At 40.7% G+C, this 144,179-nt stretch overlaps 1 long non-coding RNA gene across 1 annotated transcript; it reads left to right on the forward strand.

Annotated features, from left to right (window-relative positions):
* The first annotated feature begins 35,509 nt into the window (after window positions 1–35,509).
* LOC132660020 (uncharacterized) lies at window positions 35,510–90,151 on the forward strand. The gene is made up of 3 exons (XR_009601171.1): window positions 35,510–35,684; window positions 84,798–84,895; window positions 86,838–90,151. It is a non-coding gene; the product is annotated as an uncharacterized LOC132660020 (long non-coding RNA).
* The last annotated feature ends 54,028 nt before the right edge of the window (window positions 90,152–144,179 follow it).

Genomic DNA, 144,179 nt, shown 5'->3' on the forward strand with positions numbered 1-144,179 from the left:
AGTCACTTTTTACAAACATAAGGGTCAACAGAAAAGTAAATGTCAAGCTACTATTTGATTTATTTTTTTCCTCATATATTTTATTTTTTTATAATTTTTTTAATTTTAGTTTTTTACTTTACAATACTGTATTGGTTTTGCCATACATTGACATGAATCCAACACAGGTGTACATGAGTTCCCAACCCTGAACCCCCTCCCATCACCCTCCCCATATCATCTCTCTGGGTCATCCCAGTGCACCAGCCCCAAGCCTCCTGTATCCTGTATCGAACCTAGACTAGCGATTCATTTCTTACATGATAGCATACATGTTACAATGCCATTCTCCCAAATCATCCCACCCTCTCCCTCTCCCACAGAGTCCAAAAGTCCATTCTACACATCTGTGTCTCCTTTGCTGTCTCACATATAAGGTTATCATTACCATCTTTCTAAATTCCATATATATGTGTTAGTATACTGTATTGGTGTTTTTCTTTCTGGCTTACTTCACTCTGTATGATCGGCTCCAGTTTCATCCACCTCATTAGAACTGATTCAAATGTATTCTTTTTAATGGCTGAGTAATACTCCATTGTGTATATGTACCACAGCTTTCTTATCCATTCATCTGCTGATGGATATCTAGGTTGCTTCCATGTCCTGGCTCTTATAGACAGTGCTGTGATGAACATTGGGGTACATGTGTCTCTTTCAATTCTGGTTTCCTAGGTGTATATGCCCAGAAGTGGGATTGCTGGGTTATAAGGCAGTTTTATTTCCATTTTTTTAAGGAATCTCCACACTGTTCTCCATAGTGACTGTACTAGTTTGCATTCCCACCAACAGTGTAAGAGGGTCCCCTTTTCTCCACACCCTCTCCAGCATTTATTGCTTGTAGACTTTTGGATCACAGCCATTCTGACTGGTGTGAAATGGTGCCTCACTGTGGTCTTGATTTGCATTTCTCTAATAATGAGTGATGTTGAGCATCTTTTCATGTGTTTGTTAGCCATCTGTATGTCTTCTTTGGAGAAATGTCTATTCAGTTCTTTGGCCCATTTTTTGATTGGGTCATATATTTTTCCGGAATTGAGCTGCATAAGTTGCTTGTATATTTTTGAGATTAGTTGTTTGTCAATTGCTTCATTTGCTATTATTTTCTCCCATTCCAAAAGCTGTCTTTTCACCTTGCTTATATTTTCCTTTATTGTGCAGAAGCTTTTAATTTTAATTAGATCCCATTTGTTTATTTTTCCTTTTATTTCCAGTATTCTGGGAGGTGAATCATAGAGGATCCTACTGTGATTTATGTCGGAGATATAAACTCTCCAGAAAGCAGGAATAGAAGGAACATACCTCAACATAATAAAAGCTATATATGACAAACCCACAGCAAACATTATCTTCAATGGTGAAAAATTAAAAGCATTTCCCCTAAAGTCAGGATCAAGACAAGGGTGCCCACTTTCACCGCTGCTATTCAACATAGTTCTGGAAGTTTTGGCCACAGCAATCAGAGCAGAAAAAGAAATAAAAGGAATCCAAATTGGAAAAGAAGTAAAACTCTCACTGTTTGCAGATGACATGATCCTCTACATAGAAAACCCTAAAGACTCCACCAGAAAATTACTAGAACTAATCCATGAATATAGTAAAGTTGTGGGATATAAAATCAACACACAGAAATCCCTTGCATTCCTATGCACTAATAATGGGAAAGGAGAAAAATAAATTAAGGAAACAATTACATTCACCATTGCAATGAAAAGAATAAAATACTTGGGAATATATCTACCTAAAGAAACTAAAGACCTATATATAGAAAACTATAAAACACTGGTGAAAGAAATCAAAGAAGACACTAATAGATGGAGAAATATACCATGTTCATGGATTGGCAGAATTAATATAGTGAAAATGAGTATACTACCCAAAGCAATCTACAGATTCAATGCAATCCCTATCAAGCTACCAGCGGTATTTTTCACAGAGCTAGAACAAATAATTTCACAATTTGTGTGGAAATACAGAAAACCTCAAATAACCAAAGGAATCTTGAGAAAGAAGAATGGAACTGGAGGAATCAACCTGCCTGACTTCAGGCTTTACTACAAAGCCACAGTCATCAAGACAGTATGGTACTATTTTATTAATAGAGATCGATAACTCATGACAGAGTCTGTTAGGAGCCTACAGCTGAAGTGCAAAGCTAAGGTCAGATCTCTTGAGCTCCCAGTATCCATGAGATCTAAACCTTGGGTTTTTACCACCTTTGTTCTACAGAAAGGGGAAAAGTATCTTTGAAAGTTCCAGAATTCATTTACTCAGTTGCAGAAAAGCAGAGAAAGAGAGAGTGAAAGTTAGACAGACACAGAAACACAGTAAAAGAGAATGGCATAGAAATCTGAGAGGTCACTGAGGAAGCCTAAAAGAGTTTTTTTCTAATTTGGCCAATCAGATTAATGACTTCTCCTCCTTTTTCTGAAAACCGAAGAAGAGAAACAGTGATCAAAAGGCAAATCAAGGCTTTTCCCTTTCTTAGGTATTAGAGGAAAGAGAATGAGGGGCAGAGAAATGAATTAGAAAGCTATTGCAATTGGCCAGGTATGAAGGTCTCCAAAAAATATTGACACTGTAAATAATGAGGGTATATCTGTGAGAGATAACATGAAAAAAAAAAAAACTATAAATATGGAGCTTCTGAACAGCAGCAGTAAAGCCTCAAAAAGACGTCATGATTTTAAAGCCTTGTCAACTGAGCCAATGACTAATAATCTAATACAGCAGAGACTGATTTACAGATACAGATAGAATCCCTAAGTGCAGAAAACAAACAAAAACTGTACACTTTCAGCACAGGCTACATCCATAAAAGCACAACTGAAATACAACATGGCAATTTCCATAAGGAATGCGCATGCCAGGAACCAGCAATTGAAGAAGGAACAACTTGTTTTAACCTAGGATATGAAGGAAGTCTCCACAAAGAGGGAGTATGTGAGCTGAGTCTTTGAAGCAAGAGAAGGGGCTGCCTGAGCAAGTGATTAAGCTAAGGAAGAGACATTGACTTAGCCAAAGGAAAGAAAGCGTGGCAGACCCTACTGTATCCTGAGAACCATTCTTTTATGTCTACTGAGTTCCTATTGTAGTTGAAGATACAAGAGTGTGTAACGGAAAACTCTCCAATGTTAGGAAGATTTCATTGTGGTTATGGAACAGGAGAAGCAGAGACAACAAACGTACAAGTAAATGATCAAGATATTTTTATTTTCGTCATCAATAAAATGAGCAGGTGGCATAGTTCCAGGAGGCAGGGGTCCGGGAAAGTACCCTTAGATCCTGACAGCTCAGAAAGATTCAGGCATGGAGTGGTGAGAGAAAGAACATTCCAGACAAAGAGTAACAGGAGCAAATGCCCAGAGCTGAAATCAACTTGGAAGATTCAAGAAATAGTTGGCAGCCTCACAGGGCTGAAGCTTGTGAGTAGAGGGAAGCATAGGAGAGATGATGAGAGAAATAGAAGTGGCCAGACCATGTAAGAACTAGGGATGTTTGACATGGTGGGAGCCTAGAGAAGGTGGGAGAAGCTGGAGCAGGCAGCAGCAGGGCAGCACATCAAGGACCAGTGGTGACCGCTGTGGAGTTAGGACTTTCACCCAGTGCCCTAGTCTACTTGGGCTGTTGTAACAGAACACAATAGACTGGGCAACTTACGAGCAATGGAAGTGTTTTTTTTTTTTTTTTTTTTTTCACAGTTCCTGGAGGTTGGAGAGTCTAAGATCAAGATGTCAGAGGATTCAGTGTTGGGTTAAGAGCAGCTTCCTCACAGACGGCTGTCTTCTTACCGTGTCTTCACGTGGAGGAAGAAGGGAAGGATCTTCCTGGGGTCTCTTTTATAAGGGCACTAATCTCATTCACGAGGGTTCTGTTGTCATGACACCATCACCTGCCAGAACTCTCCACCTCTAAACACGATCACCTTGGGGGTTAGAATTCCATATATGAATTTAAAGTGAAAGTGAAGTCACTCAGTCGTGTCCGACTCTTTTGCGACCCCGTGGACTGTAGCCCACCAGGCTTCTCTGTCCATGGGATTCTCCAGGCAAGAATACTGGAGTGGGTTGCCATTTCCTTCTCCAGGGGATCTTCCCGATCCAGGGATCGAACCCAGGTCTCCTGCATTGCAGTCAGACGCTTTAACCTCTGAGCCACCAAAGGAGAGTTAGTAAAGCACAGCAGAAAATGTGTTCGCTAAGAGAACAAAGAACTAGAGCTCCAAGCACTCAGCCCATGGTACTCACTTTGATCGGAAACTAGTAAAGAGGGAGCCTGGTGTGCTGCAGTCCATGGGGTTGCAAAGAGTGGGACACGATTGAGCGACTGAACTGAACTGAACTGGAAGAGTGACTAGATGGGGAGAAAGTTCTAACTTCAGTTTTGTTGATCAGTACTCTCACCCAAAGGCTTCCCAGGTGGCGCTAGTGGTAAAGAATCCACCTGCCAGAGCAGGAGACGTAGGAGACACCAGTTCAATCCCTGGGCTGGGAAGAACCCCTGGAGGAGGGCATGGTAACCCAGTCCAGTATTCTTGCCTGGAGAATCCCATGGACAGAGAAGCCCGACAGGCTAAGTCCACGGGGTGGCAAAGAGTCAGCCACAAGCAACTGAGCAGACATGCCTGAAGGCACTCTCACCCAAATACTATCCAGCCTTTCATCAAATTAAAAATCATCTATGAGAGATAGATGTTCACAACAGACAAGATCTGGGATTAAGTATCAATAAACTGTCTATGTGAGCCTGGAGTCCAAGCCCAACAATCATCCAGAAAGAGGCAAATTCACAGGTTTTCTTTTCCTCCTTTCACAAGCCCCTTGGACACAGAATGTCCTCTGTGAACCAGCCAGGAGAAAGAAATCCGGCTTTACAGTGCATGTAATCTGGAAAGCAAGGAAAGAAACATTTAAGCTGTTATTCAAACAAGTTTCATTCCAATTACTACTTTCCTCTGTGTCAAAATCAATTATTCTCACTTTTGACACAGCTGATGCTTGCCAAGGTGATTGGGGGATCTGCCTCCATATTTTTTTTCCCGATTTTTTTAAAGGGGGGGGTTGTTTTTGGTTGTGGCTTGTTCTATAATGTTGTTGTTGATTTTCCCACTGCAGTCAGCACCACAGAGTTGCTTTTACATGGCCATAAAATAAAATGAATGTACACAGAAAGGGAGCCTTGCTCCAAGTCAAGTACTGGACAGCTCAGCTTAATATGCACTCAGTTTCACAAGCAGAGACTGTTTATTCTCATTGCTTAAAGACGATGTGACCATTCACTTTGTGACACTCCCTGCTCCCCGATGGCAGCACTGGGTCCCCTCTAGGCAAGGGATGACAGTTCACGTCATTTTTGCTTTGTGATCCTTGGAGAAATGCTAGTCCCCAGGCAACTTTGATGGTCTAATTGCAGCAGTACACTGAGTTAATCACACCACAGTGGGGCATCTGTCGCTGCCTTCATGAAGCTACCAGCTGAGGTTTTGAGTCTTCTTGACATAGAAAAAACGGAAGTGGAAAGAGAAGGCTGAAGTATTTCCTAATCTGTGGGTTATTAGGTTCAGTTTGACCAATGTTCCTGCAGTTAGTTGGATCCCTTTTTGTTCCACGGTTTTCAATTGCCTTGTGTTGGGTTTTGCCACATCTTTTAAAAGTCAGGCATGAATTTCAAAATAATGGTCAACCTGCGTGTTTTCAATGATCAAATTTTTGAAAGATTAATTTAACTGCAGTTTCAAGTGAAAGTGAAAAAAAGTGTAAGTCGCTCAGTTGTGTCCAACTCTTTGTGACCCCACAGACTATGGCCTGCCAGGCTCCTCTGTCCATGGGATTCTCTAGGTAAGAGTACTGGAGTGTATTGCCATTTCCTTTTCCAGAGGATCTTCCTGACCCAGGGATGGAACCCAAGTCTCCCACATCGCAGGAAGATTCTCTACCATCTGAGCCACCAGGGAAATCCTATTAAATCATATATTCTTTCATATCCACACCCCGATGGACCTGAAGAAAACAAATTTAAAATTCAGTGAGGTGGCAGTGGGGAAGATGCGGGAAGGGTCAAGGAAACCTCTAGTTGTTTTTATGTTACCATCAGATTGAATGAATTTCTGTCCTCTGTTTATTTCCTGCTTTTGATCATGTTCAAGTCTTTACTCATAGTATTCTCACACACGTGTCTTAGTTCTAGATACTATAATAAATTATCATAGACCATCTTCAGCAACAAACATTTCTTTCTCACAGTTTTGCAGCTTGGGAAGTTTAAGATCAAAGTATCAGCAAATTCAATGTCTGATGAGAGCCCACTTCCTGGCTTGCAGCTCTGTGCACGTGCGCTTAGTCGCCCAGTCATGTCTGACTCCTTGTGGCACTGTGGACTGTAGCCTTCCACGCTTCTCCACCCATGGAATTTTCCAGGCAAGAATACTGCAGTGGGGCATCATTTCCTACTCCAGGGGATCTTCCTGAGTCAGGGATTGAACCCTCATCTCTTGTGTCTCCTGCATTGACGTGTGTATTCTTCACCTGGGCTTGAGGTTGGCTGTCTTCAATTAGGTCCGTGACTCTTGACTTAATTATCTTCCTAGGCCCCATCTTCATTTGTTACATTGACAATTACATTCAGTTGAAGCATTCTGTTCTTAGCCTCTCAAAATCTTTGTCCTTCTTAAATGCAAAACAGACTCACTTCATCCTTCATTTCATGAGTTAAGTCTCCCAAAGTCTCAACTCATTCTAGCATCAACTCTAAAGTCTGAAGTTCAAAGTCTCATCTAGATTCTAAAGATGTAAATCAGACATGGGTGAGACTCAAGGTATGATTAATCCTGAGACAAAATTCTTCTCTAGCTGTGGACCTGTGCAAACAAACAAGTCATGTACTTTCAAAATACAATGATGGGACAAGCATAGGATAGACATTCTCATTTCAAAAACGGAGAAATTGGATAAAAGGAAGTCCAAAACCTAGCAAGTCCAAAACCTAGCAAGTCCAAAACCTAGCAAGTCCAAAACCTAGCAAGGCAAACTCCATGAGATATTAAGTCTTAAGGATAATCTTCTTTGCTTCAGTGCTCTTTCTTTCAGACCTACTGGGGTGGACGTTCTACACCTGCAGCTCTGCCAACTATAGATCTCTCCTTCATGGTTCCAGGTGACCCTGCCCCAAAGCTTTGGGTAGAGGTGGTCTAGCCTGTTGAAACCAAGATAATGCCCAACCTTTTGAAAATTAGGGGTAGCCCTGATGGTCATTGAATTACCTTTGGGGGTCATTATCTTTTGTCCTGAAGAATAGCTCTGTTGTCTTTCCTGTCAGATGGAGAAAGTTCAGCAGCTTTCTTCCATTCCATCCTGCCTCCATCCCCTTCTGTTTAACTTGGCAGTATCCCTCCTGTGGTAACCGATTAGGTCCCCAGTTCATACCCGCACTAGTATCTTTATCAAATGGCTAGTTCACCATATCCTTAGTGTTCTCTTCCTAATATGCTTTCTCATTTTTTATGATATAGACAAGCTTGTAATTTTAAACTCTTTTTGTTCTGCTTCCTTTTTTGCTGAACAATTCCATCTTCAATACATTTCTTTTTTCAAATTTTGCTATTAGAATTCATGTGCCCATGCTAAGGAGCTTCAGTCATGTCCAATTCTTTACAACCCTATGGACTGTAGCCCACCATCCTCCTCTGTCCATGGAGTTGTCCAGGCAAGAATACTGGAGTCATTTGCTACGCCCTCCTCCAGGGGATCTTCATGACTCAGGGACCAAACCTGCATCTCCTGCAGCTCCTGCATTGCAGGCAAATTCTTTACCACTGAGGAAGCCCTATTAGAAGCCAATAGAAACCAAATCACTTCGTTGACATTTTGTTTAGAAAGCTCTTTAGTTTAATATCCAATTTTACCACTTTCCAGATTTATCTTTTACAATGCATTAGAATACTAACCCAGTTTAGCCAAGGTATTTTCTGTTTTATAGCAAAGATCACCTTTTCTCCTCGTCCAATGATTGTTTATCAATTCCATCTGAGACTTCACCAGAATAGCTTTAACCCACCGTGTGTCTACCAATAGTCTGTTCATAATAATTTATGCATTTTCTAAGTAAATAGAAGCTTTCTCTACAGTTCTCCTCTTTTATTTCTGAATCCTCACCAGAATCACCTTTGTAGCAATCTTAGCTTTCTCTAGCATGCTTCCCAAAACTCTTCCAGCCTTTACCTATTACCCAGATCCAAAGCTACTTCCACATTTTAATGCATTTGTTGCAGCAGCAGCCCATTCTCCATATGAAATTACTATCTTAGGTCAGGCTACTGTAACAAATACCATAGACTAGATGACTTAACCAATAGGCAATTATTTCTCACAGTTCTGAAGGCTGGAAAGTCAAAGATCAGGGTGCCAGCAGATTCAGTGTCTGATGAGAGATTTCTCCTCGCTTTTCAGATGGTCACTTCCTTTCTGAGTTCTTACATAGCTGAGAGAGATCATCTCTATGGTGCCTCCTTATAAGGGAACTGATCCCATTCATGAGGGCTCCACCCTCATGATCTAATTACTTCTTAAAGTTTCAGTTCTAAATATCATCACACTGGGGTTTAGGGCTTGAGCATATGAATTTGGAGGGAATGCATACAGACCATAGCAGAAGAATTTAAAAGGGTTGCCTAATGTACACAGTTGAGATTTACTGTTCTCCAAAGAACTTTCTTTCTAGACACACACACATGCACACCCCCCCCCACACACACACACACATATGTTGAGGGCAGAAGTAGAAGGGGGATGACAGAGGATGAAATAGTTGGATGGCATCATTGACTCAATGTGAGTTTGTGTAAACTCCAGGAGACAGTGAAGGACAGGGAAGCCTAGATTGCTGCAGTCCATGGGGTCACAAAGAGTTGGGCATAACTGAACAACAAATAAATATCTACATATACAGATGTATTTTTCTTTGTATTTATTTTAATTAAATGTAATCATTGACATTATACATTATTTTGGTTTTGGCAAACTTGGAGATTTATGAAAAGTTGAGTATTTATCCCATGTTGACATCAAGATTTTCACTCCATTTAATGTTATTTTCTAAAATTCTTTGCTCTCAGATTTGTTGGTACATTCATGAGTTGATTGTATTTGAAACATACACCAGAAATATCATTGTTAAGCTCCACATTTAATATTTTTTAATTCTTTTGGAAGAATATCTGAGACTCACAGTTAGTCAAAGAGGGAAGAAATGGAGATCTTTTTTTAAACGGTTTCATACACAAAGAAAGTTAGTCATTTAGAGACAGAGTGATCTAGGATCTTTTTTTTTCAAGATCTTTTTAACGTGGATCATTTTTAAACTTTATTAGATTTCTTACAATATTGTTTCTGTTCTATATTTTGTTTTTTTGGCCATCAGTCATGTGGGATCTTAGTTCTCTGACCAGGAATCACACACACACACACACACACACACACACACACACACACACACCCTGCATTGAAAGGCAAAGTTTTAACCACTGGGCCACTAGGGAAGTCCCTGATTTGGGAACCTAGAAGCAGTGATGGTGACTGTCTTGCTTATTTCTCATCCCTCAATCTCATACAGAGTATTATAATAACTGCCTACCCATTGCTTCAGTTCAGTACAGTTCAGCCGCTGAGTTGTGTCCGACTCTTTGCGACCCCATGAATCACAGTACTCCAGGCCTCCCTGTCCATCACCAACTCCCAGAGTTCACTCAGACTCAAGTCCATCGAGTCAGTGATGCCATCCAGCCATCTCATCCTCTGTCATCCCCTTCTCCTCCGGCCCCCAATCCCTCCCAGCATCACAGTCTTTTCCAATGAGTCAACTCTTCGCATGAGGTGGCCAAAGTACTGGAGTTTCAGCTTTAGCATCATTCCTTCCAAAGAAATCCCAGGACTGATCTCCTTCAGAATGGACTGGTTGGATCTCCTTGCAGTCCAAGGGACTCTCAAGAGTCTTCTCCAACACCACAGTCCAAAAGCATCAATTCTTCAGCACTCAGCCTTCTTCACAGTCCAACTCTGATATCCATACATGACCACTGGAAAAACTCATAGCCTTGACTAGATGGACCTTTGTTGGCAAAGTAATGTCTCTGCTTTTGAATATGGTATCTAGGTTGGTCATAACTTTTCTTCCAAGGAGTAAGCATCTTTAATTTCATGGCTACAATCACCATCTGCAGTGATTTTGGAGCCCCCCAAAATAAAGTCTGACACTGTTTCCACTGTTTCCCCATCTGTTTCCCATGAAGTGATGGGACTGGATGCTATGATCTTCGTTTTCTGAATGTTGAGCTTTAAGCCAACTTTTTCACTCTCCTCTTTCAGTTTCATCAAGAGGCTTTTGAGTTCCTCTTCACTTTCTGCCATAAAGGTGGTGTCATCTGCATATCTGAGGTTATTGATATTTCTCCAGGCAATCTTTATTCCATCTTGTGTTTCTTCCAGTCCAGCATTTCTCATGATGTACTCTGCATAGAAGTTAAATAAGCAGGGTGACGATATACAGCCTTGACGTACTCCTTTTCCTATTTGGAACCAGGCTGTTGTTCCATGTCCAGTTCTAACTGCTGCTTCTTGACCTGCATACAGATTTCTCAAGAGGCAGGTCAGGTGGTCTGATATTCCCATCTCTCTCAGAATTTTCCACAATTTATTGTGATCTACACAGTCAAAGGCTTTCACATAGTCAATAAAGCAGAAATAGATGTTTTTCTGGAACTCTCTTGCTTTTTCCATAATCCTGCGGATGTTGGCAATTTGATCTCTGGTTCCTCTGCCTTTTCTAAAACCAGCTTGAACATCAGGAAGTTCACGGTTCATGTATTGCTGAAGTCTGGCTTGGAGCATTTTGAGCATTACTTTACTAGCATGTGAGATGAGTGCAGTTGCTTAATGAATGATTAAATTTCAATCAACCAGCTAATTAATTGTATAAGATATATCATTCCTTCCTGTTAGCACTGCTCCTACATTTTTGGTCTCAAAAATCACCAAATGTACAACCCTACGCTAAGTGCACATGGGCGCATAGGTACATCCAATAATGCATTGCTTTTGTGACAAACAAACACTTCATGTGGCTTACCTGGTGGCTCAGTGGTAAAGAATCTGCCTGCCAGTACAGGACATGCAGGAGACATGAGCTCAATTTCTGGGTTGAGAAGATCCTCTGGAGAAGGAAATGGCAACCCACTCTAGTATTCTTGCCTGGGAAATCTCATGGAAAGAGGAGCCTGGTGGGCTCCTACAGTTCATAGGGTCACAAAAGAGTTGGACATGACTTAGAAACTGAACAACAATGAACAACAACAAAACATTTCATAAATATCATCATTTTTTTTTTCTACTCAGTTGTTTTTTCTGTCTTCTGACCTTTCTTTTTTTCTTAAATATTTTAACAATTTTTTTAAAGGATCAGAATCATTATCATTAGGAAAAGAAGACTTTTCCTTGAGGTTTTTAAAATTATTGTATGGTTTTAAGGTGTTCATAAGATACCTATGGGAGGCAGGTAAAGGGCATGCACACTGTTTTGGTGATGGTGGCCCTAGAAGTTCCTACTCTGATCTCTGCTTCCTTATCTGGGCTCTCTTATTGCTGTCAAGGCACCTAATCTGGACTAGTATGATGCTTACTAAGAGCAAGTTTCATGGTATGGAAAATTGATTATATTCTTTGCAGCCAAAGATGGAGAAGCTCTATACAGTCAACAATAACAAGACCAGGAGCCGACTGTGGCTCAGATCATAAACTCCTTATTACCAAATTCAGACTTAAATTGAAGAAAGTAGGGAAAACTGCTAGACCATTCAGGTATGACCTACATCAAATCCCTTATGATTATACAGTGAAAGTGAAAAATAGATTTAAGGGCCTAGATCTGATAGATAGAGTGGCTGATGAACTATGGAATGAGGTTCATGACATTGTACAGGAGACAGGGATCAAGACCATCCCTATGGAAAAGAAATGCAAAAAAGCAAAATGGCTGTCTGGGTAGGCCTTACAAATAGCTGTGAAAAGAAGAGAGGAGATAAGCAAAGGAGAAAAGGAAAGATATAAGCATCTGAACGTAGAGTTCCACAGAATAGCAAGGAGACATAAGAAAGCCTTCTTCAGCGATCAATGCAAAGAAATAGAGGAAAACAACAGAATGGGAAAGACTAGAGATCTCTTCAAGAAAATTAGAGATACCAAGGGAACATTTCATGCAAAGATGGGCTCGATAAAGGACAGAAATGGTCTGGACCTAACAGAAGCAGAAGATATTAAGAAGAGGTGGCAAGAATACACAGAAGAACTGTACAAAAAAGATCTTTATGACCCAGATAATCATGATGGTGTGATCACTCACCGAAAGCCAGACATCCTGGAATGTGAAGTCAAGTGGGCCTTGGAAAGCATCACTACGAACAAAGCTAGTGGAGGTAATGGAATTCCAGTTGAGCTGTTTCAAATCCTGAAAGATGATGCTGTGAAAGTGCTACACTCGATATGCCAGCAAATTTGGAAAACTCAGCAGTGGCCACAGGACTGGAAAAGGTCAGTTTTCATTCCAATCTCAAAGAAAAGCAATGCCAAAGAATGCTCAAACTACCACACAATTGCACTCATCTCACATGCTAGTAAAGTAATGATCAAAATGCTCCAAGCCAGACTTCAGCAATACATGAACTGTGAACTTTCTGATGTTCAAGCTGGTTTTAGAAAAGGCAGAGGAACCAGAGATCAAATTGTCAACATCCGCTGGATCATCCATGATCCAGAGAGTTCCAGAAAAACATCTATTTCTGCTTTATTGACTATGCCAAAGCCTTTGACTGTGTGGATCACAATAAATTGTGGAAGATTCTGAGAGAGATGGAAATAACAGACCACCTGACCTGCCTCTTGAGAAATCTGTATGCAGGTCAGGAAGCAGCAGTTAGAACTGGACATGGAACAACAGCCTGGTTCCAAATAGGAAAAGGAGTACGTCAAAGGCTGTATATTGTCACCCTGCTTATTTAACTTCTATGCAGAGTACATCATGAGAAATGCTGGACTGGAAGAAACACAAGCTGGAATCAAGATTGCCGGAAGAAATATCAATAACCTCAGATATGCAGATGACACCACCTTCTGGCAGAAAGTGAAGAGGAACTCAAAAGCCTCTTGATGAAAGTGAAAGAGGAGAGCGAAAAGTTGGCCTAAAGCTCAACATTCAGAAAACAAAGATCATGGCATCCAGTCCCATCACTTCATGGGAAATAGATGGGGAAACAGTGGAAACAGTGTCAGACTTTATTTTGGGGGGCTCCAAAATCACTGCAGATGGTGATTGTAGCCATGAAATTAAAGACGCTTACTCCTTGGGAAAAAGTTATGACCAACCTAGATAGCATATTCAAAAGCAGAGACATTACTTTGCCGACTAAGGTCCATCTGGTCAAGGCTATGAGTTTTTCCAGTGGTCATGTATGGATGTGAGAATTGGACTGTGAAGAAGGCTGAGTGCTGAAGAATTGATGCTTTTGGACTGTGGTGTTGGAGAAGACTCTTGAGAGTCCCTTGGACTGCAAGGAGATCCAACCAGTCCATTCTGAAGGAGATCAGTCCTGGGATTTCTTTGGAAGGAATGATGCTAAAGCTGAAACTCCAGTACTTTGGCCACCTCATGCGAAGAGTTGACTCATTGGAGAAGACTGTGATGCTGGGAGGGATTGGGGGCAGGAGGAGAAGGGGATGACAGAGGATGAGATGGCTGGATGGCATCACTGACTCGATGGATGTGAGTCTGAGTGAACTCCGGGAGATGGTGATGGACAGGGAGGCCTGGAGTACTGTGATTCATGGGGTCGCAAAGAGTCGGACACGACTGAGCAGCTGAACTGAACTGAAGAGCAAGTTTCATGGTCTGGAAAATTTCTCTGCAAGCACCACCACTGGCTTCCTCTGAGATACCCAGAGAAACCCAGAATCTAAATGCATTCTGGTCCCAAGTAAGAGACCAACCTCTACCCCAGAGGTGTTTATTTTTCTTTTAATCAATTAGTGAAGCAACACAGACATGCAGAAATGCCGAGAGCCCTCTCCCAAAGCACCGGCAGAGTGAGCTTAGAGAAGCCAAGGGATCCCCTGGTGAGTCCCATCAAAGCTTGAGACAGCCCTGGGCTTTCTCAGCTCTGAGCTCAGAACTCAATGGCTCACCCAAAGGCCTTCCCAGTGAACTCTGTCCCGTTGATATTGGACATTACAGGAAAAGATAATAATCGGTCTTCCTGGCCTCTATGGTCTGTAAAGGATGGATATGCCTGTGAGCTGCTGTCTACTCAAGGGTGCAAGGTTGCAATAAAAGGATTTAATGTTAGACTTACTGAATAGAGTGAGCCATTTCTGTGTTCCCTTCCACAGATGGTTTTCTATCCATCATTAAAAGATTCATGGGGATTTCATTCCTTTATAAGGCTTGACACTTCACTTATTCAAAAATCTTAATTGCTATTCATATCTGCTAAAATATAACACAAAGTCACCTCACATAGTCCATTGCTTTGCCCTGTGAAGGTAAAACAGATGGAAACTCGATCCTTAGTTTCATACAACCTCTTCACATATTTAAATATAGGAGTCTTATATCCATAACTCAACTTCTTTCCTCAGTCCGCTCCAGCGTGTTTCTCACCGTCACCAAAACTGTGCAGTGTGGCCTGTAATGAACTCTCAAATAATGAACAGATTTTAGTTCTTGTGCTGTTGAACTCCCTGGATGTATTTGAGAGGCATAATTACTTCCTCCTTGAAATATCTCTCTTGACACAATTTTTTGCCCCAGTTTTTCACCCACCATGGCACAGTCACCCCCTTGCGTTGGTCTTCCCTGCTTCAAATACCTGTTAAGTGTTCACATTCTTCTGGGTTCTAGCCTTAACTCTGCTTCCTTCTCAGCTTCTGAATTTGCCCTTCAGAAATGCATCCATGCCTCCACTCTCATCTAATCATTGATGATACCCAAACTTCATTCTGTCTTTGAGCATCACATGACCATATTCAGCAACATATAAAAACACTTCACAGGGGTCTCAAACTTAATAAGTACAAAACTGAAATACCTGCTTTCCTGGCAAAAATGACTTCCTCCTCTTCTGTGTTCTTGCTCTCCTCCTCCTGGGTTTCCCAACTTAATAATTACTCTACCATCTAACTCCTCAATGACATGGTTAAAAAAAAAAGAAAACAAGAAGGTATACTGACCTAAGTCATTTGTCCAGAATTTTTCATCAAATAAGGAAGGAAGAGAGTTTAGATCCAAGGCTCCCATTTTAAACCAAATGGGTTTTCTTTGTACATTTACTTTTGTACATTTCCTCAGGTAAATGTATGCAAATATTACTTTTCAGTGACTTTTGGAGAATACTTACTATTGTGTGTTGAGACTAATTTCAGTGACAGATATGATATTTTCATTCCATTCCATTTAATATCATCTTCATATAAATATAGAGCTTTGATCCATACTACAATTTGTTGTGAAGTCTGTTTCTGTCAAGGAAAGGTGAGGCAACAAGGCAAAGTTCACAGCTGAGGCCAGGCACACTTTGACAACAGTTAGCTTAAACAAGGAGAACTTTGACACTTGCAATAAGGGGAAACCTTTTCATGAATCGCTGCTTTATTGAAACCTTGCCCAGCAGATGCAGTTTAAGTGGAAAGGGAATTTCTGCTGCTGTTTATAGGACTGTAGGGGTCAGATGTCAACCAGGGCCTTCTTAAAATGGACTGGAAGAACTTGCCTCTTCGATGTCAGTCTCCATATTTTCACTTATGACAACTATTTAGGAATTCAGTAACTCTGCTAAGGAAGGCATGATGCCTTTTACAGCCTGAAAGCCTGAGGGGTTGCCATGGATTTGAACTTCAGAGTTTCCACAGCATTTCTAAATATTTGCAGAGAACCATTTCCTGCCTTGAGAAGGACAAAAGTCTAACTTGGAGATTGAACATTTTAGTACCAGTCAATTATTTCAGAAGAGTTGTACTTTGTTGAAATCCACACTCAAATATGCTACAACAACATTTTGGGCTTGGCAAGCTCGCCCAATCTAGGAAGTTCAAAATAAAGGCTGAATACTTCGACTTTGGAGCTCTCAGCACTGTCGGATAGCACAGTGGGGCTGTTACATAGGAGGCCATTCTCTAGAAGCAAGTGGTGAAAATTGGACATGAAATCCTCTATTCAGGAGAATACAACCTGGTATTATCCTAAAATGGACATGATTAGGTGAATGCGTTCAGATAGAATCACATTTCCTCCCCGATCCAGCTTCTTAACCTTCAACCGCCTCTCAAATGATTTCATTATTTAGATTTATGGAATTTAACTTATTTGCCACTTTTGCTGCCAAAAGCATGCAAACTGTTGCTAAGATCTGCTAGATATTCCAAGAACGAATTGTCCAGTGTCTTGCTTTTGCTTGAAATATCAAAGACATTCACTCTGCAGAAAGGAAATAGTAGGTATCACTTATAATTTTCCCTGGTCATATTCCAAATGAAGTTCTTTGTACACCTTATCTCTTAATTTTCATGACTACTCTGAGAGGCAGAACATTTCTAAACTAAGTGTTATACTCTGTGAGAGTCCAAAAAAGACTCAAGATAAAGATGTCATTAAATTTATTCTCTCCAGGAGAAATTTAAGGCTCGGAGTATTTAGATAACTCTCTCAAGGGCAAGCAACTAAGGAGTAGCAGAAGGGTTGGGGATTTTATTTCAATAGACCCAACTTCAAAGCTCATGCAGCTTCTACTACACCATCAATAGGATTGTAATCATTAGCCAAATGACAAGTGGTCCACAGTAGAACTGAGAGCAAAGGGGCAGAGGCTGATCAAGGGAGAAGCAAGAAGCAGCTACCAGATGGAGAATGCCAAACCAGGAGAGAGAAAAGTCTCTTTTCCATATATACCCCAAAGCAAGTACTATTGGCATTTTGGATGGGATAGCTCTTCAGGCAGAACTGCCCTCATATTGCTGGATGTTTCCTAGCACACTCTTCATACACTTAATGCCAGTAACATCCCTTGTCAGGCACAAAGAACACTTCCCTCTGTATTTCCAAAGGTGCCCTAAGCAAGAAGCCCTGCCCACAGTTGAGAACATAACTTAGAGGAAGGGGAAAGATAATCCTAATGATTACAGATGCTATTATTCTCATTTTACAGATTAGAAAATTCTAAGTTCAAGTTTATACTTTTGGAATGGAACCTATCAGTGAACAACACTAAATGCTTTTCTGTTAATCCAATGATACCATTGTCTGAATCAGTTTGATGTTTCTCTTCTTGCCGAGACTATCATTTCTTTTACTTAAAGAGTTGCTTTGTAGATACATATGTAAATCATTTGCTTTCTAGATTAGGATGTGAGTCTTCTACATTATTCAGATCATTACTCCCATTATAGGTGCTCAAATAATCAGCCAAAGTTGATTTTCTATTTAATTGACTAAAGACAGTTCAGTTCAGTTCATTTCAGTTGCTCAGTCATGTCCGACTCTGCGACCCCATGAATCGCAGCACGCCAGGCCTCCCTGTCCATCGCCAACTCCCGGAGTTCACCCAGACTCACATCCATCGAGTCAGTGATGCCATCCAGCCATCTCATCTTCTGTCATCCCCTTCTCTTCCTGCCCCCAATCCCTCCCAGCATCAGAGTCTTCTCCAATGAGTCAACTCTTCGCATGAGGTGGCCAAAGTACTGGAGTTTCAGCTTTAGCATCATTCCTTCCAAAGAAATCCTCAGATTGATCTCCTTCAGAATGGACTGGTTGGATCTCCTTGCAGTCCAAGGGACTCTCAAGAGTCTTCTCCAACACCAGAGTCCAAAAGCATCAATTCTTCGGCACTCAGCCTTCTTCACAGTCCAACTCTCACATCCATACATGACTACTGGAAAAACCACAGCCTTGACTACACGGACCTTAGTTGGCAAAATAATGTCTCTGCTTTTGAATATACTATCTAGGTTGGTCATAAATTTTCTTCCAAGGAGTAAGTGTCTTTTAATTTCATGGCTGCAATCACCATCTGCAGTGATTTTGGAGCCCCCAAAAATAAAGTCTGACACTGTTTCCACTGTTTCCCCATCTATTTCCCATGAAGTGATGGGACTGGATGCCATGATCTTTGTTTTCTGAATGTTGAGCTTTAGGCCAACTTTTTCACTCTCCTCTTTCACTTTCATCAAGAGGCTTTTGAGTTCCTCTTCACTTTCTGCCATAAAGGTGGTGTCATCTGCATATCTGAGGTTATTGATATTTCTCCTGGCAGTCTTGATTCCAGCTTGTGTTTCCTCCAGTCCAGCATTTCTCATGATGTACTCTGCATAGAAGTTAAATAAGCAGGGTGACAATATACAGCCTTGACGCACCCGTTTTCTTATTTGGAACCAGTCTGTTGTTCCATGTTCAGTTCTAACTGTTGCTTCCTGACCTGCATGCAGATTTCTCAAGAGGCAGGTCAGGTGTTCTGGTATTCCCATCTCTTTTAGAATTTTCCACAGTTTATTGTGATCCACACAGTCAAAGGCTTTGGGATAGTCCATAAAGCAGAAATAGATGTTTTTCTGGAACTCTCTTGCAAAGACAAGATTCTAATAAAAGCAAAACAACCCTTGGTGCATGTCTGTTTGAGAGTTTGAACAGGAAAGACTTCATGAAGTAGGTGGTGATCTGATGAATATTAATTTTATGTTCAACATTAAATTAAGATTACATTTAACATTTTATTTGAGAGGGGATTGATAGATTGGAAAGGGCATTGTGATGGAGAACAATGCAAGGTCTGACACTGGAAAGCACTCAAGACGTGATTGCACTTAGATGGAGAGTGCTTTAGGTTTCTGCAGTGTCCATGGGTTATGTGGCGCAATTGTGGACATACGTTATCAATCATCTTGGACTTGCCTTTTTCCCTTTTTGCCCTCATACATGATTGGCACAAAATGACCATGCCTCAGCAGCAAAGCTACGTTTTTTTCCAGTAGTCATGTGTGGATGTGAGAGTTGGACCATAAAGAAGGCTGGGTGCCAGAAAATGAATGCTTTCAAATTGTGGTGCTAGAGAAGACTCTTGAGGGGCCCTTGGACTGCAAAGAGATCAAACCAGTCAATCCTAAAAGAAATCAGCCCTGAATATTCATTGGAAGGACTGATGCTGAAGCTGAAGCTCTAATGCTTTGGCCACCAGATGTGAAGAACTGACTCATTGGAAAAGACCCTGATACTGGGAAAAATTGAAGCCAAGAGGAAAAGAAATGGCAGAGGATGAGATGGTTAGATAACATCACTGACTCAATGGACATGAGTTTGAGCAAACTCCAGGAGATAGTGAAGGACAAGGAAGCTTGGCATGCTGCAGTCCATAGGGTCACAAAGAGATGGCTACAGCTTAGTGACTGAATAACAACTGCTTCAAAGCCTCCATTAGAGCACAAGAAAACATCAGTTTCCAGTAAAAATATCACAAAGACACTAACTCAAGATATAAAGCCTAAAATGTCAGTCAGATTGAATTAAGGCAGGAAAGGGAATGCTCACAGCTTCTCTAGGACATTCAGTGAGTGCTCAGTCACTAAGTCATGGTTGAACCTTTGCAACCCCATGTAGTCCACTAGGCTTCTGTCCATGGGATTTTCCCAGCAAGAATACTGGAATGGGTTGTCATTCCCTTCTCCAGGGGATCATTCCATCCCAGAGATCAAACCCAGGTCTCCCGCATTGCAAGCAGATTCTTTACCACTGAGAACCCCATAGGACATTTAGTCCAAACTGCAAATCATATTAGCTGTCTTCCAAGTTTAACCTAGTCCTGAATTATCACCTAAGCTCTGATCCAAGACTCCTCCCTGCTTCCCCTCTTCAACAAAGTCCTCTTTTTTATTCCCTTCTTGATTGACTGGCCTATATTCACCCATCACTCTTCTCTGCCCTGCTTTTGCCCAATGAAGCTGCTGTGTATGGCAGCTCCCAGTTTCCCCTGCCTTCTGACTTTCTACTGGGTACAGCCATTGTGGGGGCCAAGAAGAAAATCAGAGGATATGTGGAGAGAGTGGTGGGAGTATTTATTCGCTCCTGCCCCCTCCCTGACTTGCTCATGTGTGTCTAGCAGTGGTTGCATCCCTCCTGGACAACAGGTCCCATGAGCATTTCTTCCTCTAGAACTTGCTCACACTGGCTCTTTAACACTGCTTCCTCCCCTGGCTCTTTCAGATAGAGGGGTAGTAATGGCTGTCCATCATTCCTAGTCTCCGTGTGCCTTAACTTCCCTTGCTGGTTCCCTTAATTCAGTTAACACTTGGGTAAATGGCTCCCCCTTTGCTAAAGTCTCCAAAGTTGAACCATCTGAGGAGAATTCACTTTTCTGTAAGAATTCTAACCAATATGTCCTCCCTCCTTTGTCATTGATCAAGCCCATCTGAAATCAACAAGTTCCTCTTAATTCCTGGCATCTTCACAAAATATTCATACCATAATCTAGCCAGTATCACCGATGAATATGTGAACAGGATCCCTAAAACTGCGTAACACAATGGTCCTATAAACCTCTCCTTCCCCCACTTTTCTAATCTCCAGTGGCATTTTTTTTGTCCCACTTGACTTTACTTTCTACATTTTCGTCACTGGAATCTGCACTGCCTTTAAGATTGCCTATCAAATTTAAATATAGAATTCTTTGATTCCCATCTTCTATTCTGAGCATCACTTGCTCCAACGACCCTCTGATAAGTTGCTCAACTTCACTAGACCTTGAATCTATTGATCTCAGCATTTTCTCACTATCCCTTAACTTTTTCCTTTCTTCAGGGTTAGGACAGACACCCATAGGAGGATGCAACAGCATTGCTAATACACCAGATCTTGAGTTGGATGGTGAACTAATGGATATTCACTTAATTATTATGTTTTGTAATTATGCACCCATATGCATTTATACATATTTCATATAATTTTCATATATATCCTATCATTTTCCTTATTTTTATACTGCCAGTGTTATCAGACTGAAAATCAGGAAACACTAACTCTTTAAAGTAGGTCTTTTCTATCCCAGATAGCTCGCCATCCTCTAAAACTTGAATATTATAAAGATGATTTTTTTTATTATCTATTATCATTAGTTTATTTCAAATTCCATGCCACCGAATGTTAAGCCTGGCATGCTGCCATCCATGGGATCGCAAAGAATTGGACACGACTGAGCGACTGAACTGATCTCTCGGTGGTTAATACATAACTGTTCTATGCCTCTGTGCCCTCATCTAAAAACCAGAGCTAATATCATATACCTTGGGGCTTTTGTGAAGATTGCTGTTGTCATTTTATTTAGTCGCTCAGTTGTGTCTGACTCTTTGTGACTCCACAGACTCATGCCAGGCCACTCTGTCTATGGGGTTTTCCAGGCAAAAGTACCAGAGTGGGTTGTCATTTCCTTCTCCAGAGAATCTTCCCAACTCAGGGATTGAACCCTTGCCTCCTCCAACTCTCCTGCATCGCAGGCAGATCCTTTACCACTGAGCCACTGGGAGATTAAATCAAGCAATCTAAGGGAAGCATTTAGCAGTGTCTAGCATAGAGAAACATTCAAAAAATTCTTATTAAATATAAATGATGACATTCTTATACCAAAATTAATTCAGGGAAAGCATAGCATGAGATTGTCATGTACCGTGTGGACAAGGCAGAGGTTTTTCTTTGCGTGTCCCTTGTATGAGAAGGAGTATCAGCTTACATGTTGAGGGACTGACATTTCAGGCAAGTTACCCAAAAGGCATTGACAGGATTTTGTTGCATGACCTTGAACTTTGACAAAGAATGTCCAAAATACATGGAGAGAAAGAACCAGAAGGAAATAATTTTGTGATCACAATTAAAAGTTAAACAGAAATAAATTATATGTCATTAATGAAGTTATTTCTCTGCCTCCAAAAACCTGGGCATTAGCTTCAACTCACTGTATCTTTACTTCCAAGTCTGTACAACAGCTTAAAAAAACAGGCTCTGCAATCAAAGTTCCAAAGATTCTGTCTGGGATCCACTGCCAACCAATAATATGACTTGATTTAGTAATTCTCTGTTTTGTTTTTTTAATAAAATAAGCATAGCAACACATAGAGTGGCAGAGAAGATTACATGACATGATGTTTATAAAAGGCTTTGCCCAATAGCAGACATTCAAGAACTCAGTAAATGTTTTGGCTGTCACCATATTTTTTTACATACATCATGGCAGTGAATTGAAACCTGGGGGCCACTTCTAAACTGTCTTTATTACTCTAGGTTACAACTTATCCAATGCAGAGTGCATTTGTTGACTTGCATTCTTGTTGATCACAGAAAACTCTATTAAGTCTCTAGTGTTCTTGTGAACCTTATTAAGAAAACCCTTTGGAGTTCACTGGTGCTGTGCTCTTAGTAAAACATGGCTTCCTTGGTAGTAAGAGGGGAAAAGTCTATATTTTTAAAGGTTTCATGGACTGCCAAGAACTGTTATAAAACAATATTTTGATGAGTTATACAGTAAATGAATCAGAAACATATGAGCTTAATTTCCCTGAAAATACATGTGGCTTTAAAAATGAAAGGAAAAGGATCTTGGCACACTTTGGCATGCCAAACCCAAAATGTTAGAAAAATATTTTAAGATATTAAGATGCACAAGTCCTAAATGCAGCCGAATTGGCTCATCCTTCAATGGCCTTGTCCCAATGAACCTGTTGAGTCTGATCTGCCATAGTTACAACCAGAAGAGGGAAAGACAAAAAAAGAAAAAGAAGAAAAAATAAAAAAGCATATTGGTCTAAGACAGAGAGCCAGCAGTTCCAAATCTAGGCCTGGCTCTTCCATTGGCTAGCTGTGGGACTCTAGATTAATCACTTAGCCTCCTAGACTTTGGCTCAGGAGAACAGTCCATGGTCCTCAGACCTCACAGAGTTGTTGGGAGCTGTGTAAATGGGAGTTCAGGAAACAGTGTTAAATCCAGAATAATAGGGACCAGACCAAAACATTAAATAGTGCCCTCAGGATGGGACAAGTGTCCAGAGAGGCCCAGGTCTATGCATTAGAGTAAAACAGACATGCATAAGATGAGCACATGGCCAGTTGCAGAGAAATCTTCAGCAAATGTAAGCCAGGATTCTGTGGGGCCTTATCTGAACTATGCTGGCTCACCTGTATCATCGGTTCTCTCAAATCCCCTGCCATCTACCACACCTGCAGAGTAAAACCCACTATCCAAGTGATTGGACGTCTCAGATGGACAGTCTCCAACAGCAACTGGACCCTCTTTTCAACTCTCCTATTTCCCTGCTCTTTTCTGTTATGCTAACTACAAACTCATCAATGAATTAATACCCTTCTACTAAAATCACCATCTTTTTATTTGCAGTTAATTGGGGGCCAAAAATCATTAGCTGACAAACATATTCTCATCCTTTCCTTTTGCCTATTTTTGCCTATAAAAAAAAAAAAAAAGTGGAAGGGCTTCCCAGGTGGCTCAGATGGTAAAAAATCTGCCTGCAATGCAAGAGACCTGGGTTTGATCCCTGGGTCATGAAGATCCCCTGGAGAAGGGAATGGTTACCCCCTTTAGTATTCTTGCCTAGAGAATTCCATGGATAGAGGAGCCTGGTGGGCTGCAGTCCATGGGTCGCAGAGAGTCAGACATGATTGAGCAAACCCATGTTTAGTTAAGTATTGCTGTGTAACAAATTACTCCAAAATTAGGTAACTTAAAAAAACGTGTGTTATATCACGAAGTTTCAGAGCGTCAGGAAGCCATGAATGTCTTAGCTGGGTGGTACTAGCTCAGTGTCTGTCAGAATGTTGCAGCCAAGCAGTCAGCTGGGACTGCAGTCAGGCGCCTTGTGTGGCGGGTGGGGATCCACCTGCGTCTCCATCACAGCCTGGTTGTAAGTCTCAGTACCTGGGCCAGCGTTCGTGTTCCTCACCCAGTCGTGTCCGACTCTTTGTGACCCCGTGGACTGTAGCTCACCAGGCTCCTCTGTCCACGGGGCTCTCCAGGCAGGAATCCTGGAGTGGGTTGCTGTTTCCTTCTCCAACTTGGGCCAGAAGCCTCTGTTTTCCGCTGCTCTGGTTTCTCCATAGTTTTCTCAAGTGCTCTCAGCACATAGCATCTGGCTTTCCTCAAAACAGGTAATCAGAAGGAGAGAGCAACCTAAGACAGAAAAGGCAGAAGCCATTGTCTTATTAAAAAAACTCATCACAGAAGTGACATACTACCACTGCCTCCATATGCCGCCCAGCTCAACCTTGGTGTAACGTGGGCAGGGACAGCACTGGGGTGACATATAGGAGGTGCAGATCACTGGGGGTGGTGTCCACACCATCTGTACTCTCACTAGATGTGTTCTCCAGCCGCTCGGCTCATGAAACCTTGGCTCCATCCCTTCCTGCCCACCCCCTGCCCCGTGAGCTGTTGTTCTCTCAGTCATCCCCTCTCTTTTCATAATAAGAGCCCCTCTCTCTGCTGACTCTCCACCCTCAGTCTGTGTCTTGACCAGACACAGTGAGGAGGGCATGGCAACCCACTCCAGAGTTCTTGCCTAGAGAATCCCCTGGACGGAGGAGCCTGGGAGGCTACAGCCCATAGGGCCACATAGATTCAGGCCCAACTGAAGCAGACATACATGCAGACGGTAGGATTCTGGAGGGCCTCGGGAGACGACCACACCCAGGACTCCCATTTTTTCCAAGATAAAAACTTAACTAACTCTTTCACAAGTATTAGAGAAGGAAATGGCAACCCATTCCAGTACACTTGCTTGGGAAATCCCATGGACGGAGGAGCCTGGTGGGCTACAGTCGCAGACTCAGACACGACTGAGTGACTTCAGTTTTTTCACAAGTATTGAGGCTTGTGTCACTTGCCACCCTGTTCACAGGTGAGTAAAGTGGTAAGTGAGCCAAACACAACTAAGTAAGGACTAGACAGATCTTCCATGTAGAAGAATTCCAAATAATTCATATGGATAACTGCCCTCAAGGAACTGAAGAATAGCTTCTTACTCCTTACGTACAGGCTGTGCATAGTGACTTTAAATGAGTGCAGAATGGGAAAGGAGAACAAAAGGATGATTTTATCGTGGAGGAATCTGGCAAGCACTACTTCAACCAGGTAATCAAGGTCAACATCAGCATCTATAAGCCATGTTGACAGCAGTACCTTGCATATAAGTGGTGAAAATGGCACGCCACCTCCATTACCTCCCACATAATAGTAGTATAATATGAAAGAAGCATTCGACAAATCTCAATCTAGGAAAAATTCTACAAATATCTGAACAGGCCTCTTGAAAACTGTCAAGGTCCTCAGAAACAGAAAATTTGAGAAACCATCACAGCCAAGAGGAAACTATGAAGACATCACAGCTAAATATTATACACTACTCTGGACATAATCTTGGAAAGAAAAAAGACATTAAGTAAATAATAAGAAGGTTTGAATAAAGCATGGACTTCAGTAATATAGAGCATCAATAGTGAAAGTGAAAGTGAAGTCACTCAGTTGTGTCCAACTCTTTGCAACCCCGTGGAATGTAGCCCACCAGGTTCCTCCGTCCGTGGGATTCTCCAGGCAAGAATACTTGAGTGGGTTGCCATTTCCTTCTCCAGGGGAATCTTCCCAACCCAGGGATCAAACCCAGGTCTTCCTCATTGCAGGCAGATGCTTTAACCTCTGAGCCACCAGGGAAGAGCATAAATAGTATTCACTAGTTTTAGTAAATGAACCATATTAATCCCATTAGTTAATAATAGGAGAAATTGGCATATGGAAACTCTTCACTATCTTTGCAAACTTTCTGTAAATTTAAAACTGCTCTAAAATTTTAAAAGCAGGCTTTATTTATTTTTTTAAAGTATTTTTTATCATTGTAAGAAATGGATAATTTTTTAAAGGCGTGAATTGAAGTCTCTCAGTCGTGTCCAACTCTATGCGACCCCATGGACCAGGCTCCTCAGTCCATGGGATTTTTTAGGCAAGAATACTGGAGTGGGTTACCATTTCCTTCTCCAGGGGAATCTTCCTGACCCAGGAATTGAACCCAGGTCTCCCACATTGTAGGCAGACGCTTTACCGTCTGAGTTACCAAGGGTCTCCCACATTGTAGGCAGATGCTTACAAAGATAACAAATGTTAGTTAAATGGAGTGCATTTTGCCAATATGTTAGTGGAATGAATTTTCCAGTTATGAAACATCATTTAAGGAAATTATTCAGCATAAGATATAGACTGTATACACTTTACTCACCACTAAGTGGCCCTTTTCTCTGTCAGTTTGATCTTCCTTGACAACGTTCATTCCTTCTCAAACGTATATCATAAATTTTTTAAAAAACTTCCTATACTTGACATAATAATGAATAAACTATGTAAGCAGCTAAAACTAACTTCTAAAATTCTATTAGAATTATTATAATGATTTAATAATTGAAATATAATACTAAACAATAAGGATGCTTTAACATTGAGGCTCAGTATTATATTGACAAAATACCTAGAAAGATACCTAAACCTAAGCTAAAATACCTGGAAAAAAAATAGAAAAAATGAACACAAAACTACAACCCAAATGCTGATGTTTTTCGTCAGCTGATTGAAATGGACACATATTAAGCAGATAACTAAGAATCAGAATTATCCTTGTTTTTATGCCAGTATCTGTCAATTACATGAAGGCAGCATAAATAAATGTATAAAGGTGGATCTTCACCAGCTCAAAAGCATGACAAATGTGATTTTTAATTCAATAATTGCCTCTAAAGTTTTATTTTTTTTTAATAATGAAAATCTCTTTGAACAGGAACATGAAGCAAGAAACAAGAAAATGAATTAAAATTTCTTAGCATTTAAACTTCCCTCCGTGAAAAATTTCCACAGTCCTGATAGGGATGAGCTGGAACTTTGTGGTGGAAACCACTGCTGTGGGTTTATCTGCAACAACGATGGTTAAAATTCAGGACCTTTATGACCTGTTCAGTGGTAGGTTTACATTGAAACTGTTATAAATTATTACAGAGGTGAAGCCAAGCCAAACAGTCCAACATAAATATATCTGCAGACACACTGGCTACTATATATTCTAAACATTGTCGGTAAATGAATAAACAGAACTTTCTAAATCATTTAAGAAAATATATTTTTTCATAAATCAAAACTTTTTATTTTTTAGTTTGAGCCTCTCCATTAAAAAAAAAAAAAAGACTGATTGTATCTAACTTTTGGAATCTGTAAATCCCCGACAGTTCCTTTCCTGTGATAATGGCCAGAACTTCACACTTCTCTGAGTGGTGTGTGAGCGTTTCTCAGTTTGGATGCTTGACTAATCTCTACCTGTTGAAACTGTTCCACTGCATAACACAAATTAAATATTTAAGGCTCACGGTTTCTACGGATTGGCTCTGCATCTGTATAAAAGGACAAAAAAATAGTATAATATGACAGTCTGATTTTCCTAGGGTTTTAGGGGAAGTAGCAAGACTTCTGGCTTGCCCATAGGGGTGAATCATAGCCAACCAGAGTAGACCAAATTTTGTGGTCTAGTTTTATTTGCCTAGCCATATAACTCTGGGCTTTAAGTCTGCACATTGTTGACCAAAACATTAATTGTGGCAAAATAGTTTGTGTCTGTCCCGAAGAGTAAAACCAGACTAACCCACAGGTAGTGACCATGAATTAGTTAAACAAGGGGAAAAAAAGCCCCAAACCTCTGAAGCTGAAGTCATTGGGAGGTCTGGTGTGGAAGACAGCTTCAATAGAAATGAGGCTTTGGGGGAGTGGGGGCTGCCTGTGAAAACAGTAGAAATGGGAAGTCAAAACTTTTCTGGTTAGTATTTCCCTTTGTGCTCCAGTATATTAATCAGTATAATTGTCTTTCTTTGTCATGTGAATTTTCTTATCTATTAAACAGAACCAACTTGTGATAATCTGCAGTCCAGTTTTCCTAAGAGGGATTTGCCTTTACTTTTCCCTTTAGCAACAGGGAGTATCTATAACATTTTGATATAATCAATGAATACTGGGTCTAGGGGAGAAAACGAAACCCCAGATGCCAAACTAGATATCACAGGATATAAAAGATTCTTAAGGAGAATAAGAAAGGAGATCCTTTAAGACAAACACATCTGAATTCAAGATGAAGGACTCCAGTGTAAGGAGGAAGATTAATGTTCATTTTCCCCCTTTCTATTCTAAGCATTACTCAGAATGTCCACTTTGCTGTTGTTGCTGTTTTATTGGCATATAGTTGATTTACAATATTATGTTACTTTCAGGTATACAGCAAAGTGAATCAGTTATACACATACCCACTCCTTTCAGATCCTTTCTCCATATGGGTCACTACAAAAGATTGAGTAGAGTCCCCGGTGCTATACAGTAGGTCCTTATTGTTGTTGTTCAGTCCATAAGCCATCTCCAACTCTTTGTCACCCAGTGGACTGCAGTATACCAGGCTTCCCTGTCCTTCCCTATCTTCTGGAGTTTGCTCAAACTCATGGTCCTTATTAGCTACCTATTTTATTTATGGCAGTGTGTATATGACAGTCCCAATCTCCAAATTTATCTCTAGCTCCTATTTACCCCTGGAAATCTTATATTTGTTTTCTACATCTGTAACTCTATTTTGTAGATAAATGCATTGTAGCCTTGTTTTAGATTCCACACATAAGTGATGTCATGTGATATTTATGTTTCTCTGTTTGACTTACTTCATTCAATATAACCATCTCTAGGTCCATTCAAGTTGCTGCAAATGGCATCATGTTGTCCTTTTTTATGGCTGAATGGTATTCCATTGTATATACACGTCGTCTTTATCTACCCCTCTGCTGATGGACATTTAGGTTGCTTCTATGTCCTGGCAATTGTAAATAGTGCTACTGCGAACATTGGGCTGTATATATCTTTTTGAATTATGTGTTTTTCTCCAGATGTGGGATTGCTGGATCATATGATAACTCTATCTTTAGTTTTTTTAAGGACTCTCCATACTGTTCTCCATAGTGGTTGTACCAATTTACTTTCCTACCGACAGTGTAGGAGGGCTCCCTTACCTCCACACACCCTCCAGCCTTTATTGTTTGTACATTTTCTAATCACAACCATTTTGACTGGTGTGAGATGAGAATGTCCACTTTGAAACTAGCCTGGGAACAGAATAGGCTCACTGTCTTAAACCCACATTATCTAGGCAGGAATCAGGACATCAGTGCACTTAAGTTTCTGTAAGCAAGAGAAGGTTTTGCTATAAAAAGGGGGGGAAAAAAAACAAACAGTTCTATGCTACTCTCTCAGTTTGGCCCACCCTCTGCTTCCCAAGTCTGTTTTCTTCATCTGTGTTTCCATTGCTGCCCTACAAATAGGTTCATCAGTACCATCTTTCTAGATTCCATGTGGGTGTGTGTTAATATACAATAGTTGTCTTTCTCTTTCCAACTTAGTGTTCTTTTTTATAGCTCAGCAATATTCCATTGGGAATTTGCTATGTGATACAGGGAGCTCAACCCAGTGGTCTGTGACAACCTAGAGAGGTAGGACGGGGTGGGAGATGGGAGGAGGTTCAGGAGGGAGAGGACATATGTACACCTGTGGCTGATGCGTGTTGATGTGTCGCAGAAACCAACGCAATACTGTAAAGCAAGTATCCTCCAATTTAAAAAAAAAAAAAAGAATAAAGAATAAAAGCAGTTCTATCACCCCAACGGGTGAAAATATTTACTGGAACCCTTAGCAGTGGTGACATCTGATAATGGTGGGTTATGAAGGGCTCTTGACTGATGGAAATAAACTCTCATATCTCTAAATGCCATCCACTGCAACATGCCAAAGAGAGCTTGGATTGGGGGCATCTTGTTTTTGTTTAGCAGAGAGTTTGTAAGTTATAAGAAAACTATTTTCCCCTGTGTTTACGTTAGAAATTAATGTTTATCTCTTTACAAGCTAGTTTCATTAATTACCAGGGTCACTGTAATGAACTACCACAAACTGAGCAGCTTACAACAACAAAATCTGTTCCACACCTCTCTTCTAGCTTCTGGTGATGACCAGCAATCCTTGGCATTAATACAACCAAAGCACTCCAGTCTCTGCCTGTATCCTCACATGGCTGTCTTCTCTCTGTGTGGCTCTCTCCTCTTTTTATAAGAACACCAATCATCCTGAAAGCAGGGTTTACCCCCCTCCAAAGCGATCGCCTCTTAACTAATTATAGCTGTAATGACTACTTCCTTGTAAAATTACATTCTGCGGAACTAGGACTGAGTACTTCAATGTACTTTTTTTTTTTTGAAGGATAAAGATGCAATTCAACTTACTGCACTAACCTATTCATATATCACGCTTCCTTCAATCTATAAAAAAAGCTTTAGCCTTCAATGCTGTAACCAGCAATTCTCATAGTGTGGCCTCACATTCTATAGGACTCTTTCAAAGGACCCATAAATAAAAACCATTTTCATAACAGTATTAAGAGTTACTTGCTTACCTTACTCTTATTTTTTCATGACTATACAAAGGAAATTTCCAGATTCTTTCTGATATGTGATGCTGTCATCCTGATAGCTAGTAGAATGTGCATTTGTATATTATCATGTCTTTCTAGAATTTTCTAATGTGGTAGTTTTGGAGAATAAAAGTGTGTGCATTTTCAGAGATCAACTCCAGATTTCTACTGTGCTTTTATAAGTTTTCTTTTGATATACTTGTTACAACCTCCAAAATTCAGGTTTGACCAAAAATCATTTGCTCGAAATTCCTAAGTTTCCCTAGTATTTACATAAAAACAGCAAGAAATAAATATGCTTTACTGTTCTTACTCACACTTCTTTTTGACTTATACAGAGATTTAGAAGACTTTCTTTCTCAACCCAAGTCTGCACATGCAATAAAACTAAAAAACTGGTGTTTCAGAGAATTTTCTGACTCTTGCTAGAGAAGGATCTACAACAAATATTCTGGAGAAAATGTAATATGAGGAGAATATGTAGAAAACTATAAATAAAAATATAAGATAGTGACAAAAAGCATTTTACTTGATTATGTCTTTTGCAACACAGCATTTGTTCTTTAACAGTACTATCATGCCATTTAAACTGAAATGCTCTTCCGACATTAAGCACCCAGAGTTTGACAAAAATAAATTGAATAGTTTAAATCAAGGGACAATGAGCCTTTAGACCAATAATTGTTTGCTACAGCTTTTCAAACTAAAATGAAAAAGTCACTGAAACATCTTATAGAGTAAGTCATGCATTACATTGGCTAAAGAGAGTAGCTCAATAACTAAGAGCTTGTGGGTTGACATTACTGAGTTCCTGCTAATAAATAGTTTGCAAAAGAAATCATAGACTCCCACTCCATAGTAATGCAGTAACTTGACAAGTCAAAGACGTAGCTGCAAATCTGAAGACTGAATTAATATTCCAGTTGAAGAACTGAACTTATTTTTCACCATTGTACATTTGCAGGAAACTTTTCACAGTGCAGGGAGAAAAAAAAGCCAGTTTTACTTAAGAATGATCTTTACAAAACACTAAAAGTTATTAGTTTTAATAAATCTCAACTCTAGATTACAAACCATGTTTTAATATTTTGTGTGGTAAAATGAAAAGTATCCATAAATTGTTTCTGATACTTGTCTCTAAAACAAACATAGGTGCAATTTTTTGAACTGCAAGATGAATTACTTTTTTTTTCTTCTTCTTCTTCTTCATGAACCGTTATGTCTATTCAAACTTGGATGTTTGACAAACATTTTCTTGAAAGTTAATGAAATGAGGCCACCAGAGTCCCTTGGACTGCAAGGAGATCAAACCAGCCAGTCCTAAAGGAAATCAACTCTGAATATTCATTGGAAGGACTGATGCTACAGTTAAAGCTCCAATATTTTGGACACCTAATGTGAAGAGTCGACTCATTGGTAAAGACCTTGATGCTGGGAAAGACAGAAGGCAAGAGGAGGAGGGGGAAACAGACAATGAGATGGTTAGATAGTATCACCAACTAAATAAACATGAATTTAAGAAAACTCCAGGAGATAGTGAAGGACAGAGGAGCTTGGTGTGCTGCAGTTCATGGGGCCACAAAGAGCTAGACCCAATTAGACATGACTGAGCGACTGAACAACAAAAGTCGAGTAAAACATATAGCAGTATTTGTTTCTAATGACAAAATTGATGCCTAAGAGTGAAAATTAGACGTTTGGGAACCTCGTAACCTCCATCATGATACTGGCATCTTCTCAATCCTTAGACTTTTCTGATAAGACTAGTGGTGATATTAACAATTGCAAATCTTAGTGTTAATTTAGAGCTGAATAATTCAATGACCTAATCTTTTTTTCAAAGGACCATTATGTAATGTTTCAAATTCATGCATGGTTAGAATATATATTCAAAGATCAAGACAAATCAACGAATTTTAGTGTATTAGAAAACCAAGCTTTATCCTTATGATTTCAGATTACACGTTGCAACTGACCTTTTAGAAACTACCACTTGGCAATTTTATTGTGTGTTCAAGAAGAATATCCACAATGATTTGAAATGCTGGCTACAATGTTCTCATTTTTCAACTACATACCAGTGTGAGGTTGAATTTTCTACATATATTTCAACCACAATAATGTGTTACAGTGGACGAAAGAAGAATCAAATAGAAGAGAAGCTACCTTTTATCAAGCCAAACATTACAATGGTCTGCAAAAATGTAACAGTGACAGTCTTCTCTGTCATAAATAGTCTTTGTTTTCAAATATAGAGACTTTCATAAAAAGCATACATGTTAGTATTTCACAATTTACCATTATTTTTAAATGAATAATAAATATTTTATTTTTAATTTTATATATAGTAAATACAGGCAATTAACATAAGTAATATCTCTTTGGAGCCCTCAATATTTGCAATTCTTAAAGAGATTCTGAGATCAAAAAGTTTGATCACTGTTGATTTAGGTAACCATTGATAATCTTTCTTTCCTCTTGGAATCCAACCTGCTTTAATTGCTACCTATCTTTTATTTCTAAAGCGTACCTCTAAGCTCCTGCCAGTCTACCCCATTCATGGGATAATCACTGGCTTCTTTTCCAAAATGCTTGATTAGTAGGAAAGAGAAGATGAGGAAAGGAAAGAGATGTGAAAAGAGGAGAGGTGAGGAGAAGGAAGAGATATGATTGTCCTCCCCTTCCTTGTTGTTGTTCTTCAGTCTTACTCTTTGTGACCCCATGGGCTGCCGCACACCAGGCCTCCCTGTCCTTCTCTATCTCCCAGAGTTTGCTCAAATTCATATCCATTGAGTTGGTGATGCTATCCAACCGTCTTATCCTCCATCCATCACTTCCTTCTCCTTTTACCTTCAATCTTTCCCAGAATCAGGGTCTTTTCCAATGTGTTCTCTCTTTGTATCAAGTGCCCAAAGTATTGGAGCTTCAGCTTCAGCATCAGTCCTTCAAAGACTATTCAGGGTTGATTTCCTTTAGGATTGGCCGGTTTGGTATCCTTGAAATCCACAGAACTCTCAAGAGTCTTCTCCAACACTATAATTCAAAGGAATTAATTCTTTGGTGCTCAGCCTTCTTTATGGTCCAACTCTCACATCCATACATGGCTAATGGGAAAACCATAGTTCTGACTATACAGACCTTTGTCAGCAATGTGATATCTCTGCTTTTTAATACTATCATAGCTTTCCATCTTTTTTCCTTTCCTCCCCTTGCTTCTCCACAATTTGGAAAAAAAAGTCCTAGAGAAGCAAGGAGCTTCCAGGACTCAGACCCAGCACTGAAGCAACATCTGTTCTCACCTATTAATGTTGTGTTCTACTTGCTGTTAAGTATTTTTAATCATTCTGGAACATATGATTGTTGGGTGGATAAGTAATACAGCATATTTAAGGGTCTAGCACAGTGCTTTGTGCATAAATATGATCAGTGAGTGTCAGATATTACTATGATGGTGATTTCCTAATCCTGCTCCTCACCTGTATTCCTTGATCTGTCTCAAGTGATGGCTATATTTTGTCTTATCTTTTCAGAGTAAAGTATCATCAGTCTTGAATTATGCAATGAGGGCAGAAAACAACCCCAGAGTATTCCAAAACAATGTTTTCTTTGGGATGCAACACAACACTTTTCAAAGGAGCCTGAACAAAGTGTTCAGAGCACATGCATACCTTCCAAGCATTGGCTTTGGGTGCCTTTTGCCAGCTGCAAAAGGAAAAAGAGTGAATTTGCAAAAATACCCCCGAGAGACTTCCTGGTATTTGAGCCTGGCTCAAGGTAGAAAATATGAAAAGCCCTGTGTGAAAACCTGTCTCTGGTTAAAGACCTCTAGCCAGCAAAGACTGACCCCAGTACTCTTCATAAAGCAAACAAGCCTCTGAAAACCTGGCCACTCACTCCCAAAGCAACTCAAATTCCAACACTGGGAATTTGCTTATTACTAATACAATTTCCTTCATGAGGAGATGTTGGACACAGAGAATATCCCAACTAGGGCATTTCAGATCCCCAATCCTTCCTATTTTACTTAAGCTGTAGGTGTATTTACACAGAAGTCTGGGCAGCATCAAACCACAGCTCGTCAGAGAGGTCCTGGAAGCTCAGGACTAACTCATCCTTCCCCACTTGAAAGGCATCTCTTGGTCCAAGAATTAGCCAAAGGAGTTTCCGGTTCATTTGGAATCCAGGTCTCTAGTACAACATGGCTTTTTGCTTTTTTTTTTTTTTTCTTCCCTACCTGTTCAACCAACAAGCAGGCTAAGACATTAAGTATTTTTCCATGGCTCTCCACAAATGCAAAATGCTGCCTCTGCTCACATATAAATGAGGTCTTACAGTTTACAAAGTACTCTCTTCCCTGTTTCCTCATTCATCTTCACAGAAGCCCTGAAAGTGAGGTAGACGGAGATGCCAGTTGTTGTGGGGAAAATAAAAACAATCATATTCGGAGTCAGAAGAACTGAGTGCTATAAACTAGCCATGAGATTGTATACAAGTTATGATTTTTGGCATCTGAGAGACAAGGATTCTAAAATGATAGAAACTCAGACAAGACAGAGTTCTAGTTATCTCTTACATAGCGCAATCCAGAAGCAAGCCTTTTCATAATGTGTTGGCTTGAGGGCAGGGAGAGAAGGGGAGTGACAGGGGATGAGATGGTTGGATGGCATTACCAACTCAAAGGACAAGTGTGCGCAAACTCAGGGAGACAGTGAAGGACAGGGAAGCCTGGCAAACTGCAGTCTGTGGGGATGCAAAGAGTCGGACACAACTGAGTGAATGATTAACAACAAGAAACTAGCACCCCAAGGAGGATAAGGTTATGCCTTACTTTTTATTGATCCACCACTCTCATCCTGTGTCTTCTCCCTCGTGACTTCAGATAGCTGCTGGGGCTTCATCCATCCTGTCCACATTCCAGCCATCAGAGAGGGAGAGATAATAAAGAAGAAAGCAAGCAGGCTACTTAGGAAAGCTGTACTCAGCCATAAAAAGGAATGAATTTGAGTCAGTTAACTGAGGTGGATGAACCTAGAGCCCGTTATACAGAGTGAGGTAAGTCAGAAAATATATATATATATATACTGCATATTAACATATTCCATATTCCATATATATGCATATTATATATATGGATATTCCATATATATGGAATCTAGAAAAATGATACTTAGGAACCTATGCAGAGAAGGAATGTAGACATGTTCCTTCTTTATGTAGGAATGCAGACACAGATGTAGAGAACAAACTTGTGGACATGCTGGGGGAAGGAGAAGGTTGGATGAGTCAAGGCAGTAACAATGAATCTTATATATTGCAGTGTGTATACTGGATGCTAGTGGGAAGTTGCTATATAACATGGGAAGCTCAGCGTGGCAGTCTGTGATGACCTAGAAGAGTGAGACAGGGTTATGGGGGTGGGAATGAAGCTTACTTAAGAGCGAGGGGACATATGGATACTTACAGCTGATTCACAGTGTTGTATGGCAGAGGCCAACACAGCCATTGTAAAGAAATTATGCTCCAATTAAAAATAAAAACTAAAAAAAATTACACACACACACACACACACACACACACACACACACACACACAAAAGGAAGATAAGCTGTCCTTCATGCGGCTAGTGACCCACTTACATTCCATTGGCTAGAACTTGATCATGTGGCCAGAACTGATTTCAAGGGAGGCTGGGAAATGTAGTCTTATTTCAGGTACTGTGACCAGTGAAAAGTCACAAGTTCTATTGCTAAAGAACAATAGCAAAATGGATTTTGAGGGAAAGCCAGCAGACTCTGCTACAGCCTCAACCAAGACCCATGGAATCTCGGCAACCTGTTTCTTCAGAGAAATACATGAACCTTATTTCACAGTCTGGTCCTTGAGCAGGCCTGAAACACTTAACTGGGCACAGATCACCAGCTTTGGGGCAGATGATGCCTGGGTCAGGGACTATTTTTTTAATGTGTGAGCTTCCAAGACACAAAATATGGGTTAAACAAGGACTCAGGCAGGAAAGTGAGTGTCTCAATGCCAAGTACTGAGTTAGGAGAAGACACATTTTTGGATGGGTTGGAGATGGAAATTAAAGTGAGAACTAAAGAGGTGAAATTAAACTGAAAATGATGTGATGAAGTGGGAAGGAGATGCGTAGACCTACATGACTGCCTGGAACTATAGCTACTTAGCAGCATTGGGTATTTGTTTATTTTGAGCATTTGTTTAAAGGGACATGTTTCTAGAAGAATCAATCCAATTTAAAAGTCTGGAGTCAGTGCGGCTGATGTACTCTGCCATTCAGCAGAAACTAACACAACATTGCAAAGCAACAGTACTTCAGTAAAAATTATTTCTATTATTAATGGCATATCCAAATGCACATTTTATTCCTTGGGGGGGAAAAAAAAAGTATAGGATCCGTGCAGGTGAAAAGAACCATATGAGAATGTCGGCAAAAAAATTTGTGAACTACATATTGCCACTCAAATGTAAGTAACACTATGCAGTTTTCTGATCTTACATCACTCTGCAAAATCAAGTGGGAATGCAAACTAGTACAGCCACTATGGAAAAATTCCTTAAAAATTGCAAATAGAACTCCTTATGACCCAGCAATCCCACTTCTGAATTCATGTACCCCCAATCCGAATCAGTTCTGATGAGATGGATTATATGGAATTTAGGAAGATGGCCGACATTCTAACATGTATACTATCATATGAATTGAATCGCCAGTCTATGTCTGACGCAGGATGCAGCATGCTTGGGGCTGGTGCATGGGGATGACCAAGAATTAAAAAGAATATTCCTGATGATGAAAATTAGAAGGGACTACAGTCTGGTCCCATCACGTCATGGGAAATAGATGGGGAAACAGTGGAAACAGTGTCAGACTTTATTTTTGGGGGGCTCCAAAATCACTGCAGATGGTGACTGCAGCCATGAAATTAAAAGACGCTTACTCCTTGGAAGAAAAGTGATGACCAACCTAGACAGCATATTCAAAAGCAGAGACATTACTTTGCCAACTAAGGTCCGTCTAGCCAAGGCTATGGTTTTTCCAGTGGTCAGGTATGGATGTGAGAGTTGGACTGTGAAGAAGGCTGAGCACCAAAGAATTGATGCTTTTGAACTGTGGTGTTGGAGAAGACTCTTGAGAGTCCCTTGGACTGCATGGAGATCCAACCAGTCCATTCGGAAGGAGATCAGCCCTGGGATTTCTTTGGAAGGAATGATGCTAAAGCTGAAACTCCAGTACTTTGTCCACCTCATGTGAAGAGTTGACTCATTGGAAAAGACTCTGATGCTGGGAGGGATTGGGGGCAGGAGGAGAAGGGGACAACCCAGGATGAGATGGCTGGATGGCATCACTGACTCGATGGACGTGAGCCTGATTGAACTCCGGGAGTTGGTGATGGACAGGGCTGGTGTGTTGTGATTCTGGGTCGCAAAGAGTTGGACACAACTGAGCGACTAAACTGAACTGAACTGAACTGAACAGTCCAGTGACCAAACAAGCTTAGCCCTTTCAAGGAGTACACAGTACTCAGCTGCCCTTACAACTCAAGATTGGAGTTAAGGAGACTTAGTTTCCTGATCTAATTCTACTGTTTACAACTTTTATGGCTTTTGGAAGTCAGCTAGCCAACCTGGTCTCAGTGTGCCTGACTGTAAAATGAAGTGATATGTGTTTATCCAAGAAATAAACTTCCAATTTAGATTCTGGATACACAGAAATAAATAATAACAGAAAAATTCCTACATGTCACATGCTTTGCTAGAAGCTGATAGCTATAATGTATGTATGAGTGTGTGCTCAGTTGTGTCTGACTCTTTGTGATCACATGGACTATAGCCCACCAGATTCCTCTGTCCATGGGATTTCCCAGGAAAGAACACTGCAGTGGTTTCCATTTCCTACTCCAGGAGATCTTCCCAACCCAGGGGCCAAACATGTGTTTCTCACATCTCCTGTGTTGGCAGGTGGATTCACCACCACTAACGCCACCTGGGAAACCCCATAATGTGTGGCCCAAATATAAAGCAGTGTAAGGTTGTGATTGGACACCCCAGGTGGGACCAGATGCAGGAGACATAAGAGATGTGGGTTCAATCCCTGGGTCGGGAAGATTCCCTGGAGGAGGGCATGGCAACCCACTCCAGCTTTCTTGCCTGGAGAACCCCAGGGACAGTGGAGCCTGGTGGGCTACCATCTATGGTGTCGCACAGAGTCGGACACGACTGAAGCGACTTAGCAGCAGCAGCAGCATGATTAAGAATGTAAGTATGGATACAGACTACCTAGATTCTTGGCTTTGATATTTACTGTGTTCATGATTCTGGTCAAGTAACTTACCCTCTCTGTGCTGTAGTTTTTTCATCTGCAAAAGGAAGATGATAAGACTGTTGATGCATGTAAAGTGCTTCTGGAATAGTTTCTGCATGTGCCAAGTGTTCAACATTCTTGAGAGTGTGGTGGTTGTCCCAACAAAACAATTGTCTAGTTCTTACCCTTCTCTTCACATTCCAGATCCTTTGATAGATACCATTTGGGGCAACTACTATATGATAAGCAGTAGACAGGATTTGTGAAACTACTGCCTATATCTCACAAATATCCCTGGAATTGGTCTTATTATTGTTACTAGAAGAAACTGTTGACTTATCCAAAGTGTCAGTATTGTCAAGTAGTAGTCTGGGGATCTGAGTGGGGGAATTTTTAGTTTCTTGGTCTCCAAAATCACTGTGGACAGTGACTGGAGCCATGAAATTAAAAGACACTTGCCCCTTGGAGGAAAAGCAATGACAAACTTAGCACGTTAAAAAGCAGAGACACTACTTTGCCTGTAAAGGTCCATATTGTCAAAGCTATAGTTTTTCCAGTAGTCATGTACGAATGTGAGAGCTGGGCGACAAGAGAGGCTGAACATCGAAGAACTGATACCTTTGAACTGTGGTTCTGGAAAAGATGCAAGAGAGTTCCTGGGACTGCAAGATCAAACCAGCGAATCCTAAAGGAAATCTACCCTAAATATTCACTGGAAGGACTGATGCTGAAGCTGAAGGTCCAATACTTTGACCACCTGATGCAAAGAGCTGACTCAATGGGAAAAACCTTGATGCTTTGCAAGATTGAAGGCAGGGGGATACCATGGGATGAGATGGTTGGATGGTATCACAGACTTAGTGAACACGAGTTTGAGCAAGCTCCTGGAGATGGTGAAGAAAAGGGTAGCCTGGGGTGCTGCAGTGCATGGGGTCACAAAGACTGAGACACAGCTAAATGACTGGACAAAACAGTCCTGGGAACTGAATGAGGCCACTTTGGCTCCAACACTGTGTTTTTTCAACCCCAATCTATTTGATTTTTGTATCCCAACCTGATCTTTGAGGATTAGTTGCTTATTCCACCTCTCTTGTTAGAAGTATAATTCCATGGAAAGGAAGGCTCCTTGGTTCATCTGTAGGTGGTACCTACAGCGTAAAGGCCAGGTTCTTAAGCATAACATTCAAGGCCCTTAGGTTCTGATCCTTGCTTACCTCTCCAATCTTACTTCTCACTCTCCTCTACTGCTTGGACATTGCTACACTCCTTTCCCCTTATAGAATTCTTCACTGCTCTTCAAAGGAGTCTACCCCCTCTTACAACCACGTCTCTGACCTTTCCACCTATTCTGGTTTCTGAGCCCCTTCTCCTCTTCTCCTGCTGTGTGATAACTCAGGCTTTTACTTTGACTCACCTCAGAAAAGGAATAGCATCACTTAACAGAGGGCAAGTCCAGTAAATGAAAGCTTCCCTGAAACCCTTTCCAATCAGATCTTTATTTGCAGCGCCTCTCTACCTTTATAGAATGTGAATGTGTGTGTGTGCTCTGTAGCTAGATATGTCTGACTCTTTGTGACCCCATGATCTGTAGCCTACCAGGCTCCTCTACCCATGAAATTTTCCCCACATGGTTACTGGAATGAGTTGCTGTTTCCTCCTCCAGGGGATCTTCCAGACCCTGGGATTGAACCCACATTCCTTGTATCTGTTGCATTAGCAGACAAATTCTTTACCACTGTTACCACCCAGGAAGCCCATAGAAGTAGGATAGGATATGCATTTATTTCCTTTCCTACAAGATAAACGCCTTCCCTCCAGTTTCCAAGTGGAGTCTCATTCTTCCAACGTTTATTGACTTCACATTATGTGCCAAACTCACTTAGAACTCACCCTCTGATGGCGCAGTGTACCCTGACCACATCCCTAAATATGTACAATTATTCCTGCTCACCTTAAGCAGTCTCGGTATTTGTCAGGTTTTGAATTTGGAATCAGAGCCATACATGATTGAATATCATAATCTGAAGCATACTGAAAAATGCAGCCAAAGACTGTACACCCTAACTCCTAGTTTGAGCTCAGCTTTTTCCAACTGCTCTTGGAAGCATAAATTCAGCTGCATTGAATCTCTTGGGGTTGAGCTGTATACGTGTGCACATAACTATTATGTTCTAGTTTATGACGCGTTCACTCCAAATAACCACACGTACCTGACCTCATGCCCGCTCTGGGAAACTGGGACAACCAGGCTCAGAATACTTCCATTACATGTCCTGGAAATGAAATAGATGAGAGAAGGCAGTTTCATCAGTCCTTTTACAAAGGATGACTCTTTAAACTCCTAAATAGCAACAATTTTAAAGATCCCACATTAGAGTAATACGTTATCAGAGTTGTGGAAAGGATTTTGCAAAGGAGAGCTAGTATTTAATTTAAGAAATATTTGCACCAGCTAGACATATATATAGGCTCTCAGTAAAATATAAACTTTTCTGGTGTTCCAGAAAGAGCACAAGGATGAATTTAGACCTAAGATAAATTCCAGTTCTGTTATATTCTCTGTAATTTTGAACAAATATCTTAAACTGCACCAAATCTGTTATTTCTGCTATAAAATGAGAATAATAATAATTTTGAAACCCTCGAGGAGATGAAGTCATTAAAAGACATTATGTATGCTACTTGTCTTGGAAACCAAAGCTTACTGATGACTGAAGATGTATATATAAGGAACTATGATAGAGAGAATAATGCCTGTCCTGTGTCTGGCAGACAGTCCAGCTGAAGTCAGGTAGGATCTCAACTCCAGGGTCTAGGACCCTGTTCTGAAACCCCAGTGGCCTAGTCATGACAATCCCAGAGGTGATCAATTTCAGAGAAACTAATCAAAATGCACAGAAAATAGAGGCAGACAACATAAAGCTACTGTAACTAAAAAACTGAACTTGAACTGTATCTTGAAACTCAGTTGGAAAATTGCATAGTAAATTTATCTGAAAAGGTAAGGAAGTCCTTTCTGGTAGTTATTTCAAAACTTCAACTGAATTATGGGTAGGTACTAGAGAAAGCTGCTGTGCTTAGTTGCTCAATCTGGTCTGACTCTGCAATCCCACGGACTGTAGCCTGCCAGGCTCCTCTGTCTCTGGGATTCTTCAGGCAAGAATACTGGAGTGGGTTGCTATGCCCTCCTCCAGGGGATCTTCCCAAACCAGGGATCGAACCTGGGTCCCCCGCACTGCATACAGATTCAGAGAAAGCAGAGCTCATCTCTTCAAAAGAAATGAAAAGTGTGAGTGTGTGTGTGTGTGTGTGTGTGTGTGTGTGTGTGTGTTCAGGGAGGTACATAGGTAGTTCTGAAAGAGAAAGGGTAGAGAATGGGGATCAGGATGGTAGAGAGAGAAATGACTAGAATGGTATTTAAGAAGACAAGGTTTTCTACAGTTCAACCTGAAGTTACTTGCACTGAGCTGAACTGCCATAATCTCAACTATGTGTATTGTACCTTTCTTATGGTTATAGAAGATAGAGGTTGAGTTTTTATCTTCCTGGGTCAATGGAAGATAAAGATAAAAGAACAGCCACAAGACACGAATTGAAGAAAGATAGCAAAAATGTGGCCCTAGGAATGTACATGCACTGCCTTTCTCCACCATGAAGAATTCTCAGATCTAATAGGAAGAGTATTAAATTCTCCTTAAAGCACAGTGTAGGGGATTGAGACAATCTCATCTACAACTTAAGAGGTGGGTAAAGATGTAACATTTTTGATAATTTAAAAAAATGAACTCCAATAATGAGGTCACTTGAAACCTTCATGATGAGTGGATGCTTTCTCTGTCATCACTCTCCTAAGAAATCCAAGTCTTAATCAGAAATTTGCACATGCTAGTAAAGTAATGCTCAAAATTCTCCAAGCCAGGCTTCAGCAATATGTGAACCGTGAACTCCCTGATGTCCAAGCTGGTTTTAGAAAAGGCAGAGGAACCCGAGATCGAATTGCCAACATCCACTGGATCATGGAAAAGCAAGAGAGTTCTAGAAAAACATCTATTTCTGCTTTATTGACTATGCCAAAGCCTTTGACTGTGTGGATCACAATAAACTGTAAAATTCTGAGAGGGATGGGAATATCAGACCACCTGACCTGCCTCTTGAGAAATCTGTATGCAGGTCAGGAAGCAACAGTTAGAATTGGACATGGAATAACAGGCTGGTTCCAAATAGGAAAAGGAGTACATCAAGGCTGTATATTGTCACCCTGCTTATTTAACTTATATGCAGAGTATATCATGAGAAATGCTGGACTGGAAGAAACACAAGCCGGAATCAAGATTGCCGGGAGAAATATCAATAACCTCAGATATGCAGATGACACCACCCTTATGGCAGAAAGTGAAGAGGAGCTAAAAAGCCTCCTGATGAAAGTGAAAGAGGAAAGTGAAAAAGTTGGCCTAAAGCTCAACATTCAGAAAATGAAGATCATGGCATCTGGTCCCATCACTTCTTGGGAAATAGATGGAGAAACAGTGGAAACAGTGTCAGACTTTATTTTTTTGGGCTCCAAAATCACTGCAGATGGTGATTGCAGCCATGAAATTAAAAGACGCTTACTCCTTGGAAGAAAAGTTATGACCAACCTAGATAGCATATTGAAAAGCAGAGACATTACTTTACTGACTAAGGTCCGTCTAGCCAAGGCTATGGTTTTTCCAGTGGTCATGTATGAATGTGAGAGTTGGACTGTGAAGAAGGCTGAGTGCCGAAGAATTGGTGCTTTTGAAGTGTGGTGTTGGAGAAGACTCTTGAGAGTCCCTTGGACTGCAAGGACATCCAACCAGTCCATTCTGAAGGAGATCAACCTTGGGATTTCTTTGGAAGGAATGATGCTAAAGCTGAAACTCCAGTATTTTGGCCATCTCATGTGAAGAGTTGACTCATTGGAAAAGACTCTGATGGTGGCAGGGATTAGGGGCAGGAGGAGAAGGGGACGACAGAGGATGAGATGGCTGGATGGCATCACGGACTCGATGGACGTGAGTCTGAGTGAACTCTGGGAGATGGTGATGGACAGGGAGGCTTGGCGTGCTGCGATTCATGGGGTCGCAAAGAGTCGGACACGACTGAGAGACTCAACTAAACTGAACTGAACTGAGCGGGAAGTCAAACTATAGGAATATAATGATCTTGGGGAAGTTCTCTAAGATAACTTCTGGATGTTCATAGAATAAGTATGTTGTTGTTTAGACGCTAAGTCATGTCCGATTCTTTTGTGACCCCTTGAACTGTAGCCTGACAGGCTAAATGGAATTTCACAGGTGAGAATACTGGAATGGGTTGCCATTTCCTTCTCCAGGGGATCTTCTCAAACCAGGGATGGAAATTATGTCTCCTGCATTGCAGACAGATTATTTTACTGCTGAGCCACCAGGGAAGCCCCAAAATAGGGATGAATCTGGCAAATGAAGAGTGGCCAGCCAATTTCTCTTGACCAAGACGCCCTGTCATCCAGGCATCCAGTGCTGGAATATATTGGCTGCATCTTTATCAGCTTCCTTCTCTTGCATGTACTATTCTGATTAACCTCAGTTGGCATTTTCCCCTCTTTTCCTTTTATTAATATCATTGTCTATCACTCAACATTATCACGCCAGTGTAGCCCAGACTGCGCTAAAGCAATCAGCTTAAAGGACCCCTTTCAATCCCTACTGCAGATTAGAATAACCTCTTGAGTCATTTCAGCTCTGTTATTTTAGGCTGCTTCTTTTAAGACTAATTTCCTTCACTATGTGCTGACTTTGTAGTTTAGTCTGAGAAGGGTGATCTTATTTTTTCTTGTTCCCAAATCTTCCTATAGCTCCGATTATGGAAAACTAGTGTAATGAACTTGGCACCTTGTGGATGGTCAATAAATATTAATCCCCTCTTTTTTCTTTGTGGGATAAAAAAATGGCAATCTATTAATGAATAAATATTTAATAAGGGCTGGAAGAGAGTAGTGAGTTAATAACAGAAGCTGCCATATAAAATATATTGGAAAAGTAAGTTAACAACTGTTAGGTGTTTTAAGTAGAAGACTAATAATATGTATTGCAAGTTGGTTCCAATGGTATTGTGGAGACTGAATGACAACTGCAATATATCTGAGGAAAAAAATTTTTTTTTCTATAGTTGTTTGGAAATTAACATGAGTTAGTATGAGCCCAAGGAAACAAAGAATTGTTAAAATTGCTCATGTCACTAATATAATTCATCCTTATTATATGTTCTTTTTTGTACTTCTGTCTCCTCCACTTGTAATGCATGAAATCCTTGAAGACAGCTTCTCTTTCTAACTAATCTTCTTTCCCTAATAGGTACCAGTGCTGACTACACAATTATATTCAGTAGATACTTTTGGAATATATGTTTAATACACAACTGAAATTTCCATTTAAGAAATTACCTTGTCAATGGAATAACTCTATCCACTTTATTCTATTACTATGTAAGCATTCAACCCTCTTGCTGCATTGCTCTCTGGGGGCTAATATTTCTCCTCTTTGAATCTGGTTGAGCCTTTTGTAAAGGAATGAGGAAATAAGGTTTGGAAGTTGAGATGGGGTAGGGAATTTTTTTTTTTTAGGTTTGATAGTTTTAGTTTATTTTTGAGGACTCCTCAGGACTTAAATACTGAAATACTGGCTCCTTATCAAAAGAAACCTTCCAAAACGAGACGAAACAACAAAATATGCAAAGATGTTTGGCTGGTATAGAATTCTAACAGATTCACAGAATCTCTACTTTAGTTAATCATATTTGCTCATGCTGCCCAAACCACCATGTCCCAAAGAGGGGCATAAGTTATGGGATGGTTCTAAGCCTTTAGCAAAGGAAGGAAAACAGAAAACAAATACTGGATTCCTGGATGGGGAACAATGGTAAGAAAATGAATGTGTACTGTGTGCCTACTTTGAGTCAGGTGTTATGGTCTGATGGTTTTCTATGGCTTGCTTCAATCCTATAAGGAAGACATTATTCTGATTCCCATTCTGGAGATATGGGGACCGATGTATACACAGTCACACAGCTAGTAAGTGGCTGGGGCGCTTATGCAATTTCTATGAAGCACTTGATTCAAGTATACATTTCTAGGCCTCCAACCTGGAGCTCTTGACTAGGTTTAGGGTACGGGTTAAACATTTAAACCACTACACTAGATAGGTTTTATGACCAATCAAGGTTTGAATCTGCTACACCAATCAACCTTCTCAGATATATTCAATGCATCAAAATATCCTAGTATAAAAATATTCCAAGACAGACAAGGAGAAAAAAGACTTTAAATATCTCCACCACAGTCTTCCTACTCTCTCTTCCATCCAGTTCATTTTTTTTTTTAGTTTTTTATTTTTTAAATTTTAAAATCTTTAATTCTTACATGCGTTCCCAAACATGAACCCCCCTCCCACCTCCCTCCCCATAACATCTCTCTGGGTCATCCCCATGCACCAGCCCCAAGCATGCTGTATCCTGTGTCAGACATAGACTGGCGATTCAATTCTTACATGGTAGTATACATGTTAGAATGCCATTCTCCCAAATCATCCCACCCTCTCCCTCTCCCTCTGAGTCCAAAAGTCCGTTATACACATCTGTGTCTTTTTTCCTGTCTTGCATACAGGGTCGTCATTGCCATCTTTCTAAATTCCATATATATGTGTTAGTATACTGTATTGGTGTTTTTCTTTCTGGCTTACTTCACTCTGTATAATCGGCTCCAGTTTCATCCATCTCATCAGAACTGATTCAAATGAATTCTTTTTAACGGCTGAGTAATACTCCATTGTGTATATGTACCACAACTTTCTTATCTATTCATCTTCTGGTGGACATCTAGGTTGTTTCCATGTCCTGGCTATCATAAACAGTGCTGCGATGAACATTGGGGTACATGTATCTCTTTCCATTCTGGTTTCCTTGGTGTGTATGCCCAGAAGTGGGATTGCTGGGTCATAAGGTAGTTCTATTTGCCATTTTTTAAGGAATCTCCACACTGTTCTCCATAGTGGCTGTACTAGTCTGCATTCCCACCAACAGTGTAGGAGGGTTCCCTTTTCTCCACACCCTCTCCAGCATTTATTGCTTGCAGATTTTTGGATCGCAGCCATTCTGACTGGTGTGAAGTGGTACCTCATTGTGGTTTTGATTTGCATTTCTCTAATAATGAGTGATGTTGAGCATCTTTTCATGTGTTTGTTAGCCATTCATATGTCTTCTTTGGAGAAATGTCTATTTAGTTCTTTGGCCCATTTTTTGATTGGGTCGTTTATTTTTCTGGAATTGAGCTGCATAAGTTGCTTGTATATTTTTGAGATTAGTTGTTTGTCAGTTGCTTCATTTGCTATTATTTTCTCCCATTCACCTTGCTTTTATTTTCCTTTGTTGTGCAGAAGCTTTTAATTTTAATTAGATCCCATTTGTTTATTTTTGCTTTTATTTCCAGAATTCTGGGAGGTGGATCATAGAGGATCCTGCTGTGATTTATGTCGGAGAGTGTTTTGCCTATGTTCTCCTCTAGGAGTTTTATAGTTTCTGATCTTACATTTAGATCTTTAATCCATTTTGAGTTTATTTTTGTGTGCGGTGTTAGAAAGTGATCTAGTTTCATTCTTTTACAAGTGGTTGACCAGTTTTCCCAGCACCACTTGTTAAAGAGATTGTCTTTACTCCATTGTATATTCTTGCCTCCTTTGTCAAAGATAAGGTGTCCATAGATGTGTGGATTTATCTCTGGGCTTTCTATTTTGTTCCATTGATCTTTATGTCTGTCTTTGTGCCAATACCATACTGTCTTGATGACTGTGGCTTTGTAGTAGAGCCTGAAGTCAGGCAAGTTGATTCCTCCAGTTCCATTCTTCTTTCTCAAGATTGCTTTGGCTATTCGAGGTTTTTTGTATTTCCATACAAATCTTGAAATTATTTGTTCTAGTTCTGTGAAAAATATGGCTGGTAGCTTGATAGGGATTGCATTGAATTTATAAATTGCTTTGGGTAGTATACTCATTTTCACTATATTGATTCTTCCGATCCATGAACATGGTATATTTCTCCATCTACTAGTGTCCTCTTTGATTTCTTTCATCAGTGTTTTATAGTTTGCTATATATAGGTCTTTAGTTTCTTTAGGTAGATATATTCCTAAGTATTTTATTCTTTTCGTTGCAATGGTGAATGGAATTGTTTCCTTCATTTCTTTTTCTACTTTCTCATTATTCGTGTATAGGAATGCAAGGGATTTCTGTGTGTTGATTTTATATCCTGCAACTTTACTATATTCATTGATTAGCTCTAGTAATTTTCTGGTGGAGTCTTTAGGGTTTTCCATGTAGAGGATCATGTCATCTGCAAACAGTGAGAGTTTTACTTCTTCTTTTCCAATTTGGATTCCTTTTATTTCTTTTTCTGCTCTGATTGCTGTGGCCAAAACTTCCAGAACTATGTTGAATAGTAGCGGTGAAAGTGGACACCCTTGTCTTGTTCCTGACTTTAGGGGAAATGCTTTCAATTTTTCACCATTGAGGATAATGTTCGCTGTGGGTTTGTCATAGATAGCTTTTATTATGTTGAGGTATGTTCCTTCTATTCCTGCTTTCTGGAGAGTTTATATCATAAATGGATGTTGAATTTTGTCAAAGGCCTTCTCTGCATCTATTGAGATAATCATATGGTTTTTATTTTTCAATTTGTTAATGTGGTGAATTACATTGTTTGATTTGCGGATATTGAAGAATCCTTGCATCCCTGGGATAAAGCCCACTTGGTCATGGTGTATGATCTTTTTAATGTGTTGTTGGATTCTGATTGCTAGAATTTTGTTGAGGATTTTTGCATCTATGTTCATCAGTGATATTGGCCTGTAGTTTTCTTTTTTTGCGACATCTTTGTCAGGTTTTCTTATTAGGGTGATGGTGGCCTCATAGAATGAGTTTGGAAGTTTACTTTCCTCTGCAATTTTCTGGAAGAGTTTGAGGAGGATAGGTGTTAGCTCTTCTCGAAATTTTTGGTAGAATTCAGCTGTGAAGCCGTCTGGACCTGGGCTTTTGTTTGCTGGAAGATTTCTGATCATCCAGTTCATTTTATGAACAATAGAAATATATTCATGCCATGTCAACTTAGCTGAAAGTGCATCTTTCAGTAGATTAACTTCAGTAGATTAACTTCCTTATCCAAAAATTCTGAAATCCACTCTGGAGAGCATTTATGTTGATCAATCCCATTCTAGAAACTTTAGACAAAAAAATAATAATAATTTTTTAAGTGAATCAAAGGACTATCCACATGAATATGGTTTGAAGGGACCTGAAAGTTTTCTTTCCTAATTCTTCCTCTCTGTCTTTGGTTTTTTGTGTCTCTGTATCAGTTTTCCCATTTCTGTTTCTCTGAAGTTTGTGTGGGTAATCTATAGAGCTACCTCTTACCACTAAGCTTTGAAGTGCTTATTAGTTTCATTTATTAAGGTGAGGCTCCTAAGAACCTCTCTATAAAAATAAATTACTCAACTCTTAAGCCAGTGTTTGTGAAACATTTCTCTTGAAGTTCTCCTAATGACAGAGGAAATTTCCTGTACCCCTGCTTACCGTAAAAACAAAACCATAGGATCCTATAAAAAGGATGAAATTCATTTAAAGACTTTTAGTTTACATTAAAATTTTATATGGACTTGGTTTTCTAATGAAAATATATCCATATTTGCTTTAATACAAAATTCTATTTTCTGAATACATTTAAATAAAATTGAATCTCCATTTTATTGCATATATATATATGCATTTTTTTTAATTTAAGGTTTTGTCATCCCTAGATATGGATGAAGATACGCAGCATTCAGCCACCACCATGCATCAACACCAAAGCCTAATAAACTTACTAGATCAGTTAACTTTCCAAGACAATATGATCCAAGATAGAACTTCTTTAAATAGGAAATGGGAAAGTCTCAAGCAAAGAAAAGTTCCAGAATTTGTGTGCATCCTAATGCTGAACATTAAATAAAAGAGATATCTAATCTCTTGACCTGTCTATTGGAGCAGGGGTATCACTTAAGTTCAGATTCTCCTTTCCAATCTCTCTCTCTCAATTTCAGACTGAGTTGTTGTTCATTCTCTAAGTTGTGTCCGACTCTTTGCGACCCCATGAATTGCAGCACACCAGGCCTCCCTGTCCATCACCAACTCCCGGAGTTCACTCAGACTCATGTCCATCGAGTCAGTGATGCCATCCAGCCATTTCATCCTGGGTCATCCCCTTCTCCTCCTGTCCCCAATCCCTCCCAGCATCAGAGTCTTTTCCAATGAGTCAACTCTTCGCATGAGGTGGCCAAAGTACTGGAGCTTCAGCTTTAGCATCATTCCTTCCAAAGAACATTCAGGGCTGATCTCTTGTAGAATGGACTGGTTGGATGTCCTTGCAGTCCAAGGGACTCTCTAGAGCCTTCTCCAACACCACAGTTCGAAAGCATCAATTCTTTGGTGCTCAGCTTTCTTCACAGTCCAACTCTCACATCCATACATGACTACTGGAAAAACCATAGCCTTGACTAGATGGACCTTAGTCAGTAAAGTAATGTCTCCACTTTTGAATATGCTATCTAGGTTGGTCATAACTTTCCTTCCAAGGAGTAAGCATCTTTTAATTTCATGGCTGCAATCACCATCTGCAGTGATTTTGGAGCCCAAAAAAATAAAGTCTGACACTGTTTCCACTGTTTCCCCATCTATTTCCCATGAAGTGATGGGACCAGATGCCATGATCTTCGTTTTCTGAATGTCGAGCTTTAAGCCAACTTTTTTACTCTCCTCTTTCACTTTCATCAAGAGGCTTTTGAGTTCCTCTTCACTTTTTGCCATAAGGCTGGTGTCATCTGAGTATCTGAGGTTATTGATATTTCTCCCGGCAATCTTGATTCCAGCTTGTGCTTCCTCCAGCCCAGAATTTCTCATGACGTACTCTGCATAGAAGTTAGATAAGCAGGGTGACAATATACAGCCTTGATGTACTCCTTTTCCTATTTGGAACCAGTCTGTTGTTCCATGTCCAGTTCTAACTGTTGCTTCCTGACCTGCATATAGGTTTCTCAAGAGGCAGGTCAGGTGGTCTGGTATTCCCATCTCTTTCAGAATTGTCCACAGTTTATTGTGAGTAGTCGAGCCTAACTTATTTTCCAGGTTATAAGCTGCTTCCACAAATACTGTCACAATTGATCTTCATAATAGAAGTAACAAAACAAATTGCTACATACACTGAACAGAGAAAAAAATTAGGAGAAGAAAGATTGCAAGACTTTCCCAGAAACATAGATATTTCTTGTCTCTCTCCATCCTGCCATATTTCTTCTGTATCCAGCAATACACTGGATATTTTCACAAGTATAGCTTGTATTCAGTAAGCTATGGATAAACTGATTTTGCTTCCAGGTGGTGCTAGTGGTAAACAACCTGTCTGTTAATGCAGGAGACTTAAGAGACGTGGGTTCCATCCTTGAGTGGGGAAGATCCCCTGAAGGAGGCCATGGCAACCCACTCCAGTATATTTGCCTGGAGAATCCCACGGACAGAGGAGCCTGTTGGGCTACAGTCCATAGAGTCACAAAGAGTCGGCCATGACTGAAGAAACTTAGCACACATGCACCCAAATTGATTTTATTACTCCAATTTAATACAATTGTGACTGCAGTGCTTAGAATTACTGCTCAATTTTTCTATCTTTATCAGTCTGGTATGGTATTATTTGGGCTTCCCTGGTGGCTCACCTGGTAAAGAATCCACCTGCAATGTGGGAGACTTGGGTTTGATCCCTGGGTAGGGAAGATCCCCTGGAGAAGGGAAAGGCTACCCACTCCAGTATTCTGGACTGGAGAATTTCACCAACTGTACAGTCCTTGGGGTCGCAAAGAGTCAGACACGACTGAGTGACTTTCACTTCACTATGGTGTTATATACAAAGACTCACACTGTACTGTGAAAATGTTCTTGATAATTTGACTAGTAATATTTGTGTACCTCCCCACAAGCCAGCTTTCAGAGTATAAGTATGGAACTGTGCATTGCCCAACTGAAAAACCTCTGCTAAGTTATCACTGAAAAATCAAGGTTACATTTTTATGTTCCTAAGGACTAGACTGAAGTCAATATTTGTAAATATTAACTACCATATTTTTTCTTTTAAGTAGTCCAATCTGATAACAAGGAAACCAAATTGGATTGGGATCTGTGTAAAATAAAACTCTCCATTTACATGAAATGTGCTTTTCCACCAGAATGGGTGAGGGTATAAAAAAAGACACAATTCAGCTTAAAGACGCCTAGACTCTTTATCATCCATCAGTCAAGGCGAAAAGCGCAGTGAAACTCCAGTGAGACTGGATTTAAGATAAACTTCCTGAGTTGAATTCCATTATTGCTAAAGTAACTAGAAGGGAACCATTTAAATATTTTCCAGAATGCCTATATTGGAGTTTATTCAGCTTTTAACTAATAGAATTTTGAGAAGTGTTCATCCTCTAAGTGTCAAGCATTGCTTAAGTTTTACGTCTAGAAAGAACATTACAGAGTGTTATTTCAAACTTCCTCCTGATAAAAGACATATTAATAAATTGAACCAAAGGCTTCTTCAAATGTCTGGTAATGGACAGCATTGCTTCCCAAGAAACTTCATTCCCTTGTTGACCATAAAGTTATGTTGGTAGATAAAAGCCAAGGTGAAGTGAAGTAACTATGAGGGCATACTGCAGCCCCCAACCAGAGAAAAGAGACAATTGATACATTTCTCACCTACCTCTTATAGTACAGGTGTGAGAGATCATTATGAGAGCAGGTAATAGTTCAAGCATCTGCTAGAAATCTCATTCAGTTAAAAGAAAAACATGCAATAAGTTCTTAACCCACCCACTGATAATTTTCACAATCAGAATATAGAAGAAAAAATACCGTGTGGATATTATTCTTAAGAAGGAGTTGCTGATTATGTGGAAAAGATTTAAACTTGAAAAAAGGATTATTATATTATATTGAATTTCATATAGTTGATAAAATCAACGTGGAACAGAACTTGACATGAGGCAAATATCAAAAAGTGCAAAAAAAAGTGTAATTTAAAGATATTAACTCACTTGTCCTATAGCTTTTTCCCTATTTGATATTTATTGAGCACCTACTGTATGCCAGGCTCTGTGAAGTGCCAGAGAATAAAGATGATAATATAGTCTCTGACCAAGAGAGTTTGCAATAGAGTTGACAAGTCAAGGGTTGAGGTTTCTGATAACTTTAGTAGAGAAAGTTCTTCTCTATTGATATTACTCTTCTGCTGTATACATTGCCGTGTTACGGCAAGGGGTGCTTTTCTTACATATATACAACAAACATGAATATAATCACTGTAATCAAACTTCTAAATAGAAGATGATTGAAAAGCACGAACATCAGTTACTTAGTTCAGTTCAGTTCAGTCACCCAATCGTGTCCGACTCTTTGCAATCCCATGAACTGCAGCATGCCAGGCCTCCTTGTCCATCACCAACACTTGGAGTCCACCCAAACCCATGTCCATCGAGTCAGTGATGCCATCCAAACATCTCATCCTCTGTCATCGCCTTCTCCTCCTGCCCTCAATCTTTCCCAGCATCAGTGTCTTTTCAAATGAGTCAGCTCTTCTCATCAAGTAGCCAAAGAACTGGAGTTTTAGCTTCAACATCAGTCCTTCCAATGAACACCCAAGACTGATCTCCTTTAGGATGGACAGGTTGGATCTCCTTGCAGTCCAAAGGACTCTCAAGAGTCTTCTTCAACAACACAGTTCAAAAGCATCAATTCTTCAGTGCTCAGCTTTCTTTATAGTCCAACTCTCAAATCTATACATGACAACTGGAAAACTCATAGCCTTGACTAGACGGACCTTTGTTGGCAAAGTAATGTCTCTGCTTTTCAATATGCTATATAGATTGGTCATAACTTTCCTTCCAAGAAGTAAGCATCTTTTTTCATGGCTGCAATCACCATCTGCAGTGATTTTAGAGCCCCAAAACATAAAGTCAGCCACTATTTCCACTGTTTCCCCATCTATTTGCCATGAAGTGATAGGGCTGGATGCCATGATCTTAGTTTTCTGAAATCTTTAAGCCAACTTTTTCACTCTCCTCTTTCACTTTCAAAAAGAAGCTCTTTAGTTCTTCTTCACTTTCTGTCATAAGGGTGGTGTCACCTGCATATCTGAGGTTATTGATATTTCTCCCAGAAATCTTGATTCCAGCTTGTGCTTCCTCCAGCCCAGCATTTCTCATGATGTACTCTGCATATAAGTTAAATAAGCAAGGCGACAATATACAGCCTTGACGTACTCCTTATCTTATTTGGAACCAGTCTGTTGTTCCATGTCCAGTTCTAAATGTTGCTTCCTGACCTACATACAGGTTTCTCAAAAGGCAAGTCAGGTGGTCTGGTATGCCCATCTCTTTCAGAATTTTACACAGTTTATTGTGATCCACACAGTCAAAGGCTTTAGCATAGTCAATAAAGCAGAAATAGATGTTTTTCTGGAACTCTCTTGCTTTCTCAATGATCCAGCAGATGTTGGCAATTTGATCTCTGGTTCCTCTGCCTTTTCTAAAACCAGCTTGAACATCTGGAAGTTCACAGTTCATGTATTGCTGAAGCCTGGCTTCAGAATTTTAAGCATTTTAAGAATTAATAATTTTAAGCATTACTTTACTAACGTCTGAGACGAGTGCAATTGTGCGGTAGTTCGAGCATTCTTTGGCATTGCCTTTCTTTGGAATTGGAATGAAAACTGACCTTTTCCAGTCCTGTGGCCACTGCTGAGTTTTCCAAATTTGTTGGCATGTTGAGTGCAGCACTTTCACAGTGTCATCTTCCAGGATTTGAAATAGCTCTAGTGGAATTCCATCACCTCCACTAGCTTTGTTCATAGTGATGCTTTCTAAGGCCCACTTGACTTCACATTCCAGGATGTCTGGCTCTATATGAGTGATCACATCATCATAATTATCTGGGTCGTGAAGGTATTTTTTGTACAGTTCTTCTGTGTATTCTTGCCACCTCTTCTTAATATCTTCTGCCTCTGTTAGGTCCATATAATTTCTGTCCTTCATTGAGCCCATCTTTGCATGAAATGTTCCCTTGGTACCCATAATTTTCTCGAAGAGATCTCTAATCTTTTCCATTCTGTTGTTTTCCTCTATTTCTTTGCATTGATTGCTGAGGAAGGCTTTCTTGCCACTCCTTGCTATTCTTTGGAACTCTGCATTCAAATGGGTGTATCTTTCCTTTTCTCCTTTGCTTTTTGCTTCCCTTCTTTACACAGCTATTTATAAGGCCTCCTCAGACAGCCATTTTGCTTTTTTGCATTTCTTTTTCTTGGGGATGGTCTTGATTCCTGTCTCCTGTACAATGTCACGAACCTCCATCCACAGTTCATCAGGCACTCTGTCTATCAGATCTAGTCCCTTAAATCTATTTCTCACTTCCACTGTATAGTCATAAGGGATTTTATTTAGGTCATACTTGAATTCTCTAGTGGTTTTCTCCACTTTCTTCAATTTCAGTCTGAATTTGGCAATAAGGAGTTCATGATCTGAGCCTCAGTCAGCTCCCAGTCTTATTTTTGCTGACTGTATAGAGCTACTCCATCTTTGGCTGCAAAGAATACAATCAATCTAACTTCGATGTCGACCATCTGGTTATGTCCATGTGTAGAGTCTTCTCTTATGTTGTTGGAAGAGGGTGTTTGCGATGATCAGTGCATTCCCTTGGCAGAACTCTATTAGCCTTTGTCTTGCTTCATTCCGTACTCCAAGGCCAAATTTGTCTGTTACTCCAGGTGTTTCTTGACTTCCTACTTTTGCATTTCAGTCCCCTAGAATGAAAAGGACATCTTTTGGGGCTGCTAGTTCTAGAAGGTCTTGTAGGTCTTCATAGAACTGTCCAACTTCAGCTTCTTCAGCGTTACTGGTCTGGGCATAGACTTGGATTACTGTGATATTGAATGGTTTGCCTTGGAAACGAACAGAGATCATTCTGTCATTTTTGAGATTGCAGGTGGTGAGAACAGTCAAGTTTTAGTTTTAGAAACTTCAAGCCCAGCTTTCTACATAGTGGACTTTTCGTCAGTTTCCTTACTGTTCTATGCTTTCCCACCATAATGTGCTGGGGGCTCTTTCCTTTCCAGTTGATCTATTTATTTTCAGATGTCTCCTCTTCCCTTGAGTAATATGCCTCCCTCCCTAGAATGCCCAAAAGAGCCTATTCATCCTTCATGTCCAACTCAAGTCTCTCTGCTAGTGGGGAAATTTACTCTAATCCTCCTTGTGAGAATGACGCACTCCTTTCATTTTACTTTCATAGATTTCTTTTACTCATGATTGGAGCCCAGTGAAGTGAAATGAAATTCACTCAGTTGTGTCCCACTCTTTGCCACCCCATGGACTATACCCTGCCAGGTTCCTCTGTCCATGGGATCCTCTGGGTAAGAATACTGAAGTGAGTTGCCATTTCCTTCTCCAGGGGATCTTCCTGACCAGAGATTGAGCCTGGATCTCCTGCACTGCAGGCAGATTCTTTACCATCTGAGCTACCAGGGAAGCCTTATATTGTATGACCCTCACCAGCTCATATCATTCACTCTAGGCTTGGTCATCACCCTTAGATATAAGCCCTAATTCTGGGCAACAAGTTCTTTGAACCTCCTTACAGTTCTCAGTGGTTCCTAAATAGCTATGGGCAAATCTGTCATTAGTTTGAGGGTTTATTCCAATCTTCATTTGAAATCAGCAGTTTTAAAGCACCTCTAATCAGCATTCAAGGGATGAGCAGGAGTGGGAAGGAGAGAGGTGAGGGAATTAATTCATACTTTTAAATGACTAATTCTCTGGTAGCTCAGACGGTAAAGTGTCTGTCTACAATGTAGGAGACCCGGGTTCGATCCCTGGGTTGGGAAGATCCCCTGGAGAAAGAAATGGCAATCCACTCCAGTACTATTGCCTGCGAAATCCCATGGACAGAGGACCCTGGTAGGCTACAGTCCATGGGGTCCCAAAGAGTTGGACACGACTGAGTGACTTTATTTTCACTTTCACTTTCACTTTCTATTATTAGTCATAATTGCACGTGGTATTTTACATTCAGTATCTAATTTCACCAAAAGAAAAATCCCACTGAGCTAAGTATTATGTCAGTTTTATGGCTAGGGAAACTAAAACCGAGTGGATTATACCACACGCCTGCAATCACATACTAGTAAGCACCTGAGTATGGGTTAGACCCTTCTAAATTCTTAGTAAAACATCATTTTGTAAGACTGAGGACAATTCATGCTCCACAGCTTAAAAACTGCATTCTGAGTTCTGCTTCTTACTGTGTCCTTTACTGATTTCGTCGGTGGGGACACTGTCGCTCTGTGTGATTGAAGCTAATACAACAAAGCCTTCAACTCACATTCTAAAAGCATATATGTCTTTTTTTGAAGTATTCAACATTTTATAATAAAATAAACTTTGTGATATTTTACCCAACTGTAGGCTAATGTAAGTGCCCTGAACATGTTTAAGATAGGCTAGGCTCAGATAATATGTTCTGTAGGTTAGGCTATTAAATGCAGTTTCTGTTCCTATTGGGATATACTTGCTTTACAATGTTGTGTTACTTTCTACCATACAACAAATCGAATCAGCTAATAAAAAAGGATGCCCCCTTCCATAAAAAGCATAAACGTCCAATTTTGGAGACACAAAGGTAAATGAGACATGGTTCCTTCCTTCAAGGAGTTTAAGTAAGTCTAGTGAAGGAAATAAAATGTTAACACAGAGAACAGAAAACAGCACAAATGGATTTGAGAGACATTTCAACCAGATGCTGTTGTTCATGGAGCCATCACTAAGCACTTCTTGCTTGGACTCTTGCATTCTATTCCATCACCTCCATACCTGGTCACAATAGCAACATCTCCTACAGCTTTTCTTCCATCTCATAACCCTTGTTTTCCCTACAAGCTCTAATACTTCTGTCCACATCACTCTTTCCTGTCCCATGAAAGTGAAAGTGAAGTCACTCAGTTGTGTCCAGCTCTTCGTGACCCTGTGGACATGTTGCCTGCCAGGCCCCTCAATCCATGGGATTCTCCAGGCAAGAATACTGAAATGGGTTGCCATTTCCTTCTCCAGGGGATCCTCCTGACCCAGGGACCAAACTCTGTTCTCCCACACTGCAGGCTGAGCCATCAGGAAAGCCCAACACCCCTTGCTTGTATAACTCTGATTCATCTTTCAGTTAAGTTCTCAAGCTGGGACTGTTCGGGTCTACAATAGGTAATATAGTGCTTGAACTATATTACTGTGGGTGAGGCATGGTGAAGCCAGATGCAGATCAAGAGACAGAATACCAGAAAGGTTTTCACAATTTTGTTGTTCATAACTTTCTGGGGAAAGGACAGTAACACCATGTAGGGCCACATGAGGAAGCATCAAGGTCAGTCATGAGGCAGAGGGTGAAGGGGAAGCTCTGGGAAGATACCTCTATTGTGGTATCCATGGGAAGGAGTGGGCAAGGCAGGGTAGGCAGACTTAGAATTGGCTAGTTTGAACCACTTCAGCAAGTTCTGGGCGTAAGTGTTGCCCCTGGTTGTCTGGTACTCGGTCTTGGGGAGATTATGGCAGGTTTACAGTGACTCAGTGTGATAGCCATGCAAGCAAGGTGGTTGGAGGTGTGGACCTCATCAGCTGCTCAGGAAGAGGAATTAGCAGGCCACGTACCCAAGTCTCAAACTGAGTCAAGACAGTATTTATTAAAACTTCATTTCAATGCTTCATCTCAGACACCTTAGACAACTATCATAAAGTGTTTGCTATAATTCCCTTTTGAGATTTTTGTCTCTCCTACTTTAAACTAGCACTAGAAGGGCAGAAACAACCTTAGTACCTAGCATTTAAGAGATGCACGACAAATGCTTTGAATGGAAAGTAATGGCACTTAACTTGTGTTTTGAAGAATGAAAATGAGTTCTTTAGGAGAAGGTGAGTTGGGTGTAAAACCTCGACAAAGGGAAAGTGAAGTGAAAGTCGCTAAGTCATGTCCAACTCTTTGCCACCCCATGGACTATAGCCTGCCAGGTTCCTCTGTCCATGGAATTCTCTGGGCAAGAATACTGGAGTGGGTAGCCTTTCCCTTCTCCAGGGTATCTTCCCAACCTAGGGATCAAACCCAGGTCTCTCATACTGCAGGCGGATTCTTTACCAGATGAGCCACAAAGGAAGCCCAAGAATACTGGAGTGGGTAGCCTATCCTTTCTCTGGTGAATCTTCCTGACCCAGGAATTGAACTGGACAAAGAGAAGAGTAGATCAAAAGCTTTGCAATGTGCTATAAATTGCTAGTTTGGGGATGACAGATTGTTTTAGGTTTTTTTTTTTTAAAACTTTATTTTGCTTTACAATACTGTATTGCTTTTGCCATACATTGACATGAATCCGCCACAGGTGCACATGAGTTTCCAATCCTGAACACCCCTCCCCCCTCCCACCCCATAACATCTCTCTGGATCATCCCCATGCACCAGCCCCAAGCCTCCTGTATCCTGTATTGAACATAGATTGGCGATTCATTTCTTACATGATAGTATACATGTTACAATGCTATTCTCCCAAATCATCCCACCCTCTCCCTCTCCCACAGAGTCCAAAAGTCCATTCTATACATCTGTGTCTCTTTTGCTGTCTCACATACAGGGTTATCATTACCATCTTTCTAAATTCCATGTATATGTGTTAGTATACTCTATTGGTGTTTTTCTTTCTGGCTGACTTCACTCTGTATAATAGGCTCCAGTTTCATCCACCTCATTAGAATTGATTCATATGTATTCTTTTTAATGGCTGAGTAATACTCCATTGTGTATATGTACCACAGCATCCTTATCCATTCGTCTGCTGATGGACATCTAGGTTGTTTCCATGTCCTGGCTATTATAAACAGTGCTGCAATGAACATTGGGGTACATGTGTCTCTTTCAATTCTGGTTTCCTCAGTGTGTATGCCCAGCAGTGGGATTGCTGGGTCACAAGGCAGTTCTATTTGCAATTTTTAAAGGAATCTCCACACTGTTCTCCATAGTGGCTGTACTAGGTTGCATTCCCATCTGTTTTAGGCTTTTTAAGGTAGCATTCCAGAAGAAATAGCAAGGCACAGTGAGACTAGAAAAGATAACTTGAGGTTTGAATAAGAAAACCTTTGTGTGTTAGGCAAAGAAATTTGGATTTTATCCTATATACAACAGGGAGTCCTTAAGTCTCAGAAGAAGAAGATGGCCAGATCTGTAAGCACCATAGGTGCTCACTCGATATGAGGAGAGAAATAGGAATAACCAAATGTGTCCTACCATAAAAATGTGCAGTGCTCAGCTGGCACAGTTTTAAGTATAAATGCTGTTACTTTTATAGCCAGCCTCCGCATTAGGTTCAGGGCAAGGTCCATGATTAGACAAATGTCTTGTGTTGATGAATCCCAAAACAAACTGCAGAGAAATCCTCAGCTCTCATACCGATAGACTCCATAACTCCCCAATCTAGCATGAGTAGATGAAAGAGAAGCCTATGGAAATATAGACAGTGCATATTTCTAAGTAAATGTAATGCCTGATGTATAGCTGCTAAAGTCCTAAGAGATCTGGCCTCTAGGAAATTTATATTTATCTAATGACTATCCAACTATCTTCAAGTAACTGTTTAATAACTATCCTGCTCTCTTATTAAGGGAAAACCATACATGGTGAGATATTATACTGTGGTTTATTATTTTTCTTCAGACACAGACATGACACCATAACATTAAGAAGTCATGTCTCTGGCCATATTCAAATAAATAAAATACACTAAAAGCTGTAATCTGTGAAGGATCGAGGGTTTCCGGAAGAAAATGAAAATGTAGATGCAGACAGCTGATTTGCTGAGTTCCTTCAGGAACCGTTTGCAGCCTGCTTCATGTGAGACACAAAAGGCTTTTGTGACGCATGTGCTGTGCATCACAAACGGAGAGCCCAGGCCAAAGAAAATATACAGTTACCAGAAGAATAAACCCAGGATGAAAAGCACAGAGGTAGCATCAATAGACGTCTAATACGCCATTGGCCCCATCTGGTTAGAATCACATCATCAAAATTGGAGCTGGAATAGACCTTCCAGGTCATCCCATCCATCCCCTTGCCAACACAACAATCATCTTTTTGAGGACCAGGTCCAGTTCAATTTCACACGTCTCTAGAGACAAGAATTCCACAGATTCTGTGGGCAAGATATTTACCATATTTAAAGAGGCAAATGTAGTCATGGTCAAGATTTCAGCCAGTAAAATAATTGCCTTCAGTCTTTGAAACAAAAGGGATTGACTTTTTAAAGTAGAAATTCTCCCAGTGGAAGACAAAGACCTTGTTCCTGGAAAATCACAATTGAGATGGAAACAAGAATTGCTGTCAGCTGTGCAAAGATTTAGGGAGCTTCCCAGGTGACCCAGTGGTAGGAAAAAAAAAAATTCTGCCTGCCAGTGCAGGAGATGCAGGAGACATAGGTTTGATCCCTGGGTTGGGAAGATCCCTTGGAGGAAGGCATGGCAACCCACTGCAATATTCTTGCCTGGAGAATCCCGTGGACAGAGGATCCCATGAGGTTACAATCCACTGGGCTGCAAAGAGTTGGACACGACTTAGCAATTGAGCAACTGAGAACTGTACAAAGGGACTTTCTCGTATTAGCCCAAGGAAATTCTAGACAATGTTCAAACTCTTCAGTGTACAAATGGGCTTGGAACAGTTGTGATCAGGAACAAGCTAAGATATTGGAAAAAGAAGTAATCTGGAAATCAGAGTTCTAGGTTCTCATCAGAGATAACAGAAGACACCTTCTTTTTATGGGAGACAGTGGGGGAAATGAGGACAATTTCATTGGTGGAGCCAGAATGCATGCCAAATTTGTAAGAGTCTGAAGATAGGATCAAAAATATAGTCAATGGAATCAAGAGTTTGGGAGTAGGGAGATAAGATTTAGTATAAAGGTCTGATTTAGAGATTATCATAGCAAGTGAAGCAAATCAGACAGAGAATGACAAATATTATATGACATCACTTATGTGCAGAATTTTTTTGAAAAAAGATACAAATGAACTTATTTACGAAACAGAAGTGGACGCATAGATTACAGATTGAACTTATGGTTATTGGGGGAAATGATTAGGGAAAGGATAGACTGAGAATTTGGGACTGACTAACATGTAAACACTGCTATATTTTAAAGTAGATAACCAGCAAGGACCTACTATAAAATATTTTTTTTTAGAAATCAAAATTAATAATTATGTTTTTTTTAATTTGAGGCCAAAAGGAATGATGGGTTACTAAATGATTCCTTGAAGAGTCACTTTTAGGTTATTTTTAAATAGAACTTTTGCTCAAGAAAGTTTTATATATTATATATGATGCATATATAATAGATAGAAACACCAGCATTTCTGAGTGAAACATGAGATGAGATTAGGTAAAAAGGGAATTCTGAAACCCTCATTCCCAAACTCATCCGTTGCTATGGAGGACCTTGCCTCCCTCTGTGGAACCCATGGCATTGATTTAAAATACTGATTTTTCAACTCCAGAATTAACAGTTTTATGTTGAGTGTTCTATGGTAAGGCATGTCAAAATGGAGGAGATGCAGTTCTTGAATCCTACCCACGGAACTCAGGACGTATTCAATATTCTGTTAAATTCTTTGCACAAGAAAATGTAGCTGAGGCGTCTTCACAAGTCCCACAGTCATATCTATCTCAGAAGAGCATGAGATATATTAACCAGTTGAACACTGTCTGTGGCTTGCCTTTATGTATCCACAGAGCAGGAGAGTCCAGTCTAAAGGGCTCAAGCCAGGGAATGTAGCCCATCTTGATAGATAGAATAGAAGACCAAATGGTGCACAGGGTTGAGAAAAGAGCTGGGAAAATTGCCGAATTAGAAAACCAGCGAGGAGTCAGAAAAATAAAAGTAGCCAATAGCAGGATCACCTGGGATAAAACCTGGGTACTAATACTATACCTAATGCTACTGTTTTCTTAAAGGAAACACACAAACTGCTCTTCTTTCTTGCTCACAGAAATACGACTTTGGATAATACAGCCTCCTCGACCCAATCTTGTACTCACCTATACTGGTCATCGTTATTCCATTTACCTTATCAATAATTGATTTAGGAAAGGTGTATGATGCTGTTGTGGGTTTTGAGGAGGTCTGATAGGGAGCTTCTGTTTGTGTTCCTACAGTTATGTAACTGGAATAAAATAGTTTTTCTTCTTTTCCTAGGTATGTCTTTTCCTAGATGGCTGAACAGTTGGAACTGTAACAGTGATTTTATGATTGTGAGGGGCCATACTGGTTATAATGTTGAACCAGACAGCTTGAGTCCTTGATGTCATAACTTAATCATTAAAATATCCAGTCTTGCAACTGCCCTACCTTGGGATTTCTCATTAGAGCAAATTCTTGCTTTTTTCTTATTGCTTAGCTTAGCTGAGTCAGGGTATTCTGTTAGTGGCAAGCTAAGCATCTCAAATGATAGCAGAGAACGCAGCTTTATAACTCGCAATTGTTATCCCCTTAGGTAATCTCCTTGTACACATTATTTGATACCTATCACTGAACTGAAACTTTTCTTAAAGCAGCAAATATTCTTTCCATAGAGAAAGACCAAAAAATACTATATGATGAGAGAGAAACGGGCTAATTTTGTGAGATGGAGTCAAACTTTCATCACAGAGTTTAAGAGACAGTTCAAATACTTGCGCATGTTGAACTGCTATAGACCAAGTAGAAGAAAGAAAACTCTTTGGAAAAATCAAGGGAAATAAATCAGCACTGCCTGTGAGCTCCTTGTGGGCAGCACCATGTATTGTCTATTGTTTGGGTAGCTAATATTCAGCAACATTCCTGGCACATGGTGGGTGTTCTATACATGCAGAATTAAGTAACAGAAGGAGATTAGCGGTCTAGTAATTGATATTTATTCTGTTTCATCCAAGCATCTCCCAGTTTCTTATGACATATTTGAGAGGCTGGGTTGGTACCAGGATCTAAGTCCAAACACTAGAACTAGTTGTGCATTAGCGGTAAATGTGCCATAATCATGAGAATTTTGTGACAGAGATTTTTGACTCTTCATTAAAATTAAAACCCATGTTTAACTTCCCAGAATGGCAGTGAGAATCACACCTGAATACATAGTACCTAAGCTGGGCATAAGCATCACAGCTCACAAAAGTTTGACATAGCTTACCTCCAGTGATCTTTCCAATAGTCCTAGACCCATGCTGGGTTATAATTTTCAGAATCTCTGGCATGAGTTGGTCATGCGACTAAGTTCTAGTCAATAGAATGTGGCAGGTGCCATTCCTGGGCATAGCTTTTAAGAAGCGAAGGTGCTGTCTCCATATTCTCCTTTCAGTGTCCTACCAGATAGTAAGGATAGCAATGAAACTTTAGGGACTGTCAGAGCCAGAAGCCGGAAAATGCCTGAGTCTATGAATTTCTGTTGTCGATGAATAATCACCAATCAGAAACAATCTCTTATTAAGACTGACCTCTTACATAGTCTGTCAAATTCTTTATTACCGTAGTTTAGCCTACTTTAAATAATGCAGCTTGGCCACATCTGTTTGGCTTGTGAGCACAACACCAGCCTTGTCAAAATCTTGGAATGATAGAGAGAATCCTGTTTTTAAAAACCTGCCATGAAAATGGATGTGTTTCAAAATTCATAATGCTTTGGCATACACTAGCTGGTGTGATCCTCCCTACAAGCCCATAAAATAAGCAGTGTAGATATCCTCATTTCAGAGGCAAGAAATCAATAATCAAGGAGATTAACAAATCATCTAAATCTACTGAACACACCCACTTAATTCTAAAGCATCAATCTTTTGATTTCAAATTCTTTGCTTTCCCCATCAAACTACACTAACTGTTTGCCTCTGTCTGAAATATCTTCTTAATGAATGGCTTTATCGTAGAAATTATCCCAAAGGATTAGAGATTATTTTATGAGATTCAATTCATTGAATTCTAAACATAAATTCTAAATATGGAAAGATTTATCATTCTGGAGGATTTAGCAATGAAACTGACTCTACCATAGATAATTTTTCTTTGAAAAGTCTCTCAGTGCCTCAGACTTCCATGGAGGTTACTGAGCTCGTTCTTCTTCCCCAAAACAAAAGTTTCTCTAACACATCCCTGAGAATTTTGTTAGTAAGCCTCTACTTAATCACCTCTAATGGTGGAGCACTCACTGCTTCCAAAACTTTCTCAGGCTGTTGGTAGGACAATCAACTCATTCTGATTTCCATAAAACTTTTTTTTCAGTTTTATAACTGAAAGTCCCCTGTCCTGGAAAGCCCTTAGTTCTGACCAAATTGGAGACCTGTGACCCTAATATTGTTGAACAATGGAAATCATTAAAAACCTTCTTTTAATTGAAACAAAACTTGCTTTGCTCTAACTTCTACCAAGTGTTCTTGTTTGGCCCACTTCAGCGACAATTATTTGCCTGCAATTTGTTTCATACTGATTTGTGAGAGTCCTGGATCTCTATAGCTGCCAAAGATTTCATAAAACTGCATTTTCAGCATTGTTCTACCGTAAGCCACAAGATCAATAGATCTAAACTTCTGTCTTTGGATTTGATAGACAGGTTATGAAGACACACTAGCAATAATCCATATCCCCTAAGTCAATTATTCTCCCTATAAGCCTCTAGTGTAAGTCTTTTGAAATTGTTTTCCAGGTTCCCCAAGTTGAGTTTTGATAAAATTTTGATAAAATTATTGATCATAAAAATAAATGTACTCCTATTATCATCTATCATGGGCAAACATAATTAATTTAATAAAAATAACTGATTCTGTACCAGATAATAGTTAATTTCTCACTGCATGCTCTTGAAAAAAAATAATTATCTTCTAAGTTTTCACCATTGAGGTTAATGTGCCTCTGAGAGTTGAATTCTTTTTTCTTTATTTTTTTTTCTTTAATATAAGTGCAGCACTTGCTCTATGGGGAAAGGAATAGTCTCTATATTATTGGGTGCTGAGGGACCACCAAAACCAGGAAATTCATGTCTTATGAGCTTTCCCCAAATCAAAGCAACAGAGTTATGGTCAACATCATCCTTTCACACCCACTCAGTTCTTTCAGAGAGGTGCTTCAGGAGCAAAAGAAACATTTTACAGAGAAAAGTGCATCTAATTCATTGCTTTCTTTTCTGCTGAAAGTCAAGACAAGGATCTGAACAGCTCCTCAGACCTCTGCTCCAAACCAGACAGGTCTCTCTACGCTGATTTGACTTTCTTGCCACTTATGATATCTGTTAGTTGGTAGTATTCTATTACCTACAACCTACTTTTTAGATGTATATTTTCTGTATGTAGCCAAAAAAATTTAACGGTGAGTGAAATTATGATTACCATCAGGAATCTGAGTTTATTGAGAAGTGAATGTTTTAGATTGATATTATATTTGAAATTTAATACTTTTTAAAGATAAATCAATGTGTTGCTATTTTACATTCATATTACAGTTTTAAGCCAGTTCTTTACGAAGAAATTACTTCTTTATGAACAAATCATTTGGATATTAGAATCAAAATCAGAAATTTATCACAAGGATTAGTGGATAGGACCTGGGCAATGTCACTCAAATTAATACACTAGAATATCTAATGTTAGTCTCTTAGTTGTGTCCGACTCTTTGCGACCCTATGGACTGTAGCTCACCAGGCTCCTCTGTCCATGGAATTCTCCAGGCAAAAATACTGGAGCGGATTGCCATTTCCTTCTCCCGGGGATTTTCTTGACCCTGGGTCTCTTGCACCGCAGCCAGATTCTCTACTGTCTGAGCCACCAGGGAAACACCAGAATATCTAGATCTGATTCTAAATCTAACCCTGATTCAAAAGCCGACATAAATTTAGGAAATACCGGAAAACTTTTTATTTCACTATCCTCAGTTATGGCATGAGCTATGTCATCTAACGATATTGTATTTTTAACAATGATAAATAACTGATATTAGTGTCTGTGTATGCTCACGCTCTCAGTTGTGTCCGACTCCAACTCCACAGACTGTAGCCTACCAGGCTCCTCTGTTCATGAAATTTTCCAGGCAAGAATACTGGATTCCTACTACAGGGAATCTTCCCAACCCAGGGATCAAACCCATATCTCTTTGTCTCCTGCATTTGCAGATAGATTCTTTACCACTGCACCACCTGAGAAGCCCAACCGATATCAGTAACCAATATTTATTGTATTCTAACTCTAAACCATGTGTGCTGGTGAATTGAGGTGTTATATCTCTTCACAACAGTATAAGGTATGTGTTTAACTATATACATTTTTATAGTTAGAAGGAATTGAATCCCACAGAGGCTTAAACATTTCTCAAGGTCATCTATGGTAGTGATTCTCTGTGTAGGGTAATTACTCCCTTTCCCACCCTATCTCAAGCAATGTTGCACACTTGAAGCAAGCATAACATTGTAAATCAACTGTATTTCAGTGAAAAGGGAAGCGTTTTTAAAGTACTATAATAGAAATTAGATCGTGGGCACTCATTTGCTCTCAAGTTCAGAGATGCCCAGAAAAAGCTGATTCTGGGCAAGCTCCTCCCGTTCTCCCCACCAGGGATGCTCCAACTCAGAAGAAACAAGGGAACTCAGACTCTAAAAATAAGAGATGAAAAGAATTGAATTTGACCCGGCCACCAGGTAATTAAAAGGTACATACGGACAGGTACAAAATATAAGGCTATTAGCTCTCTCATAGTGCTCCAGTGTGTTTCTTAGGTGACAGTCTTTGAAAGCAAGGCTTGGTTTGATAGAACATTGACAGTGAACTCTGTCTTCCTGTTTTTTAATTTTTGGTCCTGATTGTACATCATTATCACCCCTGGAGCTTGTCTGTAATGCACATTCCAAGTCCCCCATACCAGGCCAATAAATTGGAATCTCTGGAGACTGAGTCCATGGGGATGGATATTGAAGAAGCCCTTCAGGTGATTCTGCAGTGAAGCCTCATATGGAAACCACCATCCTAGAGTCTATAGGACTGGGGTGAGAGCAGGGAATAAGACCTTTCACGTCTGATTTAGACGTCTCAATAAGCAAAGGTAACTCTGATTTGTGCTCACTCATGGAAAGGCAGATCCTTTCTTTGTCTATAGGAATATGAATCTATCAGTCTACCTGGAGAGTGTAATACATCTTCCCACTGTTCAATGTGTCCCATCTCCAGGAAGAACGCTACCTTTTCTTCTCTCGTCACTTCTACATCCATTCACACATGAAATTCTGCCAATCCCACTTTTATTCATAGTTTTCAATCTTTCTTATTCTCCTCTTCATTCTATTAACCCTGTCTTAGTCCAAGCCTTCTTCCCCCCTTGTTTTTTAATTTTGGAAACCTGTTTTACTTATTTACTTGAATAAAAAAGAAAAGATTAAATATTAGGGTGGAAAAAGGAAAAGAAAAAGTTGACAGCTAACCTACACAGCAACAACTACATATAAACTTTGTGCTGGGATCCTCAAACATTACCCAATTTTTATCCTTCCAACAACCTCATGAGTTCACCTGTCACTTTGGGCTACTCTATAAAGGAGAAGGTGAGAGGACCACTGATGATTTCCAGTGTCACACAGCTGATAAATGGCAAGACACTTTATTTCCCTTACAGCCAAAAGCATTTCAACTAGCTTCACAATCATTGCCAGTTGGTCCTTCTTAATGGCCGTTCTACATTCCAACAGCTTTACACAAATCTCTTTTCATTGTTTTCTTTGCCTGAATGGACACAGGGACCAACTGTTCCCTGTCAGTCATCTATTACATTTTCATACACTTGAAGCCTGAGAACTTCTTCTAACTTTCTAATTAGTCAATCACTCTTTCATGCAGTGAACTCAGTTTCCATTGATGGAGCAGCCACAGCATGCTGGCACTATCTTTGGCATTAGTGGAGAAAGGTCAGGAGAGAGGGAGATGACAAGTTCACTGTCACTGGAGCTCTTGAGTCTAGTAGAAGCTTGACAAATGATAGCCAGGCAAACCAGTTAAGTGCATTCTCTAAAGCCAAGTCTTAGAATAAATAGGAAAGCTGTGTGTGAAATAAGGCAATAGTTCAACAGCCCTCTTACTCAGCTGGGCAACCTCTTAGAGAAATAAACAGCATCCTTTTAACCATCCAGACAGGCTCATGGCTAAATCAATTTATCTGTATCATCTATAAACAATATTTAACTTAATCTAAGGCAGAACAGGAGCACAAACATTGAGGTCTTGGGTCTGTGACCATTTCTCCAGCCCTGCAACGTTTATGAGAACATTCAAGACCCAAAAGGAATGTGTGAGTCTACAGCAGACATCCCCATGCTTGCTGGATGCCAGGTTCTCACTTATCCATACAATATGCACTTCAGAAGACCAATGTTATCCAGCTGTCCTTCAAGAGGGTGTCAAGTCAAGAGCTTGTGGTTCTGGGCTTAGTCGTACTTCTCATTAGTTATGTGATGTTAGAAAAGCCACATCGGCCATTCACTCTCGGTTTGGTCCAAAGTCCAAAAAGAGAGTTGGATGAGATTTCTCTAAAGAGTTCTTCCAGCTTCCCAACCTGAGAGTTTCATTTGAATGAGGAGTTCCAGGAGAGAAAATGTAGTCAATGGTTTCTTACCTGGAAAGTTACAGAAGTGGTCTGAGTGAAAAAAGGGTTTCACTCTCCCTTCATGGCTGTCACCTGTGAATGTGACTGAGTTACCCACTAATCCCAAGTAGGACTTTATAGTTGCTTTATGCTGTTGCTCTGTCGCTCAGTCACGTCCGACTCTTTGCAACCCCATGGCATGCAGCATATCAGACTTCCCGGTTCACTATTTCCTAGGGTCTACTTAAACTCATGTCCATTGAGTCAGTGGTGTCTGTTGCTTTGTGTTCCTCTTAACCCAATGTGTCTGTTGTGTGTACCTTACCATTAGCCTGTCTGGTGGGTATTCCTCTTATGCTTGCGCAGCAACATTCGCAGGTATCATGCTGCATATTAGAACACAGGCATCAGGTGACAGTATGACACAGCAGGAGCTATGGGGGCTACCTCGATGGCCAGGGGGAATTTCATGATTGAGGCCAAGTTAGGAAGCAACTGGGCTTCCCTGGTAGCTCAGCTGTTAAAGAATCTGCCTGCAATGCAGAAGACCCTGGCTCAATTCCTGGGTCAGGAAGATCCTCTGGTGAAGGGCTAGGCTACTCACTCCAGTATTCTTGGGCTTCCCTGGTGGTAAAGAATCCACCTGCAATGCAGGAGACCTGGAAGAATCCATGGGTTGGGAGATCCCCTGAAGGAGGACATGGCAACCCACTCCATTATTCTTGCCTGGAGAATCCGCATGGACAGAGGAGCCTGTTGGGCCCCAGGAGTCAGACATGACTGAGTGACTCAGCACAGCACAAGGAAGCAAATAGAATGACTTCACCAAATAAGATTGGCATAGAGGCTATCTGTTGTTTCTGCCTGCCTTCATAGCCCCATCCTCCAGTGACCCCAACTTAATTTCTTTTTCAGCAACAATCTCTCCTTCATGCTCCATACATACAGTTTTGAGGGGACATGGGAGACATATGTCAATCAACCACATGGTCTACTCCCTGAGTTTAGTAACCATCTCAGCAATCGGTGTATGACCTACCTGAGGCTGATACAAATAAGATCAAGGTTAGAGATAGAATTATTCTCTTAAGACAACCCACAGCAAGGTTGATGGAAGCCTGGGGCTGTCATGAGCGATCACATGAAATGTGGGAAAAGAAAAAAAAAAAAAAAACGAAGGAATGTAGAGCTCCGAGAGGAAGAAAATGATTTCTGATAACATTGGCTGAGTCTTTTGATACAGCTATACCTGAAAATGCTTTTTCATTTATGCAAGCCAGTGAATCCCTTTACTGTTTATGCCAGCTTCCATTGGTGTTTTCCTGCTTGACCAGAAGATCAGTTCAATTCAGTTCAGTTCAGTTGCTCAGTCGTGTCCAACTTTTTGTGACCCCATGGACTGCAGCAGGTCAGGCCTCCCTGTTCATCACCAACTCCCGGAGTTTACTCCAACTCATGTCCACTGAGTCAGTGATACCATCCAACCATCTCATCCTCTGTCGTCCCCTTCTCCTCCCACCTTCAATCTTTCCCAGCATCAGGGTCTTTTCACATGAGTCAGTTCTTCACATCAGGTGGCCAAAGTTTTGGAGTTTCAGCTTCAACATCAGTCCTTCCAGTGAACACCCAGGACTGATTTCCTTTAGGATGTACTGGTTGGATCTCCTTGCAGTCCAAGGGACTCTCAAGGGTCTTCTCCAGCACCACAGTTTAAAAGCATCAGTTCTTCAGTGCTCAGCTTACAAAACATACATTTTTTTTTTTTTACCTCTTAGCTCATACCTCCCTGTCTTCAATATTCAGAAATGATAAAATGTGATAAAAAATAACCCCACTTTAGAAAAAAAGAAATTAAGATCTTTCACCCTTTATGGATCATAGCCTTGTTGTGGTGAAGGGGCTTATGTAACTCAATGAAGCTATGAGCCATGCCATGCAGGGTCACTCAAGATCTATGGGTCATAGAGGGTGGCAGAGGATGAGATGATTAGATAGCATCACTAACGCAATGGACATGAATTTGAGCAAACTCCAGGAAAAGAGTTTCCCTCATAGCTCAGTTAGTAAAGAATCCACCTTTAGTACAGGAGACCCTGGTTTGATTCCTGGGTCAGGAAGATCCACTGGAGAAGGGATAGGTTACCCACTCTAGTATTCTTGGTCTTCCCTTGTGGCTCAGCTGGTAAAGAATCCATCTGCAATGCAGGAGATTTGGGTTTGATTCCAGGGTTGGGAAGATCCCCTGGAGAAGGGAAAGGCTCCAGTGTTCTGACCTGGAGAATTCCATGGACTATATAGTCCATGGGATAGCAAAGAGTAGGACACAACTGAGCCACTTTCACTTCACTTTCAGGAGACAGTGAAGCACAGAGGAGTCTGGCATGCACCCTGGCATGTGTCCATGGGATTACAAAGAGTCAGAGATGACTGAACAACAACGACAAAGGTCATATAGCCAGTAAGAAGCAGGATCAATACCGAAGTCATAGTCCTTTGACCCTGAGCTTAGAGCTCTAACTTCTCAGCCACGTAGCCAACAGGCCTCATGCCCAGAATACGTGTCATCTCTCAGAGTCCCCACTGATACTCCTTGAGTCATGTGTGTTACAGACTCATAGAGTGATGAAGCTTGAAAAATCACTGGAAATCCCAACCTCCGAGTTCCCAAAGCTTCCACTAATATTGTAGCTTCAAATGTAAGATGAAAAGTAAGAGCCATCAGGGTTAGAATGCACCAATTTTTGGATGTGTGACGACAAGCCAGTAAAGTCTTGCTGAGCTGCAGCTTAATTACCTGTAATATGAGTCTTAGTGCTGCCTACCTCTTCTGCTTGTAAAGAGAATTAAATGGGCATATGTTGTAAAGCAATTAGTGTAATGCCTATCACGTAGAAACCTCTCTGTGAACAGCATAAAGATCAAATTACTTATTGTTGTAATTACTGTTATAAATCCAGATTCTGACTCACCAGTGCTTTCTCCACTCCTCGCTATCTTTCTATGCTATGAACTTTATAATACACATATGCCGCTGAGGCTAGAGAGGGTGTCTCTCTTGTCTTTGTACCCCCACAAATCAACGTATATTTCACTTTTCTAATTATTATTTTTTATTTTACAATATCGTGTTGGCCTCTGCCATACATCATCATGAATAAGCTACAGGTATACACATGTCCCCTCCCTCCCGAATCCCCCTCCCATCCCCCACCCCATCCCTCCACTCTAGCTTGTCACAGAGCACTGGACTGGGCTCCCTGTGTCACACAGCAAATTCCCACTTGCTATCTAATTTACATATGGGAATGTACATATTTCTATACTATTCTCTCAATTTTGTCCCACCCTCTCCCTCCCCCACTGTATCCACAAGTCTGCTGCCCAGCAAATAGGTCCATCAGTCCCATGTTTCTAGATTCCATATGTATGCATTAATGTCCCATATTTCTGACTTACTTTATTTGGTATAAAATACCACTCTGTTTCATCCACTTCGTTAGGACTGACTTGAATGTGTTATTATTTATAGCTAAGCAATATTCCATTGTATATATGTACCACAATTTCTGTATCCATTCATCTCTCGATGGATATCTAGATCGCTTCCACATCCTGGCTATTGTAAACAGTGCTGCAGTGAACAGTGGGGTGCATGTGTCTCTTTCAATTATGGTTTTCTCAGGGTATATGCCCAATAGTTGGAGAAGGAAATATCAACCCACTCCAGTATTCTTGCCTGGAAAATCCCACAGATGGAGAAGCCAGGTGGGCTACAGTCCATGGGGTCGCAAAGAGTTGGACACAACTGAGTGACTAACACACACATGCCCAATAGTGGGATATGCTGGAGAGGATGTGGAGAAAAGAGAACCCTCTTGCACTGTTGGCGGGAATGTAAATTGATACAGCCACTATGGAGAACAGTATGGATATTCCTCAATGCATATTTCTTGAATGCGATGATTAATAAATGATTGTCATGCAAAGACATTTGTTTGATGTATTATCCTACAGGGATAACTACCTTTGAGTTCTTATCTGGGTTCCTTTACTCTCCCACCAGAAGGGACTCCAAAAGTTGTTGAAGGTAAGAAAGACTGAATCATACATTCCTATTCCTTCAAGGGATGTTTCTTTTTATGGTTTTTTTTTTTTTCTCCTTCTGCTTATCCTTTATTCTTTCACACACCTGTTTCAGACCCAGCTGAGAATCAGTGGTGGAGGTTCAGGGTTTAGGTCCCATTAGGGAAGATTTAGGTTTTATCCTTTGCTTGTATTCTCCACTTGTGATTTGAGTTCAATTTGCTTTGGGACGCAAGCTACAAGGCAAAGAGGTTTTTTTTCTTCTTCTTCTTTTTTTTTTCCTTTAATAGTGAAAGAAGCCTATTAGAAATGTGAAATCATAATTTCTGGAGGTTTGGGGACTTAAAAAAAAATGTGGACAGCTGTTGGCTAAAGAACTGAGAAATATTTAAGTCCGGAAAATATCCTAGGTAATGGAGCCAGAGAGCCTAAATCAGTGGTAAATACTGCTAAGCCATCATTACACACTAATAGTTATTAGTCATCTCTCTGTCTTTTACGGAAAGCTTAAGGGTCTGAAGTCCAAAGCTTAGACTCCATTCTCTCTAACAAATCAAAACCCCCATCCCCTCCAATAACAAAAATCTGCCAAGAGAACATTAAAGGTCAAGCTAAACCCACAAAAGCAAAGTAATGCTGATTTCAAAGACGCTGAATGGAAAGTACAATTACAAGTCACCAGTTCATTCTGAGTAGGAGCAGAGATTGAGAGCTGGATTTAAGGTCAGGAGTCCAGGGGGCAATGGCAAAGGGAAGCAGGAACCCCAAGCCAAACCATAAGCAAAGTGGCCTGGAAACTCTCAAACTTGGCGGAGCCTCTCCCTTCCCAACCCCCTCTTGGGTGTGTGGGTCACAGTGCTGTTGGAACATTGAGTTGCCCCCACGGGACTCATATTGGGAACTGAATGTAAAGACCTGGCCTTCTTCTGATAGACCCGTGCTACAGACCTGGCTGTCTCCCAGCTCCACGGTGATTTTCCTGTGTTGCCTTACACGAGTCACTCATTTTGCCCTACCCTGCCCTCTCTTTACCTAATTACAAAATAATCTCTAATAATGAGGCCAAGATCACAAATAAACCTGAACTTTGTGGTTTCAGGGATGCCAGGAAGGCACCCCTGGGAATTTACGTCCAGTTTTATACACTCACATCTTCCCATTATACTTTTTCACTAGTGCCTGAGCTATTAATATCACCATGGACAAGTCTGTTTAATCTAAACATATTTTTGAGTGCCTACTTCATGGCACACATTGTACTAGGCCCCAAACAAACATGGATCCTAAGCACAGTCTGGTTGGAAGAAATAAACTGAATTAGACAGATAAACACACACATACATACAGCAAGTCCCCTGGAAAGTTATTGAACAAATTACTCTGGAAAAGCTGAGAGTGTCTGAGTCATTTTATTTTATTTTATTTTTTTGGCTATGCTGGGTCTTCCTTGGTGCCTGTGGGCTTTCTCTAGTTGCACCAAGTCAGGGCTACTCTTCATTGGGATGCACAGGCTTCTCACTGCGAGCTTCAGTAGTTACAACATGCAGGCTCAGTAGTCGTGGTGGACAGGCTTCGTTGCTCCGAGGCATGTGGGATCTTCACAGACCTGGGATCGAACCTGTGTCCCCGACACTGGCAAGGGCAGTTTTATCCACTGTGCCGCAAAAGAAGTCCAGAAGTCTGAATCTTCATTAAAGTCATTGGTCAAGCCACTGAGAAGGTGATTTTTTAAGCTGAGACTTAATATGTATTGTGAAGCTCTAGGAATGTGCTGTTCTAGATAGTTAGTTCAGTTGCTCGGTTGTGTCCCATTCTTTGCAACCCCATGGACTGCAGCACGCCAGGCCTCCCTGTCCATCACGAACTCCTGGAGTTTACTCAAACTCATGTCTAGGTAGGAGACAACTGGCACATGTTAACCTCTAAGGAGAAAAGTAGCTTATTGTGTTTTGGAATTGAAAAAGAAAGGAGGTCTTTGTAGATAGAACACAGTGTGTGAGATAGAAAGCAGCTATAACAGGGTAAGCAGCAGCCAAGAAGAGGTAAAATGAGGCTTGGTGGGCCACCGTGGGGTGACTGCATATCAGTCTGTCCATAGTATTAAGCCATACGTTGTCTAAACAAGAGATTGCATCATCTAGCTCAGTATTAAAACTACTCTGGTGAGGAATCCACCTTACTATGCAGGGACATGGGTCTGATCCTTGGTCAGGGAGCAAGATCCTACAGGCAGCAGAAGCCCACTTGCCACAGCTAGAAATTCTATGCACCGCAATGAAAAGGCCCTCGTGACACAACAGAGACCCTGCATGCTGCAACCAAGACCCAAAGCAGCCAAACAAACAAACAAACAAACCTACTCTGACTTCATTGAGGAGGGTAAAGTGGTGGAAGGCACAAGAAGATACAGGGAAACTGGATAGCAAGTTTTGCTTCCCTCCCTAGATTGTAAGCTCTGAAGAGTTGTGTGTGTTTCATTGAGTAATATTGCTGTTTCAAAGAAGGAGAGTTGGGCCATGACGTTGGTGAATTAGCTTATTGGAATAAAAGCAGAGCCTTACTTACAGTCAATAAAAAAGCCCTGTATGGCACTTAAGAGGAATTCCATCAATATACATGGAATCCATCAAGAAATGAATAAAGATTTCTGTACTCTAGAAAAGAATATTATAGTAGGTCGGATATAGCAGTGGACATGAAGAGTGAGAAGTCGACAAGTTTGAGATATACTTGGAAGCCAAAAATAAATAAATAAGACATAAATAGAATAGACGTGAAGGTGGAGAGAGAAGCACAAAGAACAACATCCTGATCTATGGCTTAAGCAACACATTATGTGACAAAGGCATTTTTTGGGACAGGGGAAGATAAAACCTCCATGAAGACAGACAGGTTAGATCATCGGCCCATGTTATTGGCCCAGCTCTTCTGCTGCAGTGAATAAGCAGCAAAATGGGACTGGGACTGAATAAGCCCAGTCACCCAAATTGGTGTATGTGTTAGTAAAAGTGTATTGTTACTAAGTTTCGGTGAGGTTTGTTACATAGCATTACTGAGGCCATTGCTGAGTGAGGCAGAAAGCATGAGATTCATGGGCAAATTATGAATTTGATTTTTGAAATGCCAAACTTGAGAGAGCTGTGAAATAGCCAAATAGGGATAATCAGGTAAGAAACTGAATACACAGTTCCATACAGGTACAGATGAAGTCAAGATAAACCTTTTGGCTTCACCAACATACCTGCACCCCAGTGTTCATTGCAGCATTATTTACAATAGCCAGGATATGGAAGCAATCTAAATGTCCATCAAGAGAGGAATGTATGAAGAAGGCGTGGTACATAGATACAATGAAATATTACTCAGTCATAGAAAAGTACCAAACATTGCCATTTGTAGAGACATGGATGAGCCTATAGTGTGCCATACAGAATGGTGTGAGAAAGGGAAAAGCGAGAATCATATATTAATGCATATATGTGCAATCTAAAAAAAAAATGGTACAGATGATCTTATTTGCAATGCAGAAATAGAGACACAGATACAGAGAACAAATGTATGGATACCCCATGAGAATTGAGTGTGTAGCCCAGGGAACTCTACTTAATGCACTGTGATGACCTAAATGGGAAGGAAGCCCAAAAGGGTGGAGATATATATATGTATGGCTGATTCATTTTGCTGTACTAACACAACCTTGTAGAAACTGACACAACATTGTAAAGCAGCTATACCCCAATACAAATTAATTTAAAAAAACAATATTGAATTTGTAACCGAGGGTATGTATGAGACCATCCAGAGGGATGGCATAGAAAGACAGGTAATAACATCCATTTCCCAAACACAGAGTCCATCAACATTTTGCGGTCAGGAGGAGTCTTCAAAGAAGAAAGAAATGGGACCAAATGGTGATAAGATAAAACAGGAGGGCATGGGAGCACAGCATCTAGGGGAGCAAATATGTTTTCAAAGAAGTCAAGAATGGTCAGCGCTGTCCAACATTAATATGAGGCTTCATTAGTTTCCTATTTCTGCTCGAACATACTCCACTTAGTGGCTTAAGATAATTTAAAAAATTATCTTACAGTTTGAGAGATCAAAAATCTGCAGTGAGTCTGACTGAGTCAAAGTTAAAGTGTCAGCAAAAATATATTTTTTCTGGAAGCTGCAAGGTAGAATCAGTTTCCTTGCCTTTCTCAGCTTGCATCCTCAAATCTCTGACCTCTCTTCCCCTCTCTTTTACTTAGAGGAGTCCTTATGATTACATTAGGCCCAAGTTGATAAAAATCAAGATGATTTCTCCATCTGATTAGCAACCTCAGACTCATCTGCGACCTTAATGTTCTCTTTGCCCCTTACAACATAACAAATTTCCAGGGACCAGGAATTAGGAAACAGGCAGCTTTGGAAGACCATTATTCTGTATAACACAGATACCAAATAGTGCTTTGCTTCTGAAGAAAATGGATAGATATTTCCGGGAAAGTGTAGTTTTTAGTGTGTTAGTTAGTTCCCCCCAATATTAAGAGACCATCTCCCTTGTATACAGAATTATATGAGACATTTGAGGAATCAGAAAAAAAGAACTAACCATAAAAGAAATCCTCTTCAGTTACTTTTTTTTTAGGCACTCAGCATGTAGGACCCTAGTTTCCCCGCTAGGGATCGAATCCATGCCCGCTGCACTGGAAGTGTTAAGTCTTAACCACTAGACCACTGGAGATGTCTGGTTACTTGTTTTAAATAACTGAGGATTTCCGGACATGTGAGGAATAAGACAGCAAAGAAGAGGAGGATCCATATGGACAAAAAGGACATCAGAATAAACAAAGGTTATCCACAGAACATTAGAACTTTTAAAATGACTCTAATCCAAGAGGAGAGTGAAAAAATTGGCTTAAAGCTCAACATTCAGAAAACAAAGATCATGGCATCTGGTCCCATCACTTCATGGGAAATAGATGGGGAAACAGTGGAAACAGTGTCAGACTTCATTTTTTAGGGCTCCAAAATCACTGCAGGTGGTGACTGCAGCCATGAAATTAAAAGATGCTTACTCTTTGGAAGAAAAGTTATGACCAACCTAGATAGTATATTCAAAAGCAGAGACATTACTTTGCCGACTAAGGTCCGTCTAGTCAAGGCTATGGTTTTTCCAGTGGTCATGTATGGATGTGAGAGTTGGACTGTGAAGAAGGCTGAGTGACAAAGAATTGGTGCTTTTGGGCTGTGGTGTTGGAGAAGACTCTTGAGAGTCCCTTGGACTGCAAGGAGATCCAACCAGTCCATTCTGAAGGAGATCAACCCTAGGATTTCTTTGGAAGGAATGATGCTAAAGCTGAAGCTCCAGTACTTCGGACACCTCATGTGAAGAGTTGACTCATTGGAAAAGACTCTGATGCTGGGAGGGATTGGGGGCAGGAGGAGAAGGGGACAACCCAGGATGAGATGGCTGGATGGCATCACGGACTCGATGGACGTGAATCTGAGTGAACTCCGGGAGTTGGTGATGGACAGGGAGGCCTGGCGTGCTACGATTCATGGGGTCACAAAGAGTCAGACACGACTGAGCAACTGAACTGAACTGAACTGAATCCATATTCCCAGAGATATTTGAGAAAGGATCACATTAATAAGATAACCAGAGCTTGATAAAAGGGATTCTTTGATGGCTCAGTGGTAAAGAATCTGCCTGCAATGCATGAGATGCAAAAGACATGGATTCAATCCCTTGGTCGGGGAGATCACCTGGAGAAGGAAATGGCAACCCACTCCAGTATTCTTGCCTGGGAAATCCCATGGACAGAGGAGTCTGGTGGGCTAGTGTTCATGGGGTTGCAAAGAGTCAGACATGACTTAGCTGGTAAACAACAAACTAGACATAAGAGGATTGGTCAGGAGATAATAGAGTATTCATGCAAATTTTTAATGTGATGGCTGAAATTTTAAAAAAAAATTGAATAGTATGGAATTTCCTGAGGAAAATATGCCAGAACAAAAACAGAAGCAAAGAAAAATACATAAGGTAAAAGTAAAATAATATAAAATAAATGTTGATCTTAGAGATTAACTCAGAAGTGTCATCTTCCCCCTGAAAGAGTTCTAGAAGAGAAGAGATAATATGAAGGAGAATTTTTTAAAAAGCACTACAAGACAGTAGAGCAATGGCTTTCAAGTTTTAAGGAAAAATGGTATTTTGGACTCAGAATTCAATAGCTAGTCAAAATACTAAGTATGAGAGCAAATTAAAAATAATATCTGAACATAAAAGGAATCAGAATATTTGTCTTCTGATGGAAGAAAATCTTTACTATGCATGCCAACAAAACAAAAGAGCGTGCTATCAGAGGGGCCTGTTAGATTAACTCACAAGTGATGGAAGAGGTTGTGCTCTCCACCTCTTCCTAGGCAAACGGTGGAGCCGTTTCCTAGTGTTTCTTCATCTAGATAAGCCATGTAACTGTTCTTGTTAATGATCAGAAGTCATGTGTGCCACTTCTGACCCAAGATTAGAAGCACATGTGCCTCCTAAGAAATCTGTATGCAGGTCAAGAAGCAACAGTTAGAACCGGACATGGGACAACAGACTAGTTCCAAATTGGGAAAGGAGTACATCAAGGTTGTATATTGTCACCCTGCTTATTTAACTTAAATGCAGAGTACACCATCTGAAATGCCAGGGCTGGATGAAACACAAGCTGGAATCAAGATTGCCAGAAGAAATATCAATAACCTCAGATATGCAGATGACACCAACCTTATGGCAGAAAGCAAGGGGAACTCTTGATGAAAGTGAAAGAAGAGAGTGAAAAACCTGGCTTAAAACTCAACATTCAGAAAACTAAGATCATGGCATCCAGTCCCATCACTTCATGGCAAATAGATGGGGAAACAGTGGAAATAGTGAGGGACTTTATTTTCCTGGGCCCCAAAATCGCTGTGGATGGTGACTGCAGTCATGAAGTTAAAAGATGCTTGCTCCTTGGAAGAAAAGCTATGACAAACATAGACAGTGTGTTAGAAAGCAGAGACATCACTTTGCCAACAAGGTCCATATAGTCAAAGCTATGGTCTTTTCATTAGTCATATACGGATGTGAGAGTTGGACCATAAAGAAGGCTGAGTGCCAAAGAATTGATGCTTTCAAATTGTGGTGTTGGAGAAGACTCTTGAGAGTCCCTTGGACTGCAAGGAAATCAAACCAGTCAATCCTAAAGGAAATCAACCCTGAATATTCGTTGGAAGGACTGATGCTGAAGCTGAAGCTCCAATACTTTGGCCACCTGAGGTGAAGAACTGACTCATTGGAAAATACTTTGATGCTGGGAAAGATTGATGGCAGTAGGAGAAACGGGTGACAGAGGATGAGATGGCTGAATGGCATCATGGACCCAATGGACCTGAGTTTGAACAGACTCCAAGAGACAGTGAAAGAGGGAAACTTGGCGTGCTGCAGTCCATGGGGTCACAAAGAGTGGGACACAACTTAGTGACTGAGCAACAATAACAACAGTGACAATAGAAGAAATAGAACCACAAACAGTTCTGCTAAGTAGTTGGACTCTGAATGGGAAATGGCACTAATTTTCACTTACTACTGACTTTCAATTGTTCAAAGAATGTGCATATACTACTTTTATGATGCCATCAACCAAAACTGAGAGAAGCGGAGACAAAACAGGTGTGTGTGAGGAGAGGGTGGATAAAGATTTCAGTTTAAACTTGTTGAGTCATTTATTTGAAATCTGCGGATCAAACACAAGCATTTACTGTAAGCTCTCTGATAGTAGGATTATAGAAATACACTTAATACACAATGGAGGGCTTTAGTGTACTCACTTTGAAATTTGCATTTTTCTTTTGGAAGGAATTTTGTTTTCAAAGTTTTTTTTTGTTCTCTAATGTATCCACTTCTTTGACTTAGCATCATTATGCTTAAAAAAGCCAAGAAACCAGCAATTTTTCCATTACTTATCATAAAAATCTTGTTTTAATTCATGTTTTCCCGTGTCTTCTCAAGTACTTATGTTATTTAAATAGGTTATAAAAACAATGGAATTCTTGGATTGGTAAATTTCCTACAAGTTTCTTAAAGTCACATTTCACAAATTTGGTTTGTCTTTCAATTACTAGGCTCCTTCCTAAGCCTTTACTTCATAAACAGCACAGCATGCGATCATTCATTGATCTTATCCAAGGAAAATTGCACAACAGAAAGATGGAAATACAGGCCCCGCCTTGGCAGAGACAGAGTGCTTGGATTACAGGAGTATATGTGGTGGTGATTAAAGGGCTGATAATACAAGCCACAAAAGTGGAATAAAATTGCCTAGGCAGAGAGCAGAGGGAAATGAGATGAGAATTAAGAACAAAAAAAACAGAAGATGCTCACACATGAAGACACAGAATTAAGGAGAATAAAGCATAAAGATTAAGGTGTTGTTTGATGGAATAAGTGCAAAGTCATTATTTTCAATTACTCGAAGGCAGAGACTCTCACTGAATTTTTTTATAAAAAATTATTTTATATCAGAGTATAGTTTAACACTTCCCTTGTAACTCACCTGGTAAAGAATCTGCCTGCAATACGTGAGGCTCTGGTTTAATTCCTGGGTTGGGAAGACCCCTGGAAAATGGATAAGTTACCCACTCCAATATTCTTGGGCTTCCCTGGTGGTTCAGATGGTAAAGAATCCACCTATAATGCAGAAGACCTGGGTTCAATTAATTGTTGGGTTGGGAAGATCCGCTGGAGGAGGGCATGGCAACCCACTCCAGTATTCTTGCCTGGAGAATCCCATGGACAGAGGAGCCTAGTGGACTGCAGTCCATGGGGTTGCAAAGGGTCAGACATGACTGGGACATGACTGAGCGACTAAGCTCAGCACATAGTTTAACAATGGTGGGTTAGTCTCAAGTGTACAGCCCAGTGACTCAGTTATACATATACATATATCCCTTTTCTAATTCTTTTTCCATTTAGGTTATTACAAAGTACTAAGCAGAGTTTCCTGTGCTATTCAGTGGACCCTTGTTGGCTATCTATTTTAAACACAGCAGTGCGTACATGATTGACTTTTTAAAAATAACTGTATTTATGTGTGGCTCTACTGGGTCTTCACTGCTGCATGCGGGCTTCCTCTAGCTGCAGCCGGTAGGGGCTACTCTCTAGCTGCAGTGTGCAAGATTCTCATTGCAGTGGCTTCTCTTTTTGTAGAACGGGGGTTCCAGGGTACACAAGCTTCAGTACCTGGGGCTCCCAGGCTCCAGAGAACAGGGTTAGTAGTGGAGGTGCAAGGGTGTATTTACCCTGAGGCATGTGGGATCTTCCAAGGGCAGGGATCAAATCTGAGTCTCCTGTTTTGGCAGATGGATGCTTAACCACTGGACCACCAGTGAAGTCCCATGACTGACACTCTGTGATCCCAATAGTCACTAGACTGCTGCTGCTGCTCAGTCACTTCAGTCGTGTCTGACTCTGTGTGACCCCATAGATGGCAGCCCACCAGGCTCCCCCGTCCCTGGGATTCTCCAGGCAAGAACACTGGAATGGGTTGCCATTTCCTTCTCCAATGCATGAAAGTGAAAAGCGAAAGGGAAGTCACTCAGTTGTGTCTGACTCTTCAGGACCCGATGGACCACAGCCTACCAGGCTCCTCTGTCCATGGGATTTTCCAGGCAAGAGTATTGGAGTGGGATGCCATCACCTTCTCTGAGTCACTAGACTAACAGCTATTAAGTGACATAAGAAATGAAGAATGCAGAACAGATGAAGATGTAGAGAAAACTAGATCCAAGATAAGCTAGTAGATTCAAGATAAAAATAACTCTGCTGAATGAAACTGTCTATATTAGGTAGGACTTTCCCTGGTGGCTCTGCCAGTAAAGAACCTGTCTGCAATGCAAGAGATCCGGATTTGATCCTTGGGTTGGGAAGATCCCTTGGAGAAGGGAATGACAACCCACTCCAGTATTCTTGCCTGGAGAATTACATGGACAGAAGAGAGCCTGGCTGGCTACAGTCTTTGGGATCACAAAGAGTCAGACATGACTAAACAACCAACATACTTTGTCCCTCAGCACCAGGCAACTTAGAGTTCTTTCTTTATAGTAAATGCTTAACAGAGGTAAGAGGGACTGAAGAAATGAAATTCAGTCTGGGATGAGCACAAAGGGGAAGAGATAAAAGGGTTGATGGAGGAGGGGATTTATGAACTAAGAACAATTTAGGAACATAACATTTGTATTTCTGTTGCTGGCCTCAAACCCCAAAATCACAGTTATTTGCAATATATAAAGTAGTACAAGCAACCAAGATGGCTCCAACATGAGGACCCAATATGGATATTCCCCAAGCATTCTTAGTTTCCAGGGTCACACTGTCTTTTAAGGTATTCCATGGCATGTTAAAGTCTGTCTCAGACAGTACAATCTGTAGGCAAAAATTGCTAGAGTTTCACTAATGTCTTAAGAAAATGATCCTGCATTATGATGTTAAGCAGAAACAACAAATAGATCTGTTCTTTAGTTTAAGTGAAGGGACTTAGCAGAAACATGAAGTCATTGTTTTCCTTAGGTCGTTCAACTGGACAGGATGAATAATTAGCACGAATACAACCATTTCACCTCTTAGGTGCTAAAGCCAACTTAAGAGTATGCAGGCGACGGACTTCTCTGGTGCTCCAGTGGCTAAGACTCCATGCTCCCAACGCAGGGAGCCTGGATTTGATTCCTGGCTGGGGAACCAGAGCCCACATGTGTCAACTAAAGATCATGGCATGCTGCAAGCCAGCACAGCCAAAGTGTAGCTAAGTCCCAGCACAGCCAAATAAATAAATAAGCATATTTTTAAAGAATATATGTGCAAAAGCTGCTTTCATTTCCCCTAACTCTCTAAATGCATGAGCGTGGGTCCAACTACAGTAATATCAGAAAAGCAGCAGGACAACAGGGTCCGCATTAACTACAAAACTTCTTGGTGTGTTTCCTTTCAGGAGAAACGGGCTGATTTCTGACCAGAGGTGGGGGCCAGGAGAAACTACTACAGTGCAGAACTGATCAATCTCATGAACATAAAAGTACTTTCCTTCAGGTATGGGCCATTCCCAGCCAGATAAAATTTTCATAATCTTCATCCTTCTGTGAGCTCCCTTGAGTTCTTGGGATTTGCATTTATCTATATTTTGACACACACACACACAGGGATCACTCTTACATCTTCCTCACTCTTGCAAACCTCAATCATTCAATTCTTTTCATGGGAGGATGGATATTCAAGTAGACAGTGCTTCAGCACTCATCTTTTGGGTCCACATATATAGCTAACACAGGATTAAGAAAAAGCACAAAAATAGGGAAAGATTAGCACTGAATAGACCAGGGGAAGGACACCTGTCTATACTACAAGCTAGAATAAGAAAGAAGAGCCTTGCTTCATTTGACCTCAGTTGGAACCAAGCATGACAGGTAACTCAAATTTGTCACCATTCTACACGTGCCTGCATGCTAAACTACTGCAGTTATGTCTGACTCTTTGTGACTCTATGGACTATAGCCCACCAGGCTCCTCTGTCCATGGAATCCTCCTGGCAAAAATACTGGAGTGGGTTACCAAGCCCTCCTCCAGGGGATTTTCCCGATCCAGGGATCCAGGGATCTTCCTGCATCTCTCTTCTTTCTCCTGCACTGACAGGCAGGTATTTTACCACTAGTGCTACCTGGGAAGACTGCCACCATTCTACATACCTTCACAAATGACTATGTAAGTATCGTAAGTATTGATTTTGGTGTTTCAGTACCTTTTAGCAAGTAGATCAGTTTGCAAATATGCAGTCCATGATGAATGAGGATCAGTTGTAACTGCAAAAACTAAAACCCCTCTAATAGCTATTGTTGAATCACTGCAGGCAAGTCACCATTCTGAACTCTAGGTATTTGTTGTTGTTATTCAGTCGCGAAGTTGTATCCAACTCTTTGCAACCCTATGGGCTGCAGCATGCCAGGCTTCCCTGTCCATCACCAACTCCCAGAGCTTACTCAATGTCCATTGAGTCGGTGATACCATCCAACTATCTCACCCTCTGTCGTCCCCTTCTCCTGCCTTCACTCTTTCCAAGCATCAGGGTCTTTTTCAATGAGTCAGTTCTTTGCATCAGGTGGCCAAAATATTGGAGACTTAGCTTCAGCATCAGTCCTCAGGTACTCCTCGTAGGAATCCACTGAGACAGGAATGATTCTGTCCCATATCCTAGACAAGAAAACCATAGACCCAGAGCCTGAGCCCCTTCCCGCTGAGAAGTGGGACCAGCATTCAAGCACCAGCTGTATGACTCAGAACCCAGGCTCTCAACCACCTCCCTTGATGCAGAACAAGTCCACAGGTCTTTTGCTCAGCCTGGCCCACCCATCGGTTTGCTTTCCTAAGTAAAATAATCATATTCCTGAGGTTGAATTAATTTGAACACTCCCTGAGGGGACAGAGTGAGGCTAGAATCAGTTTTTTGTTTTAAATGGCAATTATTTCTTTCTTCTTGCCAAATACAGACGACAGCTACTACGTGCAGGGCCATGCCACCCAGGGCGGGGGCGGGGGGTTTACCAAGCCTGTGAGTAACCAGCAGCTGCGAAAGTGATGAAAGCTGCTGACTCTGGGACCCCCCAGCCCACATGTACACTATTGAAGAAATTCAATTCACATTTAATGAAGTGCATTTTCCAGCTAACGCATGGGGATCTCTGGACCCTGGTCGTCATATCAGTCCAGTGACAGAAGGGATGGCGTGAAGCCTGATGGCGAGGTGGTGGTACTCCTGCCCAGGCTGATCGTGTTCTCTGCACTATCTTCCCTCTGTCCCATCTTCATTCCCCAACCCCCACAGCTCTGGATGTAGGACAGACATATTCATTCCATATCTCAAGAGAAGAACCAAATTGTCAGGGAAACTGCGACACCACTGATGAAGAACAAAAATTTAGACCAAAAAAAAATTCTGACCGTGTATTTGTGAAGGGATTTTTGCATTTTGTCTTCACAGCCCTGCAGGAAAGGCTTCCCTATCTCCAATTTGTGGAGGCTTGGAGAAGGTCAGTTATTTCCCTCCCATCACGTGACTGATAAGAGAGACAGAACTGGAATCACATTTTCTGGATCCTCGTCCAGCACTCTTCCTTCTGCCTTAGGACCAGTCCTAGAAAGAAGCAGTGCATCCCAGACACATGGGTCAGCACAAGCAAAGGCATACAGGCTGATCCATCGCCGCTGCTCAGCCGCTGGTTGCTCTTCCTTTCCTTGGCAGGTATTTGTTGACTCCTGCAATGCGTCAGGGGTATAATACCATGGCAACATATACACGGCTTCTGATGGCACAAGAAACACCCCGAGTAAGCTGTTCACGGTGAAATGAGAGAGCCCAGGGCATATGCAAGTTTTAGGTGAGCAAGTAACAGGAAGCCCTCACCCTGCCAGGGATCCCAGGGAACGTTCCCTGGGAAAAGGGACATTGTGACTGTTATGGGGAAAGCATGGCAAGAGGCAGCTGATGGAGGAGAAGATACAGGTACAAGAGCCCAAAGGGAGGAAAGATTTTGGAAATTTTGAGAAGCTAAGAATCCAGGTAAGTGAAGGAGACAGAAAGAAGAGAGGATGGGGGAACACGAGATGAGACTGGAATGACAGGGCGTCCCATCACAAGGACCCAAAGGTCTCAGCTCAGTGCACCAGCCACCCAGCTTCTCAGCTGTCAGGGGTGCCTGGTTGGGGAGGAAGGCAAGCCCATTAAGCTGCTTAATCTCTCCCCACCCGGGTCATTTCCTCCAGCTACAAATGAATCGCACAGTTTCCTTCTCCCCATCCACATGGCCTGGGTACCAAGGCTTGGAGCAGGGGCCTGTTTTCCAGGTGCGGTCTCACTAGTGCCATATAAAGGGGGATTATTCCCCTTCCTGCAGCTCCACTCCGAGCGCAGGCTGGCCCCAGCAGGGTCAGCTTTCCTTACGGCCAGATCACATTACGAGCTAATATCTAATTTGTAAGTTCTGTGTCACACCTCGGTTTCACAGACCATGGCTTTCAAACGAACATTCACTCCTTCCTCCTTCAAAATTAGCTGAGTGCCCTACATCCAGAGAAGGAGCTGGGATCGTACAACTGGTCAAATAAACTGGAGAGGCTGGAACAGCTATCCGACCCCTGGGGTGTAACTTCATCTCTTAGTTAACAATCTGTAAAATGGGGTCTTAATTCTTTCTGCCATTACACTGCTGCACAGAGTCCAAAACAAAGTGGAACATTTAATGGACTGGAATTCACATTCTAATACCAGCACTCCCACTAATCATCTCTCCGGTCTTCAGTTTCCCCATCTGTAACATAAACCAAGGAAAATCATTGCCTCTAAGGTCCCCTTTACATATAACATTCTCTGCTTTGCTGTGTGATTAGTGACTAGAAGATTATTCTGAGCATTCTCAGAACCTAAGAATCAATATTACTGTATTACATTGCTACACTTTTTTTTAAGTGTCAGAACTGCTAGGATGTTTTAGAGATGGAGCAGAGGTTAGAGAAGAGGAGATGACGCTTTGGGAGAGCAGAAGAATGGTCGCTACACCCTTCCATCCATCATTCGATCCCTAGGAAGGATTAATGCATCTTGACATCCTGAAGGATGACTTTTCTTAGAGAGGTAGATTTAAGAGAAGATCTAATTGTCTGAAAATAATTGGTTGCACTAACCCATTTTCTTTTGAGAATTTCAACAAAAAGTGCTCGTCTTCTGGTAGTCCCCAAAGGATTAAAAAATAAATAAAAGAGGGCTAATCATCCTAGAACTGATCTTAACCAACACTGCTGGAGGCAACTCACACCCTGGGAAGTGACCCAACTGGAGGACCAAGTACAAACGGCTGCCTCTAGGGCAGGTGGAGACAAATGAGGAATCATTTCCCCTCTAGGGCATCATAACTCCTCTAGGGCAGGTGTGGGGTCAAGTTTCCTTAGAAAGCATGCAGCTATGCAGGAGTATGCCCACACTCATCTCCTGGACTGTCACAGAAGACAAAAGCCTCAACTATGACAGCAAAGCTGTCCAGACTTGAGCCTCCAATGTGTCCATGCTTAGTCGCTCAGTCATGTCTGACTCTGCAACCCCGTGGACTGTAGCCTGCCAGGTTTCTCTGTCCATGAAATTTTCCCAGCAAGACTACTGGAGAGGGTTGTCATTGCCTCCTCCAGGGGATCTTCCTGACCCAGGGATTGAACCCACATCTCCTGGGTCTCCTGCACTGCAGGCAGATTCCTTACCACTGAGCTTCCAGGGAAGCTGGACTCCCCGACAAGGCAGATGGGCACAAGGGACCTCTGCTGGTACCAAGGTTCCAGATCCTGGTGAAGTTTAGGCAGAGGAGAGGAATCTGCTCTGGTCTCTTCTTCAATCACCATAACTTTTCAACTTTAAAGTTAGTCACAGCATAAAAGTTGAGAGGTATGTTTTATTCGATGAGAATTTTGAGGACTTCAAGCCCAGGAAACAGCATCTTAGTAACCCTGAGAGAACTGCTCCTGGCGATTATCAACTAGAGATGCAACTCAATGGAAGGGGTTTAACTCTTGGTAGCTCTTTTATGATAATTATTGACTCCTAGTCTGAAACAATCTCAAAATAAAATTAAATGCATTCAGTTATATTTTTTCTATTAAAATCTAATTTACTCTTCTGAAATGTTAAATATGCTTCTAGAATCTTATAAATATAAGACTTATAAATATAATAACTTTTAAATTGGCTTTTCCCTGATTTGGGTCTACAACTAGAGGCTAGACCATGAATATTCTGTATTCATTCCTCCTATTCGTGAACTCCTACAGCAGAGATATTGGAATTAAAAATAATAATAAACAAGAGAAACGTAAACATCCTTTGGGAGTTGAGTCACAGAAACACTAAGTGATATTTATAGTATATATTTTGCTGCTGTTGCTGCTAAGTCACTTCAGTTGTGTCCAACTCTGTGCGACCCCATAGATGGCAGCCCACCAGGCTCCTCTATCCCTGGGATTCTCCAGGCAAGAATACTGAAGTGGGTTGCCATTTTTTTCTCCAATGCATGCATGCTAAGTTGCTTCAGCCATGTCCAACTCTGTGCGACCCTATGGACAGCAGTCGACCAGGCTCCTCTGTCCATGGGATTCTCTAGGCAAGAATACTGGAGTGGGTTGCCATTCCCTTCTCCAAATATATATTTTATATACTTTATAGTTGTAAGCGTTCAGTAGAGGTGCATTAAAATGTAAATGCATTTAAATAAAAGGATTTTTAGAAGTCTAACATTAATAAATTCCATCAGACAAGAAGCTCTGTCACTTTTATTTATAACTATATACTGAGTATTTTTCAGGGCACACTCAGATATTTGCGGAAAATACGGATGGATGGATGGATGATGATGGATGAAATAGAACGTGTAAATCCTGGTATGTGCCAGATACACTCATTGAATGGAGGAATATTAAAATATAATAATAAGAAGAAGACAAAACCTTTACTCCTAGTTCTGGTCATATTTTAAAATTCTAGAATTATGCTGCTTTGATTTATGGTAGATTATGACACATATCTTTAAGAAAAGTGTGCCTTCCACTAGAACAGAAGCATCTTAGTACCTCACTTTGACCAAACCATTTTTGATAGACTGTTCTTCATGTAACTATCTCAGAGCTTATAACCTTGGTATAATCATCACTTTGGGGTACTGTATCCCCTTGCATAGTATGTGTCTGACTTTCTTGTGACCCCATGGACTGTAGCCCTGCAGGCTCCTCTCTCCATGGGATTTTCCAGGCAAGGATACTGGAGTGGGTTGGCGTTTCCTACTCCATAGACATGCCTTATTGCTTTAAATGACAGGATTTTCTCCCTTGTTTTTTGTATCACTTCAGTTCAGTTCAGTGGCACAGTCCTGTCTGACGCTTTGTGATCCTGTGGACTGCAGCATGCCAGGCTTCCTCTTCCATCCCAGAGCTTGCTCAAACTCATGTTGGTGATGCCATCCAACCATCTCATCCTCTGCCATCCTCTTCTCCTCCTGCCTTCAATCTTTCCCAACATCATGATCTTTTCTAATGAATCAGTTCTTCTCATCAGGTGGCCAAAGTATTGGAGATTTAGCTTCAGTCCTTCCAATGAATATTCAGGACTGATTTCCTTTAGGATGACTGATTTGATCTCTTAGCAGTCCAAGGGACCTTCAAGAGTCTTCTCCAACACCACAGTTCAAAAGCATTAAATCTTTATTTTTTGAATACGCATGCATTAGTGCAATTCTATATTTTGAAGAATCCCTTCATTGTTTAATTTTCTGTGGAGCATACAGTGAAGACAAGAGGAGTATATAACCTCTTACTTAGTAAATGCTACCAGAGAAGCTGAAAGGAAAAAGATACTGGGCATTTCCAAAGCATCTCTTCTGAAAATGCATCAGGTTGACATTGATTAATATACCACATATTGCAAAATGTATGAAAGAAGGTAAACTGGGACCAGCAGAAATATTTTGGTCCCTCAAGTGAGCACAATTTTGAATACCATGATTTTCACGTATTCTAGACCTAGCTGAAGGTTATCCTAATTTGAACAAAGCATCATATTTTCACACTAAAAACTGGACTTTACATAGGTCATTCAGAACTACCAGGAGTGGTATTTCTGTAATATAGGTGATCTTCTATTAATTACAATGCTGGGCTCTCCAGGGCCATGTGTTTTAGAAAATAGCTTTCTTAAATTGCTTTTTTCCATATCAATGAAAGAAACAAACTTTGTTAAATATTTGTTGTTGCTGTTTTTGTTGTTATTCAGTCACTAAGTTGTGTCCAACTCTTTGCAAGCCCATGAACTATAAAGCACACCAGACTCCTCTGTTTTTCACTATCTCCTAAAGTTTGCTCAAATTCTTATCTATTGAGTTGGGCTAAATATTTAGATTCTATACATGTATGTATATTATAGGTATATAGGTATCCTGCAAACAAAGCAAAACATGGGATTACCTGCTTCTTAGAGTATAAATATACCTGCCCCCTTTATCTTTTTTCATTTCTTTATTGAGATATTATGCACATATTATAAAACTTATTCTGTTAAAGTATACAGTTCAGGGATAGTGTATTCACAGAGTTCTACAACTAGCAAAACTTTAGAACATTGTCATCACTCCTCAAAAAAACTTCATACCTATTGGCAGTCATTCCCCACCTCCCACTTGGTATTGCAAGCCCCTGGAAACCATAAATACACTTTTTGTCTCTATCAGTTCAGTTCAGTTCAGTTGCTCAGCTGTGTCCGACCCCACTGACTGCAGCGTGCCAGGCCTCCCTGTCCATCACTAACTCCTGAAATTTACTCAAACTCATATCCATTGAGTCAGTGATGCCATCCAACCATCTCATCCTTTATCGACCCCTTCTCCTCCCACCTTCAATCTTTCCCAGCATCAGGGTCTTTTCCAGAGTGGGTTGGCTCTTCTAGTCAATTCTAGAAATTGACTAGAAAAGAAAACCAGTCAATTCTAAAAATCAGTCCTGAATATTCATTGGAAAGACTGATGCTGAAGCTGAAACTCCAATACTTTGGTCACCTGATGTGAAAAACTGACTCTTTGGAAAAGACCCTGATGCTGGGGAAGATTGAAGGCAGGAGGAGAAGGGGACGACAGAGGATGAGATGGTTGGATGGCATCACCGACTCAATGGACATGGGTATGAGCAAGCTCCAGGGGTTGGTGATGGATAAGGAAGCCTGGTGTGCTGCAGTGCATGAGGTCACAAAGAGTTGACATGAGTGAGCAACTGAACTTAACTGAAGAGACTAAACTTTACAATACAGAGAATGAGCATAGAGGTCATTAATATCCCATCATGACTTTAATGCCCCCAAATGGCACAATAGTCACATTTAACATATGGTGGTTAACATTAATTGAAAACCTTTGTTGTAGTTTTTCAGTCCCTAAGTCATGTCTGACTCTTTGTGACTCCATGGACTGCAACACTCAAGGTTCCTTCATCCTCCACTATCTCTCGGAGTTTGCTCAAACTCATGTCCATAGAGTCAATGATGCTATCTAACCATCTCACCCTCTGCCACCCCCTTCTCCTCTTGGCCTCAATCTTTCCCAGCACCAGGGTCTTTTCCAGTGGGTTGACTCTTCACATCAGGTGGTCAAAGTATTAAAGCTTCAGCTTCAACATCAGTCCTTCCAATGAATATTCATAGTTGATTTCCTGTAGGATTGACTGGTTTGGTCTCCTTGCTGTCCAAAGGACTCTCAGGAATCTTCTCCAACACTACAGTTCAAAGCATCAATTCTTCGGCTCTCAGTTTCTTCTATGGTCCAACTCTCACATCCATGCATGACTACTGAAAAGACCATAGCTTTGACTAGATGGACATTTATTGTACTGAGCACCTACTATGTGCCAAAAACTGTTCTAAGCATTTAATTCCCATTAACTAAATAAACATTCTCCCCAAAGGGTTGGGGTTCTCATTTCATCCCTATGAAGTAGATAGTAATCTCTATTTTAGAGAAGAGAAACTCAGGCACAGAGAGTTTAAGCATCTTTTTCAACCCTGCACAAGTTGCTAAGAGACAAACCCAAGAGTCTAAATTTAATCGTGTGTTCTCAGATATATGGATCTTTTCACTAGGAGGGTCTTGAACTTGGAAGGTGAGAGCCATCTATGCAGCCAGCATACCTGGACTCAAAGTCTGCTTCTGTAAGAGGTACAAGCTGGGCAACAATAGGTAAATTGCTTAACTTCTCTGTATCTCATCTATAATTGGTGGTGGATATAGCACCTACCTTAAGGAGTCACTGTGAGGAGTAAACACAACCCTATTTACAACATTTAGCACCCTGTGTCTCCCACAGCAAATGGTCAACAAGTGCTTCCAAGCTGGAATTGATTTCTTTTGAAATAGGTTCTGCATTTGAAATATATTCAAAAGTAAAAAAAAAAAAATAATTTTAATACTTGTGCTCAGTCACATTCCCTGAGATACATGCTTATGAACCCATGTTTAGTCCTCAACAGATTTCTATGTGTTTTTTTTTAACTCCTTCATTCACTCATTTGCTCACTGTCTTATGGCTCCAGCAAAATGATTTGAACCTCCAGCATGAGCTGAATCCTGTATCACAAGTTCTCATATCTAATCCTTATTTTTTTTTAATGCAAATTTTATCATCTTCCTTTTTCTGGTGAGGAAGTGGAGAATCAGAGACACTGATGACAGTATCAGAAGGTGGAATCCCAGAGAATAAGGATTCCTTCTCCCACCCAAAAAACATTTACTTTTCTCCATCAGATTTTAGAATGAGCATGAACTGAGCAAATGCAACTGACCACGAGGTCTTCTTCCACCAGTTAAGAGGTATTGACCTTCAATAAGTCAGTTCAGTTGCTCAGTAGTGTCTGACTGTTTGCAATCCCATGGACTGCAGCATGCCAGGCCTCCCTGTCCATCACCAACTCCCGGAGTTTACTCAAACTCACATCCATAGAGTCGGTGATGCCATCCAACCACCTCATCCTTTGCCGTCCCCTTCTCCTCCTGCCTTCAGTAGACTACCTAAGTCTCAGTTTCTTCATTTATAGAATAGTAATGGCAATATCTACCTTTCACAGTGGCTGTGTAACGAACTTGCTGTAATGGCATGCCAAGGGGTCCAACAAATGGTTAGCTTTGTTGTTATCATTTGTATTTGTTCATGGTCTCTTTGAAAAACTCAGCCTGCTCTTTCTAATGGAACACTAATATGCACCTTATGTAGACTGCATTAGGGAAAACTTTTCATCTAAGTTTTTTTTAATATAAATGATGAAAAGGTAGCCTGAAATATTTTACACATCTGTTACAAAACCTCTGGGAGTTGTCTGGAAGAAAAGACTTGAATCCAAAGCAGGTGGCTGGGCAGGACATACTGGTCTGTGTGAAAGGCTGGACTTTCCTCAAAAGCTCACACTCTAAGGGAAAACTCCAAGGGAACTATGAGAAAACAGTAATTAATGACTACAAACGCTGCTTCCAGTCCTCGTGATAAAGTTTCTGTACAGAGCCATAAAGAGATCAGTTCCACATTTCATATTCTCTTGCTAACCCCAAAGCATCATTAATCGGCAAGAGTGAAGTCCTACTAAATCAGGGAACCAGCCATGAGTTAAATGCATTAGGCACTTTATGCGCTTTATCTCATTTTTATCCATACAACAAATGCCATGGGTTGAATTATCTGCCCCAGATCTAAATTTATATGTTGAAGACTTAACACTCAGTGATCTTGTTTTGGTATAAGGTCTTTGCAGATATAATTAGCTAAGATGATGTCATCAGCGTCTGCCCTAACCCAACCTATGTCTTTCAAAAACAGTGAAATTTGGATGCAGACCTGCACACAGGGAAAATATCATGTAAAGATGAAGGCAGAGATTGGGGTGATGACTCTACAAGCTAAAGAACACCAAAGGTTGCCAGTAAACCACCAGAAGCGAGAAGAAAGGAATGGAACAGATTTCTCCTCGGAGCTGTCAGAAGAAAGCAACCCAGCCAACAGTTTGATCTTGGACTTCCAGCTTCTAGAAGTATGAGACAATAAATTTCTTTTGTCTAACCCACCCAGTTTATTGCACTTTGTTATGGCAGCCCTAGCAGTGCAGCAACAATCCACAGATGGAAGTATTAATTTTTCCACTTTTTGAAAGCTTATGCTTAGGATATTTGTTTGTCTTTCCCAAGGAACCAGAGTGGGTGATTGACAAAGCTGGTTGGAGAGCCTTATTCCAAAGTCCATGCTGCTGGGCATTGTGGGTTCCATTTTCTATCTTCCTTCTAATCTTTATGAAGAGAAAGGGCACCCCTTGCTATAATGTTGTGGCAGAGCGACACTTTCTCAGAATCCAGGTATGTTTTGTAGAATACTCATTCATACCCATAAAGACTATTGACCTACCCTAGTGAGAAACATCACATGCCTGCATGCTAAGTCGCTTCAGTTGTGTCTGACTCCTTGCAACCCTCTGAACTGTAGCCTGCCAGACTTTTCTGTCCACAGGATTCTCCAGGCAAGAATACTGGAGTGGGTTGCCATACCCTCCAGGGGATCTTCCTGACCCAGGGATTGAACTTGGGTCTCTTAAGTCTCCTGCTTTGGCAGGTAGGGTCTCTTACTACTAGCGCCACCTGACAACACTTGGATAATAATAACAAACATTTAAACAGTACTTCATAGCACTTCCTGGGGTTGGCTTAGGTTTTTGTAGAACTCCTGCAAGGACATGTTTTAATCCCAAAAAGGGAACACAAAGAGGCTGTGGGATTTGTCAAAGCAAGACAATGAGCATATGGACAAGCCAGCACTAGAACCAAAGATTTCACATCCGCCACGTTGTCTTCCTACCATAAACACAAGCTTTACTTGCTTCTTTTATGCCCGATATGTTTACTTCTTACCTGGTAAGCAAGAGGAGTACTGGGTAGCCAGGGTACCCTATTGGCAAAGAGCATGGCCATTGGTGTTGAACAGATGAGTTCAATTTTCAGTTATGTTCAGAAAGATCCTTAATCAGATGAACTGTAAAATGGACTGCTGTGAAGATTAATAAAATCAGCTGTAGAAGGTGTTCCACAGAGAATCCCACAGAAGAAGTCACATGGCACTTTTCAAAAGAATGCTTGGTGCAATCCCAGCTTCATCATTTATTCAGGGTTCTATCTTGAGCTCTCTTCAGCCTCCTTTACTTATGTGTTAACTCATATGTACTAAGGTTGCTGTGTTGCATGGATGCAATAACGCTTTTGCGTTTTAACTTCTATGCGCACATAAACAGTTAGGTATAAAGTATCTGAAGAGCTGTTTTAAATGTGCAAAATCGAGACGATATTAAATATTTGCTTAATGACTGAAAACTGCTATACCCCACCCCATCCTGAGACTTAAAATAACCTGTCATGATAAACATAAAACAATAGGTCTCAACTAAACTGTATCTACCTTGGTGAGAAAAAGGAAGAGAGAGTCCATTTACTCTGAAAAACTAGAAACCATAACCACTACTTTGACCAATGAGAGAGCATCTCGTGTCTTAGTTTAATTTTAGCTAAGATCCAAAAGTTTCTTTGCAAAAACCCTCTGGGCACTTTCTTTTAAGTTAACTGTGAAATTAATTTTAAATCCTCTCATCCCCTATTTCAATATTACTACAAATAAAACATGTTTTAAACCACATTCCTATGCAAATACTTTTTAGAAATACATATATGGATTTGTCTCCAAGGAATTCTAATAAACGTGCCGAAATTATGTCTAATCTGGATTTGATATCTGATAACTGGAGATGCTAGGAAGACATATCTCATAGTTTTCCTTTGGAAACTAACCTCAAATCATACACCGAGTGTTCAAAGTCAATACCTATTAATGCTTGTACATATGGTATTAATTCCACATTAATTCTGTCAAAAGTGATATCATAGTTAGAAGTTCCAAATGATGACATCACTAAAACAACTTGGTTTTCATGAGTGTGGGACCAGTCAGTGCCAAAATCCAGTTCAATCTATTCATCTGTCTGTTCTGACAAGTTCAGTTTAATTAGTTCATGGCCTCATAATGAACAAGAGACTGGCTTTCTGTCCAATTGCCAGAGCCATTTCTATTCTCTTCAACTTAAGTGCCAAATGCTTACACTGCTTTGCCCAATTTATACCTTTGCCTATAATTACTGGTCCCCAAGGTGTGATTGTCCTTTTTCATAAGAGTTTGTGCAGCTGCCAACATGAAGTTGTAAATAAATTGTAATACCGTTGCTATGAGGTGTAAAAATCCCACAGCTCATATCCAGAGCCTTGTATAATAAACTCAAGTAAACATTCCATTTCCTGCAAGTGATTGTGGTCTGTGACTAGATTTAGAAAACAGGGCACTAAGTCATCTTTCTTTAATGAGTCGTTGAAAACAAAGTCGTATCCCATGAAACCAAAACTTGTCCTTGACAAAAACAAATAGCTTATTTGTAAAAGACCCTCCAAAAGGGGCAAATTTTTCTGTAAACCATGACCTGAGTTCCATTTTTCCAGTTACAAAGTGTTTAAACAATAGTAACTCCACTCACCCAACAGCATCCACTACCAGTGAAATGCAAGAGACTGGTTTTTTAAAAGAGATACAGTATGTTACAGGACAAAAGGAAATAGAATACAGAGGGACCCAGGTTTATGGTTTATCCTTCTACTTATTAGCTGGTGACCTAGGTCTTCCAAAACCTCTGTGCCTCAGTGTTTTTGACTGTGACTTAGGGGAAAAGATGGCTACAAAATGATGTTGATGTTGACGTTGGTGTCATGAAAGGCAATAAACACAAAGCACCTAGCAACAGTTCAGTAAGTGACACAGGAATGGTCATTTCCTCCTCCTTTTTCTTTGGAGTAGATGAAATACTCTGCATTTCCTGGTTTCCGCTGGACCATCTCTTAGCTCCAGGAGTCGGCAATGGACAGAGAGGCTTGGTGTGCTGCAGTCCATGGGGTAGCAAAGAGTCAGACACAACTGAGCAACTGAACGGAATTGAACTGAACTGATCTCTTAGCTTACCGAGGGAAATGTGCCAGAGCCTAGGGCCAGGCCATATTTTTTCCAGCATCACTGTTATTAAAATCTCTGCTAATGCTTTCCTTTAAAATTGCTTCATCTGTGAAAGGTGATCAAGACTGCCAAAATGATACCCTATGAATTCTAGTAATTTTCAATATTTGTTAAAACTATTGCAATTTTCTCATTTTGTCTTTTGAATCAAAAAACGTTTATTGCTTACTTTTCTTGGTTAATTATAATAGAATTTAAGAAAGTTAACCAGTTCACATCAGAATTTTATCTTATGGAAATCAGAGCGATTAGGTGTTTGACTTAAACATTAAAAACACTTTATTTACATTTGGACTAATTAGGAAAATTAATAATTGCTAGTTAAGATCATTGTGCACCCAATAACTGCCCAGGTCTTATAGTGGAAATTGAATTAAGATTAGCAGTTCATTCCTGTACATGGCAAAGACCGTTAATGCTTCCTAATATTCATGACTGGAAGGACCACATGTATTTCCCAGCCTCCCATGTAGTTAGTTTTCATTTGGGATCACTTGACCAGTTTGGGCCAACAGACCATAGTTGGAAGCAATATGTATTCCTTTTGTTTAAAGGAAGTTGAGACTAAGTGAGCCTCCTCCATCTGTCTCTTCTGCAGCTTCAGACACCCAGGAAAACATGCACCAGAAGACACTGTCCAAGATGAAGTGGAACAAGATCATAGAATCTTGCACCAGTAAGAGATTAAACATTGTAATACTAATATCAAATGTGTGATGGTGGTTGTGTTTTGCATTAATTATCCTGTAACAGAAGCAGAAGACATTAAGAAGAGGTGGCAAGAATACACAGAAGAACTGTACAAAAAAGATCTTCACGACCCGGATAATCACAATGGTGTGATCGCTCATCTAGAGCCAGACATCCTAGAATGTGAAGTCAAGTGGGCCTTAGAAAGCATCACTATGAACAAAGCTGGTGGAGGTGATGGAATTCCAGTTGAGCTATTTCAAATCCTGAAAGATGATGCTGTGAAAGTGCTACACTCAATATGCCAGCAAATTTGGAAAACTCAGCAGTGGCCACAGGACCGGAAAAGGTCAGTTTTCATTCCAGTCCCAAAGAAAGGCAATGCCAAAGAATGCTCAAACTACCGCACAATTGCACTCATCTCACATGCTAGTAAAGTAATGCTCAAAATTCTCCAAGCCAGGCTTCAGCAATGTGTGAACCATGAACTTCCTGATGTTCAAGCTGGTTTTAGAAAAGGCAGAGGAACCAGAGATCAAATTGCCAACATCCGCTGGATCATGGAAAAAGCAAGAGTGTTACAGAAAAACATCTATTTCTGCTTTGTTGACTATGCCAAAGCCTTGACTGTGTGGATCATAATAAACTGTGGAAAATTCTGAGAGAGATGGGACTACCAGACCACCTGACCTGCTTCTTGAGAAACCTGTATGCAGGTCAGGAAACAACAGTTAGAACTGGACATGGAACAACAGACTGGTTCCAAATAGGAAAAGGAGTACGTGAAGGCTGTATATTGTCACCCTGCTTATTTAACTTCTATGCAGAGTACATCATGAGAAACGCTGGACTGGAAGAAACACAAGCTGGAATCAAGATTGCCAGGAGAAATATCAATAACATCAGATATGCAGATGACACCAGCCTTATGGCAGAAAGTGAAGAGGAACTCAAAATCCTCTTGATGAAAGTGAAAGAGGAGAGTGAAAAAGTTGGCTTAAAGCTCAACATTCAGAAAATGAAGATCATGGCGTCTGGTCCCATCACTTCATGGGAAATAGATGGGGAAACAGTGGAAACAGTGTCAGACTTTATTTTGGGGGGCTCCAAAATCACTGCAGATGGTAACTGCAGCCATGAAATTAAAAGACTTACTCCTTGGAAGAAAAGTTATGACCAACATAGACAGCATATTCAAAAGCAGAGACATTACTTTGCCGACTAAGGTCCGTCTAGTCAAGACTATGGTTTTTCCAGTAGTCATGTATGGATGTGAGAATTGGACTGTGAAAAAGGCTGAACACCGAAGAATTGATGCTTTTGAAGTGTGGTGTTGGAGAAGACTCTTGAGAGTTCCTTGGACTGCAAGGAGATCCAACCAGTCCATTCTGAAGGAGATCAGCCCTGGAATTTCTTTGGAAGAAATGATGCTAAAGCTGAAACTTCAGTACTTTGGCCACCTCATGCGAAGAGTTGACTCATTGGAAAAGACTTTGATGCTGGGAGGGATTGGGGATAGGAGGAGAAAGGGACGACAGAGGATGAGTTGGCTGGATGGGATCACTGACTCGATTTGGACATGAATCTGAGTGAACTCCGGGAGTTGGTGAAGGACAGGGAGGCCTGCGTGCCGCGATTCATGGGGTCACAGATTCAGACACAACTGAGAGACTGAACTGAACTGAGTATCCTTGGGATCCCATTCAGTCCTCCTTTAAAGAGTATATGTTCCCAAGTTGCTGTATGATCCTTCAATAGCACTCCTGGGAATATGTCCAGAGAAGACTAATTCAAAAAGAGACGTGCACTGAAATGTTCATAGCCACACTATTTACATAGTCAAGACATGGAAGAAACTTAAGTTTCCACTAATAGATGAATGGATGTGGTACATATATATTCAGCCATAAAAAAGAATAAAATAATACTATCTGCAGCAACATGAATGGACCGAGAGATTGTCATACTAAGTGAGACAGAGAAAGACAAATATCATGTCATTATCACATCACTTATATGTGGAATCTGAAATAAATGATACAAATGAACTTGTTTCCAAAACAGAACGGATTCACAGACACAGAAAACAAATTTATGGTTACCAAAGGGATCAGTGCTGATAGAGAGCTGAATTAGGAGTGTGGAGTTAACATAGAAAAACTCGTCTGCTCACGCACTTGTGCTCAGTCACTTGTCATATTCAACTCTTCTCAACTCCATGGACTATAGCCCCCGAGGTGTTGCTGCCCAAGGGATTTTCCTCCTCCAGGGGATTTTCCTGACCCAGGGATCAAACCCATGTCTCTTGTGTTTCCTGTATTGGCAGGTGGATTTTTTTTTTTTTTTTTTTACTACTAGTGCTACCTGGGAATAGAAACTACTATATATAAAATAAGTAAGCAACAAGGACTTACTCTGTAACACAGGGAATTCTACTCAATAGCTTGCAAATAACCTATAATGGAACAGATCTGAAAAAGAACATATATATATATATATATATATGAATCATTTTTTCAGATATCTGAATTACTTTGCTCTACACCTGAAACTAACACACCATTGTAAGTTAACTATACATCAATTTTTTTAAGTGTAATGGGGCAACATGAAAAGAAAAGGTACTTTAAAACTGTGCTTTAAAAAAAGTATACCTTTCCATTAAGCTGTGTTTGATTTTCAAGGCATGTTTCCTATTTACAGTTGCCATGGGAAATTCACCAGATAAGGCATCATTGTGATAAACCCAGCCTCTTCAAGTGGGTACCACTTTCACTTCTACTTGATCCTACCATGTCTGCTGGGCACCATATCCCATGGTGCCAGTGTTTGTATTAGTTTCCTGTAGCTGCTCTAACAAATCACCATGAACTTGTTGGTTTAAAAGAACAGAAAAGTATTCTATCACAATTTCAGACAGTAGAAGTGAGAATGAAGCGGCAACATGCTCTGGTGCCTCTAGAGGTGGATCCATTCTTGCCTCTTCCAGGTTCCCATGGAGCTAACATTCCCTGGCTTTCTTGCCTTGCACTCTACTTCATCTTCACTCATCCTTCCCCTCCATATGTGTTTTCTCCTTTGTGTATTTATTATAAGGAAACTTGCCATTGGACAGAGGGCCCATCCAAATCAGCCAGGATGATCTCTTTATCTCAAGATCCCTAATTTAGCTACATATGGCACCCCACTCCAGTGTTCTTTCCTGGAGAATCCCAGAGACAGAGGAGCCTAGTGGGCTGCCGTCTATGGGGTCACACAGAGTCGGACACGACTGAAACGACATAGCAGTTAGCAGCATACCTTTTTTTCCAAATAAGGTAACTGTCACAGATTCCAGGAATTGAGATTTGAACTTCTCTTTTTGGAAACCATTTTTAGGTCTACTAAAATGTCTTTTGTGCTAAGGTAAGCAACACTGAACATCCCTCCTCATCTACTTTGCCTTCTAATTTTTGTTGTTATTCAGTTACTCAGTCATGTCCGAATCTTTGTGACTCCGTGGACTGCAGCATGCCAGGCCTCCCTGTCCTGCCTTCCTCCAGCCTTCACTCTTTCCCAGCATCAGGGTCTTTCCTGTGAGTCAACTCTTCACATCAGGTGGCCAAACTATTAGAGCTTCAGCTTGGCATCAGCCCTTCCAATGAATACTCAGGGTTGATTTCTTTTAGGATTTGACTGGCTTGATCTCCTTGCACTCCAAGGGACTCTCAAAAGTCTTCTCCACACCACAATTTTAAAGTATCAATTCTTTGGCACTCAGCCTTCGCTAAGGTCCAACTCTCACATTCATACATATACTAGAAATATCATAGCTCTGACTATGCAGACCTTTAATCTGTTCATCTTGGGTGACCCTGTATGGCATGGCTCACAGCTTCATTGAGTTATACAAGCCCCTTTGTCATGAAAAGGCTATGATTCATGAAGGGATGCCTTCTAAGAGCAGGTTCTAGATCAGAGTTGCCTTGCTCCTCCTTGTCTTGGAGTTTTCATTACAGAAGGATAAAATGTTGTTTTCACTAGCACCTCCCATTTCCCTAAGACTCAGGCATAGCCCATAGGCACACTGACCAACAGGACTTCCTTAGATTGTCAAGGCCCCATCAAACCAAAATTTTCTTTGGAAAGGACATTTCCTCCCCTAAAAGACACTTAGGTCTGACCTGGCCAGCCATACTTAGAAGTTCACTAGTTCTTCATCAGGGTTTGATTTCCAGGACTACTCAAAATGCAGACTCAAACCTGGACCCCAGGGATAGTTCGTTATTCTGTTTCTCCCAGTCCCATGGCACTCTGAGATCCTTGTAAACTTAATTACACATCACTCTTCTCTTAGCTCAGTGTAGATGCTTTGTTGTCATTGTTCAGTCTCCAAGACATGTCCGACTCTGCAACCCCACAGACTGCGGCACGCCCAGCCTTCCAGTCCCTCACCATCTCCCAGAGTTTGTCCAAGTTCACGTCCATTGAACTGGTGATGCGTAGATGTTTTGCTTAGTCACTCAGTAGTGTCCAACTGCTTGCAATCTCAGGGACTGTAGCCTGCCAGGCTCCTCTGTCCATGAGGATTTCTCCAGGCGAGAATACTAGAGTGGTTGGCATGCCCTCTTGCAGGGGATCTTCCCAACCCAGAGACTGAACCCATTGCAGGCGGATTCTTTGTCAGCTGAGCTACCAGGGAAGCCAGTAGATGCTTTACTGGCTTTAGTTAAAGTGAACTGACCTTACAAGCTAAGAATGCAACATTTCAAAATCACATATTGAATTACCAATATCCCCATCTTGAATAATTAGTACTTTAATAGCTAGGACTGAAATTAAATATATCAGAACAGAAATGGACCTTCAATCATGTCATGAGCCTCTCATGTTTATAGATGAAAAAATCGAGATCCCAACATGATGAGTCACTCAAGATCACTCAGCTATTTAATGGTGAGTCACAATTACCAGTTATATACGGGAGGTTTCCAAGACCTCCTATAACCATCAAGGTTAAAAAACTTCAGCGTTAAGAAACCTTGAGTTTGAACCCAAATCCTGACACTTACTGTTGGAAGTGGCTGCAAGGAGGTCATATGGCTTTTCTCAGCTTGAACTTCTTCCTCTGCAACATGGAAATGGGCACCATCCTTCTGATAATCTGTGCAGCTCAAGTAAGACCACAAGGGTAAAAGAATGTCTTGCCAACTATCGACAACTAGAATGAGGTCCTCAACAATAGAGAGCATGTAGTATCCTTAGCTGCCACTCTGGCACATGGCTCCGTGACTGAAACTGGAGCAATGTTTAGGGAAAGCTGAGCCAGTGATCAAGGGAAGCAACTGGTTAATGAAAGTGATTGAAAGTAGAAAGTGGTGTCACCTTCAAACACAATGAGATTTCGATAGAAACAGAGATTACAAGTGCTGGCTCTCGAAGCTGACTGCCAAGATTCAAATCCAAACACCAGCAATTACTAGCTGTGCCACTTAGAGAAAATCATTAACGTCTCTGTGGTTCAGTTTCTCATTTGTAAAGAGAGAAGAGTCCTGGCACTCACTGCATGGAGTTTAGGTGAGAACCAAATAATACAAGGCCTGGCATGGAGTGACTGCCCAGACGTATTTTTATTGTAAGTTCATGTTTGTATCCTTTCTTGGAAGGTATTCTGATCCAGCTTCTCTTTGTTTGTGTTTTCAAGCTAATTTTGGCACTGTGCCAAAATTATCATGAGTTTCCATATGCTTCATCTCACTTTGACTTCTTTAAAAAAGTGAAGATTATAGAAATATTTGTATTAACGTACAAATATTCAAGGCAACAAAAGGCACACAGATAGCGAAGGACAATACATCAAGATTACATCATGCTGCATCAAAGCATCTCTCTGATACCTTAGGGAAGCCCAGCTTTGAAAGAAGATGCCAGAGCATTAGGCATATTACAAGTAAGATTCCCATAAGCTCACCCAGAAGTGATGCGATTTAACCTGTGGTTCTCACTTGGTCTCCTGGCATTCCTTTAGAAATGCTATTGTCTGTCTAATCTATTCTGAGCATCAGTAATCCTATAATTTTACTGGCAACAAATGACTGCATGCTTGTAACCCAAAGCTACTGCGGGAACTAAAGAGAGTGAGCCGCCCTCCCTACCTGCTTTTGCTTGGCACTTTCCCTGGGGTGCCCCGCACCCAAGTCTGCATCCTTCTAACAGATTTTACCTTCAAAAATCAATGCAAGTGCCCTTGTCACTTCAAAAAATGTTCTTGCTATCCCTCTACACGTTTAGCTACAAGATCCAGCAAGGAAGGACCTGAGTCTGATGCTTATTTATACCTGAATGACGCAGCACAGTGTGCTACCAGTACTCAGAAGTGTTTTTTTGAATGAGACAAAAATCCATGAAAAAGAATTTTAGTTAGCCTAAATGGTTTAAATTAGCAAGCAGAAGTCCCAAATACTTTTATGAAAAATGTATAAAATAAAAGCTTGAAATGTAAAAAACATCTCATTTGCCTGATAATTGGGGAAAGATCAATATTATTTGACATTATCAATCTAGCTGTGGAATACTGATGGGTCTGTGGAAACATTGGTTGAAACCAACTGAAGTATATACTGTTCAAAACCACATTGAACAGTAAGGGGATGTAACAGCCGGGATGGGAGGGGAGTTTGGGGGAGAATGGATACACGTGTGTGTGTGGCTGAGTCCTTTTTTTTGCTGTTCACCTGAAATTATCACAACATTGTTAATCGGCTATACCCAAATACAAAATAATAAATTAAAAGGTATAAAATGGAAAAAATAGCATGTGAATCAGATAAAAGGTGAAGTGTGATCAACTTGACAAAAACTAACATTCCCTGGTGACTCAGACGGTAAAGAAGCTGCCCTCAATTCAGGAGACGCGGGTTCCATCTCTGGGTCGGGAAGATCCTCTGGAGAGGGGAAAGATTACCCACTCCAGTTTTCTTGCCTGGAGAATCCCATGGACAGAGAAGCCTGGCAGGCTACAGTCCATGGGGTCAAAAGAGTTGGACAGGACTGAGCTAATAACACTTTATTCTTATTACCACAACTTGAACTCAACCCCACTGAACCAAGGCATAAAAATGAGAAAAATAGTTAACTGCTATGTACTGAGGCTTCCTATGCTTTAATGGCTATAAATCCATTCTTTCTAAACATCACAAAAGACTTGCAACTTAGACATTATCATTATTATTTAAAAATTTTTTTTAATTGATGTTAATAAATGTTTCATGAACTACCCAGAGACAAAGAGCTAACCAGTCAAGAAGCTATAATTTAAATCCATGCATGTGGTGCAAACCCCATGAGCTTTCTCCACTACCTAGTTTGCAATAAGCAAGAGAGTAGAAAACTAACATAGAATTTGAAATTAGCAACTACTTGAAAATATCTTTACAGATAACCAAAGTTAAATATTCTATAAAATGTATTTTACAGTAAGTCCATTATACAGATGTAAAACCCAGGTCTAGAAAGGATAAGAAGCCAGTTCAAAGTCATATTCCCCTCAGTTGTTCACATGTGCTTTTTTCTATTGAAGTATAGTTAATTTATAATATTGTGTTCATTCCAGGTGTACAGAAAACTAATTCATTTATATATTTTTCTCAGTCTATTTTCCATTATAGATTATTACAGAGTATACAGTTCTTCTGTTATACAGTAACTTATTTTTTTTCTATTTCATGTATAATGATTTATAACTGTTAACCCCAGACTCTTAATTTTCCCTCCCCACTATGCCTTTACCCATTTGGTAACCAGAATAGAACAAGCTTAACACATTCATTCAATAACTAACTCACCAAGAATTTTTGAGCAGGTATTTTTTTTTCTGTCACTGGAAACACAGGTATAAACAAGAATATTCAATACCTAACTTGCCAAGAATTTTTGAGCAGGTATTTTTTTTCTGTCACTGGAAGCCCAGGTATAAGCAAGAAAAGACCCCAGCCTCCAGGAATTTTGCAATCTATTAAAGTTGACAAGCAAAGAAATATATAATGATAATACCATATAATTGATACTCATAACAGGGCATTCCTTTGTATATTTCCCTAGGTTGTCATTATCAACTTTTAGTTTTCTGTTCTACCATTCCCCACATCAAAAAGCTCCTGAGAATACCTAAAATATTGGAAATATAGATCCACTGCAAGGTTAGTTTCATACATTTAATTAGCCTAGCACTATTAGAATAAAGCTTTCTTTATCTGTCCTCTTTCCCCTCTTCTTGGTAGCCGCCCCTTTTCCAAAAGCCATATCACTCTCATAAAAGCTAATAGCTAAAGACCTTAGAAGACATGTCTACAAAAAAAGACATACAGATGGCCAGTAGACACATGAAAAGATGCTCAACATCACTGATTATTGAAGAAAAGAAAATCAAAGCCACAATGAGGCACCACCTCACACCAGTCAGGATAGCCATCATTAAAAAGTCTACAAATAACAAATGCTGGAGACAGTATGGAGAAAAGGAAACACCTCCTGCACTGTTGGTGGGAATATAAGTTGGTACAGCCACTATGGAAAACAATGTGGAGGTTCCTCAGAAAACTAAAAATAGAATTACCACATGATCCAGCAAGCCCACTCCTGGGAATATACCCAAACAAAACTATAATTGGAGAAAGATACACGCACCTCTATGTTCATAGAAGCACTGTTCACAAGAGCCAAAACATGCCAACAACCTAAATGTCCATCAACAGATGAATGGATACGGAAGATACAGTACACGTATATGATGGAATGCAACTTGGACATAAAACAGAATAAAATAATGCTATTTGCAACAATGTGGATGCAAGTAGAGATTATCAAAGTGAACTAAGTCAGAAAGGGAAAGGCAAATGCCATATTATATCACTTAAGTAAGAGAGATTTTTTTCCAATATAGATGACTGAACTCAGAAGTAAGAGTTCATATATTTTGCAAAATCCTATTGTGACTAAGGGCTTCCCTTGGTCAGCTGGTAAAGAATCTGCCTGCAATGCAGGAAACCTGGGTTCGATCCCTGGGTTGGGAAGATCCCCTAGAGAAGGGAACGGCTACCCACTCCAGTATTCTGGCCTAGAGAATTCCATGGACTCTACAGTCCTTGGGTTCTGAGCATGAAAAAGAGGCTGACATGAGATGAAGCCCACAGCCCTGTAAGACGTCTGCTTTATTCAAAGGATGAGGGGGAAAGATTGGAGGATTTCAGCTCTAAGAGTGGACTGCAGGTGAGCAACAATGAATGCAGGTGCATCATTTGGGAACTTTCTGTCACCTAGGCTTGAAGGTGTTAAGTAACGGTGCAAATGAACCTATTTACAAAATAGAAGCCGATTCATAGACATAGAGAACAGATTTATGGTTGCCAAAGGTGGTGGGGCGAAGCAAGGACTGGTAGGGGGGGTTGGGGTTGGTAGATGCAAACTATTGCATTTAGGATGGATAAACAACAAGATCCTAATGTACAGCACAGGAATTAGTCAATATCCTGTGATTACATCATAATGAGAAAACATTTTTAAATGTTGTGGTTTTTTTTTTTTTAATTAAAAAAAAAAGCTACTGGCTATTCCTGACTGACAGAAACCAGGACAGAGAAACTTTTCCAGGACTTTTGATCTTGGGACCAGAAACATCAAGATATGTTCTCTGGTGGGCAAATGCTATAAGATGCAAATCCCAGGGCCCAGTTTTGGAAGAGAGCCAGGCCACATCTAGGGTCGCATATGTCTAGCTGCCTAACGACCATCACCTCTTAGAGATCTCAAAGCTACCACAGCTCAATATGTCCAAAGCCAGATTTGTACCCTTTGCCCCAAACCTGGTTGTTTGTCAGAGTTCACTGTTGCAATGAGTATCATACCAAGCAACTTAATCATGCAAGCTGGAAATAGGATTTATCGGAGTTCCCTTCCTTCCCACCCCGCTTCAAGTCCCACTATCACTCGCCTTTATTATAATCACTCCTAAACAGTTCTTCATTCTGTCCACTTTTCTCCTTACTTAACATCCTCAAGTCTAGGTGACAAAAAGTTCCCAAGAGATGCACCTGCATTCACTGTTGCTCACCTACAGTCCACTCTCAGAGCTAAAATTCTCCAGTCTTTCCCCCTCATCCTTCAAATAAAGCAAACGTTTCACAGGGCTGAGGGCTTCATCCCATGACAGCCCATATCATGCTCAAGAGCATCTGCCTTAGTCACACTAGGACTTTATAAAAACTCTGAGCTCCTATTTCTCAGTTCAGTCATCCACATCAGGAAAAATATCTCTTTCCTAAATGACCAGGTCATATCCTTCACTGTCAGCTCTTCTGTACCACTCAGAGAGCTTGAACAATCTGAGTTCTGCTTGAGGAATGCTCTACAGTTGCAAAGCTCCATTTACTTGTGTGAGTATCAGAATAAAGTTAATCTCCAGCCCCCAAATCCTTGACCTAAGGACCAGGTGCTAGGGATCAGGTTTGTTTTCTTTCTTCATTGCGTCCCTAAAACCCTACCACAGTGACCCATACAATGCATTCCAAAATATCCACTCTGTCCATGAATGCAAATGTATTATATTTAACCCTTATTTTGTGTAATTGGTCCTGATGATGGTAGAAAATTGCAACTGTTTCAAAAAGATTGAAAACAAAAACAAATATTATATTGGCAATTCCTTAACTTTCTTTAAAAAATCAGGCATTTTTAAATTATAGGTGAGCTAAGTGCTAAATCCAAATAACCCACCTTGAGATTCATAGACAAAACAAGCGGTTCAAATGACTCCTTATAACAAACTGGTTGGCAAGGGAAAAAGTGGCCCTACTCTCGTTTTAAAGGGCTTCTGTTTATATTTCTGGAATTGAGCTGTAGGAGTTGCTGGTATATTTTTGAGATTAATTCTTTGTCAGTTGCTTCATTTGCTATTATTTTCTCCCATTCTGAAGGCTGTCTTTTCACCTTGCTTATCATTTCCCTTGTTGTGCAAAAGCTTTTAAGTTTAATTAGGTTCCATTTGTTTATTTTTGTTTTTATTTCCAATACTCTGGGAGGTGGGTCATAGAGGATCCTGCTGTGATTTATGTCAGAGACTGTTTTGCCTATGTTTTTCTCTAGGAGTTTTATAGTTTCTGGTCTTATGTTTACATCTTTAATTAATTTTGAATTTGTTTTTGTATATGGTGTTAGAAAGTGTTCTAGTTTCACTCTTTTACAAGTGGTTGACCAGTTTTCCCAGCACCGCTTGTTAAAGAGATTATCTTTAATCCATTGTATATTCTTGCCTCCTTTGTCAAAGATAAGGTGTCCATAGGTGTGTGGATTTATCTCTGGGCTTTCTATTTTGTTCCACTGAGCTATATTTCTGTCTTTGTGCCAGTACCATACTGTCTTGATGACTGTGGCTTTGTAGTAGAGCCTAAAGTGAGGCAGGTTGATTCCTCCAGTTCCATTCTTCTTTCTCGAGATTTAACCCAATCAAAAAATGGGCCAAAGAACTAAACAGACATTTCTCCAAAGAAGACACACAGATGGCTAACAAAAACATGAAAAGATGCTCAACATCACTCATTATTAGAGAAATGCAAATCAAAACCACAATGAGGTACCTTTTCATGCCAGTCAGAATGGCTGCTATCCAAAAGTCTACAAGCAATAAATGCTGGAGAGGGTGTGGAGAAAAGGGAACCCTCTTACACTGTTGGTGGGAATGCAAACTAGTACAGCCACTATGGAGAACAATGTGGAGATTCCTTTAAAAACTGGAAATAACTGCCTTATGACCCAGCAATCCCACTGCTGGGCATACACACCAAGGAAACCAGAATTGAAAGAGACACGTGTACCCCAATGTTCATCGCACCACTGTTTATAATAGCCAGGACATGGAAACAACCTAGGCGTCCATCAGCAGACGAATGGATAAGAAAGCTGAGGTACATATACACAATGGAGTATTACTCAGCCATTAAAAAGAATACATTTGAATCAGTTCTAATGAGGTGGATGAAACTGGAGCCGATTATACAGAATGAAGTAAGCCATAAAGAAAAACACCAATACAGTATACTAACGCATATATATGGAATTTAGAAAGATGGTAATGATAACCCTGTATGTGAGAGAAGGAAAGAGACACAGATGTATAGAACAGTCTTTTGGACTCTGTGGGAGAGGACAAGGGTGGGATGATTTGGGAGAATGGCATTGAAACCTATATATTATCATATGTGAAAAGAATCACCAGTCCAGTTTCAATGCATGAGACAGGGTGCTCGGGGCTGGTGCACTGGGATGACCCAGAGGGATGGAATGGGGAGGGAGGTGGGAGGGGGGTTCAGGATGGGGAACACACGTAAACCTATGGTGGATTCATGTCAATGTATGGCAAAACTGCTACAATATTGTAAAGTAATTAGCCTCCAATTAAAATAAATAAATTTATATTTTAAAAAGGTGGGGGAAGGTTCCATGGTGGCTCAGTGGTAAAGAATCCACCTGCAATATAGGAGCCTCAGGAGATTCAGATTTGATCCCTGGATTGGGAAGATCCCCTGGAGGAGGGCATGACAACCCACTCCAGTATTCTTATCTGCAGAAACCCGTGGACAGAGGAGCCTGGCAGGCTATGGCCAATAGGGTTGCAAAGAGTTGGACATGACTGAAATGACTTCAATCTGTCGGCTAAAAAATTACAGTCACAACCTGAAAGTAGTTATTTTATTTGGCAAGAATGTTTAGGACTCCAAGCTGGGGAGACAGCATCTCAGTAGCTCTGAGAAAACTGCTCTAAGAAAGCAGAAGAGAAAAATCAGGCTATATACAAGCTTGCAACAAAGAGAGCAGTCAGTCTGAACATCAAAGATCAGGTATCAGGTTAAGGAATTTAGCATTCTATGTATGGGGAGATGCAAACCTCTGGGATCACTGAATTCATTCCTTTCATATGCATGTCAGCTATCTGGGGCCAATCCTGTTTCCTTATTCACCTTGTCTCTCAAATTCCTCCAGCTCCTCAGCAATCACCAGGGGAGGTAGCAGCGTCTGCTGGATCATAGTTTGGGAGTCCTCATTCACATTTGGAGGCCAGGAATCACTGATGGCTGTGACATTTCTTGTTTATTAATATGGCAGGAGATATTTCATTTCACAGTATGAACTATCATTTTAAAGTGTCTATGAATGGTTCCTAACACTACATCTGATTCATGTTGTTGCTGAGTCGCTAAGTCATGTATATTTGCCACCATTTCCTTGGGCTCCAAAATTACTGTGGACAGTGACTGCAGCCATGAAATTAAGACATTTGCTCTTTGGAAGAATAGCTATGACAAACCTAGGCAGCCTGTTTGAAAACAGAGACATCACTTTGCTGACAAAGGTCTGTATAGTCAAAGCTATGGTTTTTCCAGTTGTTATGTATGGGAGAGTTGGACCATAAAGAAGGCTAAGTGCCAAAGAATTGATGCTTTCAAACTGTGGTGTTGGAGAAGATTCTTGAGAGTCCCTTGGACAGCAAGGAGATCAAACCAGTCAATCTTAAAAGAAATCAACCCTGAATATTCACTGGAAGAACTAATGCTTAAGCTGAAGCTCCAATACTTTGGTCACCTGATGTGAAGAGCTGACTCTGGAAAAGACCATGATGCTGGGAAAGATTGAGGGCAAGAAAAGGGGGTGACAGAGGATGAGATGGTTGAATAGCATCACTGACTCAAACAACATGAGTTTGGGCAAAGTCAGGGAGATAGTGATGGACAGAGAGGCCTGACATACTTCAGTCCATGGGATCTAAACTATTTTTAAAATAGTAGGTCTTATAACACCAAAAAGTATGAAAAATAATCATGTCTCCACCAGAAAATGGTCATAAATACTACACTCTCACCTCAGTACTGAAAATGAAAGTGGCTGGGGCAAAGTGTGCCAGAGATGTGGGTGCTTTGCCAGATCTTCCCTTCAATTTCATGGGGAAGTTGGCTCATGAACCATGGCAAGGATCATTGCTGATACTCCCCAAAATAATAAGCACCATTACCTGATAGTAGTGAATAGCTTCTTCCAGTTGGCTACAAGTGTTTCCTTTTCTAAACAGCTCAAAACCTTACACACAGTCTGTAGATTTTTGGAGCAGTTCTTGAAGCCCAAGAGGATGTGTGTGGGACAGCTGAGACGCACGACAGTGAAAAGTTCCAGTCTCCTTTCCGCTGGAAGAGGGCACACCTAGTGCTGTTTTGAATGGCCTTGTTTTTTAGGAAATGGTCCTGTCATTCAGGTTGAAGGACGCGGTTGCGTGACTAATTATGTTTTCATTGCAAACTGCTCCACCATCCATTATGCAAAAGCCTTAATGAGGTATTTCTAGAGAGGGCATACCACATTACAGTCTTTTCTAGGAAAACATTCAATGAATAATTTTAGAGCAAGAATGCCAGCTCCAATACCATCTTCTGTAGTGGGCCCTCTCTTTGGTAAAAGTGATCTCTCCTGCTTTTTAAGTGTTATCAGGATTCATCCATTGCTCTTCTATTCATACATTTAGGTTAAAAAAAAAAGTTATCTTATTCATTAGTTCAGTTCAGTAGCTCAGTTGTGTCCAATTCTTTGTGATCCCATGGACTGCAGCACACCAGGCTTCCCTGTCCATTACCAACTCCCGGAGCTTGCTCAAACTTCTGTCCATTGAGTTGGTGATACCATCCAACCATTTCATCCTCTGTCATACCCTTCTCCTTTTGCCTTCAATCTTTCCCAACATCAGGGTCTTTTCCAATGAGTCAGTTCTTCACATCAGATGATCAAAGTATTAGAGTTTCAGCTTCAGCATCAGTCCTTCCAATGAATATTCAGGGCTGATTTCCTTTTGGATGGACTGGTTGGATCTCCTTGCAGTCCAAGGGACTCGTAAAGATCTTCTCCAACACCATAGTTCAAAAGCATCAATTCTTCTGTGCTCAGCTTTTTTATAGTCCAACTCTCACATCCATACATGACTACTGGAAAAACCATAGCTTTGACTATGGTTGGCATTTGTTGGCAAAGCAATGTCTCTGCTTTTTAATATGCTATCTATATTCATCATAACTTCCCTTCCAAGGAGTAAGCTTTTTTTAATTTCATGACTGAAGTCACCATCTGCAGTGATTTTGGAGCCCAAGAAAATAAATTATTTCATTGTTTCTGTTGTTTCCCCATCTATTTGCCATGAAGTGATGGGACCAGATGCCATAATCTTCATTTTTTGAATGTTGAATTTTAAGCCAGCTTTTTCCCTTTCCTCTTTCACTTTCATCAAAAGGTTCTTTAGTTCCTCTTCACTTTCTGCCATAAGCGTGATGTCATCTTCATATCTGAGGTTATTGAAATTTCTCCCAGCAATCTTGATTCCAGCTTGTGTTTCATCCAGCCTGGCATTTTACATGATATGCTCTGCATATAAGTTAAATAAGCAAGGTGATAGTATACAACCTTGACATACTTCTTTCCCAATTTGGAACCAGTCTGTTTTTCCATGCCTGTTCTATCTATTGGTTCTTGACCTGCATATAAGTTTCTTAAGAGGCAGGTAAAGTGGTCTGGTATTCCCACGTCTTGAAGAATTTCCCACAGTTTGTTGTGATCTATACAGTCAAAGGCTTTGCCATAATCAATAAAGCGGAAGTAGATGTTTTTCTGGAATTCTCTTGTCTTATTCATACATTTTCATAAAAGGAAACACGCAAGGAGTGAACATAAGTCACTTGATGTGGTGTGACAAGTCTTTATTCATTATATATTAAGTGGAAATGTGAATATTATCCCACCACAGACAAAATAGATAGAGGATTATTGATTCACAATTTCTGAAGCTGGTTCCAGGTACTATTGACAGTGACATGAATCAGCAGACTCTTTTGTAACTTTTTACATTCTAAATTAGCTACTGTAGACTTGGATACCATTTTTGCTTTTTAAACAGCTTCTTGAAGTATATTTTATATATCATAAAATCTCCTTTCTTCAGGTATAAAAGTAAATAAACTCTAGTTAGTTTACTGAGTGATACAACCATTACCGTAAGTCAATTTTAGAAAATCACCACTCTCCTGATAAGATTCTTTGTGCCATTTACAGTCATCTCCATTCCTACCCCTTGTACCAGACAACTACTGACCTACTTTATTTCTCTATAAATTTTCCGTTTCTGGACACTTCATGTACATGGAGTCGTAATATGTGACCTCTTGTGCCTGGTTTCTTGCACTTAGTATAATATTTTTGAGGTTCATGCATAACATAGCATGCATCAGTGGCTTATTCCTTCTCATCCCATTGTACGGATACCTGTAATTTGTCTATGTATTTTCCAGTTGATGGGCTTTGGGTTGTGTGTACTCACTCATGTTCAATTCTTTGCAGTCCCATGAACTATAGCCTGCTAAGCTCCTCTGTCCATGGAATTTTCCAGGCAAGAATACTGGAGTGGGTTGCCATTTCATACTCTAAGGGATCGTCCCAACCCAGGGATGGGAATTCTCAGAAGTCTCTTAAGTCTCCTTCATTGGCAAGCAAGGGTTTTTTTTGTTTGTTTGTTTAAACCACTGAGCCACCTGGGAAGTCCTAGTAGGCTTTAAGTTGCTTCTTTTTCTGGAGTCATCTTGAATCAAGATGTTGTGGACATTTGCATACAAATCTGTGAGCACACACTTTGGGGTAGATACCTAGAAGTGAAATTTCTGATCTGTTTAGTTTTATTTCACACAAATTCATTGGCTATATACATTATATAAGTAACTTGCGCCCTATGGAAGGATATAAAATGAATGAAACATTCTCTTCTGGGGGAAATAAGACATGCACATAAGAAACATATAAAGTAGTGATCTAGAGAGGGTGATTTTGGAGGTAGGAGAGATTGGGCTCAGTAGAGAAACCCATGGAAAAAGTTTGGTGGGCTACAGTCCACAGGGTTGCAAAGGTTTGGACACAACTGAGTGACTAACACTTTCATTTACAGTTATTACAAAATATTGGCCACATTCCTGTGTTATACAATATGTCCCTGAGCCCATGTTATACCCAACAATTTGTACCTTCCACTTCCCCACCCCTGTGTTGCCCCTTCTCCCAACTGCTTACCACTGATCTGTTCTCTGTTCTCCCACAGCTCCAGTGGTAAAGAATCTGCCGGCAGAGCAGGAGACTCAGGAGATGCAGCTTCGGTCTCTGGATTGGGAATATTCCCTGGAGGAAGAAATGGCCACCCACTCCAGTATTCTTGCCTGGAGAATCCCACGGACAGAGGAGCCTGGTGGGCTACAGTATACAGGGTCACAAAGAGTAGGATGCGGTTGAACAAGCATGCATGATCCATGAGTTAAGACAATAACTTGTTAATCTTCGCTCAGGTTTAGTGACATCCCCAGTGCCTCCCGAATCCATCCCTATATAGCTCTCTTGTCTGGCATGTGCCGGCGATTGCTTTACTTTGTTGATAGCACCTCCATCATGTTGGACTCCTCTCTTTGTGTAAGCCCCAGAGGGCAGAAATTGCCTTGTATTCATCCATGCGTCTCAATACCCAAGAGCAAAGCCTAGCCCAAAATAGTTGTTTAGTTGCTGAGTAAAATGATCTTCACTGAACATTTATTGAAAAATATATTTATTTAGCTGAAATGACAGAGAATCACATTGAATTCTAGTGAGAAACCTGGGGCAATTCAAAAACACTTATACAAAGTACCTTGGTTATAAAAAGTCCAGAAAATGTCACAGCTGTGACTGTTCTCAACAGACCCATCCTCCCACTATTCCACCCAAAGAATGTTAAAGGTAGGGGGTAATCTCTCTGGGCAAATTAATTTAGAAATAGAGTGCAAACCATTTTGCTTATTCTTTCATTTATATTTTATATTGAAGTATAGTTGATTAACAATGTTGTGTTAGTTTCAGATGTACAACAAAGTGATTCGGTTAAACATACATGTATCTATTCTTTTTCAGATTCTTTTCCCACTTAGGTTACTACAGAACATTGAGCAGAGGTCCCTGTGCTATACAATGCATGCCTGCTCAGTCACTTCAGTCTTGTCCAGCTCTGTGCAACCCTGTAGACTGCAGCTTTCCAGGCTCCTCCATCCATGGGATTCTCCAGGCAAGAATACTGGAGTGGGTTGCCATTTCCTCTTCCAGAGGATCTTCCCAACCCAGGGATCAAACCCTGGTCTCTTGCATCTCTTGCATTGGCAAGGGGTTCTTTATCACTAGAGCCACCTGGAAGCCCATGCTATACAGTAGGTCCATGTGTATATGTCAATCCCAAACCCCCAATTTATTCCTGCCTCAACATTTCCCCTTTGGGAATTATAAGTTTGTTTTCTTTCCCCCTCCGCATACATTTGTTTTCTAAGTCTGTGAGTTTGTTTCAGTTTTGTAAATAAGTTCATCTGTATCATTTTTTTCCGATCTTGCAAATAAGTGATATCATATGATATTTGTCTTTGTCTGACTCCCCTCATTTGTATGATAATCTCCATATCCATCCATGTTGCTACAAGTGACATTATTTCATGAGCTCTCCCAGTTTTAGTCTGCAGACTGCAGGATTTCCCAAGGATGTGCGGGCCTGGATGCCATTCTGTTAGGGAATCACCCTTCAGGTTGTGTGTTCTCCTGCAGGGCCACATGCCTGGCAGGATGAGCAAGTCACACAGCAAGGGTCCAGCAAGCACAGAACGCTGACACTGAGCACAGAGCCCCTGCCCCCACAAGGCGTAACAGACTAAGGCCCAGTAGTGACACAAGCAACCCTCTTTGACCCAGAATGCATGCTCATTCATTCAGTCGTGTTTGATTCTTTGTGACCCCATGGACTGTAGCTCACCAGGCTCCTCTGTCCATGGGATTTCCTCCTCCAGGGGATCTTCCCGACCCAGGGTTCAAACCCGGGTCTCCTGCGTCTCCTGCCTTGTCAGGTGGATTCTTTATCACTGAGTCACCTGGGAAGTCCAGAGTGAAAGGATGCTTATTCATTTAAGAGGAACACAAAGAGTGCCTGTTGAAGGGAAAAAAAGATGAAGGGACTAATATTTCCTGGCAGTTCTTTGATAGTAAGAAGCAAATAAATGATGCATTGTTAAAGAAAAGAAAACATGAAGATACAAGGAGTAGCTCATCGAATTGGAAGGAAAGCCAAAGAAATGGGCTTCACAGGAGCAGGACGCGGGGTGGTTTCTGGAGATCCAGAAGGGCCATACAAGTGACTCGAAGGCACATTCATCTGCAGGAAGAACTCCAAGTGTTTTCCATGTTATTGTTCCCCCTTAACACCTAATTCCAGGGGGAGAACCTCTGATTGGTCTCAGTTTGGTCATATGGCCACCTTTTGGTGAGGAGATGGATAGTCTCATCACGGGGATATCCAGAGTACAGTTGGAGTGCCATTTCCAGAAAAAAGGTTGTAGATGTTGAACAGCAGGAATAAGAGCTGACCCTTGCATTTGTTTCTCCTTGGGGACGTCCCAGGTGGTGCTAGTGGTAAAGAACCTGGCTGCCAATATAGACTTAGCAGAGGTGGGTTTGATCCCTGGAGGAGGGCATAGCAACCCACTCCAGTGTTCTTGCCTAGAGAATCCAATGGACAGAGGAAGCCGGTAGGCTCCAAAGAGTTGGACATGACTGAAGAGACATAGCTTGCATGCAGCAGCTGTAGGCAGTGCCAGGGAAAGAAAGAGTGAGTCTCAGCAAGTTTAAGCAAGCAGCCCAAGAAGTTTGTACAGAGAACTTGCCTGTGTTTAAAACCTGAGAGCATCACTGTTACAATTTTCCCTATATTGGCAAAATCTAGGCTCTTTCCACTATAAGCAAATTGAGCTGGGCCTTCAGAGGTGGCTGGGGTTCCAAATGGCAGAGATATAAAGGAGAAGAAAGTGGGAAATGACCGAGCCATTTGCTATGGCATGCATTTGATATTTGCAGCATTCACTTCAGCTAGAGAAGCAGAGATCCTTTCTAAATGTTACAGCAAGAAAAAAAAAAAGGCACGCTTGGAGTTTCCTCTGAGACTCACAAACATTCTACTAAAGGGAAAGCAATCCAAGGCAACATTTGTTTAAATTAAAAATAACAATAAAAGGGAAAACTTGACATCTATTCCCGGCCAAAAGGTTGAGCATTAAATAACATTTAAATTTGGCTTTGATTTTTTTTAAAAATGTATGTTGTTTTGGATAGCTATATTTAAGCAATTTTTGTAAGCCTCAGAGGGAACTAAAAATGCCTTAATTGCTTCCTCGTTTTTACATACTCTATTATATGGAATTTCAGCAGCATCTGTCACCAAATTACCAGTATTACAAAAACATTGTATATTTTATACATGGAATAACCTCAAATACCTGAAAATACCTCCAAGTGTTTGAGGAGCCAATTGAGCTTTTTTTATTATTATTAAAAAAATATATTTAATTTCTGGTTATGCCTGGATGTTTGGGACACACTTAAGGCCTTTGTTGTTTTTTTTCTTTTTTTTTTTTTTTTAGTCAAAATACTGACTTTCTCAATGAAATCCTCCCTAAATGAATACTCTTGAGACACATAGCTATCATCTTCTAAAACACAAGAATAGTTTAGTTTCTTGGTGTTTTAAAATATGAAACCTTATATCAAAGATTCAAAGACAATGCAAATAGTGGATGAAAATTAACATTTCAGAAACACCCACCAGGTATGAGGCAGGTAAGGAGGCCCTTTCCGTTTCAATACCTCAGTGATCCAAACCTCAGCTTTTAGAAAGAGCATTGTTATTACTCATCTCATCAAGGAATAGCGTCCTTTGGAGGTGAGGGTACAGAAGGTGAGAAGCAAATTGCTCAAAGCCATGTAGTAGTCAAGTGATGGAGCTGTGTTTTAATCCCACAAGGTAAGACACGACATCCTCCCGTTTGAAAACAACACACACTTTTGCAGGAGCCTCCACTCCTTCGGCCTCGAGTTGCCCCTCTTTTCCCATCTTCCAGTAGTCCGTAAAATGAGAACAGAACTACTGGCCCCTGCTGCTTTGTCTCTTGGTGTGACCCTTAGCTTTTCCTCAGTCACTCAATGACTACCACACCTGTCAGCCCCAGGGGCCACTCACCTCCCTGACCCAATCTGCTATAGGGTTGCCACCTCCCCAGCACGTGGCAGTCCTGGAGCTCCGAGGCAAAGAGGGTGGCAGAGGATGAGATGGTTAGATAGCATCACTGACTCAATAAACAAGAATTTGAGCAAACTCTGGGAGATAGTACAGGACAGGGGAGCCTGGCGTGCCGCAGTCCATGAGGTCTCACAGAGGCGGACACCACTTAGCAACAAAACAACTCCTCCATAAACCCTAAACTTGTTCTCAAGTTTTGGCAGTGTCATCTACATACCTTGGGTGACACAGGGAACTCAAATCTGGTGCTCCGTGACAACCGAGAAGGGTAGAATTGGGCTGGGAGGTGGCAGGGAGGTTCAGGACAGAAGGGACATATGCAGACCTATGCTCCAAGCTGATCCATGTTGATATGTGTGGCGGAAACCAACACAATACTGTAAGGCAATTATCCTCCAATAAATAAATCAAAACATAAATAAATAAATCCAAATAAATAAGTGCTTTTGAAAGTATAAAAAACCATTGAAACATTAAGTCAGTGAACTGTATACCTCAATAGAGCAGCTATTTACAAAAATATGTATACCAGAGAAATAACAACTTATGTTAATATAAAAATAAATAAATAAAAACATAGATTAAAAAAAAAAACTGCCCAGGCCTCTTTCGTACACGAGACTCACATTTTATTCTCTGTCATCTGTCAACTTCCTGCCTCCAGCATGAGGCTCTGAGCATTGCGAGGCCTGGGCTGAGTCTTCTTTGTCACTGTGTGCCCGCCCCTAGCACAGAGCCTGATGTAGGATCTGCGCTCAGTAGCTGCTGGCTAAATGAGAGGACAAATGAAGGAACAGATGCATTACATATGCTAGCAGATGGGTCAATGCTCTGAAGCAAGAACAAAGCATCACAAACAGCATTACTGACTCTGGCCTTTGAGAGTCTGTTTTCCATATGCTGCTTCTCTACTTCCGGCTCTTCTCTTTCCTCCCATCAGCAACGTCTATTTACTGTCCCCTGAGCTCACCTTTCCCTGCTTCCCCGATGCGTTGGTTCTCTCATTGTCCCTCGGGTGTATCCTAACTATAATTAGACACATACCATATGCACCACTGACCCTCACAGCCTGGCCCCAGCTCTCCTTTGTCAACAATTTTACCCAATGAACTCCAAAGTCAAGGTAAAATGCAGTTACTGTTAGTTAGTTGTTTTTTTTTTAATCCTTTGCGTGGTCAGTGCCTATCAGTTTCTCAAAGGCCAATTCATGGTCAACTTCACTACAAAGAACTTTCTGATCTGCCTCTTCCTGCTGGTTTCTTCTGTTAGAATTCCTAGTTCATTCAGTTGATGCATGGATCCGGGCCTAGTCAGAGAAAAGTAAGCCATGCCTGAGAGCACAGCACACAATTGAAGATAAAGAATTAATTAGCATGGGGCTGGAAGGTCTAGAACAGTGACTAGAACACAATGGACCGTGCAGAGGTTAACAATGCCCGAACACTACCCCTGCTGGGCCAGAGGTGTGAGTGGTGGACGTTGCATCACCAGGACTCAGAATCGACAATCCACCCTGAGTCGGGTGGCTTCCCACAGGGGCTGGAACAAGTAGGAAGCCTTGAATCCTGCCAGCAGAGAGGAGAGCAGACGGACAGACTGCCTTTCTCACTTTCCCCACTGTCCACTCTCCTGAAAGGATCGCCATTGGCCTGTTGATTAGGGGGGCTGACCACGGAGTTTGCAGAGGTCACTCCCTGTGATACAGAGCAGATGAGGAGGGTATAGAATGACTCCAAAGGCAACTAGCAGAAAATACCACGTATCATACAGTTGTGTATTTGTTGTTATTTTTACGTATGGACAGTGAGCCTCCTTCAGGCAGACACCATGCCTTACACATCTGTGTGTCTTCAACACAAAGGGCAGTGTCTTCACCTGGATCCTTGGGAATAAGGGAAAAGAAAGAGGAAAAGGAAGTGACTGGGAGAAGAAGAAGACTACAGCAGTTGTGAATGAATAAAGAATTATTCAACCTTTCAAATAATCCAAAGAATTTTTCAGTCTGTCAGAGGAAGTGCAATCTACTCCTGTTAAAACTTTTAAACTTCTCTGATGGCTTACTAACTGCTTTCTCTCCTCCCACTTACCCTTTACTGTTAGATGCTTCTATGTCCCTCTTTCCTTTTTTAAATTATTCCTTCCATTCAAGCAAAACTGGCATTGCATTTATTTTAAATCAGATGATAGATACATACATAGATAGACACACAGATGTAGAGATGCTTTTTGATTACACGGTATTCAATTTGATTTCATGGTACTATTTTGTTATTTATGTAATGGAAATCCTGAGTGGACTAGCTCAAACTGTAAAGGTATTCCATGGAAGGATGTCAAGTATCTGATGGAATGCCAGCGCTGGGAATTATTGCAATGGGAAGCGAGGATAGTCAGGTCTGGTGCTCAGCAGAAGGCTGGACACTGTTCCTGCCACTTTTCCATGTGCATCTTCTTCATCTTTCTCTCTTACTCCCCAGACAGCGGGACCCACAGTGAGTTGTTTCTTTTCCTAAGTTGCTTCTTTTCCTGCTCTCTCTTTCAGGCACCCAGAGAGATACTAAGCTCAGTTTCATTTCTACAATTCCTGAAGAAGCATCCTGAATGGCCTTCTGTTTTCATACCCATACTCAGATGCTCAGAGCATGCTTGATTGCCAATCCATCCCAGTGATTGGCTAATTGCTAAGATTTTTGGACTTATTCTGTGCAATGTTTCCATATACTTCCTCCTGCTCCTCCTTCTTCTGATACTTCTTTTTTTTTTTTTCATTTTAAGAGGAATTAACCTCAGAAATGCTCATTGTATGTTAATTCCTTCTGCAAAAAGGTCCTTCAAAATACACCACTAGATTCATTACTAAAGTTGTTACTTCTTTTCCTTTTTAAAATTATATGCAAATTAGTTTATAGAAATCAGTGAAGAACTCACTATGTTCAAGGCGTCATGATTAGTATTTTGTGGTGATTTTTCTCTGGGTATCTCAGAGTATTTATTTACTAACTTGAGACAATGGAAATATATGTGAAGAAGCTTCTGTCTCTACAGGGCTTGCGTTTCTAGCCAAAGGGGAAATACAAGAAAATAGTCACAGAAGAAACATTTCCTAGCACAGAGAACTAACCCTATGGGTCTTGGTTTCTAAAATCACCTGTCAACATTATTTTTAATCTCTACAACCACAACATGCTTACTTTTATGCCAATTCCTAATTATAAACATTGCACTGTACTCTATCCAACAACCATTTCTGAAGAGCCCACATTATATCTGAGATAATGTGAGGCCCTTAGGAAACAAAATGAGTAGAAAAATGAGAGATTGTGATGAATTTCTCAAGAGATTTGGACCCTAGCATCCCGAGGATGGAGGGGCTGATCCTGCCTCCTCAAATGACTGCATCTGTCTTAAAGGTAAATGGGAGTCCACCAAGTAGCAAGGAGCAGAAGCTTTTAAGGGCAGAGAAGGAGCAAAAGGACCCAACAATTACACCACTCCAGCTCACAGACATTCTGCTCCTCCTGGGGTGGATTTTATATTTTCTCTGCATTCCTGTATGTGGATTGCACACAGCACCCACCCCATAGATGTTGAGTTTGGTCATGTCATTTTCAAGTTGATCTGATGCACACCCTGTAGGTACAGAAGATTTAAATTCCATTGCATGCATTTCTGCGGGCTCTCTGCCGCTCACTTCTCTCTGCCATGAAGACACAAGGTCTCCAGGAAGAATTGCTCCTTCATCCTTCTTCCTGGATGGCAGTTGACCCACAGTCACCAGCATATGAGAAATAAACGTGTGTTGTTATAGACTTTGAGATTGCCTTCAAGATTGGGGGCCAGGGGTGTTTGCTATTGTTGTTAATGTAGCAAAACTGAATCACACAAATCTTTCTTCCTCTATTACGTCGATCTCATAGAAAAATACTTTACAGTTCTAAAACTTCTGTACAGTAACATGCACTAAGCATAATGCTAAGAGCTGTTGCTTGTATAATTCTTTTTTTTAATTTAAAGCTAAGTCAATGTTTCTGTATTAATGAATTTGATTCTGCTGGTTTCTAAAAGAAGAAATTTAGCAGAGGGCTGGATACTGTTCCTACCTCATCCCCACTTCTCCAGGTGCTGCTTTCTTTCCTCCCACTTACACTTTACTGTTATGTTTCTAGGTCCCTCTTTCCTTTTTTAAATATTTCTTCTAAAAGAAGAAATATTCCAAGGCCCAACAACTCTTTCTTAAAGAGGTCTGCTGATTCTTCCGTTCCATGACAGCCCCACAGTTGCTGAAAAATTAAAAGATAGTAAGTAAATACCATGTAGTTTGGGGAGAACACAAAGGAAAAGAGCTGAGTCGTGCGTCTAGACAGTTCTGACACTAAAAATAAGACACACTCCCACTCTGGTTGAAGTCTCCTTGTTATACAATAAAGAAGACAAAGGGCAAATCTTCGAGGTCCTTCCTTTTATAAAATTAATTTATTTTAATTTACCTAAACGTCAAAAACATGAATTCTCAGATCCAAAGGATCCTTTTGCATCAGGTTCATCGTATAACTCTCCAGCATCCAGCCCAGTACCAAGCATTGAATAGATCTTTTTTTAATGAATCAATGAATGAGTAGTGACATTATGAAACATATATATTGAACATTACCCTGTTCCAGGTACAGTGCTAGCCATGAATATCACAGAGTCGAAGGAGATACAGTTCCAAACATGCACAAGGCAGAGATACACTAAAAACTGCTGCTCTTGCTGGGGCTGCTGCTAAGTCGCTGCAGTCGTGTCCGACTCTGTGCGACCCCATAGATGACAGCCCACCAGGCTCCCCCGTCCCTGGGATTCTCCAGGCAAGAACACTGGGGTGGGTTGCCATTTCCTTCTCCAACGCATGAAAGTGAAGCCATTCAGTCGTGTCTGACTCTTACTGACCCCATGAACTACAGCCCACCAGGCTCTACTGTCCATGGGATTTTCCAGGCAAGAGTACTGGAGTGGGGTGCCATTGCCTTCTCCAACACTAAAAACTACCTGCAGTAAATTACAGCGAGCACAATGACAGGCACAAGGCGATACACACACCCACAGAGTAGACATCTAACTCAGCTGGCATCCAGAAAGGCTTTCTACTTCTCAAAATGCTTGCCCCTCTATTAAGAGTATTTTCAGGGTCATATTTGAGAAGGCGCTACTCAGGGATTACAAAATATCAGTCAGGTGAAACGTGTCTTCTTAAGCACCATATAAAACTGCTTCAAGAAACTTAAGAGGAGCAGGAGGATAATAAAACCTATGCTTCCATAAATTGGGAATAATGGAGAAAACAGAGCTCTTCAAACACCTGCTCAGGAGACATCCCAAGAGATAGAAATTTAAGCCGAGAGAAGATTATTTTTCCAAGTCTGGGTGTGAGTCTTGATCACCGTGTACTAAATAAGAAGTAAGTAACACTATATTTATAAACTATGTATGCGGTTCTTTTCAAGAGGGCTATGGAAGGGTCTCCTTCCAGATGAGAAATTTCAAATCAAGAGATGAACTCCTGTTTGCCAGTGGTTTCAACCACCATTATTTGACCAATTCTCTATTTAGAACACCTCCAAACTTATATAGCATATTACATCTAATTAATTGAGTGTTTATGCCTTAAAGAGTTATTTGCTTGTGACTATAGTGAAATTTCCAGGATTTATGACAGGAACATTTGAGAACAGCGACATGTGTTTCCCTCTGATTTGTATAGCTTCATTCATTATAATTTTTCCTGATGTTTTGCCTACCATATTATTAACTTCCCCAAAGCAATGAAATACCAGCTTGTCTTCTCACGGCAGAGAAATGAGAGGAATAATTATGAACGTGGAAATCCCAGTGAAAACATGCTTCTATTGAAAGAGGCTAGTAGTCCAAGAAGGAGTTCCCTGGATTTATGAAGACCATTAAAAAAAAAAAAAAGAAACAGCAAACATGCAGGAAAACAGATGCATTTTTTCATCCAGCATCTTGGACACTCTACATGCAGGGAAAAGAAATCTTTTATATAATAAACAGATACACACACACATATATAGAAATATCACTGGACAATAATTTATATTTTGCCATAAGTTGCAGAGTCGGAATAAATCATCAAAGTTTCAAGTATATGCCATGTATAAATATTTAATCACTGTGAAGTGTTCTTTTCAGAATGTAAGAGTCTGTAACCATAGTGTTTGATTTGCAACTGACTCTGGGGGCAGTGCTAAGATGCCTTTCTCACGACCTGGGGCTACTTGAGAGGTTACAGAGATGAAGGGGTGGGGAGGACAGTGCAAGATAGACTCTGATGCCTGTCCCTGCAAAGATGTGGGGTAGTCTGGGGAAACAATTCCAGCCTGGGCTGTAGATCAGTGGTTCTTTTACAAAGAGCTGGGCGGGGTGACAGGACCACCAGAGTCACTTGTGATTATTGTTCAACCAGGTGTCGGGGGGCCATCCAGGACCAAGGAGGACCACGTGAAGAAACCGGAGGAGGATGGGCATGGGGTGGGGCCAGGACAGGGAGGAAATTGGGACAGGGGGAGAAGCAGCTCCCTCTCCCTCCTGTTTGAGATGATGTTTGTGTTATGACATTCTGCCGCCCCCATTGTTATTTCTCACAACATCATGGGCTGCTTGGCACCCTGACCAGCCGGGTGGCTGCTCATAAAAGGAAAAAAAGAAACCCTGGATTTACTCTCTTCCTTCAGAAACGTTCCCTTGCCTTTCTACTCCGTGTGGCCATGTTTTCCTTGCCTACCCTGATATTTCTCTTTCATTTATATGACCCTTCCACTGGTCACTAGTTCCAAATGTGTATTCGCGAAAAGGAGGTTAGCTTGGAAAATAACTCCCAAACTGAATGCTTCCTCCCAGAATCTGTGCCTCAAAGCTTCTCCACAACTTGAAGTTATTTCTATCTGTGTAAATGTGGGAGAAGGGGGATAGTTCCCAAAGGGAATGTCACCCAAGTGATGAGGTAGGGATAATGGATATTTGTTAGTAACTTTATTGATGGTACGACATTCATTGTGAAACTTTGTTAAGTCTCAAAAGAAAGTTTTGGGGTTTCAGGGATGTCTGAATTTCAGTGGTTTATCTTTAAATCTCTAACATTTACAATCATTTTCATTACAAATAAGACCTCTGTAAAAATGACCCAAATTTTAAAACCACCTTATTCTTAGAACCAATGCCATCTCCGATGAGTGAGCCCACACGAATGATCAAAGCTAACAATTCAGGGGAGACAGAATGGACCACCAGGTGACCACATTACAATACTCAAACATGAGATCTATAGGAAGAATGGCAATTTTCATCAAGAAACAAAACCATTTCTTATCTAAACTTGATTATTCTCTGAGTTTGTAGCAGCTGTAAGGCCCACACTGCAGGTTATTCCCAAAAGATCTTATTATTTTTTTTAATTTTATATTAACTAATCAACTTTGCATACTCTAAAAGCCTGGCTGCATTGGTAATCATTGCATTTTAGACAATGAAATAGGTTTTATGAAGTCAAGCATTATAAGATTGAGAGTTGAATTGGGGTAACTTGTCTTGAAACGTCTATGCAAGAATTAATCCAGTAATTATGCTGGAGATCACTTAATATCATGGTCACATTTCTTAGAATGCAAGGATCTAGTAAATTTGCTAATATTTAGAATATACTAAAAACATAATTGTGGTACATAGTTTCTGTAACAAGTCTAGACAGTGTATTAAAAAGCAGAGACATCACCTTGCTGACAAAGCTATGGTTTTTCCAGAGGTCATGTGTGGATGTGAGGGTTGGACCATAAAGAAGGCTGAGCTCTGAAAAATAGATGCTTTTAAATTGTGATGCTGGAGAAGACTTGAGAGTCCCTTGGACTGCAAGGAGATCAAATAGCCAATCCTAAAGGAAATCAACCCTGAATATTCATTCAAAAGACTGATGCTAGAGCTGAAGCTCCAGTTGGCCACCTGATGTGGAGAGCTGACTCATTGGAAAAGACCCTGATGCTGGGAAAGAACGAAAGCAAAAGAAGAAGGGATGGGTTAGATAGCATCACCAACTCAGTGGACATGAATTTGAGCAAACTCTGAGAGACAGTAGAGGACAGAGAAGCCTTGTGTGCTGCAGTTCATGGGGTTGCAAAGAATCAGACACAACTGAAAGACAAGTGAGTAGCCTATAAAGTGATCCCAGTGAAGCCTACCTCCTGATATTTATACCCTTGTGTTATCCTTTGTTTATAGGCTTGTTTCTAAAAAGCAGCATGCAGCAACTCTCTCCCTCTCTCTCTCCTTCTTCCTTTTCTCCTCTCTCTCCCAGGGTACTTACTCTAGGGGCTGTAACCTTCTATGTTGTGAGTGGCCCTCTGGATAAAGCTGTGTAACAAGGAACTGCTGTCTACATCTAGCAGGCAGGTGAGTGAGCTTAGAAACAAATCCTCCAAAATTCTCCCAGCCCAGCCTTGAGATGTCTGCAGCCTTGGCCAGTCTCTAGACTGCAGCCTGTGAGAAACTCTGAGTCAGAGAAGCTTTACCCAAATTCATTCACCCACATAATCCCTGCAGTAATAAATGTTCTTTTAAGCTGCTAAATTTGGGGAGTATTTGTTTAAGTATAAATAATTATTATTTATTTATTTTTCCCAACTTCAAGGCAGTGTTTCTAACTCACTGCTGAGGTCTACTCTAAAACTTTGGCTGTTGAAATAAGATCGTTGATTTTTTTAAAAAAGCAAATAAAACACAAATGAATGGATAAAGAAGATGCCATATACACATTCAATAGAAAACTGTTATCATTGTTCAGTCACTCACTTGTCTCCAATTCTTTGTAATCCCAAGGACTGCAGCACGCCAGGCTTCCCCGTCCTTCACCATCTCCTGGAGTTTGCTCAAACTCGTGTCCATCGAGTCGGTGATGCCATCCAACCATCTCATCCTCTGTCCCCCCACTTCTCCTCCTGCATTCAATCTTTCCCAGCATCAGGATCTTTTCCAGTGAGTCAGCTCTTCACATCAGATGGCTAAAGTATTTGAGCTTCTGCATTAGTCCCTCCAAAGAATAATCAGGATTGATTTCTTTTAGAATTGACTGGTTTGATCTCCTTGCAGTCCAAGGGACTCTCAAGAGTCTTCTCTAGCACCTTCTCCAGTTCGAAAGCATCAGCTCTTTGGCACTCAGCTTTCTTTATGGTCCAACACTCACATCCATACATGAATACTGGAAAAACCATAGCTTTGACTATATGGACCTCTGTCGGCAAAGTAACGTCTCTGTTTTTAATATGCTGTCTAGGTTTGTCATACGTTTTCTTCCAAGGGGCAAGAGTCTTAATATCTTGGCCGCTGTCACCATCTGCAGCTATTTTGGAGCCCAAGAATATAAAGCCTGTCACTGTTTCCATTATTTCCCCAACTATTTGGCATGAAGTAATGGGACCAGATGTCATGATCTTTGTTTTTTTGAATGGTGAGTTTTAAGTTAGCTTTTTCACTCTCCTGTTTCATCTTTATCAAGAGGCTCTAAAATAATGCCATTTGCAGTCATATGAACGGGCCTAGAGATTATCATACAGAATTATCATAAGTGAGCTAATAAATCAGACAGACCAAGATGAACATCACATGATATTGCTTATGCAAAATTACGATACAAAAGAACTTGTTTACAAAATAGAAATAGACTCACAGACATAGAAAACAAACCTTGTTATCAAAGAGGAAAGAAGTAGGGGGAGGGGTAAATCAGGAGTTTGGGATTAAAATATACCCATTACTATATATGGAGGAGATAACCAACAAGGATCTACTGTATAACACAGGAAATGTATTCAGTATCTTCAAATAACCTGTAATGGAAAATAACCTAAAAATTCATATATATATATATATATATATATATATAAATAATCATATACATATATTTATGCATGTAATTGAATCACTTTGCTATGCACCTGGAACTAACACAACATTGTAAATCAACTATATTTCAATACTTTTTTTTAAATGAGACTCCTTGTCTTACTATGAACCTAAAAATATATATGTAAAAAATCACATGTATATATGTATAAAAAATCACTTTGCTGTACACCTTTGCTGTACACTAACACAACACTGTAAATCAACTACATTTAAATAAAAATTTAAAAAATTTGAAAACCCAAGATCACAAATTATCTTACCATGGCTTATTAGCAAAATCTTCTCCAAAATTAATGTGAAACCATGAAATCTCCATATTCTTTATGCAGCTCTTATCCTCTAGCACACTGCATATTAAATTGACTTATTTATCATGTGTATTATTTATTTTCTTTATCTCCCATTATATATGCTCTACCAGATCACAGATCTCATCTTTTTTTTTTTTTTAACCCATATATTCCAAGGACTGAAACCAGTGCTAAGTTCATATCAATGGCCCAATAAATGGTTCATATTTGGAGGATTTTGACCTGGTTTGATGTCAAATTCACAGTCTCCAGCCACAAGCCATAAACTATGTTGTTCCCCGCTCATACCTCCCACCTTTCTAAAATTGCACTCTCCCCATGGCTATCGATTCCACTGGGAATGCCCTGTACCTTAGGTTGCATTCCGCAGAAACACACTGTGAGACAAGTATTTGTGTGTGAGCGATTTATGAAGGATGTGTGCCCAGGAGAAACCAGCAAGAGCAGGCAAGGGTGTGATTTCAGGCAGAGTCCCAGAGAGGGTAGCTTCAGCTCTTCCCAGTGGGGAACCCTTAAGTGCAAATTATGCCTCCAACTCTGACCCAGTCCTAGGCAAAAGAGTTGAGCTTTCATACTCCCATGCTAATTAGTCATCAACTAGGGCGGCCCCAGAGACATAAACTCCCAGGTACTTGTAGCTGTCTGCAAGTTTGGGGAAAGCCAAGGGCAGGCCTCCAACCAAGAGACTCAGGTACAGGCTTTAGAGGCAGAGGAGCTCAGATGCTTGGAGAAGAGAGCAAAGAGACAGTCATGGGATGCAGAGATATCTGAGCAGAGCCCCCACAGTGCCTCCTACGCCCATATTTTCCCCAGTTTATTTTACTAAAATCTTGCTCATCCACCCAACATTTCTTTCTTTATGTATCTTAGTGGGCTTCTCTAGTAGCTAAGCTGGTAAAGAATCTGCTTGCAATTCAGGAGACCCTGGTTCACTTCCTGGGTTGGGAAGATGCCCTGGAGAAGGGATAGGCTACCCACTCCAGTATTCTTGGGCTTCCCTGGTGGCTCAGATGGTAAAGAATCCACCTGCAATGCGAGAGACCTGGATTTGGTCTCTGGGTTGGGAAGATCCTCTGGAGGAGGGCATGCAAACCCACTCCAGTATTCTTGCCTGAAGAATACCCATGGACAGAGGAGCCTGGAGGCCTACAGTCCATGGAGTCACAAAGAATTGGACATGATTGAGCAACTAAGCACAGCACACAGCATGTGTATCTTAGGGCTATACTAGAGCCACACATAGTGCTTTATTATTTTTCATTAACTTTCCCTCCCCTTCCCTAAACCATAAAATCCATAACGACAGAGATGGTCTGCTCTAGATATGTGTGTTTCTACACTGAGTTGTGAATAGTAGTAGTGCCATTGACTTCCCTGGTGGCTCAGAGAGTAAAGCATCTGCCTGCAATGTGGGAGACCTGGGTTCAATCCCTGGGTCAGATCCAAGATCCCCTGGAGAAGGAAATGGCTACCCACTCCAGTACTCTTGCCTGGAAAATACCATGGATGGAGAAGCCTAGTAGGCTACAATCCATGGAGTGGCAAAGAGTCGGACATGACTGAGCGACTTCACTTTCTTTCTTTCTTATACTATGTTGTGAATAGTAGCAGCGCCATTGAGTATCTCAAGGCTGTGAATTTCATGAAAGTGAAGAGCAGTTTTTGTTTTTGTTTTTGTTTTAAATGACCTTGTATCCAGCAACTATTACAGTATCTGGTACACAGCAGGCAATAAGATCATGTTTGCAGTATCTGTGTGTGTGTATGTGTGTATGTGTGTTAGTGGCTCAGTCATGTCTGACCCTTTGCAACCCCATGGACTGTGGCTTCTCTGACCATAGAATTCCCCAAGCAAGAGGAACCTGGACAATTAAGAATAAACACACATATTAAGTTCATTGCAGGTTACAAAGTGCTCTCCTAGCTCTTAGGCCACCAATCTCACAGAATACAGTTGTGTAGACTACGTATGACTATCTCATTTTTCATAAAGAAAGCCTTGGTGAATGGATTTCCCAGTGACTTGCTGACATTTTAAATAGGCACTATGTGATGCCTCAGAACTAAATCTCACTTCAAGTTCAGTTTGTTTCCTCTTAGCATCTCCAGCTCAATGGACACAAATATAAACAAACTCCAGGAGACAGTGAAAGACAGGGGAGCTTGGCATGCTGCAGTCCGTGGGGTTGCAAAGAGTTGAACGTGACTGAGCAACTGAACAATAACAAAGCCATACTGATTGATTAATTGATTGATTGATAGGCTGACTGATTGATTGATCAATTAGTAGGATAGGAGCACATTGGGAGACTGAGGTCAGTAAACAGACAGAAGATGGCCCATTCATTTAACAAAGCTACGGCAAGGTGATTTACTCAAATAAAAGTCATAAAAGGAATATCTATTAAGCATACAAAAGACAATCAATAAATGCTTGACCTTATTGAGTTGAATTACATAAAATGGAATGGTAATGCTTGGCTTGAACTAAAATAGATGGAGACAATTTAAATCAAAGTGAGGTTTATGGGGTCTTTTATCCCCTGGTTCCCCATGTTTTGTCTAAAATGGGAGCTGGGAGGAGAAGTCAGGAAGAAAGTTGTCAGCAGGTCAGTGACTATAAATTACTGGCTTTCATTCAGTAAAATGTGTCAAGTAACCCATAAACAGGTCAGACCCCCAGAACCCTGCACTGTAAACTCATCTTAAACCGTATGAGTCTGCAATTTTCTGGGCACTGTTCTTTTTACCCAAACTCTTTGTCACAGTTCTTCCCACCTCCAAGAAATCTACCATTTTCCTCACCATTCTGTCTTTAGCTATTATGGGGGCAAGCATTCAGTCTAGTTTATGCTCAGCTGAGGACAGATGGGTAGCAAACAGCACCTTCCTTGAATCCCCTCTCCAGGATGTGCCCTCAGGGACCTGCCGCAGTCTCCGGTGACACTGTGAGTCACTTAAAGCCTGGCCCGAGCATGACAGATGAGACAGGAAATGAGTCTGTGATCCCTGGGAGCAGCTATCAGCCAATGACAAGAGTTGATGCGGCACTTTTTGCAATAGCCACGGCTTGGAAGCAACATAGATGTCCATCAACAGATGGGTGGATACAAGAAGTTGTGGTACACATGTACAATGAAATATTACTCAGTTACAAAAAAGAATGCATTTGAGTCAATCCTAATGAGGTGGATGAACCTAAAGCCTATTATACAGAGTGAAGCAAGTCAGAAAAAGAAAGACAAATATTGCATATTACTGCATGCATATGGAATCTAGAAAGATAGTACTGATGAACCTACCTGCAAGACCAGACTTGTAGACACAGTGAGGGATGGAGAGGGTGGGATGAATTGGAGAGTAGCATGGAAACATAAAAATTGCCATATGTAAAATGGATAGCAGGTGGGAATTTGCTGTATGACACAGGGAGCTCAGTCCAGAGCTCCGTGATCACCTAGGGATGGGGCAGGGGGTGGGGGGGGGGGAGATGGGAGGGGGTTTCAGGAGAGAGGGGACAGATCCCTAGAGCTGATTCATGTTGCTTTATGGCAGAAACCAACACAATACTGTAAGGCAACTATCCTCAAAGTTTAAAAAAATTAAAAAACAGAATGGAAGATAACAGCTCTAACTTCCTTATCCTTCTGATATAACAACCCTGGAGGAAATGTTGAATATACCTCAGAATTCCCCAAAGGGCTTGAGCTTTGGTTGCCATTAGCAGTCACATTTTCAATAACAAATCTCTTGGTTTCCTTTTCCTTACATCTTTCCATTCCTACCCTAGTGCTCCCCAGAATCATCTTCAAAATAAACTGCTTCCAGGAGAAACCAAAGGGAATTGAGACTGCTTCTGGGAGGATCCAAGCCTGGGTTCTGTTACTCCATTTGGAACATTTACAGTTTTAAAGCAAAAAAGCCAGATTGACAGCCCAAAGGGATACCAGTAATAGGGAAATTTTAATAAGTAAGGTAGCCCTAAAAGGGGATAAATGGCAACCCGGAGCCTTCCCAGCAGCATCCTCGGTGGCGGTCACACTGTGTGTTGACATCACAGGCAGGCTGGCCTGGTAGAAAGAACGCTGGACCAGGTGTCAGAAACCTGGATTCTCATGTTGTCATTGCCACCCCTCCCTGTCCAGCCTTGTTATTCTCTCTGATCTTTAGCTTTTCTCTTTTGGAAATTTATAAGATTGGATTACTTGGTCCCTAGGGCCCTGCAATTCCCATGAATCCATGGAAGGGGATGAAGTGCATGGCACCTCTTGAAAGGTAAGTTCCACAAGTCATTAATAAACAAGCATACTGTTCACCCAGCACGGGCTCTAAGAGGGACTGTTTAATTAGGCACGCGAGACATTCCAATCTGTCTAGACATGCTTCTCTTTTTCCCCAAGATGCCTTCGGCCAGGCTCATTCTGACTGTGACAAGGTGTCCTTTGGCTGCAGACAGTGATTTTGTTGGGTGATAATTCTAATGCCATAGAGTCAGCGGTGGAACTTTCTTTAGTTTTAATGCTGTTTGCCTTTCCAAGGCGAGCTAACTGGGGGCGGTTACCCCAAAGAGAGCCACAAGAGGCTGTCTGTGGACAGGAGTCAACAAGAAGTAGCTGCTGGTATAGCCCTCATGCCTACCTGTCCTTCATCACAAGTGAGGGGGGTTTTTTTGTTAGTTTCTGTCCCCTTTTCCTCCATCCCTACCCTTAGGGAATAAAATGTCTTAACATTAAAAGGGAAATTCCAAGTCATTTAATCAACAGTCCCTTTCTCCCACCAAACACAGCAATCCTCCCCAGGATCTCTGGCAAAAGTCTTTGAGAAAAGAAAGACGTCTAGATTCTTTAACACTCAAATTTGAGTTTTGTGACAACACAGGCAAAGAGATGACAAATTCCTTTATCTTCCAACTGAAATGGGCTTTAAATCTGTGTGGACAATATTACCAGAACTCACCTGATCTGATGAAGAAGTAGAGGAAATCACTGTCAGTAGCTGAAAAGAATTCTCAAAGTGCAACCAGTTGATCAGACAAGCACAACTCACTGAATGTGATCAAAACAATTGGATTTTTTTTTTTTTGTCTGTCTCTTAGGGCCTTTTTCAAATTTATTCAAAGAAGGAAGATGAAACATTGTCTGGAACCATAATTTTCTTTAGGTATTAAGAATTTGATATGTACATTTTAAAATAAGGTTTTTAAATATATTTTAAAGGAATATATACTTATTCTAGAAAAATTGATAAACATAGATATAAATAAAGCAAAATCTTGCCAGCTGGAGACAGCCACTGTCCAGTGTCAGTGGATTTATTACCATTTCCCCTATCAATTTAGACCCGTGCTGTCCAATATGGTAGGCACTTATTGTTGTTTATTCTCTGAGTCTTGTCTGACTCTTTGCCACTCCATGGAGAGCAGCATGCCAGGCTCCCTTATCCTTCACTATCTCTGGGAATTTGCTCAAATTCAAGTCCACTGAGTCGGTGATGCAATCTAACCATCTCATCCTCTGCCGTCGCCTTCTCCTTTTGCCTTCAATCTTTCCCAGATCAAGGGAGTCACTAGACACATGTAACTTAGCCTCCCTGAGTACCATCACCGTTTCTACTCTTTAGAAAGACATCCAGGTGTTGTTTGGACTCCCCCTTCCTGGTGCTGGGCTTCCCTGGGGACTCAGATAGTAAAAAACCTGAAAGCAATGCAGGAAACCTGAGTTCATTGTCTGGGTTTCGAAGATCCCCTGGAGAAGGGGATGGTAACTCACTCCAGTATTCTTGCCTGGAAAATTCCATGGACATAGGAGCCTGGTGGACTATAGTCCATGGGGTTGCAAAGTTGGAAATGACTAAGCGACTAAACTCACTTTTCTGGTCCTGCAGTCTGGAGATCATTTTTAGGCAGAAAACTGTAGCAATTTTAGGGCTCACCTCATTTGCTCCGCTTTTCTCAAGAATCACGGCCTCGTTACTGCCTGTTATCTGATGTCTGAAAGCAGTCGTGGAATCTTAACTTTTTACGTCCCCCTTATAGTTCTTCTGCCTTATTGCATCACAAAACACAAAGAAAGAAAGAAAGTATTCCCTGGTGGCTCAGACGGTAAAGCCTCTACCTGCAATGCGGGAGACACAGGTTCCATCCCTGGGTTGGGAAGATTCCCTGGAGAAGGAAATGGCAACCCACTCCAGGACTCTTGCCTAGAAAATTCCATGGATGGAGACTCCATGGGGTCCCAAAGAGTCGCACAATCTCAATACAATTACTGAAGGTGTCTACCCAAGGCACTATTTCCATATCATTCTTCATTAAGGTTTGACACTTTCTCTTACCCCATCCCCACCTAAGGCAAGGTAGAGCAGCTGCCCATAGTGAAGGATATATTTGGCTTCTGTCCTCTTTATCGTCTATGTCTTCCCCCACTCACTGGCTGCTGTTCTACACCTCATAAAAGTCAAAGAGAATGGGCTGCCAAGGAGAAGAGAAGGAAGGACAGTTTTGCGGTGTGAATGTTACGTTCTCTGGACCTGGCAGTTGCCCAGCAGTAACTTTTTCTGTGGATGGCTTGAAAGCTGTTCAGAAGCTTCTCTGCTAGACCCTCCAACAACTTCTCTGACATTATAATGCCTCTCCTTCAGTCGGCTGCTCCCCCTCCACCCTAGATTTCTTAGGACTGAAGATCACATCCATGGTGGCAGCTGAGCCTAAATGCACACCCAGGCAGTCCTCTTGACAAGACATGAAATAGCTCCAGGCTGGCCTGGCTCTGTCCCCATCTGGTCCACAGAACGTGCTCTTGTAATTCTTCCTCCATTGATTACCTCACACGTCCTATACTTCATTCTGGCTTGTCACAGGTTGTTACAGCTTTTTTTCTTTGTTTTTTGTTTTTTTTTTTTAAGGGATCTCTTGGTACTTTATTATTATTTTATTTTTTGCCATGTCATACGGCTTGCAGGATCTTAGTTCCCAGACCAGTGATCAAACACACACCCCCTGCCATAGAAATGCTGAGTCTTAACGTCTGGACCTCCAGGGAAATCCTATTACAGCTTTTCTGATAGTATGTAGAAAAACAACTATCTATTTCGTTGGCTACCTCAGAGCCTTTGACTGCATGGATTATAATAAACTATGGAAAGCTCTTAAAGAGATGGGAATACTAAATCATCTTACCTGTCTCCTGAGAAACCTGTATTCGGGTCAAGAAGCAACAGACAGAACCCTGTATGGAACAACTGATTGATTCAAGATTGAGAAAGGAGTACAACAGGGATGTCTGCTGTCACACTGTTTGTTTAAACTATGTGCTGAGCACATCATGAGAAATGCCAGGCTGGATGAGTTACAAGCTAGAGTCAAGATAGGCAGGAGAAATATCAACAGCCTCAAATATGTGGATGATACCTCTCTAACGGTAGAAAGTGAAGAGGAGCTGAAGGGTCTCTTCATGAGGGTGAAAGAGGAGAGTGAATGAGCCAGCTTAAAACTAAAAATTAAAAAAAACTAAGATCATGGCATCCGGCCTCGTTACTTCAAGGCAAATAGAAGGGGAAAATGTGGAAGTAGTGACAGATTTCCTCTTCTTGGGCTCTGAAATCACTGCGGATGGTGACTGCAGCCATCAAATCAGAGGTTTGCTTTTTGGCAGGAAAGCTGTGACAAACCTAGACACTGTGTTGAAAAGCAAGAGCCATTATTCTGCCAACAAAGATCCATATAGTCAAGGCTATGATCTTTCCAGTGGCCATAAAAGGTTGTGAGAGCTGGACGATAAAAGAGGCAGAATGCCAAATAATTGATGCCTTCAAACTGTGGTGCTAAAGAAGAGTCCTGAGAGTTCCTTGGTCAGCAAGGAGATAAAACCAGTCAATCTTGAGGGAAATCAACCCTGAATACTCACTGGAAGGACTGATGCTGAAGCTGAAACTCTAGTATTTTGATCATTTGATGTGAAGGGCTGACTCATTGGAAAAGTCCTTGATGCTGGGAAAGATTGCGGGCAGAAGGAGAAGAGGCATCAGAGGATGAGATGGTTGGATGGCATCATTGCTGCAATGGACATGAACTTGGTCAAACTTCGGGAGATGGTGAGGGACAGGGAAGCCTAATGTGCTGCAGTCTCTGGCATTATGAAGAGTCAGACACGACTGAGCGACTGAACAGTAACAAGTATGTCTCTGTTCTTTGTGTCTACCAACTGTAGGGAACATGACTGAAGCTTTATGACTGGTCCCATTGAAGCCCTTCAAGCATGAGAAAGATGTACACCCTCAATTCCTCTGTCTCAGCAGGGGAAAGGGTTGGAATTCCCATTCAGGAGAAATTCTCCACAAAGAACACCCACACACACGCACACACACACACATCATTTTTTATTTTCCTTTTTCTTAAATCTTATATTCTCAAAGTAGATGAAAGACATGGATTCATGTCAGTGTTTGGCAAAACCAATACAGTATTATAAAGTAAAAAATAAAATTTTAAAAAATAAAATAAAAGTTTAAAATCAGTGATCTAAGTTTCTACAATTGAAGCTAGGAAAAAGGAAGAAATTAAACTGAATTCAGTATTAAAAAAAGAAAATAAATATCAATATAATAGAAACTAATAAAATAGAAAAGAAACAAGTATAACAAAATCAATAAAACCGCATGATAACTCTTCTGAAAAGATCAGTAATAGTGATAAATTTCTTCCTAAACTAATCAAGAAATAAAAAGAGAGAAAACACAAATTATGAGTATCTGGAATGAAAGAGGGAATAACACCATTGATCCTGTAGATTTAGGGGAAAATAGAGAGTCTAGGTAATCTAATACTTATCAGTGAAACTGAATTAGTGAAAAAAAAAAAAAATCATTATGGAAGCTCCAGAGCCAGGTGTCACTAATGGGTTCTATCAAATAAGTATGTAAAAAATAAAACCAATCTTGCGCACTTATTTTGTGAGCCCATAATAACCGTGATCCCAAATCCACTCAAAGACATTAAAAGGAAACTAATTTGTTTACAGAGCAGAGTTGAGCTCCCTGTGTTATACAGCAACTTCCCACTAGCTACAGATTTCACACATGGTAGTGTGTATCTTCCAATGCATCTCTCTCAATTCATTCCATCCTCTCCTTCCCTTACTGTGTCCAGAAGTCTGTTCTCTTTGGCTGCATCTCTGTTCTTCTCTGTAACAACCTAGAGGGGAGGGTTGGAGTGAGGGGTGGGAAGGAGATTCAAGAGGGAGGGACATATGTACACTTAAGGTTGATTCATGTTGTGGTATCGCAGGAATCAATACAACATTGTAAAGCAATTATTCTCCAATTAAAAATTTTAAATAAAGAAAACTAATGACCAATATTACAGGATATAGATAGAAAACATATTTTTAAAACATTAGCCATTCAAATCATAAAATATATTAAAAAGACAATGTATCATGTTTAAGAGAAGTTCACGTGAGAAGCAGAGAAGGCAACGGCACCCAACTCCAGTGGACGGAGGAGCCTGGTAGGCTACAGTCCACGAGGTCATTAAGAGTTGGACACTACTGAGCGACTTCACTTTCACTTTTCACTTTCATGCATTGGAGAAGGAAATGGCAACCCACTCCAGTGTTCTTGCCTGGAGAATCCAAGGGACGAGGAAGCCTGGTGGGCTGTCATCTATGGGGTCACACAGAGTTGGACATGACTGAAGCGACTTAGCAGCAGCATGTGAGAAGTGCAAAATTGGTTTAATATTCTAATTTACATAAATCTTTTCCCCAAGAATGGAAATAAGGCAATCATATAATCTCACTTATACAAAAATTTCAAAATTAAGTTTTAAAAAACTGTACAGAGCAATGAGGTAAGGATGTTTTCAATATTGCGCTGAAATACTTAGATATGGGGAAGAATATGTAAACCTTTCCTCACACCATATACAAAAAAATAATTAAAAATAAACAATAGACCCAAAGGTAAAAGGCAATCTATGAAGTATAGAAGACTATCTTCATAGCATTGGTGTAGGCTAGATTTGGGGGCAGAACTCTAAAAGTAGTAGTCATAAAAGGGGGTTAAAAATAGATAAAAAGATAAATTCAACTTCATCAAAAGATCCAATTAAAAAATAATTACACAACTCATACAATGGGAAAATATACTTGCAGTATTAACTGATCAAAGGGTTGTATCTATAATATATAAAGAACATCTCAGCTCAGTTCAGTTCCGTCTCTCAGTCAGATCTGTCTCTTTGTGACCCCATGGACTGCAGCACACCAAGCTTCCCTGTCCATCATCAATTCCCAGAGCTTGCTCAAACTCATGTCCATCAAGTCAGTGATGCTATCCAACCATCTCATCCTCTGTCATCCCCTTTTTCTTCTGCCTTCAATCTTTCCCAGGGTCAGGGTCTTTTCCAGTGAGTCAGTTCTTTGCATCAGATGGCCAAAGTATTGGAGCTTTAGCTTCAGCATCATTCCTTCCAGTGAATATTCAGGACTGATTTCCTTTAAGATTAACTGATTTGACCTCCGTGCTGTCCAAGAGACTCTCAAGAGTCTTCTCCAACACCACAGTTCAAAAGCATCAGTTCTTCAGCGCTCAGCTTTCTTTATGGTCCAACTCTCTAAAGAACATCTAAAACTCAAAAATAAAAAGTCAAGAAACCTATATAGAAATGACAGGGTGAGTGGGAAGTAAAACATAAAGGAAGATAAATAAATGGCCTAGAAGAACATGACAAAGTGCTTAGCATCATTAGTCATCAGAGAAATGGAAATTAAAACCACATGGAGACACCACTACACACCTACTAAAATGGCTAAAATTTTAAGGACTGAACACACCAAGCACTGGTGAGGATAAGGAGCAACTGGACCTCTCATACAGTGTGGTGAGCGTGTAAAATGGTGAACTTCAGAAAATGGCTTGTCAGTATCTTAAACAACTAAAAATCCTACAATCCATGAATTCACTTCCTTGTATTTATCTAAAGGAAATGAAAACTTACATTTTACATCACAAAAATATCTGCCCAGGAATATTCAGAGCTTTTGTGTTTAAATGAAAGCCAAAAAAAAAAAGAGTCCCATATGAAAAATTAATAATTTTCATAACATTCATTGAATAAACACATTTCAAAAAATTTTATACCAGAATACTACTCAGTAATAAAAGAAACAAATTATTAATACATGCAGTAATAAAAAATAAATCTCAATACATTGTGCTGAGAGAAATAAAAGCAAGTACAAAAAGCTACATACCAAATGGTTCCATTTATATGAAATTTTCGACAAAGCTAAACCAACAGTGAAAGAAATCAAAACAAGGGAGAAGGATGAGCAGGAATTGGCTAGAATTCGGCATGAAGAAACTTTCTAGAGGATGCAAGTGTTATTTATCTTTTAAGAATGTGAGTTATACATATTTTATGTATTTGTCAAAACTGACTAAGCTGTACACTTGAAATCTTTCTGTTTCTTTGAGTATAAGCTGTACCTCAAGAGCTTTCCTGGTGGCTCAGACAGTAAAGAGTCTGCCTACAAAGCAGGAGACCCAAGTTTGATCCTATGGTCAAGAAGCTACCCTGGTGAAGAGAATGGAAACTGACTCCAGTATTCTTTCCAAGAGAACCCTGAGAGAGTAACAGCCAGGAAGGGTAGGGGTCTCCAAGCAGAGGAAACAGGCTGCAAGTATCAGACGTTTTTTATCTCTCTCTTAAAGTGGCAGCAGGAAACAAACTACAAGTGTCAGATTTTTTCCCTTCTCTGTACAAATTTAAAAGGAGGTTTCTCTTAAAATTCAGTGCTGCCATGAGGACGCCTGGTTCCACCTGAACTTCCCTTTTCTAACTTTGAGATAACCAATGCATTTTTCTTATGGAAATGTTTTTCTTAAGCTATGTTAATGAACTATGTATTTGCCCTAGACTTTCTTCAAGTTGGTTCCCCTTAAGACTCAGAACAAATAAGGGCTCAACAAACCAGTATGTTTTACTAATACAATGTTCTTCTAATCTGTGTTAATGAAATTTATATTTACTTGGAAGCCTGCCTTTCTTCAAGATTCATGTCAATCGTTTTATGGCCCGGGATGACTCACCTAGTGCCAGCGTTATCTCAAAATGCATGTTGTGGGTGAAGGGCCGGGTGCCAGTCTCTGAGTTTTGAGACATTCCCTTTTTCTAATTAGCAACCTGCTTGTTGCTATATAATATCTGGCTAAAGACTAGCAGGGGGGCACTCTTTCTGCCCCCTTCTGATGTCTGTGTCAGAAGCTTTCTCTACCTCTTTTATAGTTTAATAAAACTTTATTACACAAAAGCTCTGAATGATCAAGCCTCGTCACTGGCCCCAGATTGAATTCCTCTCCTCCAGAGGTCAAGAATCTCAGCGTCCTTCATGGCTCAGCAACAACCTTTCAATCCCATGGACAGAGAAGCCTGGTGGGTTACAGTCCATGGGGTTGCAAAGAGTCAGACACAACTGTGTGACTAACACACTTAACACTACGCTTCAATAAAATATAACATCTTGTTAATTTTTTTAAATGTGCAAAACCAATACAATGTTGTAAAGTAATTAGCCCCCAATTAAAATAAATAAATTTATAATTTTAAAAAGTGCTACAGTAATAGAAGCATTGTAATAGAAATGACTGAGAGGAACAACAGGGACACCAAAAAGGAAGTAGTCAAACCTGATTGGGAGACGGAGGTATGGGTGTCTGAGAGTGAGATCTGGGACTTGATGTATCACTAGGAGGTTGTACCTGACATGGAGGACAAAACCCAGGTGGAAGATGTCTATCTGGGGCTCAGGAGTTCCTGGCATGACTCAAGTTAGTATGCATGAGAGGCAATATAGTTAGTGTCACTCAGCCCTGTGCAACTCTTTTTGAAACTCTTTTTGATGGGCTGCAGTCCCCCAGGGTCCTCTGTCTATGGAATTTTCTGGCCAAGAATACTGGAGTGGGTTGTCACTTCCTACTCCAAGGGATCTTCCCGACCTAGTGATCAAACCACATCTCTTGCATTAGCAAATGGATTCTTCACAACTGAGCCACCTGGGAAGCCCCAGTATAGTTAGTAACCTGCTATAAAGTACAGGGGGCTCAGCTCATTGCTCTGCAATGACCTAGAGCGGAGGGATGGAGTGGGTGGAAGGGAGGCCCCAGAGGGTGGGGGTATGCATACATGTAGCTGATTCATTTCATTGTATAGCTGAAGCTAACACATTGTAAAGCAATTATACTCCAATAATTAGTCAATTAAAAAGAAACTGAAGCCAAACTAACTAGGTTTATATTTTAGCTCCAACCACTTACTCACTTTGAGACTGAGACTTTGGAAAAATTCCCTAACATCTCTGATGCCTTGTTTTTGTTCTTTGTAAAATAATATACATATACATATTATATATGTATATATATATATAAACTTACCCCAAGTGGTTATTATAAGAATAATATGCTTTAAGACACATAAAACTTTAGACAAATATCTGATATGTACTTATACTCACTAAACTTTTTGTCATCATTACTTATGTTTTTCTGAAGGAAAAGA

This window comes from Ovis aries, chromosome 6 (assembly GCF_016772045.2).
Source record: "Ovis aries strain OAR_USU_Benz2616 breed Rambouillet chromosome 6, ARS-UI_Ramb_v3.0, whole genome shotgun sequence".
In the NCBI taxonomy this organism is placed as follows: Eukaryota; Metazoa; Chordata; class Mammalia; order Artiodactyla; family Bovidae; genus Ovis; species Ovis aries.